The sequence below is a fragment of the Notolabrus celidotus genome, chromosome 9 (assembly GCF_009762535.1).
Source record: "Notolabrus celidotus isolate fNotCel1 chromosome 9, fNotCel1.pri, whole genome shotgun sequence".
In the NCBI taxonomy this organism is placed as follows: domain Eukaryota; kingdom Metazoa; phylum Chordata; class Actinopteri; order Labriformes; family Labridae; genus Notolabrus; species Notolabrus celidotus.
Genome location: NC_048280.1, coordinates 19201006 through 19304895, shown reverse-complemented (window position 1 = coordinate 19304895; position 103890 = coordinate 19201006). Strand labels below are relative to the sequence as shown.

Genomic DNA, 103890 nt, shown 5'->3' with positions numbered 1-103890 from the left:
CGACGCGTGCGCGCACGCTCGCACACGCACGCACACGCATGCACACACACACGCACGCACACACACACACACACACACACACACACACACACACACACACACACACACACCACTTTAGATGAGACCGGATAATCAAGGTTAAAGGTGCTGATCGGACAACTCTTTTCACTGTAACACTTTCACAACACATGGTCTCTGTCTCATTACCACCTGAGATAAATTCCTGCTTACAGTACCCTCGATAGGCTCAGTGGTATGGTCCGCCTCCTCGTGACGTCAGCGCGTCTGACTCCCTGGGATAAATAGTGGAGCTCTGCGCCATGAGGCTGAATCTTAGCGATCCATAGAGAAACTAGAGCCGAACTTGCACCGAGTAGCACCACGGCACAGCCAGCGAGAGGACTCCATACACAGTTAGCTCGTTTTTAACGCTTTAACAGTTCAGTTTTCACTACGAGCAGCCGCCGTGAACGACAATGAACGGGCAGATGAACGGTTTTCATAACTCCCTCATTGATGAGGACTGCTTCTTGTTCACCTCAGAGTCGGTCGGAGAAGGACACCCCGGTAAGCCCCTAGACTACATAATATACCGGCCTGTGTGATGAAAGGATTCAGACTCCTTTGTGTTATTCAGGCGGTGCCGGTCTTTGGTAAAGTGTACTTGTGTAGTAGATATGATGTGAACAGAAGCGGCCTCTTCCGATTATTGAATGTAGCTGGGCCGGGTTAATCAACACGCGCTGCTAGCTGTTGTTAGCTCGCTAATCTTTGCGTAAAGTGGATGAGGTCGCTGGATTTGTTCATCCACAACAAACGCATCAATATACGTTCACCTCATGACAATCAATGTAAGCTTTGATTCGATATCCAGCTGCTCTGTGTCATTTATTTATAACGTTACCAGGTTTACGTTAAACATTAAACATTAAACGTGCCTGATCGTTTGGTGCCATCGCTGGGACACGCGGATCACAGGTGGCATGTTGACCTTAATGTCATGATTTAGCAGTATTGATTGACAGTGTTAGTTTCCGTAAATTAGCTGAATCATTGATTCTGTATCACTTTTGCCTTCCGGTCGCCGGTTAGTTGCGCGCGCTCCTTTCCTCACCACATGTGCACATGTTGAAATGGCGACTGGTGAGGGACTCGGGGCCACTCCCACCAAGCACGATCCAGACTGGGGTTGCTAACGTGCCACAGTTTACACTTTTAAGGTGCTATTCGACCCAAAGTCCCGGGGTCTTTTAGCCCCCCAGAACTACTTCCCCCGGAACTAAAAGGTTCCTGTGTCCCCATTGTTGTCTGCGTTTCGACCGCGAGCTGAAGTCCCGGGTAGATTGTGCAAATCAGACCAGTGACGTTTGGAGAAAAAATTATAGTAAATATGTAATAATAATGTTTTGAAATCTTAATAAAAAACTAAACTAGTATGTATTCCTCGGAGCTCCCTCTGTGTTTAAACAATTGTGTCCACTCCACAAACTGTAACATTTAACTGAAAGTCCCAGAACCTGTGTAAAGTACTACCCTCCCAAGCAGGGGCTTTTCAGTGGGAGATTAGCTACCCCTGAACTAAATAAGACCCTGGTTCCTCCAGTCGAAACGCACATACTTCATGGGTAAAGTTCCTGCATCCGAAAAACGTCTTTAGACCTCTGGCTGCTGTTTTGCTGTGGTGTGTTATGGATGTTGATGATTTAATGAACGTGCTCTTACTTTTTCAGACAAGATCTGTGACCAGATCAGTGATGCAGTTCTGGATGCCCATCTCAAGCAGGACCCTGATGCCAAAGTAGCATGTGGTAAGAAATGATCGCGTTTGTATCCGATTAAATCAGATTTAAATATTGACAGTTGAAATTGGGGTATAATTGAATTTCTTCAATCTCTCATCTTGTGCAGAAACTGTTGCCAAAACTGGAATGATCCTTTTGGCTGGTGAAGTGACGTCACGTGCCACAGTGGACTATCAGAAAGTGGTCCGCGAAACCATCCGCCAAATTGGATATGATGACTCTTGCAAGGGTGTGGCATGGTTTTTCTTGTTTTTTTCTAGTTTTCATTTGATCATTTATGAGTGGGGTCTTGATTTATTGACGCTTTTTCTCCTGCACAGGCTTTGACTTTAAGACCTGTAATGTCCTTGTTGCCTTGGAGCAGCAGTCCCCTGACATTGCTCAAGGTGTTCACGTTGACCGCAATGAGGAAGACATAGGAGCAGGGGATCAGGTCGGTAGTTGATGTCAACATTTTGATCTACCAGATGTGTTCTGCAGGGTTTTTTGTGGATCTTTGAATATACATAATTTGAGCTTCTTATGTACTAAATCTCTCATCCCGCAGGGCTTGATGTTTGGATATGCCACTGATGAGACTGAGGAGTGCATGCCTCTGACGATTGTTCTTGCCCACAAACTGAATGCTAAGATGGCTGAGTTGCGTCGCGATGGCACACTTCCATGGCTTCGACCTGACTCAAAGACACAGGTAGAGCTGCCAAACTTGCTGTTTTTCATTGTCAGTAAAAATATGGGCTTCCAGCAACCAAATAAACATCTGTTATTGCAGGTTACTGTCCAGTACCGTCAGGACCGTGGTGCCATGCTCCCTGTGCGTGTGCACACAATTGTCGTCTCTGTGCAGCATGATGAGGACATCTGCCTGGAGGAGATGAGAGATGCCTTGAAGGAGAAGGTCGTAAAGGCTGTGGTTCCCTGCATCTATTTGGATGATGACACCATCTACCACCTGCAGCCAAGCGGGCGTTTCGTTATTGGAGGCCCACAGGTATATCTCAGCAGACATGGCTTTTAAGAAGCTTGTAGCCCAGAGTCATTATCCAAGTAAGTTGTGCTGTATTGTTTATCACAGGGTGACGCTGGTCTGACTGGGCGTAAAATCATTGTGGACACTTATGGTGGCTGGGGAGCCCACGGCGGAGGTGCCTTCTCAGGCAAAGATTACACAAAGGTGGACCGCTCAGCTGCTTACGCTGCACGCTGGGTGGCCAAGTCTCTGGTGAAGGCTGAGCTGTGCAGGAGAGTGCTGGTCCAGGTGAGTGGTAGTGCCAAATCCCCTTTCTCCTCGTAGGGGGGGAAATCAAGATGATTCTAGACTGTCCTTTTTTTATTTTTTATAACTCTGAATACAAGAAAATGTTAAACATTTGTAATGCGATATAATTTGCTGTAACAGGTGTCCTATGCCATTGGAGTTGCCCATCCCCTCTCCATTTCTATCTTCCACTACGGCACCTCCAACAAGAGTGAGAGAGAGCTGCTTGATATTGTGAAGAGGAATTTTGATCTGCGTCCTGGAGTCATTGTCAGGTAATGTATAACATCTGAAGCCACCTGCAACATCATGAAACAGTAGCTCCTGGCTCTCCCCTTTTTTCCAGTTCCTCAATTTTTTTGCATGTAGTTGCACAGGATTTAAATTTAGCTTATTCTTATGTATTGGTAAACTCGGGGCCAACTGTTTCTCTTTTTCTACTGACATTTTGATTTGCTTCAGCATTCAAAAGCTGGGAATTTGCCATACCCATTTGTACTTAGTTACAAAACAGAGTGTTAGTAATTGACAATTTGGTATTATTTGGGTCAATATTCACATTTACTAGGGTAGACATTGATTATATAGAGCCTTGTTGCTAAGTTAGATAATTCTCCTTTTTTAAAAATTGGATGAGTTTGGTTTCCATCTGCAAGCTGCAGTCGACAAGCTGCTCAGGGATGAGTTTGGTGGTAAGTGTCGAAGCATCACATGATTTCCTTTTCACCAGCTGGTCTACGCTCCTTGGACTTATTATTTATCTTTTTGCTCTTGACACTTCCTGCTGGCAAATATGCGTGTTATGATAGTGTGAGTGAATGTGTGGATTTGAGGTTGCTGGATGTGACTGCTGCTAAATATATTGATTATGTATTCCAGGGAGCTGGAACTGAAGAAGCCCTTGTATCAGAGGACCGCAGCCTATGGCCACTTTGGCCGAGACGGCTTCCCATGGGAGGTGCCCAAAAAACTTAAGTACTAAACATGTTAAGCTTTTCCCCCTAGGCTTGTTGGTGTATACTACAGAGAAGCCTCCAAGGTTCCAGGGGTGAAATGCGCTAATCTCTCAATGGCATCATTTAACACATGACTCCCTCCCTCACTTCAACTCCCTCCTTTTGTCTTGTTGCTGTTTTCTGCCGGTTATAGCGTCACACTGGGTCATAGGAGTCACGCCTCAGACACTTGATGTTGAAAGAATTGCATGGGTTCCATGAACTCAAGCCCCATAGTTCTTTATGCTCTCCCACATCTTAAGATACCCTGCTTCTTGTTGTGATAGGCCCTAAGTAGTTGTGTTCAGTTTTTCTCCTTCAGCATTCCACTCGTCATTATCGTCAGTATTGTATTCAGTGTCACGATGGTAGCATATTAGGTCATATGCGATTGAGTTGATTTACTGGTGCTACTGATTTTAGGAGTCTGCGCAACATCTTAAACTTTACAAACCCTTTTAGAAGCATCATTTGAGGATTGAAGGGCCCCCTGCCCTGACACCTTCTTAAAAAGAAGTAAAGCTTCGTTTTAAACATTCCTCCTCCTTCATCCACCTGGTGTAATTACTCACTGACCCAGTGTCTTCTCTTTTCCCCTTTGTTGGCTTTATTCCCTCATCTTTGGAGGATGCTAGAATGGCACAATTAAAATTCAAGGGTTGTTGCTGTTTTCACAAAAAAATAAAATGCTATGCATTGCCGGCTAAGAGGTGAGCCATTTCCTAACTCAAGCTCGCAAACGAGCGTAAATGCCTCTACAGACCTTGGCTGTTTTCTGACGTAATACAGAAAAGTCAGAAGCTGCTATGTCACTGCTCTGGTCTGCAGAGGTGTTGGTAATACTTGATAGTGATGAAAATTTGGATTGTATATGCATTAAAATTCTATTTTAATGAGTCCTTTTTTTAAATGTAGTTTCACTCGCTTTTTTATGGTTTGAAGTGACTCAAGGCCCTTTTGCTCCTTAAGTGTATTGATGGCAGGTGTAGCTACAGAGAAACCTGGTTCCCATCTTTAGCCTTAAAGGAGCATGCTCTCTGCCACAGTCTTATTGGCTAGGACTCAAACCTCAACACTATTTATTTGTTCTCTGAAACCAGGCGTGGATACAGAGAAGCCATGGTTTCAGAAGGCAGCTTTAAACACATGGTTACTGAATCTTGAATTCCTTTTGACTTGATCATTTTTCAGTGTTTGGCTTGAGGCTCCAGAGTGTAGTACAGAAAAGCTTTGGTCTGTCTTGGCTGGTAACTGTTGATGACTATTTTACAACCTTTTTTATTTTGGAACTGTAGACCTTCTTATGAGGTGGGTTAGTTGGAATTCCATTAAAATGTCTGGCGCAATTCTTGGACTCTTCCCTATCCTCATTAATGGGGTGGCAACATTTGGTTGGTGTAGTACAGAGAAACCAGCCTTGTTTACATGGCCATCCCACAGGGCGGATAGAGTTTCAAGTTTTGGGTTTTGTTCCCTTTTACCACTCAGAGGTCATCCCGTTGGTACAGTAAGTGTAAGAGTGCCTTTTCTAATTCCTCTACCCCCCATTTGCTTTTCTCCCTCCTGCCAACATGCATTCAACTACAGAAGGAACAAGTAGCTCATATTGTAATGCTTCATGTCTTGACTGGGTAGTCCTTATGCTCTGTAATAAACTACTCCTTTCAAATCACTGTTGTTGCCTCTGTTTGTATTACCTGTGGGTTACTGGTAAACATATACACTGGATAGAAAAAGTCTACACACCCCTGTTAAAATGCAAGGTTTTGTGATGCAAAAAAATGATAAATCATATCAGAACTTTTTCCACCTTTTAATGTGACCTATAACATGAACAATTCAATTGAATTAAAAAATATATATATTTTATGGGGAAGAATAAAAAATAAAACACTAAAATATTGTGGTTGCATAAGTATACACACCCTCTTATAACTGGGGATGTGGCTGTGTTCATAATAAACAATCACATTCAAACTCATGACAAATAGTAGTCAGTAAACACCTGTCATAGTTTAAAGTTCCTTTGAATAATCCCAATAAAGATCAGCTGTTCTGGGAGGATTTTCCTGACATTTCCTCAGTTACATCTTACAGCAAAAGCCATGGTCCACAGAGAGCTTCCAAAGCATCAGAGGGATCTCATTGTTGAAAGGTATCAGTCAGGAGAAGGGTACAAACATGTTCCAAGGCATTAGATATACCATGGACCACAGTGAAGACCGTCATTATCAAGTGGAGAAAATATGGCACAACAGTGACATTACCAAGAACTGGACATCCCTCCAAAACTGATGAAAAGACGAGAAGAAAACTGGTCAGGGAGGCTTCCAAGAGGCCTACAGCAACATTAAAGGAGCTACAGGAATTTCTGACTAGTACTTACTGTGTACTACACGTGACAACATCTCTCCTATTCTTATTTCTGCTATGGGTAGGCTGGCAAGACAGAAGCCTTTCCTTATGAAGAAAAACATCCAAGCCCAGCAAAATGTTTCAAAAACATACGTGAAGTCTCCCAAAAGCATCAAATGTTTTATGGTCTGATGAAACCAAGGCTGAACTTTTTGACCATAATTCCAAAAGGTATGTTTGGCGTAAAAACAACACTGCACATCACATAAAGAACACCAGACCCACAGAGAAGCATGGTGGGCGCAGCATCATGCTTTCGGGCTGTTTTTCTTCAACCGGGGCCTAGTCAAGGTGGAGGTAGGTATGAACAGTTACAAACACCAGTCAGTTTAACACAAAACCTCCAGACCTCCGTTAGGAAGAGGAAGAGGATTTTCACCTTTCAACAAAAACAAATCAAAGCATACATCCAGATCAACAAAAGCATGACTTCACCAAAAGAAGATTAAAGTTTTGGAATGGCCCAGCCAGAACACAGACCTGAATCCAGATTAATATCTGTGGGGTGATCTGAAGAGGGCTGTGCACAGGAGATGCCTTCACTATCTGATGGATTTGGAGCTTTTTCGGAAAGAAGAATGGGTAAATATTGCCACATCAAGATGTGCCATGCGAATAGAGTCCTACCCAAAAAGACTGAGCGCTGTGTTACCATCAAAAGGTGCTTCAACAAAGTATTAGTTAAAGGGTGTGTACACTTATGCAACCACATTATTTTAGTTTTTTAGTTTTTATTCTTCCCCCTAAAAGATTTAACCCTTTTTTAAATTGAATTGTTCATGTTATAGGTCACATTAAATGTGGAAAAAGTTCTGACATGATTTATCTTGGTCTCAATTTTTTTACATGACAAAACCTGGCATTTTAACAGGGATGTGTAGACTTTCGATTTCCACTGTATTGCAATAAGTAGAATGTAAACAGTTCTTAAGAAATGTCAGTGCAAAGCAGAATCTGTGAATAATTGAAACTAAACTAAATAACAGCCGTGCTTATTCTGAATATCATAGTCTCAATTTTGTTAGTTTTTAAAAAGGATAATTTTAATTGGGTTTTAAGCAAACATATAATTAGATTATTAGTCTTGCAGCTTATACAAATTACATATGATAAGACAAGTGTATTAAACAGTACTTGACATTAAACTATATGTATATTAGGTGGTAATATGTAGAAAAAATAACCGGTCACTCATGATTTATTAACTTATCCCACTTTCCTTTTCTTGTCTTAACACTGTCCTTGGTTTTAGTGTTTAATACAACTTTTGTTCATTTAGTTCTATAAAAAAAAAATCTCAGCTTACAGTGGCCATGCATGTTTTTCTAGTTTCCCCTTAGTAAAACACTATCTTTAATACATGGATTCAAATGTATTTCATACTCTTCAGACCTCAGTCTGTCGTTATATCATGACAAGAACACATCAAATGGCAGACCCCTTAAGGAGTTAAACCTCCCTGAACAGCGTTGCATAATAAACCTGTCTGGCATTGTGGGAATTATATCTGGCAGTCCATCTTTGTGCTTTCGGAGAGCAACTGCCCTGGGCTTTTCATGATACATCAAAAAGATGTGGTTAAAGTGAAATATTTCCTTTCACCTGTAGCTGAAGCAGAATGCAAACAACATAAATCATAGAAGAATTATGTAATCGTTCAAGGCTTTGAGTGGTCTTTTGAGGCATCTATCAAAAGTGTTCACTTATTTCCCATCTACTCTGCTCAGTTTCCTTAAAGCAAAGAGTAGTCAGCTTTTTGTAATTGCTGGAATTGATAATTACATGGTGCAGATCTGCTCTGCAGACTCCTAGTAGGGGATTATGCAGCACTTCTCATTTTCAGTTCTCTCCCTTGTTCCTTGTACATTGCCTCATCATTTTCTAAAAATGATTTACCCTCTCCTTAATCTGTTATGCTCAACTCTCTTTAGACTGTTTAATGTTGAGTTTCTTGTATTTAACCAAAATTTAAATTAAAAATAAACATGCTTCCATATAGGTCTTTAGCCTCATTAACTTGAAATGTAATGACAACCAATAAAGTTTTTTTTTTGCACTCAGAACTGTACAGCTTCAGGTCAGTAGGCAGGGTCAGTGTCTTGCAACTGGATGTGGTAACGCCCTGTGCAGGGCCCCATGCAGTTACCCCAGTCAGAATTACTGTATATTATAAAATGCGTCAGACTTCAGAAGTCATTTACAGTATCTGTATGTGTTTAAGAATCAGATTAACTCTGAAATGTCTCGGTGCAGTCTGTGTGTCCTGAGCAGGATTTCTTTGTATTCCCTGCTGCCAACTACTCACTCAGCCATATGTAAACTCTAATTCAGAAAGGGGGTACCCTGTACCTGGTCTTAATGTAAAATGAATTGGACAACTTCCAAAACACATGTTGCATTCAACACCGAGGAAGGCTGTGTGCTGTAACGGGTCAGTTGCTAGTCTTAAACACAAATACCTTTTAAACAGACTCTGTTTAATCATGCATCTGAAGAAGTTTTTAGTTGGTGTGCTCCATATTGCTTTTTTGATATAATGTAAATATCAATAGCAACATGGACTTGGCTCTTTTTTAAACCTATGGGTTTTATAGTTGTTTGGTTTTTCTGCATTTACTCTTTGTCGATGCCTCAATTGAATCAGCACATTCATTTAAAAAAAATTAAGAATGGAGCTTTTTTTCTCTCCTAATACATTAACACTTTGTAAAATAAAATTTAAAAAAAGCTAGAGACCAACCACTGAGATCCCGCTTTTAACTTCAGTTTGTCTTTGTAAATTCTAAATTCAAGACAAAAAAAATCTGACAGAAACAGCAGGATTCATGCTTGAACTACATACTGAATAACAGAGGAATTCATATATGTCAAAGTGAACTTTGATTTGATATCACAGGTTAGACACAACAGGAAAAAAAATGCTTCCTCTGTGGCCTTTGCAGCATGCAGTGCTGCAGCCAATACATTTGACACCTTGGTATCTAAAGTTCAGCACAAAGAGATCCTGGAGGCCTTGGTGTAACAAAATAATAACACTGTATAAGGAGAATACAGGAACTGGAACAAATGTCAAGGTGAGACAAAGAGACATTACATAACTACGGCAAACTTGTTCTACAATACTTGCTTAAAGATACTTTAATGTATTTGTGTCAAAGTCAGCTTTTGTGCACGACAGTCCACATATTATTGTGACATTTTAACATCTATTTTTCTCATCTTTCATTACTGAAAACCTGCTTTGCAGTTTTTCACCACAACTACCAAATTAACATTTTTAGCAAATGAAATCATCGTATGAACACTAGGTGTACAGTCCTACCTTAGCTTGACACAAAGTGGAACAATATAATCATGATCTTGAAAGGCCTTTTTACTATTTGTTATGAGTTAGTACTGAATTGAGGCATTAATTTCCTTGATTTTTTCCCCTCACAACAGGGCTGATTATAAAGACGCTTCTCAACACAGAGGTATATACCTGACACACATAAAGAGTGTTTTTTTCTCACTTTTCTGTTAAACTTACCAAGGTTGTGTCGTATGAAGCTTTACATTTACTGAGTTCAAACTATAGATGATTGTTTAGCATAAGCAAATGCACATGGTAGTAAAATGTACTGTAAGACAGAAGTAAAGATAGCCTGTGTACAATTTATGCTGTCAATAAGATCCTACAACAACTCTGAGGTAACACAAACACACCCCAGGATGAACAAATAGGAGTTAAGCTTTGAGCTGTGTCAATAATCCTATTACAAATTAGCATATTAACATGACGGCAAAACTCCAGGATTGCCCAAAATGTAAACTGGTGGTGATGTTGTATATCTCTTGCTTTCTGACTGTGTAACGTTGCCGTTGTGATGCAACACATATTTCTTCATAAGCTGGTGTAATTGATCAACTGTTACACTGATTGTGATTGTTGGAAATCTACCTGTAGCTGACATAACTGTAAGAGGCTCAAAAAAACAAATTACACAACTGTAAAATTACGTAACAAGATTTAATGGAAAGATTACACAAATGCCATGTCAAGTAACTCAAACGGTTGCAGAAAGAACATCAATCATCTGTCAAAGTATTCACTCAAACAAGTTTGGACGAAGCTTTCTCTTCAGCGCCTCAAGCAGGAGTATGTTATGAAATAAGTAAAACTCAGCATACAGGAAATACAAGAAAATGTAACAGCAGTACAAAATGATACTATAATACCATTGGATTATATGAAGTGTTATTTTTAATTTAAAAAATGATCTGAATTTATCTTGGGAAAAAAAATTATCACATCTTTCAATGCTTCTGTGTTTTGCACATCCTGAATGAAACTCATTCACTTGGGTAGATTTGAGCATCAAATCCAGTTCTCGCAAAATAACCTCTGGAGCTTGTTCAGGCCTGTACACCTAATCCAGAGAGCTCTTTCCTTATAATTAGCTTTGTCACTGTGACACACAAATCCTGCAAGCTCTGTCAATTAATGAATGGATTCTGTAGTCTGCAAATGTTGTGGATACAAATTAGGTCAGATCTATGGAGACTGGCATTAAAGGTACTTATGGAGTCTATGGCAACCCCACAGAGTTAAAATGAAACATACTTTTTCAGGTGCACTTGTGAATCCAAATGAGTGCAGGAAATAGTATATCTGGGGTTTGCATTGATTCTTTACCATTATTTTTTGTGCTATAACACACTTTCAAGAATTTGCATAAATGTGTGAAGTGTTTTCAAAATCACAATTCTAAAATGAACTACTACTTAAAAATATTACCTATCCAAACCTCAGTCTCCTTAAAGGGATTATTGGCTGTCATTTTATGGACCTAAATAATTCCTGGAAGTGCACCTTGTTCCCTCGTCAGCTCATTCTGAAAGTTCATCCCTACAGTTACAGTATATTAAGCCATGAGAAGTATTCATACTCAAGTAACAGCATCAAATTAAAGCCAGCAGTCCTGTTTGCAGTTCAACCACAGCAGCTGTGCGTTTCCAATGCCACTTGGGCTCAGTGTGACGTCTATATTTAACTGTGAATAGTGGAGGGTTGTTCTGGAGTGTCACTTTCACGGCCTTGAATGGGCAGGATCACCTCTACACTGCATCAGTATCATAGCTCTGCTGAACCTTAAATGCACTCTGCTGTCACTGTAACAGTCTGGGTACTACTCAAGAGCATGCCACCACATTAATACTACACCCGATCTGATTATTCTTATGATGATCTGAACAAGCACTGAACCATGGCACCACCTGTTCTCTGCATGCAAATGAAACCAAACAAAACACTGTGGAGACCCAAACAGAGCCTGATGTTGAGACCAAACACTTTAACAGAAGATACTGTCTCCATTCAATTTTCTCACAACAAGTGCAGAGCACACTATTGAGAAGTATGGATGAAGGGTCATAGTGGGAGGGCAGGACATAGGTCAGCTGTTTAGTGTAATAGAGAGTAATAGAGTTCAGAGTAATAAATAGGAAGGATTGGGTGACAGCTGATGCAATATCTGTAGCATCTTGCTCTTGCTCTACTGTATTTTGGCAGGAAAGTTAAAGTAAAGCCTGTAACTGTTCTCCCTTCCTTTCCTCACACTGTTTAAAGAGTTTATCATTTGCTATAACAGTTTGGGATTTTTAAAAAGTCAAACACATAATGCTGATTACAGTGTTCTACATTCCACTGTTGTCTTATGCTGCAAAATTATAAATAATTATGGCTCAACTTTTACTAAAATTCAAACCTCTTGGTTTCAAAACATATTATTGGCTTACATTAATACTTATTGATAATAAGTTAATACAAAAATCATCATTAGGTTAAGCAAAAAAAAAATTTTTTAAGTTTGTGTGTATAGTGTGTCAAGCCGGCTGTAGATGTTCATGGTTGTCTTGGGTGTGTTAGATAAAAACATCTTCCCATCATAACAATCTTAAGTACTGAATAAAGTTACAAGGTTTAAACCAAACACAAATGCTCCTTTAAATCCAGCTGTGTCAGTTTGATCTGCACTATTGTGCAAATGTATTTTCAATAGCTGTGAAAGTGTTATCAAAGCAGAATTAGACTCAATGGCTGCCAAAACCCAACCTGTCTTGTACACAATGTCATTGGTTCAAGATTTCAGATAAGAAAACGTTTAGTAATTAAAAATAAAACAGTCAAAAATAAGTGTAAGCCGCTTTGACCCAAGCTAAACAAAGAAAATGGTGTCTTCTATCCCAGATTACCTTAAGCTTATTGAACTAGTTTATTTCAGCTAAATTGCATAAAAAACCCCCCAAAAAACAAGAGAACTCAAGAAAACTGTGCCCTTTGCCTGAAGGGATGTGTAATAGAAAAAACAAATAAGAAAGACTAAATGGACTGTAAATATACACATTCAAACTTGAAGTTAAATACTCCTGTGTTTGCCATGATGGACAAATAGACAGGCACAACAGATATTGTGTACTTAAAGGTTTAGCAGTGCAGTTTTGTTTGTCATATTCAAATCCACAAGTATATGACCTCACTGTATGAATCTTAACAATTAATGTGATATTGGCAAAGATTACAAAACAGTGACAGATGTCTGAGTGTTTGTTGAAGGAGACATAATAATTGCTGGCAGTGGTGGTAAAAACCCAGAGTCAATTTGTGTATTTGATTATACTCTGTCAGTGAAACAAAAGGCAAACCTCGGAATTTTATATATTTTTAAAATAAAATCATATTGTTCAAGGTTGCTACACATGCATCTACATCTATTTCCAGAATATATTTCAGTGGTTCAGAGAGAAGTGCAAAACAGTGCATCATAGCTCATTAATGTCTAATTACATAAAATGACAGGCCACATATCTGGCAGTGTTTAAATGCTGACGAATTAAGTCTAATCTTGTGTTTCGTAACATATATGTTAGTAAAAAAAATATTTGAATTCTTTAAAAAATATATATGTTTTACCCATGCTGTGAAGTACAAAACATCAGGTTGTGCATTTCGTAATATTGTTATCCTACTGCTACACAAACAGTAGACCATTGGAAGGTGAGAGTTTTGATTGGGTCATTTTCATCCAATTGAGAAATAGTGAAACAGGATATAACCCGATGGGTATCTGAGTAGGTGAAAAGGGGAATGTGCCCCCAGCCTCTCATAACCGGAGTCACATGCTGAGTGAAGAATGAGGAGTGAGCTGGAGAAGGAGGTGTGGCTCAGCTCCACCAATAGCATCACAGAGGCTGCTACTCCTTGTCAAGGCTTTGCATAACACTTGGCCTGCAAAGTGGTCAGAGGATGAAGAGTGCATATTTTCATGCATTTATAAAAACAATGAGTTAATCTCCTACTCTGCCCTGGATTAACAGCTTGTCAGTTCAGATGTTCACTCTGCTTTGCTTTTTCTACGGCCGGTTGATGTTTGTAGAACCGTCTGTTCCAACTTTACAGCTCAGGATGGAAAAAAAAAGACTGCTATTTGTTTGTTTTTGGGGTACAGACAAATTAAAGCAATATACTACTGGAATAAAAGGTTTAAAGTGGAATTTATTACTTGAGATACATATTTTTTGTTGTTTCTATGCTCCAGGACTGCTCAGTTTGTGATCCACAGCTTTAGATCCCTCTTCTTCACATCAGCTTTGGGTCTCAGGGCCCCTGGGAAAGGATTACTGAGAACACTCTTGGCTGGTTCTAACTAGCTCAGTTTGTCTCAGGGGGCAAAAAAAAAAGCAAAGCAATCCTCCAGGTTTGGGGGGCAAGGGGATTAAACAATGTCCAATATAAAAAAAAAGATACGGTGGAAATAAAGTGATACCCAGAAGTAAAGTCAGGGGGAAGCTCTTGGCACAAGAAATGTTTTGCTGGATGAAGACAAAAGGTTCTATTTTGTTTTTGCAGTGATGAAACAATTGTATCTCGGACTGATAACAAGCAAGTTTCAAACAAAATGTGAACTTCTTTTCATACTAGCATGTCTCTTAACTTAGTTGATTGTTAAGACACAAATGAAAGAACCTTTCTACCCTCTATTTTAAGTTAATTAACCATATGATTATCAGATGCAAACACCCAAGATTATACACCTCTGAACCTGAGAACTCAAAGTTTAGCAGCTGAGTGTCTCCCTTTAAAGTAACAAGGTTGACACGTTTGACAAAAGCAGAACCAATGACATATTTTTAAATGTTAATGGCACCTTTTACTCACTTATATTATCTCTGTCTCTTCGCACTGATGGACAAAACTTGACTTCTTTTTATACATGATAGAGCCTGCACTACTACAGAGCAGAAACTCTGTTTCACACTGCCACCTGCTGAGGACATGATGAAAAACACATCCATTTGTCAACTACATCCACAATTCTATAAGAGTTGGGACACTGTTTAAAATGTTGAAAAAAATGATTTTGATGGTGCAAAGACAACATATCAAGTTCTGAAACTGAAAAATGTTTCAGCAACATGTTTCAGAAAAGATGGGACAGGGAAAACAAAACAAAAATGTGTAAGCTAAAAAAAAACCTTAAGAGGAATATCTCTAAACTAAATAGGTTTATTTGCAACAGGTTAGTAACATGACTTGGAATGAAGAGGCATTTTAGAGAAGCAAAGTCTCCCAGAAGTAAAGATGGGAAGATGTTCACCACTTTGTGAGAGACTGTGTGAGCAAATAGTTAAACAATTTCAGAATAATATTAATTATTATATTATGTTATATTACATTATTATTGTTTACTACAGCTCACGGTCATATTACATACCCATATTTTATTTTTTTATTGCTTAATCTGTAATTACCAACCATAATCACACCATGTCAACCTGTCACTACTGAAACCTTTTTAATACTGCCTTTAATTATAGCTATTTAATCTAAATTCCATTTGTAACATTTGTATTTATCTAAATTCCATTTGTAACACTGTATATGTCTAAATTGTACTCTAACTTCATTTATCTATTTTTATTTCACTTATTTTATTTTACTTATTGAAACTTCTTTTTGATTTTACTTATGTCTGGGTTGCTGTAACAACTGAATTCAATAAAGTAATATCTCATCTTATCTTATCTTAATGTTCCATAGCATTAAAATGCAGTGAATTTGGGGATTTCATCACCTACAGTATAAAATATCATGTACAAAAGACATCTCTGTATAAAAGGGTCAATGCCAAAAACCAACAGTGGCTGCTTATGGTTCTTGGGCCCTCAGATGACATTGCATTAAGTTATGACTCTATAGTGGAAATCACTGCATGGGCTAAAAATAATTTCCAAAAAGCATTGTCTGTGAACACAGTTTGTAACTGCATCCACACTGCAGGTCAAAACTATAACATACAAAGAGAAAACCATCTACAAACATGATCCAGCAGCTCTAGCAACCTCTCTGGGCCCAAGCCCAATTAAAGAGGACTGCAGGGAAGTTGAAACCTCTCCTGTGGTAAAACAAAACTAAATTTGACATTCTTAGGAAATCATTGATGCAGTATCCTCTGCTCTAAAGAGGAGAAGGATCATCCGGCTTGTTATCAGTGCAGAGTTAAAAAGCTAATAACCATGAGAGTATGGGGATGCATTTTAACACATCTGAGAAGGCTCTATTTATGCTTTACAATATATCCATATCCAATATATGATGCCTTTTTCAGGGTACACCTTTCATAGTTCAGCAAGAAATTTGCAAACCACATTCTGCACATATTACAACAGCATGGATCTGTGGTAAAATAGTTGGATGCTAAGCTGGCCTGCCTGCAGTCTCAACTTGTTACCCATTGAAGATATTTGGTCCATCGTGGAACAAAGATTTAAGAGAGATGAACCCAAACTTGAAATTCTATATCAAGCAAGAAGATAATTCTTTACTGTCAGAAATTCCAGAAACTGGTCTCCTCTGTTCCCATATGTTTACAAAATGCTTTTAAAAGAAGAATGATGCAACACAATGGTAAACATGTCTCTGTCCCAACTTTTTGGAAATGTGTGGCTGGCATTACATTTGAAAAATAAGCTTATATTCTTCATAAAATCTATCTTTTCAGCTTCAACACATATCATGTCTGTGCACTATGTTCACTTAAATACAGTGTCTGAATGATATGTAAACCATCAAATTATATTTTCATTCATATTTTACACGATGTCTCTACTTTTTTGGAATTGAGGTTGTAAAACCGAAATAGTATTTGCTGTAACCAAATATTGTGAATATGCACATTTTTTCCGAATGATGTATATTAAAAGGTAAGAAGTGATCAAAATTACTCTGTAATTCTTAAAAAACATACATAATTTATGGCTGTTTAAATTCACAAGTGAACATCACACACATTGGACCATAATAAATGGCTTTATGTTTTATGTCATTTTATATGAAGAGAGTTGTGCCCTCAAAAAATATTACTGTATCAAAAATATAAATTTTCTACACATCTCATAATAAATTAGAATATTGAAAACAACATAAAAAGACAAAAAAAATTCATCATGGCCACATAAACTCTCAGCATCAAAAAGGAACGAAACTTACTTCTCACATTTCTCATAAAAGATCCTGAACAGACTGATGTTCTGTTAACAACACATTTTACAAAAACAAACAAAAATGAAATTCTGTTTATGAAAACTTGATCTTGTAAACACAGAAAATATAGGACAGCTTCAAAATGGAGGAAGATTAACAGAGTTCTCTAACAAAGAGCCTCCTTCTTATGAGTTTAACTGTTAAAGGAACAACTGACACATCTTGAAGGTGTACAATGTCATGAACGAGGTAACAGTCCAAGGTGGGTGATACATAATTATCATTATCTGACAGTTACGTTAACGCTCAGCCGTGCAGTCTATGTTAGTTGTTTTGTACAGATGAAAGCGTTGTATTCTTGGGCCATTAAACACAGATATCTGCTCTGACACCCACTGTACAAGATCCCGGGATCCTCAGTATGCACCTAACACTGTCAACAGTGAAAATGATGTCAGCGTTTGTCTCGTCTTATGTCAATCTCTTTTCGAATTCGAGTCCGTAGTGCTGCCCTCATGGCTGAATCGAGGATGTTCTTCTCTGCAACACGTTCCACCACTTTCTCAGGCCGGTCTTCCTTTAGAAAGAGAAACAACAAGAGTGAATTAAGAGAATAACAAAGTTAAATAGTTCCAAGAGCAAGAGAAAAAAAAAAAATCATTCAATTGGGTTGAGCATCAACCTTGTGCACAAGGAAGGAGGTTATAGTGCCACAGTCGGCCTGATAGTCGAGCCAGAACAGTTCAGTGCCTTGAGTCTCTGTCTCTGTGCTTGACCCACTCTCGTTCCACTCTTCAGCATTAGCTCCTGGCTCAGAACCATCTGAAAAATTAGCACACACATACACAATGTCTTCACTGCTGAACTTTTGACGGCTAAACATAACAAAACATATTAAACTTACGTCTACGTCGGGGATTGTACACTTGGATGTCAGGTCGACGGGGACGTCTTGGAGTTGTTGTATGTCTTCGCCGCTGAAGCTCTTTGGCTTGTTTCACCTCCTTGGCTTGTTTCACCTCCTTGTCGTAATCATCTCTGCAAGAAACAAGAAATAAACATTATAAATAAACATAATTCCTCTACCCCCCATTTGCTTTTCTCCCTCCTGCCAACATGCATTCAACTACAGAAGGAACAAGTAGCTCATATTGTAATGCTTCATGTCTTGACTGGGTAGTCCTTATGCTCTGTAATAAACTACTCCTTTCAAATCACTGTTGTTGCCTCTGTTTGTATTACCTGTTGGTTACTGGTAAACATATACAGTGGATAGCAAAAGTCTACACACCCCTGTTAAAATGCAAGGTTTTGTGATGCAAAAAAAATGATAAATCATATCAGAACTTTTTCCACCTTTAATGTGACCTATAACATGAACAATTCAATTGAATTTTTAAAAAAAATCTTTTATGGGGAAGAATAAAAAATAAAACACTAAAATATTGTGGTTGCATAAGTATACACACCCTCTTATAACTGGGGATGTGGCTGTGTTCATAATAAACAATCACATTCAAACTCATGACAAATAGTAGTCAGTAAACACCTGTCACAATTTAAAGTGACTTTGATTAATCTTGATAAAGATCAGCTGTTCTGGGAGGATTTTCCTGACATTTCCTCAATTACATCTTACAGCAAAAGCCATGGTCCACAGAGAGCTTCCAAAGCATCAGAGGGATCTCATTGTTGAAAGGTATCAGTCAGGAGAAGGGTACAAACATGTTCCAAGGCATTAGATATACCATGGACCACAGTGAAGACCGTCATCATCAAGTGGAGAAAATATGGCACAACAGTGACATTACCAAGAACTGGACATCCCTCCAAAACTGATGAAAAGACGAGAAGAAAACTGGTCAGGGAGGCTTCCAAGAGGCTCACAGCAACATTAAAGGAGCTGCAGGAATTTCTGACTAGTACTGACTGTGTACTACATGTGACAACATCTCTCCTATTCTTCATATGTTTCAGCTATGGGTAGGCTGGCAAGACAGAAGCCTTTCCTTATGAAGAAAAACATCCAAGCCCAGCAAAATGTTTCAAAAACATATGTGAAGTCTCCCAAAAACATCAAATGTTTTATGGTCTGATGAAAACAAGGCTGAACTTTTTGACCATAATTCCAAAAGGTATATTTGGCGTAAAAACAACACTGCACATCACATAAAGAACACCAGACCCACAGAGAAGCATGGTGGGGGCAGAATCATGCTTTTGGGGGACTGAGTGCTGTACTAAAATCAAAAGGTGCTTCAAAAATGATTAGTTAAAGGGTGTGTACACTTATGCAACCACGTTATTTTAGTTTTTTAGTTTTTATTCTTCCCCCTAAAAGATAAAAAAAAAAATTTCAGTTGAATTGTTCGTGTTATAGGTCACATTAAAGTGGAAAAAGTTCTGACATGATTTATCTTGGTCTCATTTTTTTTTACATCACAAAACCTTGCATTTTAACAGAAGTGTGTAGACTTTTGCTATCCACTGTATGAGCTTAAAAAATCCCACAATGCAACATTTCCCACAGCTCTTAAAGCACTTACTTTTAAAACATGCAATAACTTATATTGTTACAATTGTTTATAAAAAATTTACGTTTTTTAGTTAAGGGCTTTAAAGCAATCAGTAAACTTCTGACATCAACACACTTTATACTCATTTGCTATAGTTGTGTACTTTATTCTTTTTATATAGCTGTTGTTTGTCAACGATGACCAAGACATATAGTTAACTTGTTATGATATCATAGTTTATAAACCCTGAAAATCGGGAAAAATAAGAACGCAGCATTGGCTTGAGGATAAAACATTTAGAACAAAGTCTGTGGTCAAATGTACAACGTATGAACTCTTTATATAATTATTACCAGTGGTGGAAAGTAACAAAGTAAATTGACTTGAGTACTGTATTTAAGTACATTTTTTGAGTATCTGTACTTTACTGGAGTATTATTTTTTGAGGATACTTATTATTTTTACTCCACTAGATTCAGAAGAAAATTATTGTACTTTTTACTCCACTACATTTCTATCAATGCTCTAGTTACTCGCTACTTTTGCTTTGAAGTCAGCTCATGAATTTGTGGAGCAAACGCAGAGCAAATTTCACTCAGACCAGGCAGTTCATTTAGAGGTGGTAATGATGGCTATAATTCTCCACATGAGCACCCATGTCCATATCTCCAGCCCGTGTTAGAGGTTTTTGAAATGAAGAATGATACGTATCGTTTGAAATGTTCCCCCTGTTTCCCTCTCTGCCCAAACCATAGACTGTATAAAATAGGCCCAAACATACAAACATTCACTGTCAAACCCGAGAAAGCGATGTTTCATTCCAGATGAACATTTCAAACTAAGTTGTCTGTGCTTGGAGTAACTTAGTGTCTGTTTTTATTCCATGATATATTTTTTAGAGATTTCAAGTGACGGTTTCTAAATAAACAATTAAACAGAATGTACTCCCATGTATTCTTGAATGCACATATGTATTGTGAAAATACAATGTTTTGAGATATTTTAAGAAGTACTTTGAATACTTAAGTATTTTTAAAAGGAAGTACTTCAGTACTTTAACTCAAGTAATAATTTGACAGAACAACTTTCACATGTGTTGGAGTAATATTTGACATGGAGTATCTATACTTTGACTTAAGTAATGAAGCTGTTTACTTTGTCCACCACTGATTGTAAATGTATTTCACTACGGTCCTGTTTAAAAAGATCAATCTCACCGAATCCTCTATTTTGGGCAACAAGCAGGTAACTTGTGTTGCTCCAGTGACCTAAAAATCACTGATAACTTTGGCAAACAGGCCTGTGCAACCTCCCTGTATATCACTATTAGAGCCCAAGAGCTTGTGCATGGGTTCCTTTCTGCCCTACCGATGAACCTTTGCACTCTCGAAGTTGTGCCAGAGGTAAACAGTGTGGTGGGTATGATAAAGTATGAGGCTGAATGAATGTTTGGAGATAGTCAGCTGGCTAACTGCATGAGCTAGCGGTAGTCGAGTATATCACCTAGCAATCTGGTTCCTCCGGATATGGTGTAGGAAGCCGTGGCTCATATCCAATCGGCCTCCCCGTTTGTATTTCAGCTCTTGCAATTCATCGTCCCCTAATATATCCATTTCAACATACAGTTCCAGCACGGTTGTTGGATTTGAGAGGTTAAAAACGCTGTTATTTATAACAAGTCTAACTCAGATCCATGCCCACTCACAAAAAGCTACATGCTAGCTAACGGTAAGTTGTTGTCCAATTGTAACTATCCCGGAGTTTACAAGTAGTAATATCTAGTAATTGTTAAAGTTCCCGGCAAAGACAAAAGTCATATTCCATAAGATATAATAAAACATTGCGTTATACTGCCACGAAATAACAAGCTACTTTAATTACTGGCCATTTTGCAGCGAGCTGGGTAGATTCTAACTCCTGGTTAGGTCTTGGTCGGCCGTTTGGCACCGCGAGTTCCGAAGCGCACTTTGCTTGACCCATTCATCGATGCAAGAAACATATTACGTGCTCTGTTCGTTATTCTCAATATAGAGCTCGCAAGCTATCTGCTGTGATGATTTCTCTGAAACGAGAAAGAGAGGAGGAGGAGGTGGACGATGATGATGAAGACATAGGTAAGTTTGTTGACTACCACGTCTGTTCTACGCGGGTTAGCCGAGAGCTAATTGTACCAGAAGACACATAAAAGTGAGTTGTGCACTGACAGACAGTCGGGGCATAATTTACCACAGTAAAGGGGATTAAACTTGATTAAGTAAAGACAACGTAGTTCCAGTTCTTTCTTTGTAGCTCGAGAAAGTTCAGTTTCGTCCAACAACACGTTGGCTAGGTTAGCTAGCTTGTTTTGCTAACTTATTTTCACGCGCACGAGTACTCAATATTCAAGGATGCTTTATTGCCAAGTGAGCTCGCACACACAAGTAATTTGACGTGGTGAATGGAACAGTGGTACTTAACAAAAAGACAGTAAGGACACAGCAAGACATTATGGACACAACAAGACAGTATGGACACAACAAGACAGTATGGACACTACAAGACAGTATGGACACAACAAGACAGTATGGACACAACAAGACAGTAAGGACACAACAAGACAGTATGGACACTACAAGACAGTATGGACACTACAAGACAGTATGGACACTACAAGACAGTAAGGACACAACAAGACAGTAAGGACACAACAAGACAGTAAGGACACAACAAGACAGTAAGGACACAACAAGACAGTATGGACACAAAAAGTCAGTAAGAACACAACAAGTCAGTAAGGACACAACAAGACAGGAAGGAGACAGTTAGGACACAACAAGACAGTATGGACACAACAAGTCAGTAAGGACACAACAAGTCAGTAAGGACACAACAAGTCAGTAAGGACACAACAAGTCAGTAAGGACACAACAAGACAGTAAGGACACAACAAGACATTATGGACACAACAAGACAGTATGGACACTACAAGACAGTATGGACACAACAAGACAGTATGGACACTACAAGACAGTAAGGACAAAACAAGACATTATGGACACAACAAGACAGTAAGGACACAACAAGACAGTATGGACATAACAAGACAGTATGGACACTACAAGACAGTAAGTACACAACAAGACAGTATGGACACAACAAGACAGTAAGGACACAACAAGACAGGAAGGAGACAGTAAGGACACAACAAGACAGTATGGACACAACAAGACAGTAAGGACACAACAAGTCAGTAAGGACACAACAAGACAGGAAGGAGACAGTAAGGACACAACAAGACAGTATGGACACAACAAGTCAGTAAGGACACAACAAGACAGTATGGACACAACAAGTCAGTAAGGACACAACAAGTCAGTAAGGACACAACAAGTCAGTAAGGACACAACAAGACAGTATATACACAACAAGTCAGTAAGGACACAACAAGTCAGTAAGGACACAACAAGTCAGTAAGGACACAACAAGACAGTATATACACAGCAAGACAGTATGGACACAACAAGACAGTAAGGACAATAAATATAGAAACCTAAACACAATCCAAAAATTCTAAATAAAATGAAGAACATTATCCATACAAAGAAAGGTAAAGAAGTACTTTTAAAGACATGAAATAAGTTAACTTAACCAGAGTGCACATGTAGTAGATGAATATAATAATAAAATATGTTATGGAATATTTTACAATATTGCTCCGTTTTATTTATTGAGTTATTCTTCGGTTTTTTCCACTGCCTGTTATAGTTGCGCCCAAAACAAGCCGGGGACGTGTAATAGAGGACCGGAGAAGCCGTCACTGTCCTTACCTTGACACTATAAACAGGTATGGTAATGCTGAATGTACATAAGTAAGCGTCAAAGAATATTTAGCCCCATTCTTTGTACTCTGCAGCTGATTCCCTCTTTTGTTTGTTTATCCATCAGGAGTGTGCTGGACTTTGACTTTGAGAAACTCTGCTCCATCTCCCTCTCCCACATCAATGTATACGCTTGTCTTATATGTGGGAAATACTTTCAAGGTAGGTGATGTGTCTGACATATAAACCACAGATGAAACACTCCTCCATGTGCTTGTACTGATTTGCTCATGCATGTCCTTTTAGGAAGAGGTCTTAAGTCCCATGCTTACACTCACAGTGTGCAGTTTACTCATCATGTGTTCCTGAACCTGCACACACTCAAGTTTTACTGTCTGCCAGACAACTACGAGATCATCGACTCTTCCCTAGAAGACATCACGGCAAGTCAAGATATTGTGATACAGGCCCATGGCATGCTATTGTTACACTTGTGAAATCAAATGGTGAAGTAAATTTTAGGTTTAGCACTATCACTTAGAAAATAAAAGTAAATCCCTTTAATTCAACTCAACTCAACTCAACTTTATTTATTTAATGAATATTAATATGATTTATCTGTCTATGTACCAAGCTTTATGTCATGGTATAGTGGACACATGATTTGATCCTGGTCCTAAATATTGCATCACAGTCAAATTATCCAAGATTACACTGTTATGCACTGACAGCACATGTTTGCACAAATGCTAATACTTAAGTATTTCATTACCAGTATTAAGATGCTAAGTTGAACATTCTTAACTTTACAAACAGGACCGTTGTGTTTTCCACTTGTTTACATTTTCTCTATGTCTCCACAGTATGTGCTGAAGCCAACCTTCACCAAGCAGCACATCTCAGGGCTGGACAAGCAGGGAAAGCTGTACCGAGCATACGATGGTACGACCTACTTGCCAGGCATTGTAGGACTCAACAACATCAAAGCCAATGACTATGCCAATGTGGTGTTACAGGTATGAATAAATGAATCATCCTACATTTTATGGAATCTGTCATAAGCTTTTATGATATTATCAACCATTTCAAATTTACCTCTTAGGCTTTTTCCAATGTTCCACCATTGAGAAACTATTTCCTGGAGGAAGAAAACTACAGGGGAATCCGCAGGCCACCAGGGGACATCATGTTCCTCTTGGTGCAGAGGTTTGGTGAACTAATGCGCAAACTTTGGAATCCAAGAAACTTCAAGGCTCATGTGTCTCCTCATGAGATGCTGCAGGCTGTGGTTCTGTGCAGCAAGAAGAACTTCCAAATTACCAAGCAAGGTAATGCTTCTCCTGACAGAGTCCCTAGCACTGTACAATGCCAAATATTAAGTAAAAAGCTGAATAAAAAAATAAAAATGTGTTTAAAACACACGTATCTCTATAAGACACAAGGCTGTGGTGCTGATTTTTTGTTCTCTGTTCTGCAGGAGATGCTGTGGACTTCATGACATGGTTCCTGAATGCTTTGCATGGTGCTCTAGGAGGCACAAAAAAGAAACCTTGTAAGTATGATATATGATTTACAACTCAATTACTGATGTACTGAATATGATATACGAGAGGGTAAACTAATTATGCATTTGTAAAAGAAAAAACTGCAATGTGAGTGAATTTTTCATTTTAAAGGTTAAATTAGTCTGTACATGATTTTAATGTCTCATTGTTAACAAACAATACAGGTTAACAATGTTCTTTCTGCTCTCAGCAATCATCACAAAGGCATTTCAAGGCTCCATGCGGATCTTCTCGAAGAAACTTCCACATCCAGATTTAGTAAGTTACCTGCATGTGCCTCTTACCACCTCTTTAGTTCTTTGATATGAATGTTTGTCTTATTTTTTTGTTTATTTATTGATTTTGTTTCCCAGCTACCAGAGGAGAAAGAGGCATTGCTGGTAACAGAGGAGTACCAGGAGCAGATGTCTGAGTCTACCTTTCTGTTTCTGACCCTTGACCTCCCGACTGCTCCACTTTACAAGGACGAAAAGGAGCAGCTTATTATCCCACAGGTCCCTCTCTTTAACATCCTGGGGAAGTTCACTGGCAGCACAGAGAAGGTATATACTCACGCACACCTTCTTTTCTTAATGTGTTATTTAAAAAAACAAAAAAGAATATGAAACATGATTTAATGCAACTTTGCAATGCAAAAGTCTGTGGTGCTGATGAATAATTATTGTAGCATGATACTAGATGGTTAACAAAATGTATTAATGGTAAGGGAATGTTGAAGATGCTATGCATTCTTCTAATAATAATAATAATACATTTTATTTGGGGGCGCCTTTCAAGTCGACCAAGTTCACCTTACAGAGAATAAAAACATTCATCATTAAGACATAATTAAAACAAACAAGAAATAACAAATAAATAAATAAAAAAATAAAAACTAGTGAAGTGCAGTCCAGTTAGAGTGAATATGCCTGTTTGAACAAGTGAGTTTTGAGTTGGGATTTGAATGATGTGATGGAGTCTGGCTGTCTTATGTGTGGAGAGAAGGAGTTCCAGAGTCTGGGTGCTGAGCAGCTAAAGGCTCGGGCACCCATGGTACTGAGGCGTGGCATTAAGAATCCAGTAGAGATTGAGCGGAGGGAGCAGGAGGGAGTGTATTTGTTAAGGAGGTCGCGGAGGAAAGTGGGGGCCAGGTTGGGGAGAGCTTTGTAGGTAAGGAGAATGTTTTTATAGTGGATGCGGTATTTTACAGGGAGCAAGTGAAGTTGAATGAGAACAGGTGTGATGTGGTCGTCAGATGATTTGGTGCGGGTGATGATCCGGGTGGCAGAGTTCTGAATGATTTGCAGTCTGTTGATGAGTTAGGTGGGGAGTTCGGTGAGGAGGGCCTTGCAGTAGTCGATACGGGATGTGACTGAGCATTCTAAAGATCTGTGCACTCTTTCCTGTCTCAGGAATACAAAACCTACAAAGAGAATTTTCTCAAAAGGTTCCAGCTGACCAAACTGCCACCATACCTCATCTTTTGCATCAAAAGATTCACCAAGAACAACTTCTTTGTGGAAAAGAATCCCACCATTGTTAACTTCCCTATCACGTAAGTACTGTTTATGTATAGTTAAACTAAAGATGTAGCATTGATTCAGAATGTGCATATTCAGAATTGTTTTGTTTGTTTATTTTTAGTGTACTTTGTCTGTTAATGCTCGCTTGTTTATGTTATCATTTTGTGTACGCTTCAACAGGAACGTAGACCTTCGTGAGTACTTGACAGAAGAAGCTCAAGTTACAGAGAAACACACAACTTACGACCTTGTCGCCAACGTAGTGCATGATGGGAAACCCACTGAGGGAGCCTACAGAATACATGTTCTCCATCATGTAGGTTGAAGAGAGATATTTCTGACAATTGGCTCTTGTGAGGTGTCATTATCAAACATCTTTAATTCATATATTTAAGTTATACTTTGACGAAGCTAGTGTTGTGTTATCATAAACCATATGTCTCTGTTTCATCAGGGTACAGGGAAGTGGTATGAGATGCAGGACCTGCAGGTGACTGATATTCTCCCCCAAATGATCACACTGTCTGAGGCTTACATCCAGGTAAGTCTCCCACTTATTCTACTAATGTCTGAAAATGTTTCCTGAGGCCTGGCTTTCAGTTTTCTGTGAACATGAGTAGTAGAGATCACCACACTTAATCTGCTTGAATTCACAGAATATTTTAATGTGTTTAAAAGTTAAGGCAGTTCTACAGTACAGCATCTGACTATGTTGTGAACTACTTACATGGTATTTAAGTTCTACTATTCTGCGGCAATTGCAGCGATATGAAATTAATGATAGAAAAGAGCCACTGAGGGGTACATGTTAAGCTCAGGGTTAAAGCAGGTGGTTGATTCGACTTCATACCACCATGAGTCTTGTCATGTCATAGCCCACTCACTACTCCCCACTCTTTTTTTGACTGCATAGATAAAGGATAAATGCTCCAAGAAGTAACTTGCATATTTATTTTAAACAGGCCACTATGGTCTTGACAGTTTTCTGCACAAAGATACAAGACGTCTGCATTTTGATCTTGTGTGATGTTATTATGGATGGCAGGTGGAATAAAAACACTGCAGGTAATCTACCGATCAGACATGTTCAGCATTGCAGGCCCTGCCCTCCAAAAGCTCTGCAACCTTTGAAAAGTACTACCCCCCTAGCAGGGGCTTTTTAGGGGGGGAGATTATCTACCCCTGAACTAAATTTAGACCCTGGGTCCACCGGTCGAAACACACGTAGTTCCGGGGTAAAGTCCCTCTGGTCGAAAAAAGGCCTTTAAACAGAAAGCCAATCAAGATAAGCTTTGTCAAGCAAAAGGAGGATGTTTTGTATATCGATCCCCTCCTCAAAGGGTAACTGATATAGAAATGTATGACAGAAAAAGAGTATTAAAAATTGCTTTTAAGATCATACTGTAGGAGGCGCCGTTAGCCTAGCAGATTGGCTGCACACCCCATATACAGAGGCTATAAATCCCAGCCTCGACCATTTGCTGCATGTCTTCCCCCGCTCTCTACTCCCCATATTTGCAGTCTCTCTTTGGCTCTCCTATGGCATAAAGACAAAAAAGCCCTAAACCAGGGATGTTGAACGGGCGGCCCGCAGGCCAAAACCGTCCCGCCAGAGGTTTCAATCCGGCCCGCAAAACGACTTTGCAAAGTGAAAAAATTATAGAGAAGACATTAACTGCAATTTGTCAATAAAAGTAACTACTATTTCAAATTTGTCCTCTGGGGGTCACATAAAATCATAGTGCTGACGAAGCGCACCTGAACGGTGCTCCAGGACTTTTTTTTTTCTCAAAGTGAGAAAAAAGATGACACCTCTGCATACAACACTGTCCAGCAAGCAAACTGTTCATGCTGGAGCTGAGGGGTCCAAAATAGTCAACTTTACCTTCTTCATTATTACAATCTATCTGTTATTTTGCTGTAAACATTACACTCTGTTTCAGGTGAATGGTAAACCTGTGTGTTTGGTGTGTTCGCAGCAGGTTTCAGGGCTTCAAGAGTAAAACAATTGGCCCACTATGAGAATCCTCATGGCAAAAAATACAACAGCTGTTTTTGTAGAAAGATGGTTCATTAAATGTGAACATTTTCAGAATGTACTTGTACTTTTTTTTCTAAAACAAAGGGAAACATTTAGAATTGTTGTTATTATGTTATGATTTTACTGGTTCAGATCAACTTGGGCTGTATGTGGCCCCTGAACTTAAATTAGTTTGACACCCCTGCCCTAAACTATGACTTTGTAAAAAAATATTACAATGTGCAGCTTTCTAGTAGTCTGCAGCTGCATGTTTGCAGACTCCATGAGCTCTGCTGGAGGCAGAGATGACAGAGAAAACAACTGAAACAAGTTCTACAGAACTTAAAGAGTCCTCCTTTTCCCCTGAAGTCAAGAGGCAGAAACATTTAATTTCCCTGTGTCATTTGCTTCAACTAATGCATGAAAGACAAAATGAAACAGTTTCTGGATCTGATGACTCTCAGGTGAGGGAACTGAAGCTGTTGTTGTAAAGTACCTTCCTGTCCCCAATTGCCTCTTCTTTTTTTTGTTTAGTCAGCAACAGTTTTAGGTAACATAAGTTGTTGTTTCATTTCAAATAAACTATTTCATCTTGAACATAAGGAATTAGGACATGGTATCAGACTCCATGTAACTAATGTGCACAGTCTTTTAAGGAGGCATTTCAATGTGTAAATGACAGTTATCAGGGCACAAAGACTGTGATCTGTAGATCTTTACAAATTGATAGTTATTGTTTTAGATAAAGTCTGCCACTTTTGGGAAAAGATGTTTACATTGACAATCAGAATGAACACTAATGAAATAAATTTAAAAGATTTGTGACACTCTTGATAGATACATGAGAATGACACATCATAGTAACTTATACATTCAGTTCATATATGTTAACTACTATGCAATAGTCTCTTTGTCCAGGTATAAATGTGTATGTGTAGAGATTTCTCCCCTATCAAATAAAGATCTGTCATGATTCCCCGAAGAGCTGCTAAAGAGACTTATGGATACCTGTTTGTATGGTGGTGGTTAATGTTACAGAGGAATAAGTCCTTACAATTTGGTGAAAATATTTAAGTTATTTGTGCGAATTATCAGGACTTTGGCAGCAGCTGTCACAACCTGTATCAACTGTATCTTATTGTTACTAGATAGTTGTTTAGTAGATTGTACAGTAAAAAAATGATGTCATATATTTGCAGTGTAATGCTCACTAAGCTCACAAATGCTGTTTTTTTCCTCCTCTAGATCTGGAAGAGACAAGGAGGTGATGATGACACAAACAACCACACAGCAGTGTAAGTGACGCAGGATTTTCCTCACTGAGAAAACAGAACTGTTGTCACCGTTTTGAAAACGAACTTGAGTATTTAATCAATGAAAATACTTGTTTTCTTTTTTTTAAAAGCAAATAAATGTAAATGTCTGTCATTTTCACTGTTTTATCTTTTTACTTTGTGGAAGTTTCTAAATAAACAAGCACCTGGACATGTGTCTCTGCCTGTGTGCTAATTTTAAATCCTAAATCATTAGATGTAAATTGAGTTATTGTAATTAATCATCATTTTTTTGGCCATTTTTCAGAGAATATTAATGATCAGAGAAAACATTTATTTTCACTCATGGTTAGTGGTTGGGTGAAGCAAATTTTTTATCACACAACTGTGTTTACTCTTTTTATATCATAAAGACAACAGAAACTACCCAAGAAATCATAAATTCTCCCAGGGTATGTAAACATGAGCACAACTGTACATATTGATCAAGGAACAGAAGCACAGTCACAAAGAAGTAGCCCAAGAGTTTTTCCAGTCGTCAGCTGTCCAAATAGTCTTTAATATATACTGAATTTCATCTTTCTAAATATGGACAACGGTTCTCATAATTTCCACATTCATAGCAACATATCACAGTTTACTAAATAACACAAAATTGGTCACCTCTGCAGAAACTGACGTTCCAGACTGAATCACTGCCTGTCTTATGACACTACATGCAAGCTGGAGAACTCATGATAATTCTTTATGCCTGAATTGATTGAAAAAGCACATAAGTTTACAATTTACTCAGGCGTTAAAAAAGTTGATCAGTGCATTACATTTTAAAAACAAAACATGAATCGGTGAAGTAATTCATTTTTTAAAAAGTGCAAATATTTTCAGAGCAGGCAAGGACTTTCACTGCTTCCACATGAACTTCTCACAGAAGGCCTGGTTCTGCAGATAAAAACAGAGACAAATAAGAAATGCTAACTGATGATCACATTATCACTATACACTGTAGGTAATATGCAAGCATGGAACAGATTAACACAGGGGAGGGAAAGACCCATGTGTGTAAACATAAATGGACTGATTTTTGCCTTAATTTTCAGTATTTAAAAAATGTGAAATTTTGTTAACTTTGCAAAACCGTCAAACCTTTCAGAAATGCTCACTGCAAAGGGAGCATATTGACTACATGCAGACCCTTGCAGTGTGTTATAAACAAAAATAGGGTGTTGCTTATTCATCGTAGAGCATAATGCTGTTATGTTCGTTTCTCTGGAACAGCAAAAATGTTCCTGGGTAAATTTGACCCGGGGCATATTCAATTATCCAAAAGTGTCAGAACCCCAAAAAATCACAATAAACATTTTTTTTTTAAATCAATTTTTTAACTCCATTTCTAACCATTTAAATCAAGATTTAGTCCATTGGTGTTCTTTAATTCTCAGAGATCATGGTTCAATGAGGATAACTTGCTCGTTTTTCATTAAAATTAATGTTAACACTTTTTTAATGTACATTGGAAAGCCCTGAATATAAATACAATAGTTTTAGATTACATTGATTGTCTGTTTATTTTATTTTAAATTTTGATTTTATTTTTTTTATGAAGTGATGTTGATAATTTAACATGACACCTCTTCTGTCACATGCTGCCCAGATTTTTATAATGCATTTAGCTGGTTTGGAAGGCATATATTACCTAAAATAGACTTTTAAAAGGGTCAATTTGACCCGCAACATAACAGGAGGGTTAAATAAAAAAAAAACACTGTATGGTCTAAATGTTAATATCAGTCTTGTTCTATTCATCACGTCTATCAGCTAAGTTAGCAATGACTGATTGAATTGAACTTACACCACACTTCTTAGCAGTTTGAATGTCTTTGCACCAGTAGCTTGGTCCCCAAGTGCAACGGTTCTTTCCCAATGGCTCCAACTTCTTGGAGGCAATACAAAGATCAGCTCTCTGCAGGACAGAAGGGGAAAACCATCTGAGACTTGACAAGTAGGGAAACTGTAACACATGTAAATGATGTGAGTTTGCATATACTTTTTACTTCAGTCTTTGTGAAGATCTGTAACATTATGTGTAGACATAGATTTCAAATTGTTATTTTAGTCACTACAGTTGAACAGATCAGTGTGCATATGATGTTTTTTATACTCTTACTCCACAAGCATTTGAAACATCCATCTGGTTTCCCAGAAACTCCTGCAGTCTGGAGCCATAGATGTTGATGAAAGCCTCACACTATGAAGAGAAAAAAGAGTCATTTCACAGTTTTTTTCATGCAAAGTGAAATAGAGAGATGCATACTCAGCTGAGCAACTAATTTATAGATAGAATACACTAGGATAGCCGGTTGAAACTTCTATGAAAGATTGTTTTTAGTCGTGAGCTCTGATGGACACCAAGTGTTGGTACATGCTGATGGTCAGACCTTGGGTATGGCATTTGGGTGCTGCACACACACAGAGTGGAGGAAAGAGGAAGTTTCAGGTTGGGTGGAGTTGGGACCAAGGTGAAGTCTGCTCAGCACAGTCAGTGTGCGGCATGAATTACAGTCCGAGGGGGGACTTTTGGGTAATCAGCTGAGAGTAAACACAGAGGGGAAGTGTAAAGTCAAACTAATAGACAAAAAAACCCATCCAAATTTAAACGCCGTAAACTTGTGACTGACCTGAAACAGCCTGCTCCTTGAACATACAAAGGTGCAAAAGAGTGCATATCGTATGCGGTGCAGCAGAGGATAAGAGGAACTCCACAATCTGTTTCCCGTATTTGTTGACAAAATCGTCACATTCGTCCTCGTAGCTCTGGGGTATAAGATCACACACCTCCTCCATGAGCTTCATCAAAGCATCCTACAGTAAAGAGAGAAGATACAGTGATGTTAACATTGTAGAGTGAAGAGGGAGGCTATGTACCAAATGTACACAAAAAAAGAGTCACCTCAGTCATATTTTCAGGCAACAGGGTCTCCAGCTTCTTGATAACTAGCACACACAGGCTGCAAATAGGGCTGAAGACCTCCTGGAGAAAGGGAAGCAGATGTTTACAGAATGAAAATAAATAGCACAATTTTCATTTCAATTTTAGCTAACATTAATATTCTCACACTCACATGTGTGTTTGCAGCTGTGTCGAGAGCAGGGTTGGCTATGTCTTTATCAACGGCATGGTGGGGAAGGTTCAGTTGCTCTTCCTCTTTGTGGGCAGCACAAAGTCCAAACACCATACAGGTCTGCCCTGGTTTCTACATAGACACGTTAAGATGATCAGTGAAGGAATAAGTATTTATTTGTCTTTCAGGTGCCTGTAACAAAGCTTTAATTGCGATTAACTCACCAGGTGACCAGGGGTTTGCTGCAGGACTTTTGGCAAATACGTCTTCACCTGTGACCCACACTCTGATGCCTGTTCTCCAGGGAGGTGTTGGCACAGAGCATGCAAGGTTTCATATACAGTCTCCTGCAAAAACAGAGCAGCCTGTGTTATCCTTTACCTTGGAAAGAGTCATTGATATTTTCTTGTGTTGAAAACAGCTAGGTGTGCTAGTCCACACAAATTAACACTGTTTTCATTCAGTTAACTTCAAGGGGCAAATGACCTACACCATTTGTAGGTCAATGTAAGCATCTTCAATATAATCTCCTAAGGGAAACTTGTGTAGTGAGACAGCCACCCATATACTCACCTTGGTATCTCTGCTGGAAATCATGTTGGCTGAAAGCCGGACAATCTGGGTGCATTCTGAGCAAATATCCAGAGTCTAATGAAGAGAGTCTACAGTCAAATTATCTACATTTGGACACACTCAAGCTAAATGTGGAAAAATGTTATCCTTTGACTAAAAAGTCCTCTTTAATTTTAATTGCTAATAACTTTGTAATAATTGATATTTTATAGGCTCTTGTTTGCTTTATATTTTTTTGCACTGTCTACTTTGCTACTGTGACACTTGAATTTCCCCATTGTGTTACGAGTAAAAGACTATCTTATCTAATCTTATCTTAAAATCATATCCTGCTTTTGAGAAACCAAGATAAGGGTTTTCTAGGGTTGCTCCATAATATACAGTGGCCCTGAAGTGCAAATCATAACGGCAAATCAGAAAACATTACAGCATTAATCATACTGGAAGAAGTAGGTACCCTTGGGGGACAGGACTCGTTGCTGGTTGGACTGGTCTATCCTTTGACACAGAAGGACATACATGGTTTACATGTTTTCCAAATATGAATGCTGCCAGCGACAATGTACATGCTGCTATTAAAGAATTATTTGATGCAAGACATGGATATGACGTGATACTGGATATGCTTCTTCTGGTTTGGTTAAAGCTGGGGTTGGCAGTCTCGGAAAACTAGCATGAATTTGAATGTAGCATGTCCTCATGACTCCGTCTAACCCCTCCCCTCCTCCCTCAGAGCTCCTCCAAAACGACCCCCCCCCCCCCCCCCCCCGCTCACATGCACGAGCGCCGCTGACTTGCGACCATATGATGGTGACTGATTCAAAACCGGTCCTCAACAAAACATTATCATAGTGAAAGTTAAAAACACAAATAAATATGGATGCTGTTAGTACTTACAACTGTCATTCTAGCATTATCCAGTTGTACTGGTGACACGAGATCCGGAGAAAAGTTATAACACATATAATACTGTAACTACTCTCCTATTTGTTAAACGTGTTCAGTGTAGATGCTCTTAATTCCTACAGTGTTGACAGTCAGTGAAGGCATCAGGAGAGGTGTAGAGTGTGTGAGCTGGAGAGAGGAGAGACAAGAGGAGAAGTTCTTCATCCATTCAAACATTGATTGTTGTTTTGTTGGTTGTCGTGATCACGGCCGACAATGACCGGTTATTAAAACTAAACGTGTTCACAAATCGGCTCGTCATCCCTACAGCGTCCGAACGGACGCTACAATACATATACATTTTCTGTAGGACTTAGTAAATGTCATTCATTCTTCTGCTTGTCAGAGCCCCGTGGTGAGGGCTTTTTAGACTCTGATCCGGACTACAGTCCTGAGCAAAGTACCTCATCGGGTCAGAGGGAACAGGCCCGAGGTCGAGCGAGAGGGGCAGTCAGTAGAGTCAGGGGAAGCAGAGGCAGGGGACGGAGACTCGGAGTGCACACTGGGAGAATGTACACACAGGAGGCGGGCAGAATGACAAGACAGGATTTGAATGGTTTAAAATTTTGGCACCCAAAAAAACGGTGATTGGTTGGTGTTTTCCCAGGTTTACTCTGGCTGTAGATAGCAGCTTTTCTTCGCTCTTTTTTAAGAACACATTATGTATTGATTGCCATCGGGACATAAAGATAATTTTAACCAGTATAACAAAAAGTGTATCTAAATCTGATTACCAACCCCAGCTTTAATGGCGTAGTGTTTTCTGAATTGCCGTTGTGATTTGCACTTCAGGGCCACCGTAATAATACCATAATTGAAACCTTATTATTTTAGGCAAACACCATATACGAACATTTCTGCCGATACAGAAGATAGAGACTGATAATATGAGAAAACATAACTCAAATGCACACAGATGATCATTAACCTGGAAACTGTAATGATCATGTACTGTATGGACATGCACAGGAATAAGATTGAACATGCCTCTCAGGTAAAGTAGGCCTACGTCCTGTCAAACTACTATAATGCCAAACAATGATATGTTGAGGCTTACCAGATATTTCTGCTGTACAACTGACAAAGGGTCTATGATGAACCTTGAGTCCCCTATAAATGCAAAGAAAAAAGAGATACACACAGTTGTGGGTGGGACATGGATGTAAGCACATATTTAAAATGCGACACGCACAAAGATATCTTAAAATAGAAACAAAAACATTTCAACGTCGGTCAAGTTATGACTGTAACATGTCGCAAGTCCCACGATAACAACCTTGATATTTCACAACAGAATAAATGGCGACTAATCGAGTGACAGTGATGCATAATTTAGACTCGTCTTCGGTAAAACCTCATCTTACCGTAGCCCAGAGACAGCACGAGAACAGCCAGGAGAAGACCAGGAGCTGACATGATGAGGAAGAGCGCAAAATGGTATGATGACACAGTGAAAATGCTTTTTCTATGTTGACATCAATACCGTTGTTTGGGCTGTACCGGAAGTACAAGTTGATCGCATGACCCAATCAGAACGGCAGTTTAAATGCGCAGGCGCTGTGGCAAATAATCAGACAAATATCTGTGTAATCATATTTGATAGAATTTTATACAATCTATGGTATTGACCCTTTCTTTTTATCCTAAATGATCAGAAATATGTTTTAAAAAATAAACAAAAAAAATTGATTAAATTACGTGAAATCCATTAAGAGTCTGGGTGTAATCCTCGACAGTACATTGTCATTCCAGTAACACATCACTAATGACACCCGGTCAGCATACTTCCATCTCCGTAACATCTCTAACCTGTGTCCATCTCTCTCCCTCAACAGTACATCCATTCTGGTTCACATCCTGGTCACCTCCCGCCTAGACTACTGCAACTCCCTTCTTTTGGTTTACCTGACAAATCCATCCATAAACTTCAACTGCTTCAAAACTCTGCTGCCCGCATCCTCCCCAGAACCCCCTCCACCAGCCACATCACACCTGTCCTGCAGCAGCTCCACTGACTTCCCATTAAGTACCGCATCATTTTTAAGATTCTGTTCCTCACTTTCAAGGCCATCAACAACCTAGCTCCTCAGTACCTCACTGACCTCCTCCATACAAAAATACCCACCCATAGTCTCAGGTCCTACTCTTCCATCCAACTCACCCTACCACCTGCTCGCTTGACCACATTGGGGGTCGAGAGCCTTCAGCGGCTCGGCCCCTCGCCTCTGGAACTCTTTCCCCCTGGACGTACAAAATTCCTCCTCTCCCACCACCTTCAAGTCCTGCCTAAAAACTGGAATGACTTCCACTGCCCTTTCATTTTTCTAGTATTGTATCTTTATTCTAATGTATTTATGTATTTATTTACTGTTGAATGTTGCTTTTATTATTGCTGTGTTGTAAGGTGACCTTTGGTGTCCAGAAAGGCGCCTATAAATAAAATGAATTATTATTATTATTATTATTATTATTATTATTATTATTATTATTATTATTATTATTATTATTACATCTATAATCCTTAATAAAGCCTTCTCATATAATAACTTAACGACCAATTTTTTGGCCCATAGGTCACAGTATTTAATCATACAACTACATGTTCAGAGATGTAGCTTTATACCACCACATGTTCAGGGTGACACTGTAATTGGGGTTAATCTGTGGTTTACAAAGATAAATATGACTGAATTGAACCACTGTTCTTCAACTTGAATAACACCCACAGTCATATTGCAAAGATCAAATAATAAAGGCTTCAAGATGAGCCAATAGATGGCAGCAGAGCTAAAGAAATGTCCTTTGATTGACCCTGTTTGTCCCTACACAATGCTTTTCCTTTCTGCAACGAGAAAAGTGAGGAGTCGTAGGCTGTGAGATTTAATTTTTCAAAGTTCAATGACATCTTGACTCCAATGTGGCTTAGTTATCCAAACTGCAAAAGGAAGAAGCAAATAGTTCAGATATATTTTCTAAGATACAGATCTTAGACTTAAATAACTTAAAATATAAATTTAAAAGCTTTTGATGTCATTAAATGACAGACTTTAAAATGTAATTGTGTAGACACTCAAGTGAAACATGCAACGTGCAAATATGTCTCTGAGGACTATCTGCAGTGCAAAGCTGAGTGTCAGGAAAAATATGACCTCATTAATCTTCTATCTTTCTTAAACAGAGAATTTGTTAAGCCTTCTGGTATGTTATTTTCCACTTAGCCTTTAGCTGCCCTAGAGGAACTCAGAATTTTCTAAGTTGTCCAGATGTCTCTCTGTAATCCGTGCATGAGGACTAGCATTTACCTGAAGTTGCTCCCAGGTGTCACATTATTTCTCAAATGGGTTTCATGCACTGCTGCTTACCTCCGTATATTCACACCCAGCTTATTTGATAACATTAAGTGTGAGGTTGTTGGTTTTGCACTATGATGACAGCCTGCCTGCCTGACAGGTCCCTCACCCCTGTCAGGCAGGCATCAAGGGGTTGATGATCGAGGTGATCATCAGTGTGTCCTGAAGACCTGAGCTGACCAAAGTTTGGCTTCTTGTTAAGTTCCTCCAATCATGTGTGAGTGTGTGCCGGTTCGATTTCCTCTTTAGATGTTCCAATGAAAAGAAGATCCATCAATGTCACAACCTTCTGACAACACCCCACATACAGGTGCAGTCATTTGTGAACAATTATGTAATTGAACACACTAGTCTTAGTAAAGCTCTGATGGAATGAATTCCCTGTCATGTCACTCCTTTGAGAAGCAAATTATTGCCAAGTTTCACCAAAGTTTAGCCATCTCTGTTGTGTTTACTTATTCGGTTTGTGGGACTGTCTGCTCAATACAGCTGCACTAACCTGCTACCTTTGTATTTGCCTAAACGAGTGGTGTCTACCTGACAAACTGACAAAACTATTACAGTATTCAACTGTCAATTAAATAAGGCCATTCAATTTACCAGGTTCCCCGGGTTTACTGGTTGAGCCTGCACTTAATAGAGTACAATTAAATCATAGGTCACGATTCACCAATTATATCTATATAATTTTTCTGCACCTCTCAGTAGATGCCATGTGTTAGTAAAGATTTGCTGTTTATTTGCAGCTTATTTCTATAAATAAAAAAATTCCCAATGTGTAAATGTCCTCTTGCCTTTTAGATCTTTATGCAAAAACTGGTCAGATGGTCCTTTTGATGTTTGTGAGACTATAATAAGGCTACAAAACACATTCTCAAGTAATGTAGAAATAATCCCTGATTTAATGCAGGCTTTATCATGAATCAACTTTGCTCACTGTGAAGAAATGATCAAGCTGCTTAGAGGGTTTTGAGATTTGCTCCGTAATTTAGGCCGGTGCAACAGAAAGGTCAGATTAGAGTCATGAATCTGAAACAGAACAACAAAGATATGACTATATGAGTAAATATTTAAATGATATGTATCATTCATCACCAGCCACCATATTGTCATTTGTTTGTTGCCAACACCCAATCTTCACCGGGCGTGTTCACAGACCTGCACATTACCGTCATAACTTAAATGCAGTGAGAACATTCACATAGATGACTCAGAACCTGTGTTTATTATTAATGTGTCTCTTGGCCTTAGCATCGTTCTTGCTTCAATTTTGTTAACTGTTTAAACCAAAGTACTAGAATGTGTGCTCTGAGGAAAAACAATTCTCATTTTTTATTATGATGAAACAGCAAACAGGCTCTAAAACACATGACAAAATCCTGGTGCTGTCTTGTTGAGGTTATTTATCAGTATACCACAATTTTTTTCGAAGTGTGCAGCGTACTGGAGAAGAAAATTATAAATTCATACATTAAATGCTTAACATAATCATCACGTATGTTTACCTTGCCCATGATGATTAAAACTTTTCTGCTGTGATTACTTTTAGCATACAGAATAGATACCATTTTACAGTGTCATAGCTAAAATATACACTATAAATAAATAATAAATAAATAAATAAACACATAAATAAATAAATACATACATAACCTAAAAGCCTATCATAAATAGAAAACATAGTTCAAAATCGATCAGTATGTTAAAAAAATAGTGCATCAGTAGCCGGATGCAGTCACAGCAGTAAAAAGTGCAGAGGGCAGACTTAAGGTCAGAGACAAGACTCACAGCCTCTAAGAAGAAGCTGCACGTTTGTCTTGTTCTTGCTTTGAGGATGCGCTGCCTTCTGCCTGAGGGAAGGAGGTGGGGTTTGTCATAATATGCGACGCTCTGCTTCTGCACCTGCTGACATTATTGTGCTCCAGGGAAGGGAGGCTGCTGTTGGTTGTTTTTTTCAGCAGATTGAACCACTGGTTGCAGTGCCTTCCTATCAGCTGTAGAGGAGTTCCCATACTAAACAGTGATGAAGTTATGTCAGTATGCGCATCCACCAAAAACTTGTAAAAAGAAGTCAGGACAGCAGCTCAGGCCAGCTCGCTTCAGCCTCCTCAAGAGTACAGTACAGTTGGCTAAGGTCAAAGGTTAATGGATGCATTTTCTGGACTGACTGGAATATGTGAGCTATATTTGAGAACATTAGTTTAAATGATTTTTGACAGGATCTCAAAAATATCTTTGTTATGTCTTCATCGTGTCTGCTCGTGATTTTTTGATAATGATCAGCCTGTAAGTATAAGTATGAGAAAACACTACTGTGCTACAAATGATCTGACCATCTCATTGCATCAGTGATACACAATAAAGAAGTGTCAAGAAAAGACAAAAGAGAGGGAGAGAGGCCAAAACAATGACAGAGATAAAAAAAAAAAAAAAAACGAGTTCATACAGGGATGGATGCAAGTACATTCACATGCACACAGACATACACAAACTCACACACACACACGCACAAACACACACACACACACACACACGCACGCACACACACACACACACACACACACACACACACACACACACACACACACACACACACACACACACACACACACAAACACACAAACACACACCCACACCTGCATGCTCATACAAATACGTAATCAAACACCAATCACAGATTATCTGTCTATAATCATGAGGAGCCTCATTGACTCTTTACACATGCAGTCACATTACCATTATGGTCCATTACAACAAATGTCATCCAAACACCAAACTCACGTGTTTACCAAACCTGAAAAACAGATCTGAAGAAGTCTGCCCCGGAGAGGCCCCGCCATAATATTCTTCTTCTCAAGGTCTGAAACTAAGTGAAGCCCTCATCAAAAGATTTACAAGTTTCACACATAATTAAAATATTTTCAACACACTGACATGTGGTTACAGAGACTACTGGCCCTGCACAATGCTCCACATTTTTTAGTAATTCCTTTTCTGAGTATGACAAGTTCACATGATTGTACACACACCAACATTTATTCACACACAAAATCATAGAAAAAAAAAAAAATATAACTAATGAAGACAACTGTCTCCAAATCATATTTGTTACTTGTATGTACGTACAATCAATGGAAATTCAGACATGAACCCCCTAACTTTTCATACACATACTCACAACAGCTAAGAAGCTTAAATGTGTTTCTTTGAAAGTTTAGTGTGCCATTCTTGTCTATCTTTCTGTGAACATTTCTTGGCTGACAAAAGCCAAGGAATGTGTCACATTAAACACTGGGTGCCAACTTGTGCATCTGGAGCGCATCATATCACTGTCCCTATCACTATCAGGGGGCTTACTAACCTCTTTTTGAGGTTGTTCTTTTTGACATATGTACTCTTTAATCTCATAGCTCATGAGTTAGATCATACACAGGTGAGTAGGTGAAAGGCCTCATGTTAACCCTTTATCCATTTGTATAGATCTTTTTATTTACAGTCTATGGTATAGATACGTAGCTGCCAGAGGTGTTTCTTACCTCTCAGCCAACAATGACATTAAAAAATGTAACGTTTCGTTCATCCATCATAATGTCAAATATGTATACTAATTCCTAATTTGAGAGGAGTTTCACCCACACCAAAATTACTCAAGCTCTACATCAGTTTCTCTAATCAAGATTGAACTATAGAAACTTTTCACCACTTCCCACAACACAAAAAAAACTCCTTTGATTTTTTCTGCTCCAAACAGTCAAGTGAGGTGAACCACTGAGTCACTTTTCCAGTTTGACATCTTTGATTTCCTTGTGAATTCTTCAGGCTTATTCCATTCCCTTTAATCACATAATGTATTCACGAGAGGACCAATCAGATGTCTGGGACACCAGACTTCTCCCCTATGTAATGTTCTCCCAACAAAATCTGCCAACAAATACAAAGAGAGATATTAGAGGTTCATGCACTGTATAAGTTCAACATGGTTCTCTGTCATTCAAAGTATTTTTGTTGGAGAATTGTGTGAGTATCTGTAGCTCAAACAGGTTGGAAAAAAATAACAAAGGTCAAAATTAATTTGAGTTTAGATTCAAGTATAGACACATTTCTGCTCCAACAAATTATCCTTTACATGTGTAAAATATCATCACGCTATGTATATACTTAAAAAAAATACTTTTTCAATAAACTGTGAGTGTTGTAAATCTCAATGACAGGCAGATAATTTAGTTTATGCATTTATATTGTTCTTATAGAAGTTTTCTTCCCTGATGATAGCAATATTGGAGTTTTACCCCCAAGAGCACAAAACAATGTTCTAAATTTTCAAAAGACAAAATGAAATTTAAAGATACATTAAACACAACCTCAACAAAAGCCTATATCATCTGGCCAGAACACACAATTAGCAGTCTCTGGGTTTAGTGTTGACACTATACTCAGGATCATTAAAAATCCAGGCAGGTGTGTTGTTTTTTAATCAATGTGCTTAACAACAACAACAAATACTAAGATACAAGCCTCGGTGGTCATAATCAGGAAACAGGCACTACTTAAAATCACTGACACCTTACTCGTCTATCACATCTTCATCTAATTCCACAGTCAGTGATAACATGAAGCCTAACTTCAATCTTTTGTGCTCCTTTTTCTTTTAACCTTTTAAACGTTGTAAAATCTTAGAACACAATATTATCTGCTTGCAATCTCCATAACCTGTCACCATGTCAGTGTAATACCTAAGGTTCCTGCAAAGACTGATTTTATCTTCTCACATTTTTTAGAGCCTTTAGATTTTTTAGAGCTTTTAGAGCCTAAAAACACCAAAAATATAGAAAACAGTAGACTTTTCTATGGCCCACTGACTTATTTTGTGGTGCTTATGGGGTACTTGCCTCAGGCTGGGAACCAGTGGTAAATAGTATTTATTTAAAGACAGCATTTTAAAAACAAGCAGTTGCAAAGAGGAAAAGAAAACAGAACCAACTTTTCGGAAGTGGAGCTACTTTATATTGATGGTTAATTATTTAATAAATTGAAATGTGATGTAATAATAGTTCAATAGTGTTATTATATAACTCACATGGTGCAAAAGAAAAATTATAATACAGATAGTAATTTACAAGGTAGCTGTTTGTTGAATGTTTTGTATAAAAGAGGGAGGGTTGTCATTATAAACATACAGTACATTTATTTCTGTGCGACATTTGCACATGACCTTACATAGAGAGTTGCGTGCCAAGACATTCGCAGTATTCATCCTCCTCAGCATTCTTTTAAATCAGCAGCTGTTCCAGTGTGGAAACACCCACATACTGATGCCAGTAGGGTGCTGCCCAAACTGCTTTTTCCAGCCAGCAGTGATGTCATCCAGGTAGACACGAGGCAGTCAGAAATACTTAACAACAGTAATTACTCTCAAGAGTATCATGCTTACGGAACACACCTAAGTTTATTGACAGAGAAGTTAACAATAATAGTTTCTGTAACGTCAAACTTTTTTTTTTGTTAGCTGTTTCACTGCAAAAATGGGTGCTTCTTGTGCTTGTTGTATACGAAACAATTTGTAGCATTGTTTGGAAAGAGTGTTGATGACAAAGATGTGTTCAGTTTATCATGTGGCAATTTTGGTATTACTGGGAAAATGAGTTTCTTACAGCAGAGAATCGGGCCCCATAAGGGGTTTTAGGAAAGGGTTCCAGAGGGTCATCAGCAGTTTGCAGCATAAATCCATCCACAAGTAACACAATGAGAGAAGTAATACTATATTAGTCAGAGGTGTAATGCTCATTCTGCAATAGAAAATAAAATAAAATCATCAAACCTAATTAAAAGTTGAGTTGTTGTCTAATATGTGTCAGTATACGGTTACATGTCATGAAAGAATTTGAGATCTACTAATGCACTGTGGACATACAATTACTAGTTTATTTCCTCTACAAGGCAGGCAGGCAGGAAGGCAGAAGGGCAGACGAGCAGGCTGGCAGGCAGGCAGGCAGGCGGGCAGGCGGGCGGGCAGGCGGGCAGGCGGGCAGGCAGGCAGGCGGGCAGGCAGAAGGGCAGGTGGGCAGGCAGGCAGGCGGGCAGGCAGGCAGGCAGCAGACGGGCAGGCAGGCAGATGGGCAGGCGGGCAGGCGGGCAGGCAGGCAGGGCAGGGCAGGCGGGCAGGCAGGCAGGCAGGCGGGCAGGCAGACTGGCGGCCAGGCAGGCTGGCAGGCGGACGGGCGGGCAGGCAGGCAGAATGATAGACAGGCTAGCAAGCAGGCAGCCAGACAAACACCATATCAGGTTACCAACACATACATTGTTTAGATTTCTCCTTTGTCTGCTTATGTAATACCTTTCCTCCGATAAATTCTCAACATGCATCAGGCAACCTCGGAGTTTATACATTTTTCAAAACAGACATATCATCTATCAATTATGAACACTTGGGGTAAGGTAGATTTACTGGTAACAATACTCAAGACAATAATAAAAAGCAATACAAAAAAAAACAACAATTTATCGAAATGGTAAAACAACCTTTTTCTTTTATATAGAGAGTTGAGGTATTGTCTATGCTGATGACCTTGTTCTTTTTTCTCCTACTGACTAAGGACTTAAAGCTGGGGTTGGTAGTTAGATTTAGATACACTTTTTGTCATACTGGTTAAAATGATCTTTATGTCCTGATGGCAATCAATACATAATGTGTTCTTAAAAAAGAGCGAAGAAAAGCTGCTATCTACAGCCGGAGTAAACCTGGGAAAACACCAACCAATCACCGTTTTTGGGGTCCAAAATTTTAAACCAATCAATCTCGTCCTGTTGTTCTGCCCGCCTACTGCACGTACATTTTCCCCAGCGTGCACTCCGAGTCCCTGTCCCCTGCCTCTGCTTCCCCTGCCTCTATTTACTTCCCCACTCGCAATGACCTCGGGCCTTTCCCCTCTGACCCGATGAGGTGCTTTGTTCAGGACTGTAGTCCGGATCAGAGTCTAAAAAGCTCTCACCACGGGGGCTCTGACAAGCAAAATAATTAATGACATTTACTAAGTCCTACAGAAAATATATATGTATGTAGCGTCGGTCCGGACACTGTAGGGATGACGAGCCGATTTGTTGAACACGCTGAGCTTTACGAACCGGTCACTGTCGGCTGTGATCACGTCAACCACAAAGCAACAATCAATGTTTGAATGAATGAATGAAGAACTTCTCCCCTTGTCTCTCCTCTCTACAGCTCACACACTCTACACCTCTCCTGATGCCTTCACTGACTGTAAGAGCATCTACACTGAACACGTTTAACAAACAGTAGAGCTGTGACAGTATTATATGTATTAACTTTTCCTCCGGATATCGGTCACCCGTACAACTGCATAATGCTAGCATGACAGTTGTGAGTAGTAACAGCAGCCATGTTTGTTTGTGTTTATAACTTTCACTATGATAATGTTTTGGTGACAACCGGTCAGGAATCAGTCACCATCATATGGTCGAGAATCAGCGGCGCTTGTGCATTGGAGTGGAGGCGTCGTTTGTGAGGAGCTCTGAGGGGAAGGGGGGAGGAGTTAGACTGAGTCCTGAAGACATGCTACATTCAAATTCATGCTAGTTTTCCAAGACTACCAACCCTAGCTTTAAACAGATGGGCATAATTATATATCTTGTCAGATTAAGACCCTGGCAGTAAATAGAAGTAAACTCATATCAAAAATTTTCTAAAACCTCATAAGGTCAGGATAATGCATAAAAGCTCTAAATGTAGTTGAGAGAATACTCTCTAAATTCTAAATTCCAATGAAAATCATAATCCATAGTTCTTTTTTATATTGTCACCCAGCCCATTGTGCCAGTGTTTTGAAGAAAGTGCTCCATTTAGCAATGACACTGTATCTCTTTCATTAAATTTCACGATGGCTGTATTATATCAATATAAAGCGTCATATCATATGTGTCATATCATAATGGTTACACGTTTTTTTAGCTGCAGCTCCTGTGATATTGAAGGAGGTGACAAACAACCAGCCAATTTGCTAATGGAAGTCTGTAATTGTTGCACGTGTCAACCACACGAGACGAACATAATTACTTTTTCCAGCATCACCTGATGCCTGTCAACATATTGGTTCTGACTGTAATCATTAGCAATTTATGAGACCATTGTTTAGCCCATTGAGCTAACATTTTTTTTTAACCACCAGCGCATTTCTCATGAAAGTGACAAACGGAGAGACTTCATGCCTGAACAAGTGTCAGTCGTTCTGCCCTTGTTTGGGATTTATAAAAATGTTTTGGCTTTACTGTAAGTAAACTTGGTAATCCCCAACTATGTAAAATGGTAAAAAATAAATAAAAGGGCTACTACATATCCCCTTAAATAAGATCCCAGATATCTTTACGGTGACTTTTATAGATTTTCTTGAGTCTGTAAAATCACAGGCATATGAGATTATTTATTTAACTGTGAACTGTAATTGGCTCTTGGGTGGCTCTTCTGTGTAGTTCACACTTGTAGGAAGTAAAGAACAAAAACATTGTTTAATCTGTTTTAATATTTTTAACATCACAGATCTGCAAAAGCGACATCAAAAATACATTAGGGCAGGATTCAAAAGAAACATGACACAGAAAAAGACAATTTCTCAAAAGACTAAGGAAGCTGAAAGAATATTAGACTGGAGTTTAAAAGTTAAAGTGAAACTGCAAGAGTCAAATACAAATGAATGGTCTAAGAAAGAGCTTAAATTAAAAAAAAGGCTCCTTTGAATATAATAAAAGTCCATAGAGATATAATGTTAAAGGTGAAGAAGAACGTAATAAAAATGCAGTAAAATAAATACTTAAAATCTGCTTGGTTAAATGTCAATGGGCATATAAAGAAAATTAAAGCAATTGAAGTAGACAATGAAAGTAAAAGTGTAAATTTTTTATTTTAATTCTCAAGATTTTAAAAGCATTTTAAGCCCTCTTCAGATTCCTTACTGTGCAATGGAAACAGCTCGGAGCAAAAAACAATTGCTCTTACTTCCTTCTATTACACACTTTGGTTTTGAGCAAGGCATGTAGGGCTTTAGATTTGAATGCCCCTGTAGAAAAAGCAGTTAGTCCTATTTCTTTGCTGATTCTTTCCAAATGATGTGTATAATTCTGTTTCAGAAAGGCTTGTGCTGCTTGCTTTGGACTCCTAACGTTAACTCAATCTGAAGCATCAAAGTACCTCCTAACAAACAATCAACAAACTACATGATAGTCTTTCTTTCGCTTTAAGGAGGGTGTATTACAGCAATTGATTGGGATTAAGTTGAGGTTGTGTTTGTTAAAACCTCCTCATAGTGGGCTCATAAAATGGCAAAATAGACTTTAGAAAGTAGCCTGAAATTACTAAACTGTGCATGTTCCTGTCCACACTCAGGCAGCAGAGATGTCTCTGCTGTGACTGACAGACTGATTACTTCCCTGATTTGACCACAGGCTGAGGACTATAAACATGTCACGTGTCATTCAGAAATGATTGGAGGCAACAATGCATTTTTGCTTTTGTTTTTACAGAACGTGTTTATGACTCCTTTACTGGAAAGGGAGGTGGATAGATTCCTGCTTTCAACCAAAACCTTCCAGCCAGGAAGTATTTTATTCATGCCCTCCATCATTGTCAGAATCAGAATCAGAATCAGAATCAGCTTTATTCGCCAAGTATGCTTGAACACACAAGGAATTTGACTTCAGTAAACTGTGCTCTCTTTGTACAGGCAGAATAGGAATAAGAATAAGAACTACAATAAAAAATAAAATAAAAATATAATAACAATAACCTTAGCTATAAATACAAAGAAACAACAAATAGGCTTGACTATATGTACAGGCTAAAATAATATGATAAAGTGCAGTGGTGAGTTGCAGAGGTAGTTTTACATTATAAAATAGTAGTAATAGTACAAAAAATAGAATATGGAATTCTGCTTTGAGAATTGTTGCATTGTGTATCTACATGTATATTTACAGAGAGTATTTATCTGACAGGTGTTGACACTGTTATGGTTTAGTGTTCATCAGAGTGACAGCCTGGGGGAAGAAACTGTTCTTATGGCGGGTTGTTTTGGCGCACAGTGATCTGTAGTGCCTGCCGGAGGGAGGAGTTTGAAGAATTTGTGTCCAGGGTGTGAGGGGTCAGCAGTGATGCTACCTGCCCGTTTCCTGGCCCGGGACCGGTACAAGTCCTGGATGGGGGCAGGTCGACACCGATGATTTTTTCTGCAGTCCTTATAGTCCGTTGCATTCTGTGTTTGTCTAGTTTGGTTGCAGAGCATCCAGACAGTGATGGAGGTACACAGAACAGACTGGATGATGGAGGTGTAGAACATGATCAGCAGCTCCTGGGGCAGGTTGAACTTCCTGAGCTGACGCAGGAAGTACATCCTCTGCTGGGCCTTTTTTTCTGATTGTGTCTATGTGGAGGTCCACCTCAGGTCCCGGGAAATATGGGATCCCAGGAACCTGAAAGAGTCCACAGTAGACACAGTGCTGTTCAGGATGGTGAGGGGGGGGAGTGGGGGGGGGGGGCTTCTCCTGAAGTCCACTGTCATCTCTACCGTCTTGAGCGGGTTCAGCTCCAGATGGTTCTGACTACACCAGAGAGCCAGCTGTTCCACCTCCTGTCTGTAAGCAGACTCGTCTCCGTCCTGGATGAGACCGATGACGGTGGTGTCGTCTGCGAACTTCAGGAGTTTCACCGAGAGGTCCCCTGAGGTGGAATTATGAATGACTGTTCAACGTGACATAAAAGCCCCTCATGTCCAAGAAACCACAAAAGTAGTTTTCACATTTTTAAAAAATACATGCATGCTAAACCGAAAATCTGAACTGTTATGAGCATTTTCAAAAGCGATTTGAAAAGGTATCAACACACCATGTTCTTTTTGACATCAGTGAGTCAACACACATGTACCTGGAGGAGCTTTTGTTTGTCTAGCAGGAAAATGTTTGACATAAAGGGTGCTCTAAGTGGAAAAGGGACCTCTTTTCAAAGATAAGGAGCCATTGTTTTCGTTTCTTGTTTGTTGAAATGTTGGGTAGGTAATATATTTTTGTTTCCTGTTGAACAACATGTTCACTTCTTTCAAAATCATTCAAACAAAGAGCCCCAGGTGGTTTTGAGGGGTGTCTTCAGCCACACAAATACTATATATATGTACTGGTTAGAAGACTCTATAGGACACTGACACTGCAGCGTAAGGACCAAACTGGAAGACATCACAGGTACTGGCGACAAACTATTTATTCTTTTACAACTAACTCAATCTTGCATTTAGCTGAAGGGGTTCTGCACTGTAGCAACCTTACACACTTATTTTGTGTTTAAGTTGCACAACATTGGCATAATGTAAATAGAAAGTTGTCTTCACCATTAAATTATCATCAGTGCTTACATATTGAACCTTTACAGTGATAGTGCTTTTGAAATAACCGAATTGGAATCATTGTACATAATATGCACACAAATTCATTCAGACCATGGATGTCTTACAGTGGCTAAACAGATAAACCATTTGACAGCAGTAGAAGCTCAGTAAAAAATGCCTCAAACATCAAATATTAATGTTGAATCAGGGAATACATGGTAGACCAAAGGAATGAAAAAGGAATAAATCAAAATTTCAGCATAATGAGGATGATTTGTCAATATTAATGTTGGTGTCATTATTGCCCATTAGGGTTTAATTGGCTATGGCGTTGGCTTTTCTGCTAAAATAATTACTTAACTTTTCCAAAGTTGCTCCATGGTGTTATTATATTCAAAGCATGTTGGATAAAATGTTTTTAAAACGTATAGAGTTGTGTTTTTATTGGATGGGCCAGCAATTCCTTACAAGAGCATTGTTCATACAAATCCATTCCTAGTATGAAAAATATTATTTAAAATCTTTCTCTCCTTCAGCTGCCCAATGATGTCTTCAAAGTGTTTAATTATGTTTTAAACTGTCTGCAGTTAATACAGATCACACTTGGTGGAACTATACCTGAAGATTGATTCTATCTGTATCTCAGTTTTTATTGCCACTGGGTCAGGTTTCAACAAAACCATTCAATAGAATACAGGCCAAGAGATGCTCTCGATTAATAACTTGTCAAGTTTCACAGTGAGTAGTTTTCGAGCCAGCATAACAAGCATAGAAATAATACAAACAGCTCACCCACAAGACATCATAAATCAACACACAATGAAATATCTTTATAGCTCTTAACTTTTATTTCAAGTTGAACTTGTAGCTGATGATCTGGTTTGCTCTTATAGGTTATATAGGTTCTTATAGCATTGGTATTACAATAAAACTGTTATCATCTGTTCAAATGTCTCATGTTGCATAAGACTTTCTAATTAGGTCAAGGAAGGTATGTACTGTTAAATCTAGTGTTTATTACGTTTTTATGTGTAGGACACAAACTCCATTAAAATTTTGCCAACCTTTTTCATTTCTATAGAAGCTCTATTCTGCTCCCGATGCCCTGCACAAGATTAAGTTAGCATGCTTCAGTGCTCTGCTCCTGTACAATGATTAAAAGTCAAGTCTCTTTCTTGGGGATGGACCCCTGTCTGATCTTTTTTAAATCAAGCTTTTCTTTTTTTTAAATTACAAAACAGAACTTATTACATTATTTTAAATAGTATGAAGGCCACTGGATGACACAAAATCAACCCTGACGATCACCCCTGTTTATGCGATTGAAGCCATTATCTTGTATCTCTAGAATCTGTTGCTCAGTGTAATACAACAGGACTGTGTTTGTCTTTTTCAGAGATGAAGTGGTTTCTGTGCCTGATAGGTGCAATTTACCTGTGTTTGCAAAGTCATGCAAATGCTGGTGAGTATGTCCACATTTAACAATTGTATAAAGTTATTATAGATGTGTAGAAAAAATCTTCTTTGCAGTTTCTTTTGTCATTTATTGAAAACAACTACAGGACATGAAAAATGAACACGGGTTTATCCTGGAAACATCTTTAACTTAATGACTGAATTGATATACACCTGAAATAAAACTGCGAACAACAAAACCAAAATTCCGTAATCCATTCAAATGAATGAATAATGGAACAAATAAAGAATCCACATGAGACGTGGTTTTTTTAAAGACAACAGAGTCCAGACTGACAGCAACCGTTTTTCTGTGTCTGTGTTTTTGTGTGTTTGTCAGAGTCACTTTTGCGTAGAGATTTCATGGAAAAAGCTGTGAGTGAAGCCAAGGCTACTGTGGATTCTGCTTATGAATACTCCAGAAGACAGTAGGTGTTTGAAACAGTCTGAACTGTTGCTTAAATGTGCAGTTTCAAAAAGAAACACAACAACAAGCACATTGAAACTTCTGATTACACACCACTGAAGAAGTAACATTTAAGTGCTTGTAATATTTCCCTTTCTCACAACACAGGAGCATTGATCGTGTGAAGAGGAATGCAGCAAGTCCTTCAGATGTCTTACAGTTGTGAAGCAGCCTGTTGGACCAACCCGTCTTGCCGTGCGAGCTGCTGACTATATGGACAACGCTGTTAAATTGATCCAGAGTCACTTTGAGAGACTCAGAACGCTCCATCAATGCCACAGGTTGCGTGTCCAAACAGGTTCTTAAAAAATTTCCATGCAGGTGTCTTCCAGTTAAGTTAAGGCATCTTACCTTATTTACTAGATCTGATCTCTGAGGAGGACTGCAGTTCATTGCTGATCTGACAGGCTGTTCTGCCAGACAACATGCCCCCAACTGCAAGACGACCCCCATTTAGACAAGTTTCGCCAGCAAGTAGCTATCTGCAACAACAGGTGAGGATGGTGCTAAAAGCAAGTTTAAAGTTGCCACTCAGTTTATAAGAAAATGGTATGACTGATCTGAAAAACATTAATGATGGCGTTAATACTGACATTTCTCAAACAATTTATTAAAACGTGCATATCATAGAGGAAAAAAGTTTGACTTTCCATTGTAGAATCAGCCCTGATCCTTGCAAGCAGATGTTGACAATGATTGAAGCTAGTGTGACTTTAATATATGTCATAAGGTGTATATTATGAAAGAAGGAGGTTATATGATTTATATAAGGGTAACTCATGCCTCACACATCCACTTAAAATATGTTAAGATGGGAGTGGAAAGCTGGAGGGCCTGCATTCCTCTTAAATAGTGTTACTGCCAGACTGATGTACAAAATGTGGTACACCCATATGTAAACAATAGAAAGAAAAATAAAGGAAGTACTTTTCTGAACAGAAAAAACAGCCGCTGGGGATCCTCCAACCACCCTTTCACCCGCTGGCTACCTGCCGAGTACCAGGATGATGTATCTCTGCCCAAGGGCTGGGACCCAGAGCTGAAAGTCAACAATCGGTTCCTTCCTTTGGTACTACTTATAATTAATAAAGATAAAAAAACAGTCACTTTATATCTTAATAAAAAAATATTCTACAGCTGAGATAGCTCTTAAAGAATAAAGAAAGATGACAGAACTGAACATTTTATCAGAATAGCAACCATTGAACAATAAACAATCTCTCAGTTGTACTATTTCTGTCTCCACTCTGTCTCCAGGTAAGAGAAGTGTCCAATCGCATCCTGAGCACAGCAAACTCGATGTGGAAAGTGATCCACTCTACACTCACCTGTGACATCTTTGGCCAGTGGACAGACCACGATCTTACTTTCACTCCTCACTCTCCTGTCATCCGCTCATTCAGTAATGGCATTGACTGTGACAAGAGCTGTGAACGTACAGAGCCATGCTTTCCTATTGAGGTCTGTATTAATTAATATTGAGTGTTTCACAGGGCACTTTGGGAAGTGATCATAAAATGTAATCTATATTGATTATGCCCAAGGACATGTATCTTCTTGTCTTTCTTGATACTCAACTTTTCAAACTCATATTTCCTGGGTATATGTTGTGTCTGCACCATGACAGCCTTTCAGAAGTCAGGTGACGTAGTAAAAGAAGAATGAACATTCATACCAGGGGGGTGACTGGGGGGAATGGGATAGTCAACACAAGACTCATACTGCTGGGGATTTACAACCAACACAAGTACATCAGGTTCATTACTTTACTTCACCTTCCTCTTTTATTTCCTTTAAAGGGTAATCAATCTGAACCCATTGTTTCCTTACATTTACCAGACCATGACCAAATCACAAAATGTGTTGGGTTTTATTACACATAATGGCACCTGCTGAATAAGCACTTCAGAATTTACTTTGGTTTCACACAACAGCAAGAAGCTCCTTGTTCTCTTTATGACACATCCGTATGATGTAGGGTTGATAGATCTTTGCTGACTGTCACAAAAATGGGACATTCATGAACAGAATCCTGTACATTGCATGACTGTTCCATGAACTGATCGGACTCATTTGACAGCAAACATTCAAATTGACACCTGTAGCAAAACAAAACAAATTTGAACTTGCTTCTTCTCATATTAACAGATCCCAGAGAAAGACCCCCGCTTTGAGAGACGCTCTGAAAGAGTGCATCCCTTTCTTCCGCTCAAACTGCAACTTGTGGTTCTGGCAACACCGGCCGCCTCTTTGGTGCAAGCACTGTCCGCCAGCAGATGAACACTCTCACAGCTTTCATTGATGTAGGCCAGGTGTACGGTTCAGATGATGCCAAAGCCCGTTTCTTACGTAACCTCACCACAGATGAGGGCTTACTGAGGGTCAACACGGAGCACACCGACAATGGTCGAGAGCTCCTTCCCTCACTAACATGGCTGCCAACATGTTGTGCCACCCGAGCTCGTATTACAAATGATGTTAGTATGGAGGAGGTGCCCTGCTTTCTGGCTGGTAAGGTAAATAATTGACCAATTACAAGCATAGGACAGTATTCAGTTCTTCAGCTCTATTATCTCTTACAAGAGATTCAATGTAGTCTTGTTGTCATGGTTTGCACTCCTAAGGTAAGAAAACCGTAACATTCAAGGATAAAAGCAGCAGTCTGCTCTAATTTCCAGGTGATGAGCGCTCCAATGAGAACATTGGTCTGACATCTTTACATACACTTTTAATGCGTGAGCACAATCGCCTGGCTCGTGCTCTAGCCAAACTCAACCCTCACTGGAACGGAGAGAGACTCTACCAGGAGACTCGCAAGATCATGGGTGCATACTTCCAGGTAAGAAGAGTACCAAGAAGCATTAAGCATTAATTTATTAATGATAGAATGGTATGTCCATGCATGGTGCGCTTCACCAGGTTTCTCTTTTTGCCCATCAGGTTATCACTTTCCGGGACTACTTACTCCACATTGTTGGTCCAGATGTCATTGCCAAGCAGCTCTCCAGCTACCCTGGTTACGATGAGGACGTTGACCCAAGCATCTCCAATGTGTTTGCCACAGCTGCCTACAGGTTTGCCCATCTGATGGTTCAGCCTTTCATGTTTCGTCTTGATGAGCAGTATGATGAACACCCTGATTACCCAAGCCCGCTGCTGCACAAAGCCTTCTTCACACCATGGAGGATCCTCTTTGAAGGTACGACAGAGATTTTCAACTTTCCATTGTCACCACACTCAGTTCAAACCAGTTGAGTCGGGAACCACTTATTAACACGCAAGCTAAACTAAGACTTTCTTTCAATGTGCTTGTCACTGTATACAGTACGACAAGCATTTTGTGAGTGAAAAATAGAATTGGAGTTGAGAGACAATCTCTGCAAAGATATTGTTAGCTCCACCACGTAAAGACTTCTGTTTACAGATATTAATATAAGCTAAATAGTATTCAGATAATATTCAATCAGTTTCCAGGTGTACATGGCTGCTGTGTTCTGACTCTGAGCTCTCCACGTTGTGTTTTCCAACGTAAAGTCAGTGCCCAAAAAAACTGGAGTGTGAGCATTTTCCTCCATCACGACAAACAGAAACAAGCACACTTCAAAACACAAAACCTTGTCCCTACCAAATGATTCTGGGTACTCCATCTTACTATCTTAAGACTGGTAGATCCACGATTTCTACCCAACAAGGTCCCATTTAGTTTTCTATGAAAGACTTTTGAGAGGAAAGGTGTGGCTGCTCCGGAGTAAGTGCTGATGGAGAATTAGGTCATGAATCTCACTGGGATCAACAGAATTAGCAGTCATGAATCATACACCATATTTATCCCAATGTTTGCTTCACTGAGTTAACGTCCAACTGAAGTTATCCCCATTTCTTGTTCTCCTCAGGTGGTTTGGACCCAATCTTGCGTGGGCTGGTGGGCCGCAGGGCAAAGTTGAACACACAGGATAACATGATGCACGATGAGCTGAGGGAGAAGCTGTTTGAATTCTCCAAAGAGTTAGCTCTGGACCTTGCCTCTCTCAACATGCAGAGAGGCAGAGACCACGGACTCCCAGGTATAACTGGGATTTACTCTTTCAGTTCCATACTCTTTCTCGTACCTCTAGATTCTTGTCTCAAAATGCATTACACATCATAGACAGCATTTTCACTCTGTACGTCCATTTCAAGGTTACAACAGATGGAGAAAGTTTTGTGGGCTGTCAGAACCAAAAAATCGAAAACAGCTGAGAAAAGTTTTGAAAAATAATAAACTGGCCAAGAGCCTGTTGAATCTCTACCGCACACCAAAAAACATTGACGTGTGGGTGGGGGGAGTGGCAGAGCCGTTTGTCCATGGAGGGAGAGTGGGACCCCTGTTTGCCTGCCTGATTGCAACTCAATTCCAAAGGATCCGTCAAGGAGACCGGTAAGTAGACAAGAACAAGTCAAATTACATTACTGAATAACGTGAACAATTAATATATAGATATCTGTGGAAGACAAACTTCTAACACAAAATCTGTCCTTTTCAGACTTTGGTGGGAGAAAGAGGGAGTGTTCACTGAGGCCCAAAGAGAGTCGCTAAGCAGACGTCACTTTCCCGCATCATCTGTGACAACACTGGTATCATTAAAGTACCAGACAAGCCCTTCCAATACATTTCGAAAAAGTCCTTCACTGAATGTAAGAACATTGCTGACTTTGACCTCAGCCCATGGAAGGAGAAAATAGAGTAAAAAATCTCACTACATCAGTCTGACTAAACAGCTAGACCAGAAGCTTTTAAAACACAAGATGTAAATATTTCAAAAGAATATGTGGGAAATTATTTTGTCTTATGAGCTGACATGATTTCTTTTCATGCTACATAATAATTGTTGTGACTCTGATTAACTCTAAGTCATTATTTCATTTTAATTACCTCTTCACAGGCAAACATAAAACCTTTTTTTTTTAAATTGAGTAATTATGCTTATTCCGGCATATTACATTGAGGCATACTGCTGAAATGTTAATGAGCATTGTCCTTATCAAATAAATTCAAAATTAAATCAAATGGAACAGAGGCAAATACAAACTTAAATGGAGCATATGTTTTCTACAAGGCACTCAACATGGATCGTCCCAGACATACCACTCCTCCAAACAAGGGTCTCCATTCTAATCAGCAAGAATATTACATTTATCCACAATTCAACATTTGAAGACCCTGAAGGCTGTTAAGTCATCATTACTGCTACTTGGTGATATTTATTAATTTGCCATTCCCAAACAGCTCAAAACATTCATCCTAATATCATTAACCATTGCTAAAAAGAGGACAGAAGACAGAACCAAAATATCCATATTTCACTGGCTCCACTTCCTCATAGATCACTCAAATCTGTAAAACCTATTTAACATTAACATCACTTCTTATAAAAACACCTAGTCCTCCTTTGCAATAGCTTCAATGCTGATTCCTCTTTATCTTCACAAACAGTCCCCCGTGTTTGCTTCACAGCCATATGTAAAGTCTCTCTTTTGCTATCTCTGGTCATATACTGTATACCTAACCAACTTTCCTACATTTTTGTATTGCTATAATTTATACATTTAATTTATTTTTAGTTATTTCATTTAGTTTGTATTATTTATGAATATATATTTTTTCTTCTAGCTGATTTATGTCTCATTTCTTATTTTCTTAGTTCAGTTTTAATTACTTATTCTATTTTAAAAGAGCAGATATGACATCAAGGTGGACAGCTCTGTTGACAAATGTTATCAGAGTTGAAGAGGAATGACAAGAGAAATCATCACAAACAGTAAGACACAAGTCATTAAACTTTACAGAGCCACAAGTGTGTGTGCTTCAAATCAACACAAAAATCTGTTATGCGAGGGACTGTACCTACCTGAGGGAAGTTCAATGTTTTGTTGGTATTTTTCATGCATGTTTTGGCTAGCATCACAGGCCCAAGATGCTCCCTGGCAGTTCACTTTTGCGCATGCCTTGTGCAATAAGTCAGCGCCCTTATAGGCAGTCTCTCAAGGGGCATAAATGAAATGTAGTCTATTCTATGTACAGTATATTGCGCCGAATGATCAGATGGGCCTCACATCGCTGTCACTGGAGAGCTACAGCTAATCACAATGTGCTGTGTTTTATCCTTTCTTTTTTGTTTGTCTGTTTGGTCCTGTTCTATTTATCTTGTTTGTCTGGTCTTGTTTGTCCAGTTAGCCCTCTAGTGTTTGTCTGGTTTGTCAGGACACACCGTTTCCTGTTTGACTTGTTTGCCAAAGGTCTTTTACTTTGAAATGGTAATCAGCATACTTTACATATCTTCAGATGTGTAAAATTGCAAACACAAACATTTAAAAAAATGGAATAGAAGCTGTTTTTATGCTGATTTGTGTCCCACTGTATATTTTTCTGAGAAGTTCAGTTTTAATTACTTATTCAATTTAAAAAAAACAAAACAGATATGACATCAACATGGACTGCTCTGTTGCCAAATCGGGCTCTGTAACAGTTATCAGAGTAGAAGAGGACTGTACCCACCTGAGGGAAGGTCAGTGTTATGTTGTTTCATCATGCATACCATTATCTCTCTCTCTCTCTCTCTCTCCTCTCTCTCTCTCTCTCTCTCTCTCTCTCTCTCTCTCTCTCTCTCTCTCTTTGCTTCCTAGTATCTACATTAACAAAAAAAACCGACAATTTTTTAACCAGTCCAGATAATTTTCACAGGAATTTTGAATCACGCCGATATTCACAATTTATTTTTTATTTTTTAGAAAACTTTAATGTCCTCAATTTGTGGTACAGCGCAGCTTTAAAAAACACAACAACATGAAAGGTACAGATCAGACACACACAACAAAATGATCCAAACAACCCATAGTAGTTGTTTCACAGTAGTAGTCAGTGCTAGCCCAACGTGAACAACAATCGAAGTTTAAATACAAATAATAACATACCATTAGTGTACTTGTAGACAACCTTAATTGGATCACTTGTGCATCTTATTCAATTGAGTTATTGCCATTGGGATTAATGAGTTTTTAGCACGATTTTTTCTTATCTTTGGGTATCTATACCTCCGGCCCGAAGGGAGTCGCTGAAACTCCACTAAGAGTGGATGCAATAAGTCCATGCAGCCTTTGTCTGCCTTCACAGCCAGCCTGCTTAGGTACAGCTGCTGCTGGTCAGCTTGCTGGTTTCCCATCATTTTCCCACAGATCTTAACAATTTTCCCTAATTCGTTTTTTTGTGTAATTTTAGCATTACCATACCAGCAAACGATACAATAAAAAAGGATGCTTCCAATAAAAAGATTTGTAAAATATAGTTAAAATTGTGTTATCAACATTAAAATATCTCAATTTCCTCAGTATTTATTATTTTTTAACGGAAATTATACTTATTAACGACATAGAGGCTACTTGTTAAGCAGGCTATTCTGCAGCTCTGAATTTGATCTAAATGAGAGGTTTATGAACCTATCGGAATGGTGTGAACAAGTGCCATGCACAGTGTATGCGAAATGTCTTTATGGAGAGATTGGGGGGTTCAAAGGCCTATGACATACATATATTTTCCTTTTCTTTCCTGTCTTCTGGCATTGGTGCAGGAAGTTTTGTTCTTTTCGTTTGTCACGCAATATGCCGTTTAATTCCTCAGTGCGCATTTCAGAAAACCAGTAAATATTTTCATTCCAGGAAACTGTTAGCTACATATCTGACATTGTTGAGCTACCTGCTGTTTGTTCAACATCCACTTACCGCTACTGACTAATTCAAATAAACGGGAAATTTCGACTTGTTGGCCGCAATAATGATTCTCTGGTGGATGTTTGCAAACACGCTGGACCTTAGTTTAGCTGGGTTTTTAACATGCTGTTTTGACACACCCTTTCAGACTATTTGGCCTGCTTACGCATTACTAAATATATAGGCGTATGGGCTACAGTTTAAACCATATGGCCTGTGTAAAACATTTTTAACAAGGTATAGATCATAGACTGTATAAAATAGATTGAAGATGGAAGTGAAGTATGTTTCTTACGAGTAAAATTGAAACAAAGTCCATACACTGGATAGAATAAAGGATAATCTCCACCGTGACCCGAAACCTTTGTCAGCTTCTAAGTCACTGAGTCACACATTCTTACTGGAACGTGATTATAATTAGGGCCATATTCAAATCTAGGCTACTGGTTTCTTCTTTTAATTACAGTTAAAGAAACATGGGGGTGTGTCTGTTGTTTAGGGAGTTGTGTTGTTGCCTTAACAAAAGCTGCCAGCGCTGTGTTTGTCACCACTGTAATTGTTGGTCAGGCTCTGAGATAAAACAAAAAGCAATGCATGACGCAAAAAAAAAAAAAAAAAAAAGGATTCTTTTTAAATTGCAGCTCCAAAATATAAAATATTCACATCTTGAATATTAACTGAATCCAATAAATTATCAAAATGGTCTCCTCTGCGGACGATTTTAGGATCACACTTTTAGGGTTGCTCAGCCCCGACAGACACTGATATGGAAGGTTGCTTGCAAATGTTGAATCCTACCAAAACCACTCATTTACTTTACAACATTTATTTTCCCAAGTGTGAGATTGATAATCAAAAATAATACTAAATAACTTTTATACCACAAACTATTAAAGTAAATCAAAGATGGAATATGGTGTTGTTATGATGTTTTTCAAAGGTGTCCAATTCTACAAGTATTATATTATGATGGGTATGCTTATTACTTTTTGACAAGTAAGAGTAGGTTGGGGAGAATTCAAGTTGGATAATAAAGTGATTAACACATGAATGCATCCGTTTTTGTGATAAAATTATAAACTTTGATGATAATTCTGTAATTGGTGTTTATCAAAAGTACTACTTTTTCACCTTGTCTCACCACTCACATATCTGTTGTGTTTTCTCACCTAAATTAACCTACCTTTTGCATTTTCAAACTTATAGAGAGTTTTCTAAGAGGATATTTTTTCCTCTATATTTTGAAAAGCAATTTTTTGATGAGCTACCTTTTACCTTTAATAATTTGGAAGTAAAAATGTCAGCCCACACATTCACTGGCATAAGATACACGCAGGTTTGAGATCTAGCTGACAATATTCAACAGGATGCTACATTATCATGTCATCACATAGTTATCCGACCAGAGAACCAACTGTAGAGAGAGAAGGGACAACATGAACAAAGCAGAGGAATATGTTTCAAATATAACTGATTTACTGCACTTAAATCAAATAGATGTCTAGAATATAAGATGACCATGTTAACAGAAATATCTGTAGGATCAAAAAAATCTGGTGAGGCACATCCCCGTGGTGCCCCTATACTATAGGCTCTTGATGCGATACAACGGAAATGTGTTTAAATGCCTCATATCAATGAACATGTTCCATAACAAATTAACAGTCTCCGACGGAGTATATGTAGCCTTTATGGGGAGCTGGGAAAACTTATTTGCAAGACGTAAATACATATAGGCTACAGGGGGAATCTAATGACATTTTTACTACATGACAATGTCAGTGTAAAATCTGCTATTTTTTTTAAAAAGAACTAGCTCATTGAGCCAGCTCCAGCTGAACAGCATGTGTTCAAAGATGTGCATTCACGATTAGTCAATGTCACTAAAAAACGTCAAATCTTGGGTTTTACTATTGGTGCAGGACGTTTTGTTGTGTTTGTTTTTTAAATGAAAAAGATTGTCAGGCAAACTGCATGACAAAAATACATTATTCATAATCATAACCATAACCATAATCATAACCATCACAAGAAGAAGAAGAAGAAGAAGAAGAAGAAGAAGAAGAAGAAGAAGAAGAAGAATGGCATGGAATAGAACGAAAACTCTGTCACATGAGCAGACAAAAAGCATCCATCAAATGTTTGATTTCAAGAGCGATACTCAACTTCAGTAAGGGCACTTTCTGACTTTCCGTAAATTGCCGGCTCTTCTCATGTGAAGCTGCAAAACAGGCCTGGGGTGATGGGAGGAAGAACGAGGAAGGACAGCTATCCAGTTATTCATAACCTCAACTGAGTTTTACTGGAACAACTGTGGGCGTCACCCTTTGTTTAGTTTGATATAAAAAGTGTCCTCTGCAGGGTATAGACAGTTCATTCCCGGCAGCACGATCAACAGATGTCACAGATCATAGCCGACATAGAATAAAGACTCCTTTCTTTTAACTTTCCAAAGGATTTTTATTTTACTTACTAGATACTGTTTACCGATATCTACTGTAAAGGCGGAGTGGATCTGATTGTTTTTAAACAAATAGAGGGTTTTAAATCCCTTTTCAGTTTCAGTTTTCATCACGTTACCCTCGCGTTTGTGACCGGAGGACTCTTGCCTGCTTGCTGAGATGAATCACTTTCTGAGCCTGCTCTGTGCAGCAGGATTTTACCTGTGCTTGCAGGTCCAGGTACATGCAGGTGAGTGCGTCCTTTACCTTTCAAATAATAGCTGGAAAGAGTTTAGGTTCATTCATTATGTTTTTTAATTAAAGTAAGTCGAGCCTACTGCATTTGTTCTTTTATTTTTGTATTTATAATATTTCAAAGATAGATAATGTGAGTTTCTGTTTTTTAATAAATATTTTGTAGAAATGTTTTGCCTGTGTGGCATGAATAAAAACAAAAATGTATAAAGCCACATATCCCCAAAAAAAGAGTGAATAACGATGACTAGAAAACAATGTAATTTTATCTTCCAGATTCCGATTCGAGGATGAGAATAATAGAAGAAGCAGTGATTTCAGCCAAAGCTATTGTGGACCAAGCCTATACTTACTCCCGGAGAATGTGCGTTAAAAACCTGTTGATCTGCTCTATGAATTCTCAGTGATGGAGAATAGGAGCACAGCACAAATGTGTTTATTACATGTCCAAATGTGATGTTCTGAAAACAGTTATGCTTGAACATGTGCTCTCCACACACAACACAGGACCGTCGATCGTGTCAAGAGAGGTACAACTAACCCCTCAGAGATCCTGCGCTTAGAGAAACAGCCAGTAGGTCAATCACGTAGCGTGGTGCGTTCAGCTGACTATATGGATAATGCCATTAAATTGGTCCAAAGTTCCTTGGCAAGACGTCAAAAACGCTCCATTAATGCCACAGGTGAGTAGCCTTTGCAGCTTTTCCGACCCCCCTCCCCCCAAAAAATATGTGTAGCCTACACTGATTGCAGCTGAGTTGATTCCTTTTTCTTTCTATAAGATCTGATCTCTGAGGAGGATCTGCAGTTCATTGCTGATCTGACAGGATGTTCTGCCCGACAACGTCCCCCCACTTGCCGGACAACCCCCAATTTGGATGAGTTTCGCACAGCAAGCAGTGTCTGTAACAACAGGTGTGGCAGCTGCTGAACGTCTATTTTTTTAATGGTTTCAAAATATGTGTACATTACTGCATAACTTTAATTGATAACAAGTCAAACTTCAAATTGAAGCTTAATTTCCATGATTTGGGGATAGACTTGGGATGTTTACAGCATGTAAACCCTGTATTAATTTACCCAGATGTTTTTTTTATTCAGTCAAAGTCTTCAACAAATTCAAAGTGCCCCAAATGAAGTCTCAAAATCAGAGGATAAAGACTTTGCCCAATAATTAATGGATTTGTCTCGCACAGGAAAAACACACGTTGGGGATCCTCCAACAAAGCTTTTGTTCGCTGGCTCCCTGCCGAGTACCAGGATGGAACATCCCTGCCAAAAGGATGGGATTCTGGTGAAAAAATCAACCATTATGTTCTCCCACTGGTAATCAACTGTAGTTTTTCCAGCTCAAATGAATATAGGAAAAAAGAGACTTGTAGCATTACAAAATCATTTGATCACAAAATTTGTCTACTTCCTGTTTCCAGGTAAGGGAGGTATCCAACCGCATTCTCAGCACAAAAAAACTCTGATGTGGAGAGTGATGATCTTTATACTCACCTTATAACCATCTTTGGCCAGTGGACAGATCATGATCTTACTTTCACCCCTCACTCTCCTGCCATCCGCTCATTCAGCAACGGCATTGACTGTGACAAGAGCTGTGAACGCACAGAACCATGCTTTCCTATTGAGGTGAGTATTAATGCTTTGCACAAAAAAGATTTAAGAATATCTGAAATAAGGAAAGAAAATTCTAAGTCCTTCTTTTTCATGAAAACAGATTCCAAAGGATGATCCTCGCCTTACCTCAAACCCAGCAAAGTGCATCCCCTTCTTCCGCTCAGCAGCCGCTTGTGGTTCTGGCAACACTGGCCACTTCTTTGGTCGAAGCACTGTCCGACAGCAGATGAACACTCTCACAGCTTTCATTGATGCAGGCCAGGTGTACGGTTCAGATGACAGCAAAAGTCAATACCTCAGGGACCTCAGCACAGATCATGGACTGTTGAAGGTCAACAAAAAGTACAAGGACAATGGTCGAGAACTGCTTCCCTTCAGCAGCATGGGTGCCAACATGTGTGCCACGAAGGCTGGAATGACCAAAAACGACAGCGCAAGGGAGGTGCCCTGTTTTATGGGTGGTAAGTTACAGCTAAATACGTTGACATAATAAACTGTGAAAATAGATACATTTCCACATCAAGCCATAAGGACAACTATTTACTCCTGATTTTGTGACTCTAAGGTGATGAACGTGTCAACGAGAACATTGGTCTGTCATCTTTACATACACTTTTAATGCGTGAGCACAACCGCCTCGCTCGTGCTCTAGCCAAACTCAACCCTCACTGGGATGGAGAGAGACTCTACCAGGAGGCACGAAAATTAATGGGTGCATACTTCCAGGTAAGAGAGATGCTTACCTGGAAATGTTTTGTCAACGATTGAAGGGATGTTTAGTATCTTAAGTTCACTCAGTTTCTCTTTTCTTCATCAGGTTATGACTTTCCGAGACTACTTACCCCATATCGTTGGACCAGCCAACATAGCAAAGTTCCTCTCCAACTACCCTGGATATGATGAGGATGTTGACCCCAGCATCTCCAATGTGTTTGCCACAGCTGCCTACAGGTTTGCACATTTGATTGTTCAGCCTTTCATGTTTCGTCTTAACGAGACGTACGAGGAGCACCCTGATTATCCCAGCCCACTGCTGCACAAGGCCTTCTTTGCACCATGGAGGATTACTGATGAAGGTATGACCAAGCTCTTTAACTTTTCATATTAACCTTATTGCATTAAACCAGTACCACTTCACCTTGAGAGTGGACAGAAAACTTCTGTTAGAATCAGATTTAAGGAAAGCAAGCTAAGTTATATAAATGAACCAAACATGGGTTCCTATCTATCCTCTTAGGAATGTACTTCATATTTTTCCTGAATGTTGGACTTAAAAATAAGATTTAGAAAGAGATGAACATCCAATACAAGAAAAGCAGCCTAGCAGCCAGTGTTGTTAAACTACCATGAGCTGCAGAATGGGATAAGAAGCATTATCAGACATGAGTAAACAGGGGTAGTATTATCAAAATGAATGTGTGAGATGAATATAAAAACCAACCTGAATTTTTCACAACATCTTTTCTCCTCAGGTGGTATTGACCCCTTTGTGAGAGGCCTGGTGGGCAAAAAGGCAAAGTTGAACAACCAAGAAAGCATGATGACTGATGAGCTGAGGGACAGGCTGTTCAAGTTCACCAACAAATTGGCCCTTGACCTCGCCTCACTCAACATGCAGAGGGGCAGAGACCACGGAATTCCTGGTATTTATATAGTTTAAACACTTTGTCAGATTTTGCTTTTAAGTACTGTACATGGGTTGGGTTGATTTCCAGGAACTGTAACAAGCACTGGAGATCTGCAGTTGAACAGGGGTGACACAAACTGGTGCTGGTTTTATCTAAGCACAAAATACACCTGTATATTCCTGCTGTTTAAAATGTTTTGCTCACATCTTTGGCCATTCAGGCAGAACAGATAATTCACTAGAAACACAGCAATCTTTTACTAACTGTGTGTCCTTTTTTAGGCTATAATGAATGGCGGAAGTTCTGTGATCTATCTGAACCAAAAGATCTGGATGACCTGACTGAAATTATGGGAAATTCTGATCTTGCTGAGAAGTTGCTGGATCTCTATAGCACACCTAAAAACATTGATGTGTGGCTTGGAGAGTGGCAGAGCCGTTTGTGGACGGAGGGAGAGTGGGTCCCCTGTTTGCCTGCCTGATTTCCAAGCAGTTCCAGAAAGATTCGCCGAGGAGACCGGTAAGCAGACAAAGGAAAGACTGAAGTTACATTAGTGACTTACATCTGCAAGAATGTTGAGATAACTGTGTTAGTGTGCCATTACATTCACTTTGACATTTCAAGACTTGACCAATACTAAACCTCCAAACTTCAGGCTCTGGTGGGAGAATGAAGGAGTCTTCACTGAGGCCCAAAAGCAGTCCCTGAGGGAAACGTCATTTGCCCGAATTATCTGCGACAACACAGGGATCACTGAAGTACCGAAGAACCCTTTCTTGTATCAACCTCGAGGAAAAGGTTACACCAAGTGTGAGAAGATACCATCATTTGACCTCAGTCCATGGATTGATGGTGGTGAGTTTTCCTGAAATCCTGTTTGAATCCTTTTCAGATCAAAGACCATCAGCGCCAACATGAGAGCGTTTTAGAAATATTTATATGTTTTGTTTTTATTTTTCTAGGTGAAAACCCATTCCCCACCCCAGATACAGGAGGTAAGTCAATCAGTTCCTGAGCTGTTATCCATACATCTCTAGGTTGAATTTGCCTTTTACTACTGCAATGGTAGGGATTTTGTGTAATTTTCCTCATTTTTTTATATTTCCAAAGACTCATCTGGTCAAGAAGGAGAACCTGGTCCCAAAGGTCCCCCAGGACCTGTTGGTCCCCCAGGCCCACCTGGACCTCCACATGCCACAACAAATGTTGCTTTCTCTGTGCAGTTAGGCAACGACTCCCCCGGTTCAAAAAACCCCATTGAGTTCCGTACGGTCATTTACAATGGACAGAACAGTTATAACATTGACACAGGGTTTTTTACCTGCCATGAACCAGGTGTTTATGAGTTCTCATTCCACTGTATCATAAAGCAAGGTGCTACTAGTCTGGATCTTGTGCGTAACGGTAAACAGGTCCTGCACTCATACACCACCTCTCAAAAAGGTTCCGCGATAGCCAGTGGCAGTGTGTATATTAAGCTTCAAAAGGGAGACAAGGTCTGGCTGGTGGCCCCAGACGGGACCAAAGGCCTATCTGCTGACAGCATCTTTTCAGGTCATCTGGTCTTCACTGAGTAAAATCCTTTCTTAATACAGCTGCTGACCCATTACATCCTCACACACTGCAACAACTCTGCTCTGACATGTTATGTATTATACATGGTGCTTTGTATTATCATGCTATGAAACTATTGCAGGTTTAAGTTAGGTTGAGCTTTGCTGGGAGTTTTGTAGGTCATACTTGATGTAATACTTTGATATATAAATGGGAAAGTTGGCACTGTGAAGTGACGACTAAAATAACATCTTGAAATACACTTTTAGTAATGGACTTTGATGAGAGAAGACACTTTATTTAAAAACCTGGGCATTATTTGATGGTGTCAAAGCTTTATATTTAATGAAGGAGTGCTCAAAAACTAACCTGCAGCAGTCTTGTGACAGGAAGGGAAAAGTTTATTCTGCATGTACTTAGCTACTGAAAAAAACAATGTGAAACCCATGGACACCCCCAGGCTTAATTTGTATATCTTATTTTCCTTTGATTTAACCATTGAACTGTCATTTTCCCTTGTGAATTGTCTGCAAACTGTGCATGAAGGCATAATATTTACAGCCTGGCAAATAGATGTAAACTGTCAGATAATCTTGAAATAAGCTACAATTGTAAGACCTTTGATTTTGTATTGATATGTGTTTGTATCTGGAATTGAAGTGTAAGACTTTGAGTCACTTTATGTATGTCTTAAATAAATGTTTTTTGTAAAAGTTAAAATCTGTCTCTGGAAGAAATCTTTGATAACATGAAATAAGGCTTCCGAATTTAAGACCATATTTGTATGCAGAGCCCGGAAACCATTGCTGATGATTTTCCTAAGCAGACCAGTAGATGGCACTGACATACAACAGAGAAACATGATTTAAAGATAATGCACTGCATGCAGGACCAGATGCTGGATATATGGCCTTTACTGATCTCATTCACTAAAAACTCAAAACGTTGTGACATTTTCAGAAACAACAAAGTAGAAATCAATATATTTTGATACCTTGGAGCAAATAACACGGAAAATTAGTCACGAAGACACTGTCATATGTCAGTGTTGTCTTTTTGTAAAGCTCCTTATCCTGATTTGAAAGTCGGGTTCAGTGATTCTTCTTCCTTAGCATTGCTGTGTGGAAACTGAAATTTACTTATTAGAGCTCTGAGAAACTTGTGCCATCACTCAGAAGTCCTTGTAAAAATATTCACAAAAGATAAACAAGGAATGAATTGCCACATGAGTATCTATATGTTTACCTGTAGTCATCTGTGTTACATGCAGTCCATGGTGTGATTTGAGTTATAATGTGGGAATCCATGCCCAGCTCTCAGAATTCAATTTCCATTTTGATATCTGAAATAAAGACTCCAGGAGTTACCAGAGCGACCAAAATAACCATAATGTTGTAAGAAATTATAACACTTCAATTATTTTTTCCTATGGTACAAAGGGGAGGTCCCTGATTTTACATAACACATTCATCATAGATAGCTGCATTTCACTCTGACATGGCTATTGTTAATGTTCACTGACATGGCACCAACTTGGCACAAGAAGCAAAGTTCTTTGTTTGTTGTGTAATGTTGTGATTTCAAGAAGATCTATTCTTGTATGACAAATGTATTTACTGCTGTACGCAGATGACATAGTCCTTCTTGCAGAGACTGAAAATGACCTCCAGAGTTTGTTAAATATTGTCGAATGCTGGTGTAATAAGTGGAGATTGAAGATAAACAAAGATAAAACCCAGGTTATACATTTTAGGAAGAGGGGACAGCTCTGGACAAAGTTTGAATTTTGTTTTGGTTTAACTGCCCTGTCATTCACTGAGAAATACAAATATCTTGGACTCACTGTAGATGAACATGTCTCATTTGATGAAGGAATAAAAGTTCTCTCAGACTCTGCAGGTAGAGCTTTAGGAGCTGTTATCAATAAAGTTAAACTATGTAGTGACCTCAGTTACAAGATGTACACACAGCTGTTTAAATCGTGTGTCTGTCCGATTTCAGATTACTGTGCAGGAGTCTGGGGTTATATTAAGCAATCCAAGTGTGAAGCAGTTCAGAACAGAGCTATGCTTTATTTTCTGGGTGTGCATAAAAATGCCCCCAAACTTGCATTGTATGGTGACATGGGATGGGAAACTTGTGACATACGGCATATGGGCGACATGGTGAGACTGTGGAATAGATTTATTAATATGCCAGACAACCGGCTAACTAAACAAATCTTCTACTGGGATTATTCTAACAGCTACACCTGGACCTTAGAGCTAGCGAAAATATTTGACAAGGTAGGTCTCCAATATATTTATAGAAACATGTTAACCTGTAGTGTGAGTCTGATTAAAACAAAACTATTTGACACTTACAAACACAAATGGTTAGAAGAGGTCCTGTGTAAGCCCAAACTAAGAACATATTGTCTGTTCAAAAAAATGTATCAGCCGGAGCTTTAGAGCTCAGCTGAGATGTGGTATCCTTCCTCTGGCATTAGAAACAGATATAACAAACATCAGAAAACTGTCCTGATTTGTTTTGCATGTCTTTTGCTGTTTACTCAAAAAGTGTTTCAGTTTGCTCAGTTTGTGTTAAATGCTGTTCAGCAGCGTAGGAGCACACTCTATGTCTGATTTATTTGTTGTCACTGCCAAATGTCTGAAGTGTACCACTGTGCTTTTGAATTACTTTAGGTCATGGTTGGACATGTGCAGTATTGTAACTGCTCTTCTTTCTTCTATTTTTTCTTTTTCTTCTTATGTTGTTGCTCCTATTTTGTTTTGTAGTGTCTTGTAAGTCCATATGGGCTGGGCACCTGAAGGTGCACGACACGATGAATAATAAATAAACTAAAACTAAAACTAAACTGTCTTTTAAACTCTTTGGGATAGGCACTATAGGCCTGATACCTTCAATTATATTATATAAGTGACTAACTGGGACACTTCGTGTAAAGAGGAAGCATCATACAGTTGCAACACCCACTCTTTTGTCTGTGAGGAGTTAAAATGTCTTCTGTGACACAATGAGCAAAGCAGGTGTTCCAGGTAAACGTTACTGATGTGTAGTAGGTCTACCAATTCATCTGAAAAAGAGGCTTGGGATGTTTATAGCACTTGGGAGTTAAGAGCTGATGTCTCATAAACTCTGATGGGAGTTTTAATCAGTGAATGACCTAACGGGTCTTCTATTGGCCTTCATATTTTGGGCCAGAGTATTATCTGTGTTTGTGAATAATTCTTTATCAAGCCTTGTGTTTCGTGACGATCCGGATTCTTCTCTAAATAAGAAGCAAGAAAACAATTGTGCAATATAAAGCGATCGATGAGAGACGTTGCGGGTGTTGTGGAGAGGAGGGACGGGAACCAGCTGCTACACACACACACACACTCACACTCACACGCGCGCGCGCACACACACACACACACACACACACACACACACACACACACACACACACACACACACACACACACACACACACAACACGCCCCTCCTGACCTCGTGGACACAGTGCCATCCAAACAGAGTGGCTCCGGGTGTCCCATGGGAGCAGGGGAATGCTGGCGAGGACGAGCGGCACACGATACCCCATTGTTTGGTTTAGCAGTCACTGATTCCTCTAACCACACACACAGGCGCGCGCGCGCACAGCCTCATCCCCAAAACACACGGACTGAGCGTCTCAGCGGGTTAAATTGATTAGAAAGACGTTTGTGGTTGGACTAATCCTCCGTTTTCGGCCTGACTCTCCGATTCACCAGATCAGAAAACCCACACGCAGAAGAGGGGAAGAAGGAAAGTTTCACGGTGTTTGATAACCTCTCTCGCACCTGTGGGGCTGCTTGAGGTCAAAAACCGGTCCACATGAAGTAAACTGCAAAAAAAACAACCATAACGACATGTGTTCTGTTGAAATCTAAACGTTTTGACAACATGCTGCGACCATAATGGATAAAAATGGACAAATTACGTCAATACCGCATAAAAACAGATAGGCTACATATTGGCCTAAAATGCAGTGGGCATTCTAGTGTTTCTTCCCCCACACCCTTTCTGGAAAAACTAAATCGAAACTTGTGACATACATGACTTGGACAGTCAATGGTTAAAGTAGGTCAGATAAAGGGTGCACTGATTACATCAGAAACCTGTTTGATCAGCTTCATGACTCCTGTCCAATAAAATATTTTTGATAAACAAATAAAACCCCCGAATATTGGTTTTGTGTCAAGCTGAAATAGTTTAAATGTTTCAGCAGCTTCTTAAGTGCTTGTCTTAGAATCCAAAGGTTTTTAATTAAATGTCTAGCCGTATTTGGTTCGCTTTAGAATCGGAAGCTTTATACCATAGCCTACTTCTTTATCAACTTCTGGAACGAAACCGATGTCTTTAGCCTACCGACTGCATTATTCCTGTGGCGCTTGACGTCTTTCACAGACTGGAGGAATTTTACTAAAGTGTGTCATCATCATATAGGCTATAGATTTTTTCACGCCTAAGTACAGCTGTCAGTCATTTCAGAGGAAGTGTGTGAGGGACCTGGAGACAAGGCGGAGACTCGGTAGCAGGATTCCCCAAGACTGCACTCATAATTGGGGGAACATCTGACTTTGTCCCGGGCTGGCAGATGGTGGGCTGAGGCGGGATCCAAAGGGGGGAGATTTACATCCATTGTCCGGGTGCACAAACTCCACACAGAAACAATGGTATCGGTGAGGGGCAAGGACCCAGGGTTGGAGAAAAAAAAAACAACAACTTTCCTTTTCAGAGTCAAACTAACGGGAGCGGAAATAAATTGTTGGTCTACTACATGATATTTTCGGATTTTAGGTCCTTACTCAATCCATTTTGAATCTGGACATTATAAACCAAAGTGTGATTAGTTCGAATGTAAACATTATTAATCTAAAATGTTGTGTCATTGTACCCCTTTGTGTGTGTGTGTGTGTGTGTGTGTGTGTGTGTGTGTGTGTGTGTGTGTGTGTGTGTGTGTGTGTGTGCGTGTGTGCGTGTGCATTACAAGAATCGTTTGAATATTAGCTTTCGAATCAGCAGAAGCTTGAGAAACTTTGTAAGACAAAAATGTTCCTCAACGACATTATCAGCGTTACTTTTAACTGCTTTCGTTGTCAGCTTCCAATTGATAAAAGAATCTTTGTTATTGATTAAGAACTAATTTGGGACAGTGTCAGGCTGCGCTCCAAACGCCAATCAGAGCGCAGCCTCATCCTCCGCTGCAGAAGATTGATGGACCAACCAGACGGCCATTGTTCCAGCTGACAGTGATGCGATGCCTCCTCAGCGGAATCACCGCGTTCAAAGCAGCAGACGGTCGAGCTGCTGAATGCGCGCCTGTCGCGAGCGCACTTGTGTTGGGTTTTGACTTGAATGAATAGACTAAACAGGATTTGCTTTTACAGACCATTCAGGGCAGCAGAACATCAGTAGCCTATAGCTACAGGCCAATTTGTGGATTTTCTCAAACTGTTAGGAATAAAAACCAAAGCAATCATGATAGGCTACATTTTGTGAATATGCTAAAACGTTGGATTACACTTTTCTACAATAATGAAGGTGACAAACAATACGTAGGCATACTGATTTTAAAGTCCTTCCCCCACACCTCACAAGCACACAGACATTAAGAGGACCGTTCACTTCATTTACAAAAATCATGAAATATTTCCTCTTTAAAGACAATCACATACATGGTTTCTTATCGAAATGACGCGATTTCCCTTTATTATCACCTTGCGTCAACTTGATGCCTAAAGTTTTCAGCCATACTAACTGGTTGGATGCTGAATCTGGCAGTAGTCCTAACAACGGATGCACTTTACACCAATGAGAGCATCCATTTCAACAATCGGTCCCCCATATGGCACTGAGGCCCCTCCTCCACGCACTATCCCGGCAGAGGGTCTCATTCATGCTTCAACACAGCGGCTCACTGCGAGCTCCACGGCCCTCGGATCAACTGTTTGGATCCGACCCGGCCTCCTGACAGACCTTCCACACACGTATTTATCAAAATTTTTATTTTGAGAGTGACTCGCGCTGAACTGTGCGAGTTCGCCCCCCCCCTCTCAGTAGATGATCATTTGCGCTCGTGCGGACGCTGGAGATCTGCGCGTGGATAATGCTTGCAATTAGTGGAGGAGAACATAATTATCACTTTTTGAGCCTTAAAGAAAGTATGAGTGGATTTTAACTGTGAAGTCCTCTGAAACATCACGCAGCATCGGCCTTTTATTTCTCAAAGCTCTGCGAAAGCTGCGGAGGAGCGCAGCGTCTTGGGTGGACCTTCTGTTGTTTGCTCAAGCTCTTAAACTCAGTTTTTTTCCCCGAAGTTCAAAAAAAGTGCACGGAAAAGAGCAGGATAGGGCTTAAATGTTCGGGATCCAGGAGCATCTGATTCGAGAAGTGAGCGGATTAAAGGAGAGACGTCTTGGGGAGGAGATGGATCCAGTCCGGTCCTGGGTGCGCAATGTCGGTGTTGTGGATGCGAACGTAGCGGCGCAAAGGTATAGTACAAACACACCTGATACATACTCATCTGTTCTTTGGTTCAGCTGCGCTTAGACCTGTTTACAATAAGGGAAGAATTTATTTACCTGGTCAGCCTCGTGGGCAGAGTACAGTTTATCATGTGAGATTATTTAACAGTCTTCCTGTCAGAAAGGAGACAAACTACTTGTTGCAAAAGATGTCAAAAGTGCTCTTCAAAACACATTGCATTAAACACACTACAAATCTTTAATTCTAAGAAAAGACCAGCCCGTGACCTTGTTTTCAACTCTTAAAGTAATTTAATTCTTGGTCATTTACACGAGAGATAAATTGGCCTTTATAGTCCAAACGTAAAGCAAAACAAAAAAAAAAACATTTTTTAATACAAAGTTCGACACATGCAGAATCCAATCAGAGAAAAGCGTCTAAATATTGCTTGTGAAAACGTAATTTTATATTAAATTACAATAGTTTAAGTTAAGATAACTTTTAAATTATTTCTGCTTTTGACTAAACGAAAACAATTCCCTCAGCAGCTGCTTTCCTGATGTGCATATTTTATTTTGAGCACGTTTTAAAAAAATCTACAACTTTGAATTTACGCTTCTGTATAACAAAACCTTAATTTTTTTAGATACTTTAATATTTCTTTCTAATGTCCCAGACTATTTCCAAGAATCCCTTAACTTGCTCATCATGTTCTTTACATTTTCCCCTTTCCACGCTTCACTGCTCCCAGATTTATTGTGTCCAGATTAAAGATAAAAGTTATCAAAGCGTGGTGACGTTTCCAAGAGAAAAAAGTAAACAGCATCATCATACCTGTAATCCGTGTCTTTATCAGCATTTTATGATTTAAAAAAATGACTAGCGATACAACGCGTGCTGTATTTGATAAGGCATATTCGATGAAAGTTTATTTTTTAGCAAACTTTTTTCATCCTTAATTCTCTCTGAATTATCTTGAAAATCATGACAGGGAAGAGGGACTTCCCCTCAGAGCTTTTCATCTCAGAAAACGTTTACGCCTATCACAAAATAATCTCCAGGCTAATTGTCAATTTATCTGAAATAATATAAAGATATATTTCCGATTTTAAACCAAAGTCGAAAGAAGAAAATGCAAGTTGTTTTTTAAATAAAATGTTCAAGAAAAAGGGAATCGTTTTTATTTAATTTAGAATTACAAAGGGCTTAGTGTTATTTTTTCTAAGACACTGTAGTTCACTCACAAATTAATATTAAGATATATGTATCTTAATAGTATCAAATAAACTGATACATCTACAACAAGAGGAGCTGCTTCTTTTCTTCACTTTTAAGGTCTAGACAGCTTCAAAAGTTTTCTTTTTTTACTTATACTTTTGCCTTTTTTATGTTTAGGAAAAACAAAACATTTATTTTTAATAAATTGCAATTCTTCTTTCCTTCTTTGCAAATTACTTATACTAGTATAGCCTATACAAATCAGAAAGACTTAATTATAGAATAAAAACTTTGTAACCACTGGAAGTTTAGTGACTTTTAATTTCTAAATAATGTGTACAACAACTGAGAATCATCCAACATATTTAGGATAAACATTAATGCAGTTGTCATGAATTACATTGGGTCGAAAAATATTTTTAATCCTCAGTTTTGCTTTCAGCGAAAAAGTCAAACAACAAATTCATCTTTATGTCAGAGGATACTTTAGTTGAAAATACAATACTTTTTAAGCAGCATATATCAGTTTCTTTGACCCATTGGGAAGTCATATATGTCCTGGTGTGCGGTGTGATCTGACTGTGTATCTTCTGTTGTTTCCTCAGTGGAGTAGCTCTGTCCAGAGCTCATTTTGAGAAGCAGCCGCCCTCCAACCTCCGCAAGTCCAACTTCTTTCACTTTGTGCTGGCACTATACGACCGCCATGGGCAGCCTGTGGAGGTGGAAAGGACGGCATTTGTCGACTTTGTGGAGCATGACAAGGTGTGTTACTGTTTCTAAACCTCTGTCTGTACTGATGATCATTAAAGGATGTCATCGGATCACTATTCAGTAATCATCATCACCCCTACTTCCAACAGCAGCTTGATAAAAACGTCTACAGAATGTATTGGTGATGTTCTGTATTTGGATCCAGGTGCTCTGCTTGATTTTTCACTGTAAAGTCGAGCATATCGAACAACTGACGGCTTCATGTTTACACAGCTCTCCCTCCATGAGCTGATGATGTGGGATTGAAAAAGAATATCTAATGACTAATTAGCAGCTTGCCTCATTAGGAGGACATCACTACTTTTTGAAAAATGCAAATGATGCTTGCTCCTGTTAAGTTATACAGTGAACTAATCATCAAAGTGTCTTTTCCTTCATACCCCCTCCCTCTCACATACATACTCTAAAATCTGCTGAGGATGAGGAGGGGGGGCTGGATTCCTCAGGTTGGACAAGACCAAAATAAGGAAGGCAGACAGTGAGAGAGACTGGAGGGGGGGGGGGGATCTGGAGGCCTTATGCCCTGTGTTGATGGATGTTTCTGCCGTGTGGTGAGGGGAGTGAGAATCTCCCAAACTGGAAACAGAGGACAGCGTCCTGTCAACAGTTCAAACATAGTTTTACTATAGATTTCATGGACAGGGAGAAGAGGGGTGGGGGTGCTGATGCCAGGGCTGTAAGTTGTCAGAGAGCTGCCTCACAGGCCAGTGTGGAGCAACATGACGGCAGTGGAGGAGTTCATTTTCTGCATGGTTACCCTGGCATCTGTTTCTGCTCTGTAATTAAGCAGAGGTAGAACGACGGCATGGAGAAATAAATGTTCCTCTGTGTATATTTACAAAACTTATGAAGCCAGGCAGCCATCTATCTCCGGTCTCAATCTCACTTTCGATATTAACTTTTGAGCTCTGTTGCTTCCCAACTTATCCCCCTGCATCTTAATTCCCCCTTTACTTCTTCTTCTTCCTTCTCCCTCAACTCAACTGTCTCCTCTTCCCCACTTTCTTCACTTCCTCGACCTCCTCGCTCCCTCTCCTCCTCCTCCTTTCGCTCTCGTCTGTGCAATGCCAGCCTCCTGGGTTATTGGACCAGAGAGGATTCCTTTGAGACCACTTAGAAAGACCAGTGGAGGTAAAGAAAGAGAAGGAACAAGAGAAGAGAAGAAGTGAGAAGCTAGTGGAGAGCCTGGGGGGCGGGGGGCGGAAAGGAAGTTTTTCTGTCAAGGTCGAGTGCGGCTCAGTCTCACATACAGTACTTTCCACTTTGCACACACGCATGCACATATATCTGTGCTACCTCTTTGTAGGGAGCATTTGATCTTAAGGTTTTAGGAGTTTGTATCAGACATGATAGGTCATACTCTACAAAGAAGATCCCTCTGAAGGTTAAGCGCTCGGCTCAAAGGTCCCATATGAGCTCTGAGCCTACAACCCTCTGATCTCCATGCTGCTGCTCCCACAGAGGAGCCAGAGAGCTGCAGGATTATTGCCGAAACTCACTGATGCTCTGCTGTACTTATCTGTGTCCCAAATGTGCTTAACTGCATGTCCCTGTGTATGTATCTGTCCTCTTTTTCCAAGGAGCAGACGGGAGAAAAGACAAACAACGGCACGCACTACAAGCTGCAGCTCCTCTACAGCAATGGTGAGTATAGTCAGACACCAGGCCTCACATTATTGCTTGATTCTCTGCCCTCTAAGGTGTCCAATTTGATCAGTTAAACAGCCACAGTAAGGCTAACATGTAAGTTGGAGTTGAAAAAGGTCACCTGTGACATGACACACACCTTTTTGCTTAAGTAATCTTCCTTCACATTCTCTCCGGCCTCACTGCTGAGCTCTTAAATGACCTCCCGCTCGTCCTTTAATTACTGGGTTTGCACAATTCAAATTCTGCACTATTCAAAGCAAACTCTGCACCCATGTATGAGGAGATGTGGTACATATTGCCATCCCAACCCAGCCCCCTCCCATCTCCTCCAACCCCCCCTGGTGCTCCAACATCAGATCAGGGGGATACAGAGAAACTCGGTTCCCATGAGCCACTGCTGCCCCTACTCTGCCATCGCAGTGGCACCCATGGGAGAGAAGATAAAAGACATGTTCCAGAGCATCCCCCTAATACAGTCTCTCTCTCTCTCTACACACACACACACACACACACACACACAAATACACACACACACACACACACACACACACACACACACACACACACACACACACACACACACACACACACACACACACACACACGTACATACAAACGCACCACAAGCACTTCCTCTACATCCCCTCCTCTCATCCTCTTCCCCCGAGCGATATCAAAGGCATTTCAATCTAGACTTTGATGAGAGGAACATGTTTTAAAAGCAATACTCTCTAAAGTCTCGATGAAAAAAATCCTCGGGTAATACACTCATCTCTCAAAAGTGTTTCATTACATGCTGTTTTCTCATTCTGCGTGATTTACAGGTGAGATTTTGAAGTATTATGAGGCTCAGGTGTAAAAAAAATCTCTCTAAGAGACAGACCCAATTACTAAAAAGTGCAAGAATTAATCTTCAAAACACATTTGTTCTTCAACAAATGGACACTTTTCTACCTGTTGGTGTGTAACTCTTATTCAAAGTACAACATGTTGCTTTGGAAATAAATCAGATGTGAACAGAGACCTAACCCAAAAAAGATTCGCTTGACAAATCGTGAGAATGCAGCTGTAAATTTTGGCCTCAAAGCAGAACACGACTAATAATCATCAAACATCAAATAATTCCCAATCCCCCCAGAAACCGTCAGGGACAAATTTGAGCTGCATGCCAATCTTAGTCCTCCATGTTGGCTGGACAGAGTTCAATGATCCTTCTGAGAGCTAGTGCAGAGTTTGAGATAGAAAAAATATTAATGTCATAAATCTTTCCGTTTTATTTTGAGAATCCTGAGCAGTCTGTACTTTATCGACTGGTTAAAGTACATTGAAGGGCTTGTCTACAGTTTGATCTCTCTCTACTCCCCTGTTTCACTTTCAATGAATGTTTCAAAGGTTGTTAAATGTATTAAAACAGACCTTTTTTTCTTTTTTGTAGGGTTCGCACGGAGCAGGATCTTTATGCACGACTTATCGACTCTGTCACTAAACAGGTTGGTAAATTTTACTGAAGTTTTCTTGAAGTCTATATGTCCTTCGGCTATGATCGTTAAACTTTAATCAGTGCTCCAAGAAACTAAATCTGTCCCATTGCTCCTCATTTCCTCTCAGCCTATAGCGTATGAAGGACAAAACAAGAATCCAGAAATGTGCAGAGTCCTGCTCACACACGAGGTTATGTGCAGGTGAGTCTTAAACACACACAACTTTCACCCTCAGGGATGAAACCCAAATATCCATCAGTCTTTCTCACTCAGCTGAAATGTGGTTTTGGGATGACGCTTTGGGCTCTACTTTCTTTAAAAAAAAACTAGACTATGGTTAAAAAGTAAGTCTAGCTTGACTGTCATCATCCTTGTAAGCTTGGTAACCCCCTGCTGCTTTCTGCTGTAACGCAGCATGTCCCCGACCAGCTCCTGTTTCTTCCTTGAGCACAGCTACAACACAGATGCACTTTAGAGGAACAATACACTGTTCTACTAATGAAAATGTAACTCTAGCTCTTCTGTTCGGCTAAATCATCATGTCAGAACCTCTTCAACATGTGATGACAAGTGTAGTTTAATTTGTCAGTTTTACAGCCAGTTGTTATGATAGCAAGCCCATTTAGGCGTCTAGTTACGGCTGAGGGACCAGAGGGTTTCGGTTAGAATTTGGTTGATAAAGGCGAATGTTCTGGATGGAGAAGAAACCAAAAGGACCGGTCCTGAAGTGGGGCAGTGACCCAGGATTTGAGGGGCAGCATGGGGGGAAGGATAAGGGGTCCAGGACCTGGGGAGAGGGGCTAAACCAGAGTCGGGGTTTGCCATTGTGTAGCCAGCAGATGCCCGAATGTGACTCACAGCTGGCTAATAACAGAGCCGAGGAGGCAGAGGGCAAGCGTCACAGCTGGGGAGTGAGGCCGTCTGACAGGGGGGCGTAGGGGGGCAGGGCAGGGCCAAGCTGGGACACGAGAGGGGTGAGGCGAGGTGTAGGGGTGGCAGATGGCTAGGGGTGGGGGCACTTTTGTTATGCAGTGAAGGGGACTTTAGGGAGGAGGGAGGGGGGTGGCCAGCAGGCTCCTCGGACAGGACTGCTGACGAATGGTAGGATGTTGTGGGACGGTGTGTGTGTGTGTGCAATGAAACCGCGTGGGGGTTGAGTTTGATTTCGAAATCAATGTGACAGATTGCCTGGCTGGCTTTTCACTTGTGAATGGTCTCTCACTGTTTGTAGGGTGTGTTGTTGTACCTTTTCTTCCTCTTTTATTCTTTTGTGTCTTCCTCCCCTCCCCTCTCATGCCTCCTTTGTGTGCTGCTGGATCTCCGCCGACTGTGGAGCAGAGCAGTCTGGGCCTGTGGATGTAGATGGGCCAGACGAAAGATGGCTCCTCCTGTTTAATTTGTTTTTTTTCTTCCTCCATTGACTTTTTTTATCTTCTTTTCTGTCTTTTTCTTCCCACTCAGCCGCTGTTGTGAGAAGAAAAGTTGTGGCAACCGAAACGAGACGCCATCTGACCCCGTCATCATTGACAGGTAATGAGTTCAACCTTGCCCTGCACAGTGCCCAACACCTCAAAGGAGCACCTCATCATAGAATCAGTGTTCAGTTTGTCCTTTTTAGCATCTATGCACACATCAACAAATAGAGCCTTCATGGTGTTAACTAAAACTGCCTGTGCTGTGATCTCACCAAACAGATGTGGCATTTAAGGCAAAGTACAATGAGTAACTACAAAGCAGAGGCATGAGTATTGTACATACACTACTGTCCTTGAAGATGACAGGCAGGGGTGCCACCAGGGGTTTTGGGCCCCATTAAAAAAAATATCATATCTTGCCTTATTACTTTACTATTGCAAATGTTCGATCCACTGAAGGCCCTTGACAGTCATAGGCTTTTCGAATCCTCCTCACTTTTCTTCCCCATGTGATGCCCCTGATGGCAGGCGGTGCAAGTAGAAAGGATGGACAACCATATAGGATTTAGAACTTTTGGAGGAAAGAATTTAATCAGACTAGCCACAAAGAAGAAACACAAAAAACAATTCTGGATATTAACTAAGGTCCTCTACAGAAAAAAAAACAGGGGAAAAAAATGATCCCAACAAAGAATAAAATCCTCTCAGATCACGTTTTCCTGCAGAGTCAAAAAGCACAGGCCAACTAGTAGTTGCAGTTTTTGCACACCTGTTACCTGCTGCCTTAAGCCAATCAGGGAAGAGCTCTGCAGCTAGTTTCACAATGTCCAAGATGGAATCAACCATCTCGCACCTGGAATTAAACAAGCCTCAATTTAGTATTCACAAACATTTCTTATCATATCTGCACTCTCTAGGGCACAAACACAATTATGCATGTGTTGACTGATTGCGTTTATGCAGATATATCAATGCAACTTAAGGATATGTGAAGTGGTCTGTAATATACAGTTTGTATCCTCCATGTCCATGTCCACCTTCCATGAGTTTCTCCCTCTTTTCTTTCGGTTAATCTGTTGTTCTCTCTTTGCCCTGCTGAGATCTGTTTCACTTTGGTCACTCATTACCTTCAGCAGCCGACACTGCACCCGAAGCCTGCCCAAAGCATAGATTTTCCTTTATCAGAAGCATGTGGATCTTTCATCCCAGCAGACTGGCCCACATATGTAGTAAATGTTCACCCTGACAGCCAGTTATCAGCGGGCTTGAAGGCGGATGACCACCGCCATAATCAGCGTGTGTGAGGGCCTTCACGTTCGAGGGATTTTGGGAGGTCTCGCACTGTCTGCCTGGCATTAACCAGTGTGATGAATGCTCATAAGCAGACCGCATGTGAAATATTTTCTATGTGATGTCATGGACGTAACCTTCATCTCAGCTCTCCCTCTTCTTCTCCTGCTCTTTCTCTCCTTCCTTACTTCCTTCCTTCCTTTCCTTGGATTGTCTGTCTAGAAACACTCACTTCATATACGTCAAGGACCCTTTTCTCTCCCCTCCTCAGTTCGAGCTGGCTGGCTGTTGACAGTGTGTCTCAGAGGATCTCTGCTGAAGATAGTTTTCATATAACGGAAAAATCGGGCTGTTGTCTTTTGAAATTTTTCCCAGAATACCTTGGAGCAGCTGTTTTTCTCATTTACTGTTGCACATTACTTTCCCAATAACCCCCTCGGCGCTGCTTTTATACTTCCTCCTAACATGGCCAAACATCATCCAAAATTTGTTTGTAAGCTCAGAGAGGAGAAGAGCGATTAGTTGTGTATCTTCTTTTTCCTCCTTGTGTGTATGTGTTTGTGTATGTGTGTGCAGCTCTCTGGAATCATTGACCTACAGTCCTCTTTAATCACGCTGGGCATATCCCCTCCTGATAGGGGCTCCTCTCTCTTGACTGCTAAATCCTCTCCACTGGGAGCAGCCTATTAGCAAACAGTTAATGTTTGATAAGCCAATGAAATTTTGTGTTGGCCTGTGCCCTTTATCCCATCTTTTGTGCTCATTATCTTTTTACTCCATGCATACACACTGAAGAAGTGAAAAAAAAATGGAAGTGCAAGCTTTTTGAGTATGTTTGGTGCACATACACAGACTATTTGTCATCATATATTTTTATGCGTGTGTGGAGATCCTTGCACCTCTATTTATGTATGTATATGAATGTATGTGCGATTGTCTATGTGTCTCTGTGACCCCTGCTTTGACCTTTTTCTCTAGTCACTGCTTGGGTCTTAAATTATTCATGTGTGTGTGTGTGTGTGTGTGTGTGTGTGTGTGTGTGTGTGTGTGTGTGTGTGTGTGTGTGTGTGTGTGTGTGTGTGTGTGTGTGTGCGTGTGGTTGTGTGTCTGGAGGAGACGGTCTGTTTCTGTGGCTCCTGCAGTAATCAGCCTCCTGCTCCCAGCCCCAACACCTGTTCTCCAATTAACATGCAGCGTGCTGGGGCCCACTCGCTCCTCTTGCTTTCTACCCCCTTTCTTCCTTCTTTACTCTTTTCTCTCTCGGCCTTATGCTCCCTTGCTCCCCTTCTTGCCTACTCCTACCTCTACTTCTGCACTTATTCTCTCTTTTTTCTCGCTCTCTTACTGACTTCTTCTCTCCATGTTACTTAATTCCCATGCGTTTCTTTTCCATTTTTTTTCCTACACCTTACCATCTCCTCCACCACCAGCAGCTCCTGCCCCCTCCCTCCCTTTAGCCTGTCTAATTTTGCCATAATTAGGCGGTGTCATTAGGACACCTACCCAAGCACAAGGGAGTTTGCAATTCCCCAAACGTCCCAAACCCCCACTTTTCTAATCTCCTTTCCATATTGTTTCAGTTTTTTCTCCCCCTTCTCCTACTGCTGCACACACCACCCCTCCTCCGCCTCCTCTTCTCCCTAATCCTGATTTGAGTGAAAGGAGAGAGGAGATCACAGCTGATCCATAGGGAGGGGTGCAGGGGATGGAGGGTGGAGGGGCTCAGGGATGAAAAGGGCAAGGGGAGTCGTTGACAAAGAGATGACTCTTGTGGAGGAGAATTATCTAATGCCCGCTGCCTGCTGTGTCTAATAGTTTTACAATTATCACATCTTAACTTTGGTGAACTGCAACACTCATAGGCCTGATGTGACTTCTCTGTTTGGACAGGGTCGTATCTATGAATGAAGGAGAGGCTTGTTGACTGATTGGTTAGATGATTGATCAATAGACATATGGATAAATTGATTTCTTTGGGCTCATCACCATAAATCTTCCTTAATTCCTCCAAGCCACACTGTCTGTTTTTACTACTTTTCCAGTTTGTTTGTGGTGTTTTTTTTTGTTTTGTCAAGTTTTGTCTTTTGCTTTTATAATGTTATATGTTTTTTCTAAAACAGTAGCTGCCAGAAAAATTATGGATCCTTTCGTTTGCCAATTATAAAGAAAGTATTTGAAAATTTCTAGATAATGGATTGATAGTTTAGGTGATTTATGAAGACTAAATATTTTTGCTGCATCTTGCTGCTTGAAAGAGGTTTCTCTGGATTTATCTGTGAGTTTCAAATTAATTAAGCTTGTCACAAATCAAAAATAAAACAGCTTGATATGTAATGCTGGTTACTTTTCACCACTGTTTGCTCTGACTCCTTAGGAGTCATCTTCTCTGAGTAGTTCTCAGTATTAACCCAGGCGGATCTGTTAATGGTGGGATTATTGCCACAATGACCTCTGACCTCTGAAAAACTATATTGGTTCTGGGCCAAAGCTGGCCCCTGTATTTATGAGTGAACCATGGCTTTACAATGGAGACAAGCAGATGTCAGTATTAGTATTAGACTGTGCAGTTTGAGATGGGAGGGGGGGGCAGTTCTCAGTGTGAGTGCGTGCTTTTATATTTGGCTAAGAAGCTGGGATCAATAGTTGGTCATAAGGAGTGTGTGGAGGGATCCATCGCAAGGCAAGAGCCCATGAAGGGGGGTGGGGGTGGGGGTGGGGGTGGGGGGGTGATCAATGGCAAGCACTATCTCACTAATTGATCGTGTTTCCAAGAGGGGTCTTTTTTAACAAGCGGGCGCTCAGAGAAAAGAAGAATAATCAATAGGAATTTTCCAATGTTGTCAATATGGCTTCCCTCCCCTGGACTCAAAAAGAGCTCACAAAGATCTCAACATTCTCTTGCTGATCTGATTTTAATACTGACTCCAACTACAAAACCTTAATTCAGAGACGACTACTATCACCTTAAAAAAAATTGCTCTCTGATTTGATAATTTGACTTTTTTCTTGATGGCTAGTTGTCGTGGCCGATTGCTTGACTTCTGATGCTCGGCTCCAAGAGGAATCCATTACTCTTAATCTCAGGTTGTGGGTTGTATTGATCTGTTTGTAGTCCTGGTTCTAGTTATGTGCATGTACCACAGCTTTGTTTCCAACTAGCCAGCGCAGGGGTCTGTTGTTTTCTCAATTCTAATCAATGAGTAGTTGGTTCCACACTCAGTAAATGTTTTATCCGTGGTTATTTTTCATTAAAAAAACATGCGCAGATATTCTTTCTGAAAAGTTGTATTCTATAAGAGAGTGCGTCACAGACATACATGCACACAGATTGTCAGTGTTGTAAAACTGTACCCTTTTTTATAGTTTTTTACGGATTAACACTGTCTGGACAGTGTGACAATAAGCTATTCAGATGTCATTTGTTGCTGTATGTTAATGTCTCAGAGAGCCAGTCTGACCATCTGTTTCCATGTTACTCCATCCACCTGCTTGTGTCTGCCCGTCTTAAACAAATTTAAAGAAATAACACGCTCCAGGCCACTTCCCCCAGTGCTTCTGAATGTCTTTTTCACTGCAGTCCATCCGCTCGTACAGCGGGCCAGATAGTTTCTAACCCTAACCCTTGTACTGCTAATGGTGGGGAACACCGGCCTCGTCCCTGCTTCAGCTTCAACAGAAAATAAAAAAGTCTTTGGGAAAAGAACATTAAACTATCAGCCAAAGAATAAATGCAGTAACATTTGTTGGACTGTGTCAGGGGTCGAATTCCTCCCCTCCTCCCTGAAGCATACTCATGCACTGCAGCCAAGTCGCCCTGTTAGGTCATCATATATGAGAGTTTTATGTGTGAGACAACAATGTCACTTTAGGAGATTGTTTCTCATAGCCCCAGTATAGGGTTCTCTTTGAGCTGTAAACTGCAGCTGATACTAAACTGCAGATATCTTTGTTGATACTGGCATGCTGTACCTGCGCTGCCATTACATTTTCTGTTAGGTTTCCTGATAATGGCCTGAAGTACCGAGCTAAAACAACGGGAAAAAGGGAGTTATTCCATTCTTCCTGGCTTTTTATATTTCTTTCTCTAAAGGGAAGTCAGGGTGGGACAAATCAGGATTCTTTGTGAGCAGCTGAGAAAAAGGAGGCTAAATGGTCTTGGACAATATCTGTTGTGGGTCACTTTCCTTTGTCTTTATCCTACTTACTGAGGAGATACAGAGGAGGTGCTTTCTCTCCTCCCAAGTTGAGCCTGTGGCCACAGAAACAGCTACAGTAGTTGTTGGAACAGTGGTTGAAGCACACCTGTGGAGTTTCTATGATGGGAACCCTGGCATTACATATCTTGCTACTGGAATCTGAAGTTTTTCTGACATTGCACACAATCTAACAATGTAATTTTAGAAATATCCTGTAGCCAATCAGAAACCAGTATCAGAACCCGAATTGTCCAGGTCACAGTGATGCTGGGTTGCACGGCCCACTGAAGCACTTATTGATATGTGTGCATAAACTATCTGTCTGTCACGCATATATACATGCACACAGACAAAGTCAGACTCGGCGGTCCCCTCAGTCCGCTGTCACAGGTCTCTCCCTGGTGGGCGAGCACTGTCCAGTCCCTCCAGACCCCCTGTCAGTGAGCTCCTCAGGCAGGGGGAGGCCAGGCAGCGTGGCGACAGGGCCCTGAGGCTCCAGTGCACACCACGGCACACAGGCTGGACCACTGAGCAGCTGGCACCGGACCGCAGGGATGGCTCCTCCCTTGGGGCATCGCGGGAGGGAGACTGACACGAAGACAGACAGGGAGAGACGATGCGATGTCTAGAATATCAAATCCACTGACAGGTACTGTGAGAGGAGACTCAGTCAGAGTCAGACTGAGGAAAATGAGTTCAGGGACCTTTTTTGTGAAGATCTGCATTGTGGTTTCATGTGAACCAGGAACATCCAGGACTCCAGTGTGCGGGGGAAGTGTATAATGAGTGCTGGGTTATGAGCCGAGTTTGTGTTTGGTCACCTTTGCTCGGCACCGGCCCACGTTAGCTGTTGTAGCTTGAACCCTGACATGAGGAGTAGGCCTGGTTTGTTTTCTTTTGGGGAGCCTACAGAGGGGGCAGTCGGAAACAGAGGACAGCCCAGAAATGTTTTGACAGGAAATAGGATTGGACTAGCAATGGGCTACTGGGGAGGAACAGCAGGGGAACTTTTAGAAAAGGGAGGGGGGGAATTAGAAGTTTTGAGTTGCAGCTCAATGGTGCTCTGAAAGGCCTCACTCTCCTGGAGTAGCTGGGGCAAACCCTGCCATTTGTCTGGCCTCTAATAGGGTTCACCTTTGGTTGAGCAGTGTAGAGATTAAGTAGGGGCACTTAGAGGATCAGAAGGGGGCAGATTAGTGTGATTTAGAGGGTTTTTACATCTAGAGTGAGTGAGTCATAGGGTTGGATGTGTGACTTCAGATAAGGTTATCTGTGGGTTTATTTTTTAAGTAGAATTCCAGCTTTTTGTCATTTATTTGCTAGGAGATCCTGTAGCAGTTCAGTCAGGATCATATGTGTGTGTCTTCATGTGTGTGTGTCTTTGTGTGTGTGGGTGTGGAGTCAGAGGCCAGTTCGCAGTGGTATTTAGGAACAACAGTTGTTTTCTTTGGCTGGATGTTGCTACTGTGGGTGAGCTGTGTGTGTGTGTGTGTGTGTGTGTGTGTGTGTGTGTGTGTGTGGTGTGTGTGTGTGTGTGCGTTATCTGTCATCCTCTTCTTAAATTTCACTAATTACTTAACAATGCCCCCCAGTGCTTGGCCGGCCCACTGGCCACCTTGTTTGTTTGTTTGTGTGTTTATCTGGGATCTGGATGGACTGTATTCCTCACAGGAGATACATTTCTGTAGAAATCCTCCACCCTTCTACTTTTTAAATATTCTCTAACACTAATATTTACACATGTGCTGTATTTATTCTTAAAATTGGATTAAGTCTTCCTTTGGCTTGTGCTTGAAGCAACATGGTTCCTCCTGCGGGATACTGGAAAAGAGAGCAAGGCGAAGATATTGTGCCATTTCCAGACAATAGATCTGCATTTAAAAAATGTCTTTTACTGACTGTGTATAACAGGACATGATTTAGTGTGCAAAAAGACCCCTGCACTGATTTTCTGTATAAAGTTAAAGCAACACGGAAATCAATGCTGTCTTTTTATGTGATTTTCTGGCGGAACTAGATGCAACAGATGTGAAATTGTTTCAAGAAAAAGAAAACTTGAAGTGAAACAGGAACAGCAATTTAACGATTGCAGTGTTACAATCTTTTGCATGCATGCATCTCAATGTGTGTATCAGTGTGTGTGTGTGTGTGTGTGTGTGTGTGTGTGTGGTGTGTGGTGTGTGTGTGTGTGTGTGTGTGTGTGTGTGTGTGTGTGTGTGTAATAGTCCTGATGAATCTGTCAGGGCTGAGGGCAGGGGGTGATGTGACTGCTGACAGGCTCCCAGCAGGCCTGCTGAGAGCCCCAACAGTCTGCGTGCCCTCCCATGCAGCCCCCCCCCCCCCCCCCCCCCCCCCCCCCCCCCCGGCTCCCCTTCTCCTCTCCTTCTCCTCATCCTCGGCTCCACACATTTGCTGTGTATTAGCCACGGACAGTAAATTACAGCACCTGGACTCTGATGATTCCATTCCCATCTCTTCACACGTTCCTCCTCCTCTCTCTCTCCCTGCAGCACCATTACCCCAGCTCACCTTCTCTCTTCGTCTGTCTATCTCCCTCCTTTTTCTTGCGTTTTGATCATCTCCCTCACCTCTGTCTGTCATACTCGTCCTCGCTCTTCGCACTCTTCCCACCATGTCAGATTTCTCTCCCCTTCTGTCTTTCTCTTTTCACTTCTGTTAGACTTCTCATCCTCTGTTTCTTCTATTGTGTCACGCTACACAGCGCTGCCTCCCTTAACCATCCTCAGCGCTCCCCCCTTTACTTTCTTACAAGCAGGTCCCTGTTGTATCGGATTCACAGGTTTCTCTTCTACTTCTCTCTCTCTCTTGTCCTCCCTCCCTCTCCCTCTCCCTCCCCTCTTTGCTCCCCCTTCCTCCTTGCCTTCTCTCTCTTTCTGGAAACAGATGTTGTTGTCAGATCTTATCATTACTGGCTAATTAAGAAGACATCTCTTCTCCTTCTGTTGTTGCCTCTCTTTCCTCTCCTCTTCCTCTCAGTGGCATCCATCCCACAGTCATTGTTCCTCTCTTGGAGAGGTTTCAGGTCGAGCTTTGATACGCACGTGTTATTGGTAAATCTGATTAGGGGCTGATTGATTGAAAGGGTATTGAAAAAGTAAGATTAGTTCTGCTGTATTGCAGATGACCCCTGGTTTGTTTGAAATCTATTCCTCTGTAGGATGTACTCCTTTCCCATTTGACAGTTGAGAGTATATTTGAATCCTTGTCCCTCAGGAAGCGCTGAGCATGCTGGGAAAGGTGAGGCCACTGATGGGACTTCTATTCCCTGTCCTGGTTGTGAATTCATGTTCTCCAGACTCTGAATATATCCCCTATCCATCTATTTGGCAGGCTGACCACTGTCCCATGTGGCCAAGCTTAGTATGCAATCTATGCTTTTGGCTAAGCTTGTGAGACTGAAAAATTCATTCATTTGAAATTGTTGAAATGCACATTTAGCAGCTAGCAATGTGAGGTTGTGCAGTAAAACACTTTTGCACCCAGGAGAAGGCTCGTTGAAACACTCGAGTGCCTCTTGTGTACGCTTCCCATCATCCCACTTTCCTCCTCCTGGCACTTTTTTCCTCTCCCAGCTCGCCTTGCCTCACTCACTTTAGCGGTGGCAGGACTGAAGCTTTTACAGCGCTACCAAGCTCCATAAATCAGCACTAGTGGTTTAAATGTTTGGCTTTGTCACAGTTCTCAGGTTAAGAGGCGGGGTGGGCTGGGGCTGAGGTTGCAGGGGTGAGGCCAGCCTGGGAGGCGAGGGGAGGAGAGGCCGAAAAGGGCACAGCCAAACCAGCGGCAAATTTATAAGGAGCCGAGGTCTCATGTGTGCTCTCTATCAGCCCGAGAATACCTGAAGTCAGTTACATACAAATGTTATACTCGGCTCCATGTAAGAGACAAGACAAGTTGTCTCCTCAATTTAATCTGAAATAGTCTGCATTGTTATTTCACTCAATAATCATCATAGTAAGGAGTAAGAAGACAAGACTATGACTCTCACATGGCATTTAACCCTCCTGTTATGTTCGTTTCTCTGGAACAGCAAAAATATTCCTGGGTAAATTTGACCCGGGGCATATTTGATTATCCAAAATTGTCAGAAATCCCAATACACATTTTTTTTAAATCCAACTTTTAACTCCATCACTGACAATTTAAATCAAGATTTGGTCCATTGGTGTTCTTTACTTCTCACAGATCATGATGCACTGATGATAACTCACTCGTTCTTCATTAAAATTAATGTTAAAACTTTTTTTAATGTACATTGGAAAGCCCTCAATATAAATACAATAGTTTACATGACATTGATTTTTGTTTATTTTATTTTAATTTTAATTTTTTTTATTTCTATGAAGTGATGTTGATAAATTAGCACGACTCCTCTTCTGTCACATGCTGCCCAGATTTTTATGCTGCATTTAGCTGGTTTGGAAGGCATATTTTGCCTAAAAAAAGTGTTTCTGCAGCCAGCCTCAAGAGGATTCTCGATGAACTGCAGTTTATAACACTTCCACATGGGCTTCACAGTTTGAGGCGGGGATTGCCGCTTGGGTATGACATGAATGACCAGGCTAACCATAACATCGCTTTTGCATTTGAGAATGAATTAGTGTAATTCTTATCATTTTAAGTTTATGTTCGGTTTTTATATTTTTATTGAGAGGAAAGAACAAAGGACAGAGCAGGAAACTAATGGCAAATGGCAAAGGGAGGTGGGATGGAATCAAATCCAGGCTGTCCACTTTGAGGACTATGGCCTCTGTAAAAGGGGCAGGTGATTTAACCACCAGGACAAACCAATGCCCCTCTTATGTAGTTTTGACTAACAAAATCAAGTCTTTCACACAGCCAGGTGATAAGGTGTAACGCTAACAGCACTCAGTCTAATGCATGACATATTCTGGATCCTATATTCTGATAATGTTTCTGTTGTTTTCATTAGTAATTATTTGAATGGTGGTTTGCGATGCATGTAAGCACATATGCACAGATATCGTTCAAAGTCACACAGGAGAAGTGGTGTCATGACAAAAACTTTTTTTTGTCATCAGGCTTATTTTGTGATAAGTCCCACGCTCAGTTGCTTTATTAATGCCTAACATAGAGTCAGTTTAGTTGTGTGACATTTGTTGTTGGAAGGTGAGTGAAGCTGGTGCCAGAGATATCCTGTATGTTTTAGAAGGGGGGCTGGTGTGAAAGGTCCTGTGGTGGTATGCGACAGAGGGGGTATCAGTTCGTGGAGGGTTTTCTGTGCCCCATTAGCAGTGTCAAAGGTCATGTGCCCCGGGTGTTAACCCTGGTGACCAGTCTAGCTTCCAGTCTGCCAGGGGACCCGAGGTCCAGGGGTATTTATTACTGCCCCCCTCCCTCACCTCCCTGCTCCATCCCCCAAACACGGCTCTCCACATGGAGGAAAACAAACACCTCCATCCATCCCCCCCAGCCCTTCCTCAGTCCGGCTACATGTACTAATTAGACACATATCCATACACTGATGCATGACGACCCATCTGTAGATTTCTGGAGTATACATAGGTCAATGCTGGTTTATCCAAATCCGTGCACATAGCCATGGGCTGCAGCATGTTTTTACATATTTGTCACATGTTTTATTAAAAATCAACCGGTGCAAACGTCTAAATTTTTTTACACTTATTTTTAGTCAGCCTTTTTCAAACCTTTTTCAATTTTGTATGATTGATTTTTACAGGCAGGTCAGGATTCGTTCCTCTTTACTTCTTCAGGAATATGTGTGTATGCGTGTATGCGTGTATGCGTGTTTGCGTGTATGCGTGTATGTGTTTGTGTTTGTGTGTGTGTGTGTGTGTGTGTGTGTGTGTGTGTGTGTGTGTGTGTGTGTGTGTGTGTGTGTGTGTGTATCTTGTGTGTCTAGTGGCTGACATATTCATGCATACGTCCATACATCTGGGCCTGCTGTATGAGTTAGTGCTCTCAGTGTGTGAGTGTGGCAGAGGAAGGCCCTCTGCATGTCAGTATGTTTTAATGCCTCACATCTGGTTTCCTAATTTTCCTCCCTCCCTCTATCCCTCCTTCTATCCCTCCCTCCCTCCATCCACCACGATGTCAGGACACTGTTTTGTTTTTTCAGGGCGGGTGGGGGGATGTCTGATGAGTGATGGCTCTGAATACCGGACATCAACATTCTTTCAATTTCTTCCTCTGTCTTTCCTCTTATGTTCTCTATCTTTCTGTCCCTCCGTTACCTCTCTCTTTTAATTTCTTACAATCTGTTGCTCTTTGACAAATAATGGGGGTCAGAATTAACGGTGCAACTCTTCTTGTATCATCATCACCTCTGTCCTTATATCCATTCTAGCTCTGTCTGAGCAGCAGGGCATCAACATAAGCTGAACAAAAATTACGACTATCCGATCCTCCTCCACATTCTTTGCCTTAATTTTTCCCCTCATATATTTTCTGCATTAAAACATAAATTTTTCGTCTTTAGAGCAGCAATCCAAAAGAGAAGGCCCAAAAACAGCAGGCAGTGGAGAAAGTTTGCTAGCAGTGATTGTAACTAACCTGAACCCAGCGTTAAAGCCTTTTACATCACATGCTTAAAAAGCTGCTGCTACCAGTAAACCTTCATTACAATGAGCGCAGAGGGTGATGTGTTTTATGTCTATGTGAAAAGGCAGTTTATGTCAACAGTGATTAGTGCTGATGAATGTCTATGAACATTTTGTTGGGGGTCCTGTGCTGCTGTGGTGCTCTCTGCATGATTAAGGCCATATGTAAAGCAGAATGTGTCACACTTGTGTGTAACAGATGCCCTGAAGGAGTGAGAAACATGAAACTAGAGTCCACACTGAGGGGGGAATATCACAAAAATCTGCGTTTCTTGTATTGTTTTTAGTGTTGTGACTTGCTGGTTGCTGGTTGAATGAGATTTTGCTAAGCAAGTTGTCACCATTGAGATGGCCGCATCACGCTGTGAGGCCTGTGTTTAGTCTTGGGAACTGAAGCAGATGCAGACAAAAGGGAGCAGAGGCCTTGACAGAGATGCAGAAGTGAAGACAGAAGAGAAAAAAAAACAGACTCCCTGTGGTGCCTCAGTGGAAATGATCCCAAGGTTTCGGACTTGGGTCTATGTTTTGTTTGTGTTTCCTGTTTTAAGCGAGTCTGTGGAGGGTAGATTTGGTGGACGATAAAAACTTGGTTTCCATTTCCAGCCACAGTGGACTTTGTGAAATTCAATTACTTTCAAATTTGTCATCAATATGAAACAAAAATAATCATAAAGCTAGCATTTATGAACTTTGGTGTCATATTTGTTAGTTGTTTTAATTCCACAGGAAGATATTGTTTTTAGTTGCTTTGTTATGCTGTCTGTTTGGCATAACAGAGAAAATGAAAACAAAATAAATCATCATTATGGACCATAGCTTGTATATAAATAATAATCTACATTTTGAACATTATAGACATTGACATACCCAAAAGACATTGAGACAGTCTTCTTAGCAGTCTTTGCTCTGTGGTGCTGACATCAAAGTGTTTAAAACAAACAGTCACCATTTTACTCTGCTTTATTCTGTGAATATAAAGATTATTATAAACACACAACAGCTATTGTAGCTCTTTGAAAATAGCCTTCCTTCTGTAATTTCCCTGTGACATGAAGATCACCTCTGTTTCTCTGCATGTTCTCCTTATCTCTTCCCTCTGGATTGGGAGGTGTGTGGGTGTATTACATTACCCAAACAAAAACAAACAACAGCAATATTAACTTTTGCAACACAATAGAGGAGGGGATAAAAAACAGAGGGTCCTCGACTTCTTATTAATTATGCAAGATTAGTCTAATTATAATTCAGCAAATGAATGTGTGGCAGAAGGTGCGAGGCGACGGGGCTGGGAGATTTGCAGTTAAGTGGGCAGGGGGAAGCGGCTAATGCATGCTAATATATGCGTCAATGTCTCGCTTTAATTTCAGCATTTGCAGCTGTGTGCGTCCGAACTGAGGGGGGTGAAAAGTTGACTCAATGGGTTTTTGGGATGGGGGCAAGGTGGGGGGTGGGGGGGTGTGGCATATTAGAGTGTTCATGCATGCATGTGAATGTGTGTTTTGTGCGCGTGTGTCTCTCTGTGTGTGTGTTTGAGGCATCTGATGTCATACAAACAGGGACTGATGAGGAAAAAGTCAACAAACAAGGTCAAGAACCCTCAGAGGGTGCACAAAGCCTGAGATGGACAGAGACAACCTCTCAATTAGGGATGTGATTTCACAATCTGAGGCGTCAGTGCAAGTTTTATCATGTCAGTCAGTCAAATGAAGGATGACTGCTGCTCGGATGAACATTAAGTGGCTGACAGGCCTGTAGCATTGAGGCTAATGTGGCTAAACCACAGCCTGACATGGACAAGGTAATCAAAACCAAAAATGTGTTTCCTGCTTGGACTTAACTCCTTATAAATGGCAGATAGGGGCTTTAAAATGAGCCATAATGTAAGAATCATTGCCCGGGATAAAACTTACAGACAGCAGAGCCCTCACCAGAGGCAGTAAAATGAAAAAGGACACCTTCGATTATGGTCCCATTTCAGAGTCAGGAAACAAACTGTATAACTATCCTTTGATATGTCCTGCATATGTAATTTGAAATCATGTTGAACTTCATGATGTCCGATAGAAAACTTCAAGACTCATTACAAAGACAGTAGTGGAAGAAAGTTACAGACGTGCAGACGTGCTCTTTTACATGCTTTCACCTAAAACTAAAGCCGAGTGCAGCTTTGAGGTTGGATGTCCAAGCTTTCTTTCATAAATTATAATCCCCCTCTGCCAACAACAATATTGATTGTCCTCCAACAAAATATCTCAAAATCAAAAAATATTGGGACACACTGTTGGAACTGAGAGCTGGTTCAAACCGGGCCCTGTTCACATGGAGGAAGCTGGAGCGAGTGATGGAAGAATAGCGAGTACACGCTGACAGAATGAGGGAGAGATTAGTATTCGATGGGAGGGTTCAGGGCTGAGGGGCCAAAATGAAGTTGCTCTCCAAACAAGTGCTCTCCATTAACATGACTTATATTTGCAAAGAGCGCATTGTGGGTGGGATTGGAGCTAACCATGTAGCCTGAAAAACCGCTGCCTTTTTCTGCAGCATTTGTCTTCTGCACTGTTGTTGTTTGTTTAATGTGAGTATTAACGGATGTGTTTTTTCATGGAGATGACTGAGGTGTGTTCTCTGTGAAGTGAAGTGAAGTGAAGTGGACATCTGGTTTGAGGGAAATATTTTAGCCAAATGCCATAATTAAATCACATTGCTGCCTGCATCACTTCCAGGCTCATTTTTTTTTATGTAACACACATCCTCACAGCTTCTTCTTCTTCCTCTTCTTCCTCTGTGAGAATGCCATGTGGATCCAGTCTGCACCTGCCCTCTTTATTTCCTGCATCTCACCTCGCTGAATCTCTCTGCTCGCCGCATTTCAGTGAAGGAATGTGTTCTTGTTGTTGCCTTCTCTTCCCATCCCTGTCTTTGCCTCTCAGCATGGGGACTTTGGGATTGCGGCAGAGCTGCGTTGCCATGGCAGCGGGCCGTGTTGCCGAACCTTGTACACCTGGGATTTGGAGTCGCTCTCTCTCTCTCCATAGTCTCCATCTCTCTATTTATTCCACCTCTCTCTCTCAGATTTTTCTTTGGGTAGCAGAGGCTATCAGCACCCTCTCTCTATCTCTCTGCTTCCGTCAGTCTCAGCAGCCCTCACCCTCCAAAGTACTCTCACATACGTAATGAGACACATATACTTGAAAACAAAATTCATGTCCATACCAGCGCCTGTGCCTCCATCACTTCCTTCCACCTCCTTGTTTCACTTTCTCTGTACTTGTCTCTACTTCGTTCCCTCTCCATTCCCATGTGGGGTTCAAATGCGGCATTGCGGGATACCACAGTCCCCTGAGTCCCCCTGGCATACATCACTGTCTCAGTTTACTTTGAAACACAGCAGCGCTTTCACCGGACTGTACTTCAAATTCTCCTCACGTTGATTTAAAGTGTAATAACATTGACTTTAATACTGCGCTAAACAGCTGGGTTTGATGTCAGTAGCTGTATCCATATAGATGTGAAGAATGAGCGCACACACCAAAGACACACACACCAACTTTCACCACAAGACCCGTCTCAGAAAATAATGAATGTCTCCTTTGACTGTCGGTGTGTTTGCTGAGTAGCAGAATATCATATACATGATTCTTTCGCGTGCCTTCTTATTTGCTGATGTACAAACATGTGTCCTCTTCTTTACCTCTGCAGGTTTTTCTTGAAGTTTTTTCCTGAAATGTAACCAGAATTGTCTGAAGACGGCAGGAAACCCGAGGGATATGAGGAGATTTCAGGTAGGAAACAGAAGGGGAAAATGCATATGTGTGCTTGTTTTTATGCAAAACAGAGGAATGGAGGTGACGTTGTGGGACATGGTTTTTTTTTTCACTGATGCAATATTCACCACAAAATAGCATGATTTTATAATGAATTTATTTTCTTAAGTACAGTGCATAACACTCTGGAAAAGTTTTTCCAGGGAAAGACATAGAGGAGGGAGTGAGAGGTGAAAGTTAGAAATCAATAAGGAGTCAGAGAGACGGAAAGACAAATGAAAACGAGCTTGATATGTGGGAGACTCTGTCATTGGGTGCTGGGGAGCAGGAAATAGGGTGAGGTGTTTCAGAAGTTGTCAAGAATTGACGTGATTGGCTCCAGATGGAAAAGGTCATGCTCCGTGACCCAGGAAGTGGTCACAGGGGACACTCCAGCCTCACTTCCCTGCCGTCTTTCAGCACCAGCGGCCTCCCGTCTGGCATTCCCAAATTTTCTCCAGTGAAACCCTCGGTCCCTTCCTCTTTCTCCGTGCTCCCTCTGCCTTCATCCATGTTTGCTTTAACTCCTGCGACGTGACACATGCTAAGAAGTTATGAGCACACGGGTGCTCCAACGCTCTCATCTCTGGGTTAAAAGGTGATCAGAGCCGGACAGCAGTCTGCTGCTTGATCGATAATTTACAGTTATTTTCCTTTGGCTCCCCCACCCTCTTCACCACCTACGGCACATATGCTTCTTGTCCTCTTCTTTCTTATGCTCTTAACCTGCAAAATCACTGCCATGTGTTTACTTTCAAGGGAGTGTGAGGTTTTGACTTTTCTGTAAATGTTTCTCAAAGTACATATTATGAAATATTCATGGTTCAATTGAAAACAACCTTTTCCTTACCAACACTCGATCTCTTGAAAACATGCTGTTAAACACACAATCAAAGTCATTATCACTTTCAGGAAAAGTATAAAAACCCATAAATATCCACCTACAAAAACCTACAAGTATTCGATCATTAATTATATTTGTGTGTCATCCATGTGAGGCAGATGTGGGAAGGGACACACATGCTGCGGCCAGAAAATCAAATTAAGGCCACTATATATCATCCACTGCTTTAACGGCCGGCTAACATGGGAGATTTGCTCCATATGTTTGGTGTCATTGAAGGATCAGGAGGAGACAACGATGAGCCTGCTTCATGCTGTATGAATCAAAAAGTTAGAGGCCATATGGAGCCCTGATGGAGGAGTGGAGGGGCGTATGAGCAGTTTCATCCCCAGAATGCAGCCATATTATAAAAAATCCCAGCCATGTCACATTACCTATTGAGAATTATTACTCTCACCTGTGCGCGGAAACAAATTGTTGCTCGGGGACTTTGCTGTTGCAACTGGAGATTGTGGCTCACAGCGTGCTGTCTCCGTCGAGCACACACACTCATGTTTCTATTTCTGTTTCTTTCAGGTGGTCCTGTCCAGCACCGTGAGCGTCGACGGCCACGTCCTCGCAGTGTCTGACAACATGTTCGTCCACAACAACTCCAAGCACGGCCGCAGAGCCCGCAGACTTGAACCAGGAGAGTCTGCAGAGAATTCTATGGAGTATGGTGAGGCACTGATTCTTCAACAATGTCACACCCCATTCATCTTTTTTTCTACTTTATTACATGTCATCTTCATCCTTCACACTCAGAAACATTACACATACCAATCCAAGGTACAAACTGTTACAGCAGGTACTTCAGTTATATGATGTCCATTAATAATCACCATGATAAATCAAACATAGGCAGTGATGCTGCTGAGGTCATTAACTGAGCTAATTGATGTATTCATTAACTAAATATATCCCCTCATACAGCTCAGATGTTAGTTATATCTTATCTCAAAGCGTGGAAAACCAATCTATTCTCAGTTGTGAGTGCACTCATCACATTTTTGTCCACACCAAGAGAAACACATTACAATGATCTGTGAAGTGAAGGACACATTTTTTATATAAGTACTTTAGTTTGGTTTCATTTGGAAATTTAATTTTTAACATTGATTCATTAATTGATTGCATACATATTGAAGCTGACAGCCATTAACTGCTTCTCTGTTTATTTACAACTTAATTCAATTACATTGAGACAACAACTTAATCTAAAATAAAACTCACACAAATAATCACTGATCAGTTGTGATTGTTCACGCTGTTGTATTTCAACTTTTCGCTACACACTGCTCCACGGCTGTTCTTGTGTTTCTGTGTGTGCTTCTCATAACTGTATTTATATTGTAGAATGCGGCTGCATTGCTCTCAGGTCATGTGACTTTTTGACCTACATTTGCGATGATTTTTCGCATATAGCACCTGGTATTCTGGCAGTTTGTGCTTTTATTCAAACATTAACGCCATATGGGCAGAAAGAAGTAGCCTGTGAAAAGACAGGAGATTTCAACTTTCATCCATTTAGTTTGTACAAAGCTTCTCATGAGGGGAACTCTAAATGTTCAGCATCCTCCTTCTGAGACAGGTTTAAAGAATGCTGTACCTGTGGATTTGTATACTTCATTGGTTGAACCCCTCAGAGTAACTCTGGCTCTGCTCTCCTGTGCAGCGACCCCGTGTATCAAAGCCATCAGTCCCAGTGAGGGCTGGACCACAGGGGGGCCATGGTCATCGTCATTGGGGAGAACTTCTTTGACGGGCTGCAGGTGGTGTTTGGCAGCATGCTGGTGTGGAGTGAGGTAAGCGAAGTCTCCAAAACATCTCACTAATGATGCTGCACTGTGAATCGTATTTTGAAATGATATTTATAGCATATGGCTTGTCTCATTATTTATATGATTAATGGACAGACTACTCTAATTAATCCTTCACAGTGTTGTGTTAGCCTAAATATTTACAATGCATGCAGGGAATCAGTTGGTGCTGTTTTGTGACGTGGTTTCTGTCCTGCTCCTTAGCTGATCACACCGCACGCTATCCGTGTGCAGACACCTCCTCGACACATCCCTGGGGTCGTGGAGGTCACACTGTCCTATAAATCTAAACAGTTCTGCAAAGGAGCGCCTGGACGCTTCATCTACACAGGTATTCAGTCAACACTTTGTGAATTTTTTTAAGAGTTTAAAGTTGTAAACAAGTTTTCAACAGATAGAAGTTTTGCAAACATGGGATTTTAATGATGATTAACTAGTGATGCTTGTTTTATTTCAGCCCTAAATGAGCCGACTATAGACTACGGTTTCCAGCGCCTTCAAAAGGTCATTCCTCGACACCCTGGTGACCCGGAGAAACTAGCTAAGGTAAGACTCATTTGAAAAGACACCAAGCATTTGCATGGTGATATTTTCATCGACTCTGCTTGTTGGACTCATATTAAGACATCCATCTAACAAATTCTATTCCTTGCAGGAGATCCTTCTGAAGAGAGCAGCAGATCTTGTGGAGGCCCTGTATGGAAATCCACACAGTAATCAGGTAAGCAGCAAAAGCTTTGATACATACATCGGCATACAGCATATTTACATAATTTGAAAACACAGGTCTGCATGTTTTAACCTCTTGAATGGTAATGCAAATCACTACCATATTCTTTGCTGCTTCTATTGTTTCCATGCATTTCAGTAATAAATTGTCCAAGTTATGACACAGGCATAATTCAGCAGGGCAGTAAGTTTTTGGTTAGGTAAGGATAGAAGGTAATCAAGTTCAGGGCAAGGACTCTTTGATGAGTTTATTGAAGGTAGTGGTTCAGAAAAATTTCCTTGAGAGGCAAAAGATGAGTGATTCTGCACATGTAACAAGTTGAAAGTCTGCAAAGTTTATCCCTGGGGTTATTTCTGTGTGTGTGACTAGCTTTGCTAACATCTGCATCCCTGTATCTCCTTTAGGACATGCTGCTAAAACGTGCAGCCGACATTGCAGAGGCGCTCTACAGCGTTCCTCGTCCTCACAGCCAGCTGCAGGCACTGCCCAGCTCACCTGCACATGGCAGTGTAATGGGCCTGGGCTCTTACCCCTCTCAGCTCGGCGTTAGCATTGGGGATCCAGGACAGAGCAGCCAAGGTGAGAATAATGAGACATCAGGGTTACAATGAATCAATACTCATTTATTTCCACTCCAGAAGATCAGAACTGACTCAGTGGTTTAACATTTTCTGCAGGTTACATTAGAAATTCCAGCAGTTTGTCTCCGAGGGGTTACCCATCAGCCTCCACTCCTCAGCAGTCCAGCTATGGGGGCGGAGGGATGACCGGAGGCTATGGGACGGTTCCCATGACAAGCCTGGGTGTACCTGGATCTCCTGGTTTCAGCAGTGCCTCCCCTACAGGCTCTCCTTACAGTAAGACCTGAAAACTATCCTTGAGTTTGAGTGTACATTATCTTCAAACTTCTTTGTATATTAAAAATTGACTTATTGTTGCCTTCGCCTCCACAGTTATGCCCTCAAGCCCCACCATACCAGGAAGCTCCAGCTCCTCTTCGTCTCTCTTGCCTTTCTCCTCCTTCCCGTCCGCTGCTAAACAGAAGAGTGCTTTTGCTCCGGTACTCAGGCCCCAGGGCTCTCCCTCCCCTGCCTGCCCCGCCTCAGGGGGGAACAGCTTCAGAGGTAGCCATCCGACTCACTATCTGACCCCCCTGTCTGAACTTACGAATGCAGTCTAACCCCCTTCTACTAACCACTCCAAAGCTTTGCCTGAACAACACAGAAAAAAACGTTGCTGGATGTACAGTAATGCAAAAGCTGATTGATTAGAGTCATAGATTTTGTATATTTTTTTCTCTTCAGCGATGACGGGCCTGGTTGTTCCCCCGATGTAGCAAAGCACCCACCCCAATCTACCCCCAGCCACTGCTTCACTTAGCCCCTGCTTTGGCATTAAGAGGGCAGGGAGGATGGAAAATTGATCACTAGCAACCATGTTTAAACGTCCCTCCTGAGTTACCCCTTTGCCATTTCTTAGGCAGTTTTTCATCCAGGTGGATGAACAGGACGGGGTTTTAAAAAAGTCCAAAGACCAGCCATCTCCTCTCGAGGCAGGGCAGAATACTTCACCCACAGCTACAGGCACAAGGCTCCTTAACTGACAGCAGCAGACTGAACTGGATACTGCTCTTTTTGTCATGAAGTGTCTGCATTTTGAGAGGAAACAAAGGAAATCTTGAGCCTCTAAGCATCAGAATGAACCTCTTGCCTACATCACATGCAGTACATGGATCTCCAAAATCGGCCCAAACCGTGACCAGAGGCGTTCAAGACATGTCATGATGAGAGCATTTACAGCTGTTGGATGAAGGAAAACTGTAATGTTGCAGCTCTGAGAAGGGTGCTATTTGTCTGTGTATGGACACCTTAATGGCATGTGTGTTCACTGTCTGTGAGTTAGTGAGAGCTTCTTTTATAGTAGACTTTTTGAAGACAATTTACATTCCAGAAAAATAGACCCTTTATTTTTTGTTCTGATCTCTACGGTTTTACAAGGGAGAACTCTTTGTCTCGAGGGTTATTACTAAAGGAATTCATATATTGATTTATTTAAGAACAAGCAATTTAACTTATTATAGTTAGTATAGGGAATATAAAACGTGTTTTATAAAGTGGTCCTTTTCCAACTGTGGCTGAATGAAGTTATCTCAACAATTGCTAATTAATTTGTCAAATGTTCACAGGGAATTGCTCTGAAACTTTGGATTAAAACAACCAGTTTTCAGGTTCTTGCATAAAGGAAATATGTTAGATAGCCGTATCCTTTTTAATTTCACTTTTTAATGCATGCTTTGTCACAGCAATGCCCTGATATTATTTCATTCCACATTGCAAATTTTGCATTATATGACTACAACTTATAGATTGTGCAGTTTCATTTTAAATGTCTCAACCAAGCACAGGTCTCCACTCACTATGCAGTACGGTCAATGAAAGCACAAGCTGCTCAGAACAAGAACGAGGCATACGAGGCGTTCATGAACCCATATCATGCTCATCTCCCTATTACTGATCTTTGTCTATGTAACACAAACTTCATTCTCAGGATGTGAAATCAAAGAACACAAAGAGTAGCTGACATTTTCAAATTTGTTTTTAGAGTTTGGTTAATTTTATTTATTTAAAAGTTATTACCAATTTAATATTATGTTTTTGAAGCCATGTTTTCCTTTTGAAACGGTACTAAAATGGTGCAAATGTGATTTGTATATCTTAAGGTGTAATTATATTTTGTCCTCCAAATAAAACACAAAAGAAAAAAAGTCACTGATGCTGGTTTGAGATGTTTCAGTTCTTGTGATTTGTCTTGAATTCCTTTTAAAAACTGTATTACATGATCCTTTCCAGGCTCCACATCTCTGGCTTTTTCTGGATCTGTTTTTGACTGTTCCTATCACCTGTGTGCTCGTACAGCTTGCTACACAGTTTTGTATACATAGCTGATGAGCCAGCATCTTAATTGTGATGCGAGCGTTAAAGACTGAGTAGAGCATGTCAAGATAAACAACAACATCCCCCATCTCTCTCCTCTCCAATAAGCCTGCTTTTCTCTGAGGACCGAGCCTCTGGGGGCCCGAGTGAGAACCACATGAGTCTCCCTCAAACGTGGCCTCCTCCTCTCTCTTAAAAAAAAAAAAAAAAACACACACACACGCTTAGACATGTGCCTCACTAAGTCTTTGTTTGGTGCTGCTTCATCCTGTCTTTCTTTCCTCTCTTTTGCACCCCTGAAATGGCCCTTCTCCACTAATGTAATTAGCACTGGTAAAGGAGGGCAGTTAATTACCCACTCTATTTTGATCGGGTAATTAATGTTATGCCAGGAAACAGCAACTGTTTCATTAACATAGCGCTCAAAGCAGTGAGGGGGCAGGGTGGCACCCGTGGATGCATGTCTGTCTGTGTTTGTGTGTGTGTTTGTTTGAAACATGTATGGACAAACAGTGCATCAACAACTCAGCATGATGACAGTGAGAGACACGTGGACTTCAAACAACGGCTGACACTCCCTGTGATCCGACCTCAACAGGAAGTCACTGTTCCCCTCCAAGCTGTCTTTGTCACCATCAAGTGGCACTTGTCAAAAAAGCCTCATGCTGCTGCCTCCTCCTCCTCTCCTCCTCCTCCTCCTCCTCTTATCTCTCTCTCTCTTTTGATGTGCTGTTAATTTGACAAGTTAGAGTCAGCTTTGTTGCCAGCACCTCAGCATTCATCTTGCTGAGTGCTCCTTCTGCCCAGTGGTGCAAGAGCCATATGCTTCTCTTCCACATGGCTGTTCTGTCATTGCTGTTGTTCTTGTAGCTGCGTTGGTGCCATTTACCGTCTTCCGATCACAGTTTGGATAGAGACAGGATGAGATGCCACCTGCCACCCAGTCGTTCCACATCACGCTGTACGCACAGCTTCAAAAGAGCACCAAGCTGCTGGATGTGTGAGAGCAAACACCATGTCATCTTTCATTATCGATACTGCAAAATCACTGATGAGCTCCCATGTTTAAGTTACAGAATATTACTCTTTACATATAGGGAGCAAAGAGCACAAAACACAACCTGTCCCTTTGGCTCTCAGGGGATGTGTTTATGTTTATATACCCAATTAGCCCTCTGGCCACAGCACAGCCATGCATTAGGATGACATTAGCCCCGGGTGTATGTAGCGTCTGTGTGAGCATAAAAATACACTGCACCCCGCTCTAATTTGAGGCACAATTTAATATAATAATAACATAATTTCAGGGGTGTGTGTGCCTTATTAGGTAGACCAAGGCAGAGCTTGACAGAGGTGGCCCAATGTTTTGTCAAATAGATTGCTAGATTGGCCTCACACACCCAGCCGGTGTCCTATGCCTTTGGCCCCTCAGTCAAACCTGCATTGTTGCCCATTAGACCGCTGGACCCCGATTCCTTTTTGCAAAATGAATCCCCCACCCTTTCTGCCATTCCCCTGGGTGTCAGTAGAGTGGGGTGGCAGATGGGACAGACACAGAGCTGCCCCATGAGACCCCCCTCCCCACCCCAACAAAATACACACACATGTAAACACACGCACACACAAGCACATACACCTATAGTTGCACACTCAGACATGCATGCATGCACATATGCAGAAGCACACACACACACACACACACACACACACACACACACACACACAACACCACACACACACACACACACACACACATACAGCAACACATAGCTCCCCTGCCCCCAGACACAGTCCTCATCTGTCAGACTGCTGCTTTTGTCCAGAGCACCGAGTGAGCTCTGCGAGCAGTGACGTCTCCGTCCCTGCCTCTCAATCTGTGCTGTTGGTGTGTGTGTGTGTGTGTGTGTGTGTGTGTGTGTGTGTGTGTGTGTGTGTGTGTGTGTGTGTGTGTGTGTGTGGAGGACATAGATCAGCAAAGTAACAGCTTCATGGGTCAGATGTGTAAGTAGGGAAATTAAATTTCAAAAGTCATGAAGTTGTTTCTCCTGTAATGCCCAAATCACTTTCATAATTAAACATTGAAGTTTACCAGACCTTAGGAGTTTTACAATGTTACGTATATTTATTTTATTACTTATATCATGTTAACATTTTTACCACTGAGTTTAATCTTTGTTTATTTAATCTACATCAATGTAAACTGTTAAAAAAAAGGCAGTTGGCATAAAGATGAGAAAATGATGAAAAAATGAGAAATTAACAGACATGAGACATCAAATAAAAATAAATCAACAAAGTCAGAAAAAATGCATTGTTAGAGCCCAGCATGGTTACTTATGAGGACTATCAGGTGCCAAGTTTCAATAAATTGCAGCATGCAAAGTTCAGACTATGTGTGTTCAAC

The 103890-nt window shown here is 40.5% G+C and overlaps 5 protein-coding genes and 2 pseudogenes across 7 annotated transcripts; 5 read left to right on the top strand and 2 right to left on the bottom strand.

Moving 5' to 3' along the window:
• The first annotated feature begins 292 nt into the window (after window positions 1-292).
• On the top strand, window positions 293-5728 carry mat2ab (methionine adenosyltransferase II, alpha b). The gene is made up of 9 exons (XM_034691885.1): window positions 293-567; window positions 1731-1808; window positions 1909-2031; window positions 2123-2235; window positions 2350-2493; window positions 2575-2793; window positions 2878-3060; window positions 3202-3335; window positions 3940-5728. The coding sequence occupies exons 1-9, from the start codon at window positions 477-479 to the stop codon at window positions 4040-4042; spliced, it is 1188 nt and encodes a 395-aa protein (XP_034547776.1). The 5' UTR covers window positions 293-476; the 3' UTR covers window positions 4043-5728.
• Window positions 5729-16740: 11012 nt separating this feature from the next.
• Window positions 16741-21384, bottom strand: c9h2orf68 (chromosome 9 C2orf68 homolog). 2 transcript variants are annotated; one of them, XM_034691887.1, is made up of 4 exons: window positions 21012-21384; window positions 17897-18030; window positions 17675-17814; window positions 16741-17565 (listed from the first exon to the last, which is right to left on the bottom strand). In XM_034691887.1, exons 1-4 carry the CDS (start codon window positions 21119-21121, stop codon window positions 17506-17508), a joined length of 444 nt encoding a protein of 147 aa, XP_034547778.1. In that variant the 5' UTR covers window positions 21122-21384; the 3' UTR covers window positions 16741-17505. The 2 variants fall into 2 exon arrangements, with proteins under 2 accessions (XP_034547778.1, XP_034547777.1); XM_034691886.1 differs by having other exon boundaries at window positions 16741-17569; window positions 21012-21379.
• usp39 (ubiquitin specific peptidase 39) lies at window positions 20893-29877 on the top strand. 2 transcript variants are annotated; one of them, XM_034691884.1, is made up of 14 exons: window positions 20893-20911; window positions 21540-21622; window positions 23253-23331; window positions 23433-23527; window positions 23612-23748; window positions 24169-24321; window positions 24408-24633; window positions 24783-24857; window positions 25061-25128; window positions 25224-25412; window positions 26262-26404; window positions 26553-26688; window positions 26827-26913; window positions 29638-29877. In XM_034691884.1, the coding sequence occupies exons 2-14, from the start codon at window positions 21562-21564 to the stop codon at window positions 29689-29691; spliced, it is 1503 nt and encodes a 500-aa protein (XP_034547775.1). In that variant the 5' UTR covers window positions 20893-20911; window positions 21540-21561; the 3' UTR covers window positions 29692-29877. The 2 variants fall into 2 exon arrangements, with proteins under 2 accessions (XP_034547775.1, XP_034547774.1); XM_034691883.1 differs by lacking the exon at window positions 20893-20911 and adding an exon at window positions 21014-21236.
• On the top strand, window positions 20900-55820 carry LOC117818802 (annotated as a pseudogene).
• Window positions 30205-35818, bottom strand: sftpbb (surfactant protein Bb). Its single transcript, XM_034691888.1, has 11 exons — window positions 35668-35818; window positions 35361-35413; window positions 33359-33433; window positions 33010-33132; window positions 32786-32917; window positions 32614-32694; window positions 32338-32525; window positions 32102-32237; window positions 31831-31911; window positions 31516-31626; window positions 30205-30605 (listed from the first exon to the last, which is right to left on the bottom strand). The coding sequence occupies exons 1-11, from the start codon at window positions 35717-35719 to the stop codon at window positions 30567-30569; spliced, it is 1071 nt and encodes a 356-aa protein (XP_034547779.1). The 5' UTR covers window positions 35720-35818; the 3' UTR covers window positions 30205-30566.
• A 5435-nt stretch (window positions 55821-61255) lies between the features above and the next one.
• On the top strand, window positions 61256-66922 carry LOC117818980 (annotated as a pseudogene).
• A 5664-nt stretch (window positions 66923-72586) lies between these two features.
• On the top strand, window positions 72587-101204 carry LOC117819067 (transcription factor COE2-like). Its single transcript, XM_034692271.1, is given in 18 exon segments — window positions 72587-72720; window positions 74518-74674; window positions 76270-76331; window positions 77769-77823; window positions 77942-78015; window positions 79276-79344; window positions 94390-94401; window positions 95030-95099; window positions 96541-96682; window positions 97679-97729; window positions 97732-97808; window positions 98028-98154; window positions 98281-98369; window positions 98479-98544; window positions 98958-99132; window positions 99231-99410; window positions 99507-99677; window positions 99858-101204. Coding segments are annotated over 18 exon segments (1743 nt in total). The 3' UTR covers window positions 99890-101204.
• The last annotated feature ends 2686 nt before the right edge of the window (window positions 101205-103890 follow it).

Coding starts and splice junctions, on each gene's coding strand:
- usp39 (XM_034691884.1), top strand. CDS start 21,562: ATGATTTCTCTGAAACGAGAAAGAGAGGAGGAGGAGGTGGACGATGAT. Junction 23,528..23,611: donor ATGTGGGAAATACTTTCAAG/GTAGGTGATGTG, acceptor ATGTCCTTTTAG/GAAGAGGTCTTAAGTCCCAT. Junction 25,129..25,223: donor AACTTCCACATCCAGATTTA/GTAAGTTACCTG, acceptor TTTGTTTCCCAG/CTACCAGAGGAGAAAGAGGC.
- sftpbb (XM_034691888.1), bottom strand. CDS start 35,719: ATGTCAGCTCCTGGTCTTCTCCTGGCTGTTCTCGTGCTGTCTCTGGGC. Junction 32,918..33,009: donor AGCAAACCCCTGGTCACCTG/GTGAGTTAATCG, acceptor GTGTCTATGTAG/AAACCAGGGCAGACCTGTAT. Junction 32,695..32,785: donor ACACAGCTGCAAACACACAT/GTGAGTGTGAGA, acceptor CCCTTTCTCCAG/GAGGTCTTCAGCCCTATTTG.
- c9h2orf68 (XM_034691886.1), bottom strand. CDS start 21,121: ATGGATATATTAGGGGACGATGAATTGCAAGAGCTGAAATACAAACGG. Junction 18,031..21,011: donor CGGAGGAACCAGATTGCTAG/GTGATATACTCG, acceptor TGTTTCTTGCAG/AGATGATTACGACAAGGAGG. Junction 17,815..17,896: donor GTACAATCCCCGACGTAGAC/GTAAGTTTAATA, acceptor CTAATTTTTCAG/ATGGTTCTGAGCCAGGAGCT.
- mat2ab (XM_034691885.1), top strand. CDS start 477: ATGAACGGGCAGATGAACGGTTTTCATAACTCCCTCATTGATGAGGAC. Junction 2,236..2,349: donor ACATAGGAGCAGGGGATCAG/GTCGGTAGTTGA, acceptor CTCATCCCGCAG/GGCTTGATGTTTGGATATGC. Junction 3,061..3,201: donor GCAGGAGAGTGCTGGTCCAG/GTGAGTGGTAGT, acceptor TTGCTGTAACAG/GTGTCCTATGCCATTGGAGT.